General features: G+C 37.0%; 5 protein-coding genes across 7 annotated transcripts; 3 read left to right on the forward strand and 2 right to left on the reverse strand.

Annotated features, from left to right (window-relative positions):
- The first annotated feature begins 2,669 nt into the window (after positions 1-2,669).
- Positions 2,670-35,178, forward strand: LOC100888836 (transmembrane protein 26). The gene is made up of 3 exons (XM_003723856.3): positions 2,670-3,196; positions 23,753-23,945; positions 33,827-35,178. Exons 1-3 carry the CDS (start codon positions 2,997-2,999, stop codon positions 33,980-33,982), a joined length of 549 nt encoding a protein of 182 aa, XP_003723904.2. The 5' UTR covers positions 2,670-2,996; the 3' UTR covers positions 33,983-35,178.
- A 2,551-nt stretch (positions 35,179-37,729) lies between these two features.
- Positions 37,730-53,495, reverse strand: LOC762697 (exonuclease 1). Of its 3 annotated transcripts, none has more exons than XM_030998825.1 (16): positions 53,418-53,495; positions 52,610-52,799; positions 51,877-51,996; positions 51,308-51,431; positions 50,659-50,796; positions 48,533-48,745; positions 47,908-48,098; positions 47,310-47,406; positions 46,739-46,913; positions 46,114-46,345; positions 44,817-45,669; positions 43,121-43,354; positions 41,573-41,965; positions 40,777-40,840; positions 39,984-40,119; positions 37,730-39,343 (listed from the first exon to the last, which is right to left on the reverse strand). In XM_030998825.1, the coding sequence occupies exons 2-16, from the start codon at positions 52,768-52,770 to the stop codon at positions 39,199-39,201; spliced, it is 3,276 nt and encodes a 1,091-aa protein (XP_030854685.1). In that variant the 5' UTR covers positions 52,771-52,799; positions 53,418-53,495; the 3' UTR covers positions 37,730-39,198. The 3 variants fall into 3 exon arrangements, with proteins under 3 accessions (XP_030854685.1, XP_030854683.1, XP_030854684.1); XM_030998823.1 differs by having other exon boundaries at positions 46,114-46,348; XM_030998824.1 differs by lacking the exon at positions 53,418-53,495 and adding an exon at positions 52,975-53,038 and having other exon boundaries at positions 46,114-46,348.
- Positions 53,496-58,635: 5,140 nt separating this feature from the next.
- LOC105444050 lies at positions 58,636-85,772 on the reverse strand. The gene is made up of 24 exons (XM_030999161.1): positions 85,300-85,772; positions 83,867-84,030; positions 82,404-82,517; positions 81,734-81,883; positions 81,053-81,279; positions 80,406-80,432; positions 77,750-77,755; positions 77,005-77,229; positions 76,256-76,521; positions 73,967-74,208; positions 73,191-73,363; positions 70,720-70,897; positions 69,800-70,427; positions 69,202-69,273; positions 68,501-68,788; positions 67,913-67,972; positions 67,382-67,420; positions 67,147-67,218; positions 66,104-66,184; positions 64,960-65,102; positions 64,131-64,262; positions 62,494-62,651; positions 61,747-61,867; positions 58,636-60,784 (listed from the first exon to the last, which is right to left on the reverse strand). Exons 1-24 carry the CDS (start codon positions 85,589-85,591, stop codon positions 60,479-60,481), a joined length of 4,164 nt encoding a protein of 1,387 aa, XP_030855021.1. The 5' UTR covers positions 85,592-85,772; the 3' UTR covers positions 58,636-60,478.
- Positions 85,773-88,753: 2,981 nt separating this feature from the next.
- On the forward strand, positions 88,754-102,557 carry LOC583499 (serine/threonine-protein phosphatase CPPED1). Its single transcript, XM_783405.4, has 6 exons — positions 88,754-89,221; positions 92,373-92,579; positions 93,576-93,720; positions 99,197-99,333; positions 100,504-100,644; positions 101,203-102,557. The coding sequence occupies exons 1-6, from the start codon at positions 89,170-89,172 to the stop codon at positions 101,442-101,444; spliced, it is 924 nt and encodes a 307-aa protein (XP_788498.2). The 5' UTR covers positions 88,754-89,169; the 3' UTR covers positions 101,445-102,557.
- A 3,855-nt stretch (positions 102,558-106,412) lies between these two features.
- On the forward strand, positions 106,413-114,862 carry LOC583482 (serine/threonine-protein phosphatase CPPED1). Its single transcript, XM_783389.4, has 6 exons — positions 106,413-106,713; positions 107,794-108,000; positions 108,709-108,853; positions 111,982-112,118; positions 112,745-112,885; positions 114,229-114,862. The coding sequence occupies exons 1-6, from the start codon at positions 106,662-106,664 to the stop codon at positions 114,435-114,437; spliced, it is 891 nt and encodes a 296-aa protein (XP_788482.2). The 5' UTR covers positions 106,413-106,661; the 3' UTR covers positions 114,438-114,862.
- Positions 114,863-144,179: the final 29,317 nt, after the last annotated feature.

Consider the following 144,179-nt stretch of genomic DNA (forward strand, 5'->3'; position numbering starts at 1 on the left):
TGATATTTGATCTATGACTTTATAGGTGCATCCATACAATCTAGAAGAGGAAATTCACATACTCCCTTACTGTACAAAAACAGTAACTTATTTCTGTTATACTTGCTCGTTATTAACACAATACACGTATTCTGATTATCAAAAAAAACATTGACATAGTGGTAGGAGGTAAGAGACTAAAAAACCATCAAGATTCATTAACCTCTTTTAATTTAATTTGTTTATACAAATCTTAGCTTGCTTTCTAAAAATTGCCCCCCCCCCCCCTATCAAGAATATTAATGTTGACGAATCGATTATCAAGCAAACTTTGTTGGGATACTAGGCCCGCAGAATCGGGAGGCTGTTTTTAAGTTTGTTTTTATTATTTCCTAAACATTATTAGAATATGCTTTCATCATGCAAAGCATGCATGATCGCCTGGAATTCAATATCTCTTGTATCGAAAGTCTTTTTGAGATACGATAGTTTGTCTGGCGAGTATTCTGATACCTGTATTAGCCCTTCCTTACCTTTTGAGAGGGGTAACCGGAGGCCTTCTTTGCCCGAGGAAACAGCCGACCAGGTATTCTAGTATGGTCTGGACAGAGGGCTAGGGATGTTGATCGAGCTTGAATTTCATAATGGTTTTAAAGAAGATAGAGGGGAAGGAAGAAGATTGAATAACGGGCTCTCCAGACTCCATAGTTGATGGATGGGATACTTGTTAATACCGTCATTTCACTTGTTGATAGATCTTGCAATCATCTTTGTCGTTAAATCTGATCTACATTCTGCAAATTATTTGTGTGGACATCTCAGCGATCAACGCCTTTGCGATTATTGTATCCATGTCCAATAATGTTAGCTACTAAATTAAATGTATATAAATCTTGGATAAGTGGATTCTTATATAAAACCTCGGGCAAATATGGTTAAAAATGAAAAAAATCAAGCTACTGAATGTTCAAATATTTATCTACCAACCGTATAATAATCATTCTAAAAACAATAACAATATAGCGTGAACTCATATTATAGATATCAACATAAGTTGTAAGCAACAAAAATACAGAGCATATTCTACTCAACCCCAGAAGGGCGCTAATTCTATGTAAAATGGTTTGTGTGACGACATTTTGGGTTTTACCCCTAGGTCTAGAACACATAATTAATGTCAGAAGCAACTGACTTTAAATGTTACGAAACGCCACAAATCATTATTCGTCGTCCTTGTCTCGTGTCTTTACCAGGTTCTTATAATTTCCCGTCGTTTTCCCGAACCCCTTTCATTAGAAAGGTGAATGTTCCAATCCTTCTGTATTTCTTATCGAAAATGTGTTAAAACCTCTTCTAATACGGCTCATTACCAATCATGCCTTACCAAGGTTATGAGGTGCTACCCTTTCACCCGTTTTAACCCTCCCACATGAAGTTGTCTAAAGATGTCTTCCCACATGTTTATGTTCTCATTATCTCAGCGAAGAGACTTTCGGGAGCAGGTGGGTTTTGGTGAAGGTTTCACAGGTTGCGGAAAGCTCATGTTGTATAAATAGTTATGGGTTTGGATGAGGTGGTAAACATACCGCAACATTATTTGTGTGGACATCTCAGCGATCAACGCCTTTGCGATTAATGTATCTATATCCAATAATGTTAGCTACTAAATTAAATGAGGTGCTCCTCGGAATACACAGTGCCTATCTGAAAGTGATATGACGGTCAGAACTCCAACACTGCCATTTAACTTCATGATCTTAACTTTCTCTGTTACACCTACGTCTTGAAAATTTAATTTTTTTTTGTACATAATAGATATATGCAAATGCAACGGAAGGCTTCGTTTCAAAGGATATGATATACCATGTATGATATTGCATGGAAAGTCGTTCAAAATGACAAGCAATAGCCGCATTCATAATGAATATTGAAAATACAACATTTAATTTACATTGTCATGTGCATTGGCGACAGAAATCAAAGGAGCTACAAGATGCTGTTCAAATTTTCTCCCTATTAATTAATGAAGAAAAATCATAGAGTTTTAAATTTGTTTTGAAAATGTTTATGTACACTGTATTTACTTTGTTGACCCCTTTGTTCACTGCATTATAAAACCTCGAATTGCGAGACTCCGGTCGCTATATTATTGATTCGAACAAAAACAACAAAAGCAAATAGTTTATACAATTTGCTTTTAATATCATTTAGTATGAATATACCTTTAATGATTATAATAACGACGAAAATATGTACCATGACTGTGTCTGAAGTAATCATTCGAGACGAGAAAAATAAAAAGGCTACAATAATAGTCTAATCAAGTACAGCTCAGCGGTCGTCCTAATGAACTTATAAACGGTGAACCTAAAGGACGGGAAAATGAGTAACGTCAGTGTGTGCCGTGGAAAAAGAATAACCTTTTTCTTGCCTGGGTAAAGACAACTCTCTGCCAGTACAGTCAAACAGTTGTCAATTTTAACACAGCGACTCCGTACGTGACTTATTACGCGTTAATGGTCTCTCCATTGCGGCAAGGATAGAAACTTCGTGTGGGCGGAGACTTATTCCGTGAACTGAACTGCGCGCTGTGATTGGTTGACTCTTCACCGCTGTGGTGCTACTTTGGTGCAATCACACTTCCCGAGTGCCTGTAACAGCTGGAAAGTGTAGTTGAAGTATTCGGCACATTTCAAACCGAGCTTCGGTCGTCTGCTCCTGAAGAAGCACACTCGTGTTCTCCCATGCGTAGATATCTGCGTTGGATTACTTGCTATGCTGCCTTAAACTTGGATTACTACAATCGCAGAGAGGTGACGAGATAGTTCTAAGCCCTCATTATTTTGAGTCTGAATGCATTCCCAATGTACGACGCAATGGAGTAACACACGTTTGCAAATTTCAACTGCATAGCACGACAACCTACAGGGATACATTTGAAGAGTTGCCGTTGAATTCTTTAAAGTGTTGGAGATTTGTGTCTTCCATTTAAGTTATCAATCAGTGATAGATGGACAATGATGAAGATGAGACTGGGACATATTTTGAAAGGTGTGACTGTTCGCCTGCTGCTCAGCGCCCATGCGGCGTTGTGCGTGTGGCGGGTGGTTGCAGCAACAGGCGACTGGCGATATTGGGGATTGTTACTTGCTCAGTTGCTTGTGTTGCTGGAAGCTTTCATCACATTGAGTATGAAACGAGGGACAGAGTGGAAATGGTAAGTTGCATGGTTTCGTTAAATCTTTTCTTAATGGTAGATGAGATGGACTTACTTTTTTTGCTTTTATTGTGTTTGTTTTAATCTTTGTAATAAAGGTGTTCTCTTTCTCTTTCTCACTCTGCTTCTGCCCATCTCTCTCTCTTTCCAGTTGTATCTCTCTCTTTTATTTCCATTTTCCTTACCATTCTTTTCCCCTCTCACTGTCTTCTGCCAGATCAATTGCTCTGATTCTCTCATTTTCTTTGACCCAGATTGGAACCCGATTTTTAAGCACTTCTACACTTCTCTATATAAACACGCATAATATATACGAAATCTATCTAACTTTTGATCATGAAACATCTTGTCATTGTTTTTGCATCTAATACATTGAGTTTGTATGTAATTTGTGTGTTTGAAGCTGAATGAAACCGAACTATTCAGGCTAAAATGAATCTGTTGTAATCCCTTGCTACTCACTCTACAAAAAGCAATTGCTCTTTCTGTTTTATATTGATATATAGAAATTGTTTTATCATGACGTTGTTTATCTAAATGTCCAAAATGATTATGCAAGTTTATACCTTCAACAAACCGTCTGTAACACAGAATGCATCGGTTCATTATCCATTCACAGTGCTCTTCGCCTACTACTTCTAATACTTTAGTACATGTATGTTCGGTCGATTTATCAATTGCCTAATTCCGTAGTTCAACGTCTAAATGAATATGATCGTGTCTGTAATATTTTACTCCTTTGGTCAGAATTGAAACCCCAGGTCCAGGCACGACATCCTTTGGCTAGTCATTAATCTTAAATTTTGCAACTCTGTACCCAAGGGAAGAAAACAATGGAACTGGAAGTCACTATGATTTGCCACATGCCATCACGATGATCCTTCACATACAGGGGAAACGACTTACAATATTGTATAATAGCATGAATCCACTTACTGGGGGTCCTATTTTATTTAGTGAACAATAATTAATGATACAACAACAATTTGATATTGCTTATTTGCGGAAACTGCATTTGACTTCAAAACCGAGAAAGTTCATTAATGATTTTCGACAAGGAGATTCTTTGATATTGAACAAAAAAACTTATTTGTATACTGGGATCGCATTATTAACAACAAAATGTTTATTAACAGAATCACATAATCATATTGATTGAATATTCGCTTTCAAAAACTGTAAACTCGAGGAAGAGGGTTGTGACAAATCTCATCATAGATCAATATCAATAAAGTTTCATCTCAAAACTATTATCATTTGATTAGTGTTTCAGTTTCGCTCGCCTGCCGATTGATGAGGGGTGTTGTGATCGGCCTGTCAAACTTAGTGAACTTTGAGTCAAACTATCCAGGGTGGGTGCTCTGGAGGTGGATGTATGGAAGGGGACTTACATCCCTGTCACGAACCATAATGCCTCAATTTCACCAAGGCGTCCCTGGTGTATGCCATTATGACGGCTTCATAGCACTTGATGAGAGATGGGGATACACACCTCAAAATCTCGTCATTGTTCATCGACGATGACTCACATGTAAAACATAAGATTCTGATTAAAGTCTTCGAGATTAAAGAAGTAGATTTTCATGAGAGAACAGACGCAGAGGTGTCAAGTCCCCTGCAAGAAACAATGATGAATCAGGACCTCGAAGTATCGCGATGTAAAGTGTAATTGATGAGTGTATCATGTGTCTTTGAGCAGGCTATCAGAATCATGCAGAAAGTAATGTTAATATCATAGTTGCGGGTTAATTTTACCTTCAAAATTGTTTATGTTTTGTAAAAGACTTTTATGACATAAGACATAATGAGGTGCGCTCCTGCCATTTCTTCATTCTGTTTAACCACAGCAGATTTTCACAAAGTGAATTATACTTTATAAATACCAAGTAATGTCAACTTATTTTGTGGCCAGATACTGTGGTCTACTGATTGCATATAAGTATCATATATTGACCAAACATTTCTTTCACTTTGCGTTTGTTTTGTCCGGAAACAGACAGAGAGAGGGGTGTTAATTTGATGAAAGAAGGAACAGACAGAACTCCTGAACTTCGACTATTGAGATGTAGAATCACGTTACAACAGTAACACGAGGTTGTTGTTATTGGGGCCCAGACACGCCTCCCATATCGTCGTCGATCTTGGCTTTGGTCATATTAAGTATGATTCAGAAAAGTACAGGCGAATTCCATTAAATTCTTCTTCGAGTCCCACTCTGTTTGCGACCTGGGATTGGGGCACGTAGGAGAGATAGACATGGGCTGGTGATGGAAGAATTGATGTATGAAATATATGATGTTTAAAAATCATAGTGTCCTGAATATCATAGTTGTTGTTCCTGTTGATAGAGAAAAGAAAAGACACCTGGAATTTGCTAAGACGATGTAAATTAGTCATGTAGTACAGGAGTACAGTACTTTATGCTCCTGTTGGAGTTCGACCGTCATTTTGAAAATCCATACTATATCAAGTAGATAATTTACCAAACAGTAAAAGCAATGACTTAGAAGCTGATGTCTCCTTGGAAAAATATTCCCCTTGAAAATGTCTAAATGATTGTCTTGTAGCATGAAGCACCAATTGTTACTATAAATCCCCAAGTTCTGCTATAGATTTCTATATTGTCTATTATGTCTATATTTTCATGATTCGGATGATTCGTCACCAGTAGGTTAAAGAACAGGGCGGTAAAAAGAAGAAAAAAGTACAGACTTACAGCAAAAAGGGTTTATGTGGTATAGGGTAACCTGAAACTAATTTCATTCATCATCACCTATGAATCAATGAAGACAGAACGGCGGCATTCGATAGGGAGGAGTTCTCCTCGCCTGTTGTACTTTAAGGGGACTCAAGAGGTGGAAGGTGTGAAACTTCTTGGAGGCTGATAAAGATGTCATCCGATAAGAATCTAAGGGAAGAGGTGCGAAAGTGAAACTAAGAAACCTTTACTTGAGGGAAAATGTATCATCCAAGTGTCGGTGTAAAAGAGGTGTTAACAATGCTTTTAGGAGTAATAAAACTGTAGATTATGGTCATCGAAAGTAAACGCTTTTAATAACGGTACATTATTCATTACTCTTGAGGGTGATATTTGAAGTAAGTGCGTCAATTCGTTTTATTCTAATGTTTCTAATGATTTGTATAATGTGATTCATTGCGACGACATTATTTTTTATAATTTTAAGAGAAATCTAAGGATGATTCGGGAAACAATTTATAAAACACATCAACATGAATAAGTACAAGGTAAAGAGTTGGGTCAATCGGTCACAACTACATTTCTTTTTTTTAAAAGACAACTTTGATTTACTTGAATTGAAGCAGAAAAAGACCTTACAAAAAATGCAATTACTTTTACCGGTATGCATGTTAAGAAGAATACACAATAATGTCATGACGCACAACTACCATAGTTTATAATGATATTATTAATACATCATGACACGAGAAACAAACATTATTTCTAACGATTAACCACAGTTTAAGCCTCCTGTCATGCTGTATGTGTAACTAGTCACTATTAATGTGTCAGTAGACTAATCCATCGAAACTCGTCTATCATAATGTATCCGTCTGATCTAAGTGTATAGGAGCACAATGAATCACATTTTCCGTAAACAGTATAATAAACGAGTCGTAAAACCTTTTTATTTTCATCCAAGTGATTTGACACACACTGAGCTGACTGTAATTGCAACAGACCTTTTGACGCTACGAGTTTCCATCAAAATGTATTATGACAATTACAACAACAACAAATATCAAAAATTGGATGTATTTGAACATTTACAATTTCAAATGTATGTAGATTTCTTTCGTAGATTTTTTTTCTGGAACCTTTGATTAAGAAAAATTATTAAGAAAACTCATTTACACTTCAACTAAAAAGCCACGCAGGAGGCTTTTCCTTGAGCGCCATATTATAACCACAATTTTCATATACCTCAACATTGCAATCTGAACAGAATAATCATGTGTCCGATTCATGAACTGTATGAACTCCTGTTTTTAATCTTCTGATTTCAGACTACTCATAAAGCCGAAAGCTAACGGTGATAGCAAGAAGCTCCACCCTGATGCTCTTATTAAATCCCTCCGATCTATTTAAATCCATTCAATCTGTCAAAGTGACATTCAAATTAAGAAGTCGGAGAAGGGATGGGTTTCATATTCGGTACTTTTGTATTGATATGGTTAAATATTTACACAACTTAAGTTCACTATAAATATCCAAGGAATATAACTCTCATTGTACCGGGAAAATATTTTATCAAGCAATACATCTATTTTTAATTTGAGTTAGCCGAACACTTAATACATGTGATAAGAGGCAAATGTGATTTTGTTTTCTCCTCGGGGCATGAAGTTATCAAGAGACATGTAGAATACTGCTTTATTTGAATCATAGACAAGTAGGGTCCATGCTTGGATTGACAGAATATTTTGATATTTTGAAAAGCAATGTCCTGAATAATTGACAAGATAAATCAAATCGTTAATCTGAGATTTTCTAAAAATGGACTGACATTGAAATTAAATTTATAAATGACATTATAGTAATTATTATCTTAGGAAGATTTTGACCGTCGCCTAGTCTGACATTCTGAAGTAAATTTTCTTGATCATTTATTTTTGTCATCATTTTATACATGGTGGTTCTAAAGCCTCGTGTCTCGATCTTAAATCTCTCATGGCATGCTAGACTCAGATATGGTTGATGGGATTATGATGCTCTGCTCTGATCATTGCCTTAACCCCTATCGTCCCATTCAGATCTCAAATGTAGGGCATTACAAGTCGGAAGAAGTTCTTCAACTTGTTTATGGGTTAAACCCGAGAGGTACGGAATGCAATGGAGAAATCTGACGCTAATTCTTGAGTGAGGCTCTTGAAGAAAGTCCTGATTGACAATCAAGAACCAGCAGATATATCGATGTGATAGACGTACAGGAAATAAGGAAAAATAGCTGTCAGAAAATATGATTAAGATGAGTTTTCGATATGTCTTGAAGTCGCATCTTTATCAAAGCAATGATCCTGTAATTTCTGTCTAATGACATTTTTTTTAATACAATTTTTTCTCGTAAATCTACCTGAGCACGACGGTTGCTATGCTTGCCAATTTCCTCAGTCCGTCAACAGCTTTAATAATGTTGCAAAATGTTATTCTGCATTGTGCCAATCGTGTTTTCAAGCGTTATTTCTCTGTTGATTGGATTATAACAATGCATAGCGATTGCGATAAGTGGTGTTTGGGATAAAATGTCAATATTACATCTCTCGCTACAGTAATGTTATATGAGAGAGATATCTCTCATACGCAGGCGGAACTCATGAGTGGGAATTTAACGAGATTTAGGGATCAAGGTGTCGGGGAGAGTCGAATAAAAACGATAATCATCTAGGTATACCTAAGAGCTTAATGATACGGAAAATGTTACGTTTGGCGTGTAACAGGAAAACCGGTATAGGCCCACCCGTTTAGGGTTTCATAAGAGTTAAGTATGATTAGAAACATATAACTTAGGTAAAGGCTGTGTTAAAAGTAACAAAATGAAAACTGGGGAACAGAAATTGTATTGAAACAAATTTGTTGACATTGGGTCTCCTAACTGTTTATGATGTGGTACAATAATATTATGTGATACAAACTGGAAAACAAATCGTGATTTAAAGAAATTAGATGTCTGTTTGTGTAATAATAATATGCGATCATAAAAAAGTTCTCTGATTACAATTTATTACTAAGTTACAAAAAGAAAAATCATCTCCACTGTCGAGTCTGTGTACTGTTTGCAAAAATGCGATTTCGCGGTTGATCTCAGAGGTTTGAAATACAAGCGTTCACATTAAACTTATTAGTTTAATTCTTTAATCCTCCATAACAGTGATGTTGTCAAAATAGGAAGGACGTTGTTAAAAGAATTGTATACACTTCATTTATTTTTCATTGACGATAAAAAGGAAGGTACTTTTAAGTGACACATATTGGGACCAGCTGACGAACAGTTGAGTACATATACTACAGCGACAGACGTGTGGGCACTAATACTTTCATTAACACTGCTCTAAGTCCCATTCCCACTGTTACTTCTATATTTAGAGTCGATTGATTCGTTCCGCTAGTGTAAACATGTCTTTGACGATATATACTGAGTTTTGTTTGGAGGAAGCACAATATACAACTGAGAATAAAACCCTTGGTCTGATTACTCGAAAAGAATAGAAACACTGGCGATGGAACAGATGAGAAGGGTGCCACAGTGCCCACACTTTCCAATCTCCCCAAAACCTCAATTTTCACTACTTTCAAGGATTTCTACTTAAAGGCGCCATTTAGTCACTCCTAAATGTACCTTACTGATTTTCTGGGGGAAAAGCTCACGAAAACAAAGAGACAGAAATAAAGATTAACAAATCGCCTTTATTAATATCATGTAATAAAATATGCCATGTTCACACTGCTATAAGATATGTCTTTGAAATTACAAAAAATTCCCCACCCTCACTGTTTAGCTCCCAGATTGCGAGAACGAAAGTAACTGCACTTTTTTGTTAATTGACCTATTTTCTAGTGAGCCCTGAAACAGGAATAATTTAAGTGTATTTCCTTACAGGAGGTATCATAAATGCCTTCCTTTTCAAGATGATGGACAATTCAAGCTCGATTAAACTCAGAATAAACGCACTCAGAATTGTTTATAATAATTGTGCAAAACTGTTGAACATGAAAAACATATTCATCGTAAAGATCGAGTGCAAATAGTTTCATTTTAAGCATACAGTTCTTGCAATTTGTGACATTCAACCCCTTGATGTACTTATATACATGTGTGTATGCATCCGCAGTGGTCCATTCGACTGCTTTTACGTCTCTTAAAACGCAACTGTTGCAGCAGTTGTTGGTGTTCCGCCACATGTTGTCTCTAAGGAAGCCATGCCCACATTACTGCCAGTGGTAAACATGTTGCCTTCCTTAGGGGGATTCATACCCAATGTGCCTATTACTGATCATTTACCATTCATGGTCGATACCCTTCCTTCCTTGCACCCATGGGTCCCCCACTGGGCAATATGTGTTTATTGAGTAATGACTTCTTAAATAAGTTAGAGGGCTTTGCCCCCTGTTGATCTTGATCTTGTGCTATCAGGTGACAAGAGATTGGATTGTCTGGGTCATCTTCTCTGTCGGTGACGTACCTACTGGGGGCACAGGGATACGTGCCCACCCCCACCCCCACCTTCATCAAATGGTGAAAGAGAGGAGAGAAGGGAGCTAATGGGGTAGAGAGGGTGAAGAGGAACGTACAAAAATGATGATACGACCCCTCCCGCACCCTACCTCAACCAATACACTTGTTAATTCACATTTCCTCGAACTGGTAAGACCGTTGCCCCCTCCTCCTCTAATGATGGCGGTACCCCCTCAGGATGGACCCTTGCTACGCCACTGTTCCCACATTGGCTAAAGATTAGAGCTCAAGTTCAATGGCCACTTTTATTCCCGATGGGACTCCTCTGTGTTAAATAGTCGGATAAATAAAGTTTCCTTCCCACTTTTCTAGTCTATTACGAATTAACTAGTTAGTTGGGAGTCTTGAAGATACGGTAGAAGTCTAAACTCGGTGAAACACATTTGAACAAGAAGACAAACTGTTTCCTATATCTTTGGTGTTAATGATAGAATCACAGTGAAGTTGATAGTGACGTAGGTATCATGACGTAATACATGTTACATGTTACATTGTGTCCTACATTAGTAGCATTATTTTGGAAGTGATCCAAAATGGAAAGCTATGTCAAAAAGACGTCAGCTTGTATCCGAATTATGAGATGATATACCTTTCATTGTCATTATATGATTCTTTAGACCATTTCTATATTTTTTGAAATCTCGACCTGTCACATTCAACAGAGTTTTGATCGATTAATTCCAAGACTAAAAGTACTTCTGAAATGTTTTTAGAGCAGTTCTTTCAATTTTAGTCACATCAGTGTGAAAGGAGGTCATCAATGCCGTGTTTCATATATAGCGAGATTAGATTAGGTTCATCTCTTGCAAGCTTATCTTCATTTTCAAATTTGACTTGCTTCTATAAAAACTATCTGAGCGAGATCTAATAACAAAGTAATGACACTCTTTTTAGAATCCTTCAGTCTCGCTACCCACAAGTTGACTCGGTTGCCATGGTGATCGCCACAATGACACAGTAGGATGACTTCCTGCTCCTTTGTCTGTCAAACCTGTGTAAAGTTCATCCAATTCGATCGGACAAATGCTACCTGGCTGGTATATTCGATGCAATGATTTTTTTTTTCTGAGGTAATTTTGGAAATGTACTACATTATTTTAAATTATACCCTACACATGCGCACACATTAGTTTATTATATAAATAGTCATATAAATGATTATGTTGATAATCTGAAATTTATATACTGCATTTACTCCGTGAATATTCTCAACTGTTCATTGAAAGCTTTAATAATGCTCCCATGCATGCTTCAATAATTAATTTACATTACACACCATCTATTTGCGTCACCCAAGAGAAAGTGAACTTAACGAATCGAAAATTAATTTGTAGCGAAGACACTTTGCAAAATGAAGAAAAAGAAGCTGATAATATTGTAGGTTAATGGAAAGTATCGAATAAGCTGTTAATTGAGAACAGTTCCAAAGGCATATACATAGGGATATATGAAGATCTTGTTACACGTTTTACATCCCTCCCCCTTTACCCAGTATTATCAAGGGCGTTTGCAGGTTTTTGAAAATGTGATAATATATTATTAACTCCCTATATCAAAAGATTTACATTTACTGGTATCGAGTTTCTGAAAACTAGACGTACGTGATAGCAGGATCGTAAAATTAATAAAGAAAAGTCATGACACTTTTCAGTTTCTGAGTGACTTTTAGAAGTGCCTGGAATATAAGTTTATTTTCGTTCCTGTATCCCACCATGCACCGTTACTCGATTCCCGGTAGCCATTGTTTATTATTTTTACTCGTTATGTTTCATTATCTGCCTCAACACATCCTTCTCATATAAACAACGAAAAGTTGAGGGTCGAAGCAAGAGTTCCCTTGTACTTTTGGATGGTTATTACGGTACTACAATGTCATTTCTACACACATTTTCCGACTAAAGGAAATGATTACAATGAGTGCTAACAAAATAACAACGTTAAATTTAGCAAGTTTGATTGTCACTAATAAAACTGAAAGGAAAATATGGGGAAAGAGGGAGGGGGTAGAGAGAGAGAGAGAGAGAGAGAGAGAGAGTGGGAGAGATCGGGGGAGAGGGGGAGGAGAAAATGTGAAAGAAAACGTATGGGTTACGAAATGAAATAAAACTTTACATTTTTTGACGACAGTTTTTGAGGGAAAGGAAATAAAAAGGATGATCCTGCAAAGGAGACAGACAAAACGCGCGAAAAGGATAAAGATTCGTTTCTTATTTTATATACCTATTTCGTTTTCAACGGCTGTCATATTAATAATTTCAAGTATTGCAAACATGCTTGATTGATTTCTGACGCCTGATGAAATGAAATAATACTGCATGTAGAAACTGTTTTTGTTTATTTCCCTCCCTCATATTTATTTAGTATATTATTCTCACTGGACATGAACTTGATCTCGCTCATCAAGTTTCGAGGGATAAGAGACCCAGAAAAGGTTTAGTTACAACATTAATCTCATGTAATTAGTTTATTTCCGAATAATAACTAAAAAGGATTAGCAACTAGTGGCGATATGTGTTAGGCTGAGAAATGTGATTCCGCAACCGAGAGTTAGGGTGTATAATGAGGGGGAAGGGAGGGATTTAGGAAAGCAAAAGTTTGTGATGCTATCATAAATTAGGGGGATGTTGCAACAACAACAAAAAGTCTTTAAAGCATGTGACCTGAAACAGACGCTAGGGAAGGGGCGTCGATCCATCTACAGGATAGGAATGGGGGAGTAACTACATTATTTGTTATAAAAGTGATTCATGCCATATACAGATATTAAAAGTATTGGGGACGATTGCTCCCCTCCCGACGACTGCGGGCCCCCATCCCTCGATCGACGCCCCCTGCAGTTGGAAGTAGTGACATGTAGATTTATTTAGATAGGTCATTCTTTCAAAAGTCGGGAAAATGATGGATATTTTGAATCCCCGCAAGATTTAGGCCGTTTTATTTAAATATAGATAGACATTATGCGATCTTTTGCAGGGCCTGCCTCGCCGACTGAAAGTTGAGGTAAAGTGAATTCGAAAATTTAAAATAATTAAACACAGACTCTCGAAGTTGCCACTTAAATTTCTTGTACATTATATCTGTATATTTTGCTGTATTTTATACGTGCGATGTACAAGTCATGAATTAACAATATTGTTATTCTAGACGGTAAATTTAAAACACGCTACTTAGGTCGTTTGAAACGGTTCCTTCTACCAAATCTTTAGTACAGTAGCTGAAAAGGACATTATTCCTTGTTAATTAACATGAATAAAGCGGAAGTGCTGGGTACATTGGGTCCAGCATCATGATTTGAATGTGATGACGTTTCAACCAATATACTTTTATCTCTCGTACTATCACGTACTCTATCGGGTTTACATCGGGATTCCCGCGGGAATACAGTTGACTGCTGCCCCCATCCCAATCATTACCACGAAGAACACACAGAAAAAAGACGTTTAAGAGGGAGATTGGACACAGTATTCAAGTATTCACCCCATGTTGATGCTCACGTTCATTCCCGACACATTCCTATTTGGAAGCATAAATTTCTGAAGGAATTTTCCTGCTCGTAGTTGTGCCTGAACGATGATGATGTTGAAGAACGTGGGCTCCAATGACACTCTCTTGGCACGAGAAGACACGGGGCGGGAAGGGAAAGGGAGTGGGGGTTGTTTGCACTGTGATTCACCAGCTATGAGTCTGGTTGGTGACGATGCCGTCTGCTGCAATTCATTTTCTTCTCTTTCTGATGTCATGCGACGGCGGGAAAGGAAGATGCCAGGCGACGAGTGAGACCCGAACGAACAAAAAGTGCTTGATTCCGGATTTGAATTGATAAGGGGTGTGGTGAAATATGTATCAACTCAACATCATCATTTTCATACATTTAATTTTGTAGACTATCTCCATAAGGTTGTAATTGTTATATCCCCTACATAGGAATTGCTCATGGAAATATGTCGCCTGCTTTTAATTTTCCCTAAGTTCTAAATATGACGGCGGGAAGTATGTACCTACAGAGCTCTGGAAAGTCATTTTGGTAAAGTGATTCAGTGAATTTTGTTAAATATATCCCGTTTCACTTTTAATCCTAACCTTCACACACGAATTAAATTGATTCAGCTTCTCTCGATCTGACAGGGATGAAAGTTATAGAACGATTAGACATGAATTTGAGGGAACGAAAATAAGAAGGGAAACCAACACCCTCTTCAGTCTTAGCTTTGATATCTGGAGAAAAAAAAAACTACGTCTGTTTGAATAGACATCATTGAAGGAGAACAACAAATAAGATGAAAATCAGCATCTCCGTCCCTCTGACAGATCTGTCCGAAAGCAATCGATCGGAAGAAAAACGTTAAACCATCATATTGATGGGAGACATTGGAAATGGGATTCAAAACAAGTCTTAGAGGTGACTGAATCCCCTTTCGACCAGCCCACCAATGTCACTTCGATTAGGAATCTTACATCAGCTGAATTCAAGATGAGCTTGTTGTGAAGGAAACAATCGGATAAGTCACAGTTTCCTGATGAAACCTTACCCTAGCGTATTAAGCCAAGCATGACGGATGCACATGATTTCCTCTTTGTTTTAATTCAATCCCCATTTTAGATTCCCCGTAATAATGGTTAACTAAATCATCATGTGATCAAAGTATCACTTAAAACCTAATCTATTCTATACAGCATCTGCACTTTCTCTCCCCCTCAAGCCTTTGAAATTCAATGTTGTGAGATTGAAGGTGATTGAGAGAAATCCAAGTCCGAAGTACTTTTGGAGAAAGCTCAAATCACAACTATAATGAAGAGCACGTTCTCATGTAATGTATGCTCCCGACGTGTATTGTTTTGATTGGCTTGAGCATCCACGTTTGGTGGATATGCATTATAAATGTCGGCATTATCTTTCATTTTATATGTCGTGGAAAGTCTGGTTTGATTACTGTGATTAACAAAAGAAATCGATAATTACGAAATCTGGTAGATAACAAAACATCCAGAAAATTACATGTGTAAAGTATGTATAATATAAGATTGATACAACATCCAGATTTATTTAGACATTATCGACAGTTGACTGTTCTGTTGGATTCAATAAAATCTCTTTCTCCGGGATGATCTTGAAGCGAGGTCATCATCTGTTGTCATCGTCAGTTGCTGATTAGAGATGTCGTATCTCCGATCACGAGTCACGTTCGACATCAAACCACGAGAAAAACAAATGTTGATAGCAGACGAATTGCGCTTCATGCCTATATACAAATCCTATACGTTGTGCATTGCGTTAGTTTTCAAAGTATTCAAAACCACGTGATTGCATTTATACGACTCCTATTCCTAACAAATAAAGAAACGATGAAACAAAAAATGAATTTTCCAAAGCTGTTTGATATAGCTCAAGAGATAAAAATTATTTTCTCTTTTCATTTCATTTCCAAGTTCAGGTACTTTATTGCTATTCTTGATAGGCATAACAGATGTTAAATTTCAATTAGTCAAAGCATTGTCTGAAAAGTCTTGGTTTATAAATCACACAGACATTTCGGTCAAATTTAATTTGGAAGCTTTTTTTTCTCTTTAACGTTTAATAATAGGCCTTATTATTTTTCATATCCCTCATCTGATGTAGCTTGTATCATCTTTTTGTATGATTCGTGTAATTTCCTTACACGCTTAAGTGGATATCGAAATAATACATTTTTGTTAGTTTTTTTATGGTAGCAAAACGAGATATTCAAATATAGAACGGAGCTTGTGATGAAGAATGGTTAATAGATAATCTGAACACGTCGAACTGACCTCGCCTTTTGTAATCCTGTTCAATGTAACAGTTCTTAAGTGTGGAAGCTGTCTAAATCCCTCTTAATTAAAACAACAGAAGATAGATATTAACGATATACATTCATATCACACGACCGATTGTCATTTTAGGCCTACTGGATTTAAAGGACACAGATCCGAATCATGTTTCAAGACATTAAGCCTATACTGTGGAAGAAGAATTGCTGTTGACAGAACAAAAGCTTTTCTAACACGAACTTTTCTTAATCAAATCCCATTAATGATTAAAATCTCATGTAGGCCTCGACCCTTATAATTCCTGCTAAGTTCGAGTTCGGATTATATTTCTATTTGGATAAACATTACAATGCGTTTTTTGTTTCGGAAAGAACGATGGACATTGACTCAGATTACGGATATTAGAAACTTTGGGGATGGAATGAGACAGCAAATATGAGGAAATATGTAAATGTTTTCCCCTTGTCATCACTCATTACTTGTCTTCAAGGAACATCTGTGTCAAGATGTCAACATGGAACTTATGTCATAGTCAACGCCATTGACAGATATTCATTACAAAACATTATTTTTGGTATTATTTCCTCGCAACTTGTCTTAGTCAGCATGACTGAATTTTCTTAAGATCGAAAGTGACAGTATACCTATACTGGGTCACACAATGTGCAATTGGTCAACATTTCGGATTTCAAATCATGCAAAGCACAAAAAAAGCTTTCGACATTCAAACAAATTTCACTGACTATTAGCTCAAAATGTTTTGTTTGATCGTTTGTCTGTATTTTTCAGAGATAAGAAGATATTTTAGTATACATTTATACTTTTTCATACCTCATTTCAATTATTTGCGTTTACTTAATAAAGTTAATGTCGACATTTTTCAGGCAATGTCATTTCCCCTCATCATGGGATCACACTGGTTATGTATCTTAGTTTTGCGAGTTGTATTTCTCTGCAGTCAGAGACAAAAATTGGACTTCGGTCAAATATTAAAAACACGGGAATACTATCAAAAGGAGTATTTTTTGTAAATATTAATTTATTCGACCTTTCTGTCACTTTTCTAGGAACGGTTTGTGATGACAATTCCACTATAACATGTGACAAATATGGAACATGATTTATTTCAAGATTTCCTTCGTGTTTCAGACAAACATGATGCTCTCATCACAAAGAGATGTTGTATATTTCCCGTGAATGACTCTGCTGAACTTCTTTGTTTTTCTCATTCATTCACTTTCCAGGGAAGACAGATTTTGAGGCCTAGTTATCCCTATGTAGACAGTGAGGATTCGGCGCCTGTTTCAGTGTTATCAAACAATTTCCGCATATCATATTATAGTCATATCCTCACATTCTTTTAATAAAACAGGAGCGGCGCACGTGGAGTAAAAACGATCACAAATTGGATAAGAAAGCAGTGGGGCCACGTTTGGAGGAGAGGGATAAATATCAACTGACACAAAGAAACATAGGCCTTTTTTATATGGCAATATGTTTAGTCACGTTTTCTTTTCAATAGTTTTGTGGTGGCATCGCGTGTCTACATGTATAATTATTCGAGGCCACTGAAAGAAATTCTCTGAATCACCTTTTCTTAAATATTAATAAAAACAATAGACCCAACACAGATTAAGTTTACTCAAGATTTAAAGATGGAAAATGTCCAACTAGTTAAATGTTGTTGGGGGAGGCATATTCGAAGTTCACTTGCTGTATAGTGTTTCTCAATATAAAGCACGCGATTGATCAGCTGTCTTTCACGATTGAAAGATTTGGGACGAGGTCATTAATAACAAAATAATTTCTTAAAGCATTCATAGAAAGCAGAGATAGATTTGCTTATTTGAAATATGTAGTTTCCCCACTGTATTTTATTTGGGGCAGTCATGATATCGTTGACGAAAAAGGTTTGTTGATAAAAGGCCCAAGTCCAGGGTGTATTCATCCCATTTCATCAATCAAAACGACAGGTATAGAACGGTGAGGACCCCCCCTCTCTCTCTCTCTCTCTCTCTCTTTCTCTCTTTTTTTTCTCTCTCTCTCTCTCTCTCTATAAGGCTTGTATATAGCTGAACACACCCACCCAAATCCCTCAAAGGAGTAAAACAATAGATACAAAATAAGATAACGCGTGTAGAGCGGAAAGTTTGAGCTTGTGGTCAAGTATACCGGCATTAATAATTTCTCTATGTTTCTTGGTAAAATAATATTGAGTGGATTATGTAGAGCAATTACTGAGGGGAAGCCCCTTGACGGACATTATACCGCAGGTCGGGTTTCTGACGTACAGAGAAGCATCTGCGGTCAGCTCACCTGTTCTAATAATGGTCTACATGTCTGCAGTCCTTTACGATCAGGTCCTTGTAATTATATCTGACCACTGCTCATCCTTACATTGGACAAAGACCTCGAAAAAAATCAGATAATCATCCAAACTGCAAACTAGTCTCACCTCGAAATAAGAGACAAAACAAACAACCGCTGTAGGAAAACAACAACTACTCAGCTTCTTAGCATAATGCATGACTCTGCTTAATATGCATAATTCATAATGAACATAATCCCATTTAATTTCTCCAATTTCCCAAATATTGTGAAAAACTTGTTTTTGTGACGCAATTATTGACCTCACCGTACGTATCCTCTGGGGCTCTTGACCACGTAAATGTCTACTGGGAAATCACCGACTCTTTGTCTTGTCATGCAAAGTGCTTCACTCTACATCCTAGCTTATAGATCTTGCTGAGTATCGTCATAGAAGTAGAAGTGTATCATAATTTGACTGAATCCAATGACCGGGGTAATAGTATATTTGTAAAGCGCTTAGAGACATTGGTAATAAGCGCTATATAAAAATTAAATATTATTATTATTATTATTATTATTAAGAAGGTATAAAGGGTTATTCCTTCATATTTTGTGAGAGGCGATTAGGTTTCAAAGCGCTTTTCTTCCACCTATAATTTTTCCTACCCATGATCACTGCAAAATAAAACATTGTATTTTCATGAGAATGAGCATGCCTATTTGACTGCCACTTATGTAAATTCATGGTCACTGACAACTCTATACATGTATCAGTCAAGTGAATTATCACTTTAGATAAAACTTGCACCCGATCAGTATTTGAGTTTGCTAATGATCACTTTATATTTTCAACCTAGATGATCCCCTTTTCTTAAACCTAAAGTATCACTTATATATATATTACATAACAATGTGCTCATTGATAAAGAATAAAGGTCTTTTGTAATAAAGTCTGTGACAAAAAAATCATACAGTGGACGTTATCTTAGGTAGATGGTAAATTCAATCTTTACAAAATTGCCGAAATATTTTTCACAAATTTATTTTCGAACTTAATAATCTGCAATGGTACGTGTTTCAGATCAAACAGATCTGATTACTTTCTTCCCTTAAAGAGTCAAATTGTCAATCTAACAAGAAAATCCGTTAGTTATTTAGTATTTGTTGTTTTAAAACGAGGTAAAAGATATCGTTGTAATCTTGGTTAACCACCTTTGTTTATCAAGGGTATGGTTTTTATCTTAATTTGAAAATATCACTATTTTCCTATATACTATTGTTCGGAAATTAGTTACGTAAAATCCACATTTCCCTCGATAGAAATTAGGTACGAAAGGGCAATGCGTGAAACTCGTGCTAATAAAAGTGCCTCACAAAATTAACTAGATCATCCTAATCAAGTTTCCATTTAAACATTATCAAATTATACATTTCCACTTTCTTTTAGATCTAAATGCTGTGTCTAGAAACACTTTCATGGAGTCAATTAGGGGCTACAGACAACCTCTCACATTCTTGTTAGTTCTCTTGAGTGATAATTATGTCTTTCGCAGAATTACGTAACAACCAAACTTGCTACCAAACCATTGTTACATCTGTGGCTTGATATAAATCCACTGCACAGTTCTGAATGTAAAAGATTTCTTCCATCATTTAACAATGATGCAGATGTGTAATCCACTAACTGCAGTTTGATTTTGATAATTACATGCAGGGGCGTACGCAGAATGATTTCGAGGGGGGGGGGGGGGAGAGTTAAAATTAGAAAATCGCGCCGAAAATTTCTCAACGACTCAGCCAGCCGCTGAATAAGCGGTGGGGGAGGGGGGGGGGGGGGAGGGGTAAGAGCATTTTTTTGTGGTCCAGGATTTGATGAACATTTTTGCAACGACTCAGCCAGCCGGTAAATAGGTGGGGTGGGGGGGGGGGGGTCGGGGGGGGGGGGGGGGTCAGAGCACACTTTTTTTTTTGGGGGGGGGGTCCAGGATTTGATGAAAAATTTCGCAACGAATCGGCCAGCTGGTGAATAAGTGGGGAGGGGGGGGGGGTAAGAGCACTTTTTTTTTTTTTTTTTTTGAGGGTTTTTTGAGGTTTTTTTCCTCCAAAACACACACATAAAAAAAAAAATTGGGGGGGGGGGTTTCGACCCACAACCCCCCCCCCCCCCCCCCTGCGTACGCGCCTGATTACATGTACCCTTAAACCCCATTCATAGATATTTCGGGCACGGTCGTCAAAGAGTTTACAAAAACATGAAGAATGTTTTCTTCTCAATGGGCGTGTTAATTAAGGGTTAACATCTATTTCACATGGAGTTCGAACTCACATTCGATTCGATTGTTTTTTATTTAGTAAAAGCGAACAACAGAAAACTTGATGTTTTATTTTTCCAAGAACCGCGAGAAGAACTATATATTGTTTTCTTGTGAAGACCAAGGAGGGCAATGACATACACTCCAAACATCGTTCTGGGAGTAGTTTTCTGGTGATGAAATTGAAAAGACTTCCGAACGACAATATTGGTTGGGAGGTTCATCATCCATACTCGGATATAACTGTAGCGTGTGGAATAACAGCTAGAGGCTAGATGTGATGAAGAGGTCATGGAAAGTTGACAGAAAGTTGTCCTAATTTTGCACGTACTACTCATTCATTATTAGATTTTTAGCAGATAAAGAGTGCTTTTAATCCGATAACAATCTTGATTAAGGAATTCTGAAAGTTCGATTTCAAGCTCTCCTACTATTTCCGGAAAGCTAATTGGAATGATTTCTGAGATCGGAATTGTATCGCACCAACTTTGACTTGTTGATATTTTCAACATCCTTGTGGGGGCACTTTCATACAGTGGTGTAGCTACTAGACGAGAGAGAAAAAAGAAAGAGAGAGAGAGAAAAAAAAGGGTGGGGTGGGTAAGATAAATTAAAAGAAAAGGATACGACATACAACCTACGTTCTCTCGCATTTCATCCACCGCCTTACTCAAGTGCCCCCCCCCCCCATTTACACCCATGTCTGTTAGCGGCTGGACCCATGTTGCACGACAGTTTTCTATACAGTTTCCAATCTATGAAAACTTTATTCTCTTTGCAAGAACACATCAGTTTCTCTAACGTAATGCATTGTTGTGGTGTTCAGATGTGTTTTTGTCAGACTTAGTTTTAACAACTTTTTTGGCAACAAGAACGGGACCTCGTTTAGTTGGACCAGGGAGGTGTTTTAAACTGGTTGGACTACGCAGTTGTTATGTCAGAATGCAGTTTAGTTTAAAAATGGACGTTATTTACAGACGGACGGAATGAATTTACATTTCCAGATACAGGAAATTTTACACATCGCAGTGGGTGATAGAGAATCTAGAAATATCCTATCCGTGTATCATTGGTCCATATTTTTAGCTCGGTCTCATGATACCTCTGTAGTCCGGCCTAATGGTGACGGTTGTATGTTTTGGGGTCATTTTAGAATGTGATATGGGAGGGAAGTGGACACATAAATGAATATGATATACGAAACCACTCATCTTCTGAACCATTCTCTCAGAAGAATACGGTATGCGTTGGTTTAGAAATTTATGTTGACAAGGGTTGATCTGGGAATCTGTTTTAAAAAAATTGACCTGAAGGGGGCACAATCCCCACAAATCTGTTCCAAGTAACTATAGCAACACCGCCACCAAACAACAACAACAAAATATTTTGGGTCTTTAAGGAATCCCAGACTTTAAACTGACGACGGAAAAAGAGAGAAGAAAGAAGAAAAATACGTATAAAAAGAAGGAAGAAGAGTACATGAGTAAGTGAGTGAAATAGAAAAAAATGAGTGACGATAGAGAGAGAGAGGATGATAGAGAGAAGGGATGGAAAAAGGGGGGGGGAGAAAAAATTAGAAAGAGAGAAAGATAGAGAGGGGGTGGGGGTTAGGGTAGAGATCCACGGAAGGTTCAGATAATATTCCAGATCGTGAGCAAATCTCTTGACACAAAATGCAATACCAATCCATAATGCAAAACGAATTTAAACACGTTTTTTGTAATGAAACAATGTTATATGATACATTAGATTATTAAGTTGGCGTTTAATGTTCAGCTAAATTTAGACAGAATGAAAATCAATACGGTCGACCTGAAAAACTGACATGATGAAAGTATTGATATTTGATCTTCCCTGACTCTCCTGACATGGAATTACCTTAGACCACACCAAAACGAGGGTAAAATAAAGTCCAAAGTGTGATATGAGCATGCGTGATACTTGCCAGGTGGCTTTTATAAGTTTTTTGATTTACATGAATAATTTGATCAAAAAAGAACAAGAATTGAAACGATATCATTGTTGGTGATTTCTTAGTAATAATGGCTTCCAATCAGGAAATCTGTGACAATTCCTCGTGGATACTCCAGAACAAGGCTTATGGGTTGATAACCAACAGCCTTATTCGGGCATTCTGTATATATTTAAATTAAAATACTCTGAATTAAACCCTTGTCTACTCGGAATGACATTTGGAAGATAGAAACCATACAGTTCTAAAGTTGATACCTATCTGACCATGCGATGTTATCGATCTAAGAATGAACTCGATGCAGACCAGGTGATGGAGAATTGTGACTCTTGTCTAATAGAAACCAAAACTCTGACTACGTACCCCCGCTGAAGAAGAAGAATCATGATGAAACCCTAGATACTGATCGGACAGATCCAGAAGCAGGAAGGAACTCACACGGTGCATGAGGGATGTAGTTCGGGCAATGAAACATACTAGATCATGACCCAAGTCCCTAGGGATAGGCTACCTCAAAGTACACATGAATAAGAACATACCAGTATCACCACAAACCTGCATGAAATTAATAATAGAAATATGAACTGATAGATTGAGATTAAGATGGAGCACAGGAGAGAGATACTTTGGGGCGTATACATACGGGGGAGGGGGCTCGTTCACGAAAAGCATGTGAGTGAATTTTTAATAATAAGACGTGCCAATATTAGCACGAAATTGCAAAGAATTAATTAAAAAGTCTGAGTTTGCTGTCTACGATCTCCTGCTCTTAAGTCTCTGTCATGGTAACAGGTCGTCACTCGTAGCTATTGTTAAGTGAAATTTGAATACATGTATGAACTGGTTTAATGTGAACCAGATTCTCGTCGTCTTATTACTGTTTTACTGATCTATTTTCGTTTTTTCTTGGTATCTTTTTCAGGTTTTGTCCAAGTGTTCTCATCTACCTTATCTCAGTCATCCCTTGTATGTGGTTCCTGGAACTTCACCGACTAGAGATAGACTTGGACTTCTGGGCTCTTCTGGACCCATCACCACACTGTAATCTCCCAGATCTGAGCCATGGACTTCTGCGGAACGCGACGAACGAGTCTGTTACAGAAGAGGCCATGAAGGTAAGAAACAATTTCTGCCTTCTGTAGTCATTTTCTATAATGAAGATGTATCTCTTTCAAACGCGAAATAAGGATTTTGACTACCTAAATCGCATAATAAAAACGTTTGTTTTGTCAACAACATTTATACTTAAACTTGAGATATGAACACAAAAAGATTTTAGCGAGTATTATTTATGTCGATAGCGTGAAGGAAGGCCTCCATTTTTATACTTACATATATACAAGACAATTTTTTATAGATTCGAACACATTACTGAGGAACATCAAAGTGGGTTAATAGTAGATTAACATCTGGTGACAAAAATGGTTAAAAGACAATTAAAATGCCTAAATATAAAAAAGGGCGGGTATGGCAGACATAGTCATACATACGAAACTCAGACACTCATGTCCTTTGTGAAACGGGTGGAGAATTGTGGAACACTGGAGAGGATTAGTAATCTGGCTGGCTACCAGTTAACAGAACAATTATTCTTCGACTCATTTCCTCTCACCTTTCATTTGCTCCTTCGACCCAAAACCCTGATTCTTTTCTCGACATTTTTTTTACTCGATCATTTGGCAAAAACTTCTGCGTCGTAATTCAAGCATTCTCTCGGAATACACACGTTACATCGGCGCGACATTTTGGGCATCCGTTTTTTCGCCATCACTCACCATTCTCCTCAATCAACACGCACCAGGACAAGAAAGAGGAAAGTCAGGGGGCGTTAGCGAAAGTTGATCATCTCGTCTACAATATATTGCTTGTTGATGTCACGCTCTTTCCAGAAGCTTGACGCGCCATCCGATCGGAAATCTAGCATTTCCACGACCAGGCGGTCAGGCGAACTCGTTTTCATGTGTCCCGGCGACAAGTGAAACTTCGTTTTCGAGAGGCAGGTCTGATGAAAGCCTCAAGGGTTTACAGAAATTATAAAATTAATATGGGCAATAGATACGTTTACATAACTTACTCTGATTCTTGTACACGACTGTTTCTTGACGGCGTGACATAATTGGCTCTGTTTTTTAAACACTAAAATACGATTGAAATTAATACATCTATGCCTATAATTTAAACATATCCAAATCAATCCCATTTCCACCCTGACCCCGGAGTCGACGTACATTTTCTCCATGTTGTCAAGACCTCGTAATTGTCCTTCGTTGCTTTGTGCATTAGTATTTTAAAAAGTATTGAAACTCTTTAAACTTTAAAACATAGGTAACAACCTCCAACTTTCTATTCAATTATATCAAGGGTGATATAGTTATACGCTTATTGTTTCTTCTATTCGAAGCAAAGACCATGATGTAGCTTTTCTCGATTTTTATAAATCACAATGGAAAAGCAAACGGATATAATTCCTGCGAGTACCTTTTCCTTCTTGGCGCCAGTCTGGCATTCAAAACACCAAGGATGTGGGTATCCCTGCGTCTTACTTTCCATGTTTGCTTTGTTTGTTGCCATGGTGATTCACCTGTTTTCGGAATATGATCGATGTATTTGTGGTAAAAAAAAATGCCGATAATGATCTGTCATGTGTAAATTCCAGTGCTTGTTTCGAATTTTTATTCCTCAATGTCCATGAAACAGCGCTAAATCATGAATAAGAAAAAATGTAGAATTGCATTGTAATCCATCAAAATATTGAAGGTGAGACATAACTACTTCTCTCTCTCTCTCTCTCTCTCTCTCTCTCTTTATCTCTCTCTCTCTCTCTCTCTCTCTCTTGCTTGTCATGAGCATTGTGGTATATGATGAAAGCTCTTGACTCTCATAAGAATAGGTGTTCTGCCTACATTCAACTTTGTCTCGCTCGATCCAATACATAGTACCTGGCAATATTGCGTTAATAATGATTGCGGGGCCCGCAGGAAAAACAGTATTTAATACTGATGTGGCTATATACCTAGGGTAATTAAGACCAATTAACAATTTAATTAATTAATTATCGATGATTTGTATCGTCTCATACCAATTATGTCATGTATCCATATTACGTAATAAATCCACCATCATGTAAAATAAGATATCGCTTGTTTTGACAAACTATATATTAATTGGTTGTTGTCGTTGATAAGCAAAAAGTATTTATTTAGCGACGTTAAAGTCTTGTAGGATGAAGTTGTTGCGAATTGTGGGCGTGGTCGTATACCTCTCCGATATAGACTGAACAATCGGGTCGAGGGGCGTAATTCGCTTGGATTAAGAGGGGATGAAAACTATGGCCATTCAACAAAGACCTTGATATGCTTGAGGTTGATATTGTTTATAATCTACAATCTTGTAAATATGATAAATCAGTTTAGTATGGATGTAATAGGATAGGCATTGTTTTTACCCCGTACTGGATATTCATTCAGGTGGCCGGTTGTTTTTAAGTTTACATCATTCATGCCTTGTCTTAACGCTGTGATAAAACATCCATGGGGAAGAGAGGCAATGTAGACTGTGAAGGTCCATATTTTCTTTTATGAGGGTGAAATCGTTTGCATTTTGTAGGTAAAAATTATGGTACTCAGTATTTCTGCGCAATCCTGTATTTGAAAGATCACTTTAAAAGGAAAGTTACCATGAATATTTGGAGAGGCAATTATATTTCTGTTGTAAACCCATGCGACTAAAACGTGGGATGATTACGCCCCTTCCCTACTCGATTTACGCCCATAAAACCGCGCATAGTGTGCCGTTCTATATAATCTACTGAAAACACATAGTGTATCCTTTTGAACTTCATAATGTGGCTAGATGTTTTCAGTAGTGGTATTAGTGGTAATATCCACATAAGCTGTTACTCCAGGAAACATAGGGGAAGGAACTCTGATGATGGAACTATGTTCACATACTTCACATCCATCGTACTGATTCCCTTTGACCAATGCATCCGCAGCTTGATCTGGCATCCTCAAACACATCAGTCAGTATAGCTACATGTTTAAAATACATGTTTAGAACACATACAGCTCATCACACTTATAGCAAAGGTTAAAGAAGATGATAGTATAGATTGATATAAAATTGATAATCACGTCATAACTCATAACATTTATTTATAGTTTTGTTATGTCATAATTGGTATCGTTGTTATAGGAATATGGGCAATATTTTAGCGTCATTTTGATCGCCCCTTTCCAGTTTGATTATCCGTTTTCTCCTTCTTTTCGAAGGAGAGACCTTTAAACACTGAACCCTGATTCATAAGAACTCACATTAGGTCATTGCCTCTTGGCTCACGTAATAATGTAACCAATCAGACCCACAATGTACACGTACAAAATATTTATTTCAAAGTTGGATTATGAATAGTGCACAATCAGTTTGTTATGTACACGTACAAAAATATTAATTTCAAAGTTGAAAATCAGTGGATTATACAAAGTGCGCAATCAGGTTGTTATGAGAAGAAAATGTGTAGCTGTCGCTGTAGCTGTTGTTGTTGCCTTCGTTGTTGTTGTCGTTGTAATGTCGATAAAGTCGTAGGTACTCTACAGGGCTTTTGTTGATACCTCCCTCCCCTTGACCGACTGAGCATATTGATGGGTGAAGGATACAGATAGTTCAGTCTTAATTGACCGAAGAGCTTACCCGGGTGGAGGCGGCTTATAACTTGAGTGGACCTTCCCCTTTAGACGGGTCGGGTCAGGGCTACGATGGGCTCTAGAATATGGACTAAAACCAATCCTTGGGTCTGATAATGGAAATACATTTTCATAGAAACTGGCTCAAAAGCGATTCGGGATGGTATACCATGCAGTACATTGGTAGCTTGAATTAATAAAATAGTGATTAAAAAATGACGAAATTAGCCATTGCAGGAAATCACCTTGTCAAAAAACTAAGCAAAAACCACATGCAACTGTAAGGTAAGTATAGGTCTGGACAACGGTAAGACTAGCTCGCTATTCATTTTCTTAGTTATTTTTCGGCTATCAACAATTAAAAAAAAAATTATGAGACATTAATATCATATATTTGTGCTTCGTTTCTTCTTGTTCTGCGAAGATTAATTTTCTGACAGTAGAAGAAAGATGACGTTTAGAATTTACAGTCCTCATAGGTTGAGACATCAAGTGATAGAAGATTAGTATGATTCTTGAGTGCGATGCTCTGGACTGAACCTTTTTTGGACGGTTTGTATGTTTATTTTAGTTAGGAAATCATCTATCCTTCAAGACTCGGGAAATGGTGCATTTCCAAACTACTGTGTAGCTGTCGTATAAACAAAGCTATTACGCGGGTCTTGACCTAGCAGTCGCAATGACTGACCAAAAAGTTCAAGACCAATTCGTGCTTTTGATTCGTATCACAAGTCTAGACCTCATTGGTTTTGAAAATCAACCATATGACGTCATTATCTGGTTAGTATAGGTTAAAAAGGGTTTTGAATTTGAATAATAATGTGCAGTTTCTGCATGTTAGGAATATACACTTTCTCTAAATATATATATATATATATATATATGTAGACGGTGGAACAGTCGTGTTAAGCATTTTCCTCCTCCATAACAATCAAAGCATAATCTCGTCGGAATATCAAACGGACCGAATGCACAAAATTAGCAAAAGTCTAGCGATTGCACTTCCTGTTTTGTAAACATTTATTAAGTTAGTGAGTGAAGATACAGGGCGTGGTATATTATATAAACTACGTTCATTCAACCCACCACATTATTTTATAAAGAATGACTTGGATTACAAACTAACAGGGTCGCAAATCTTTAGAGTTTGGTGATGCCTTGAAGTTTGCTTCATGTGTCAAGAGTGGCTTTGCAAACTCACAGGATGACAATTTTTGTTTGGAGTTTCTTGCTCCCTGCTGAAGTAAGAAGTGTCCTTTCGACGCCAACTCCCGGGCATCACTGCGCTGCATATTGAACTCGTAACGGGCGCGAAATGTCTCCTCTAGATCACTTCCGATCGAATTCGAAAGCCTGGAAATTAAATTCCCTCCTTAAAAATAAGAAAAGAGAAACATTTCTATAGATTATATGACGTACAGAATCGCATGCTCAAAATTAGGACGACAACTTCGAGTGTAGACAGACAAACAGTTGCGGAGATATATTATCAGATACTCTTTGATTTCTCCAGTTTCGAGTATAAGGATTTGTCTTGCTTTCGCGTCGATGTGAGGGAATTCATTATCGAGTGATTTTTGGTTCCAGAATTGTTGCTTAAAAGGAAGCGCAAACCGAATAAAGTTCGACTATAGTTTTTAAGACACAGATATAGATCGCGCTACTACAAGTTTCCAGCCAGAAACCCATGCCTTCGGCATCAGGGCGTCAATTTTTTTCAGGATGCCGGGCGGGGGGCGAACACATTAATCGCAGGCATGTGACGAACAGCTGTTACCGTATTACCGGGGAAGCGGGCACAATATAGGAGCGACGCCCCTGCTAACAGTTAACCAACCACTGTAGAAGAAAAATCAAAAAACAAATCTTAGTGCTTTAAATAGAACATTCAGCCCTCGTCTGTCAAGCCCCATTTTAATACCGGTACAAATCAAAATTTGCAAAGTTGTTTTTCCTTATCACATGTAAAATCGTGATTCTAGAATAAGTTGTTCACATCTATAATTTATAACGCACTGTTTGGCCAGTGACGCCGCGGAAACCACAACGTTTAATGTGTGTTTTGCTCGACGGTCTCGGTCTGACCAATATCCGACAAGCCTCTTCGTATCCAGGGACCATTCTCTCACTCCCTCACAAGTCCAACCAACGAAACTATACAGACCCTTTCCGTTTCTATGTTGCTGAAAATAGTGAGTGAGAGAAAGAAAGAGAGAGAGAGAGAGAAAGAGAGAGAGAGAGAGAGAGAGAGAGAGCGCGAAAGAGAAAGGGGTGGGGTGGGTAATTAAATGGATGAATAGAGAGATAACATCAATCTTAAATTAGTTTTAATATTTGAAGTAATCACCATGGGGATTAATTTCGAATACACGGAGGGCGATCAATTACAAAATTATCTTTCATCTTGTCCATTGTTCTTGGAAAACATATCGTATTATTACCACTCTTTAAAATACAAGTTTAAAGTTGGAAGCTACTGTTTAACGAGTTCTGTGTCGAAAGTGCTCCCTTTCTGGCTATCTTTGTGATCAGAGAGCTTCTTGTTTACAACGAAGAGTCTCAAATATCCATATTCATACAAATTATTGTCATGAAATAACTAAGAAATTCGTTGACCGCTTAATTACAAAATGTCGCCAAATGTCGCCAGCCGAATATACTTTTAAACAAAGCATATCACCCAGGAATTGATCTCTAAAGCCAAGTTCTTTAGCATTTAACGGTCAATTAATTTTGTCGTGCTAGTTCCATCTGTATGATCGACAGCTGCTAACTAACAGCGGTCATGGTGTAAGTGATACAACAGGAATATAAGAAGGATGTAATTATCTGTTAAGTACTCGTATTTCATTGCGTCTGCTGCAGTTAACATCTTGAATGCAATGGACAGAAGTTACGTCGGGGTACCTAGTACATCCGACTGACCAATATAAATAAACAACATCATTACCAGGATACACGTACGACTGTCATATTCAAAGAAAAACATGCATAACTAAACGATGCATAGGTCAGACTGTTGTAAGACGTAATGACTGAAATATTGGCAATATTGTATGAAATACCTTGTCCATTTTTTTTTTACAAGTTTAAAGAATTTACTAAAATATAATTTCCAACAAAGTAATGAGATCATGGAAAATGATGATAATAAGCAACCCGGGTTACTAGGTTCATTAGTTAGGCCTACTTCTAACGTAAAATAAAATGTCGGGACAGAATGTTTATCAGGAAAGTGGATTTCAAACAGTAATATGACCAAATTCATATAGATGTTTATTCTACTAAGAAGACAGAATCAATAGGATGGTCAGATTTCCAGGGAATTTGTCATTTTGAGTCTCATTTCCTTCTTCGGACCTTCAGGAAAGATTCTCTAATTCAATTTTCATTCTGAAAATCGTTCAATCCACAACGTCTCACTACGGGAACTGACTAATCTTGAAAGAGGATGTGAAACGGCTCCAAACAGAGGGGGGAAGAAGTAAGACAAAAAATATCTTGAAGTTTACGACGACACCTCATAATGTTGTCTGTCTGGTCTGTGGTATAGGTTTGTCTTTGGCGTTGGTCTCTGTAGGACCATGATGTCTCAATCGGTGATGAGTGGTTTACAGTCGCCGACTTTTGTGCCTGTGTTTTCTATTTAATTGAATTGTCATCTGAATCATGGGTTTGTCAGTGTGAATTAGACAAGATCCCGAGAGAGAGGTAATGGAAAGTTTGCCTTCTGTTCGTCTGCACGATATTAGAAAAGTATGGTCGCTCGTTCTGTCAAAATTTAATCTCTCTCTTTATGTCTCTCTCTCTTTCTCTCTATTTCTCCCTCTTTCTTCTATTTCTCTATCTTTTTTTCTCTCTCTCTCTCTCTCACTAATCTCTAAAACTCCATTCTCTCCATCAGACTCCCATATCGCGCTCTCTCTTTCTCTATTCCTCTCCCCTCTATTAATCTAACTCTCTCTTTCCTTCTCCCCTCGATCTCTTCCTCTAACTCTCTCCCCTTATCCCCCTCTCCCTACCCCTCCTCTCTCTCTTACCCTATACACTCTATATATCTACCACGCTCCTTCATTCTTCTCCCCCCTCTCATGCTGACCTTCTATTTCTCTAATACTTCCTCTCCCACCCGCTCTATTTCTGACATAGTTATCAAAGCATAATTTAGTCCAAATACGAGTAGTCAGGAAACAGGGGATTGATTTGATTCAAGAGAATTATGCCTACTATATCTGGAAAACTCGTAATGCTGACATTACGAGTACAACACTTATTCATGCTTCTCCAATGAAATGAAAAGACTCGTGGAAAAATTATTTGATGGCCCTAATGATTTTTAAAAAAATAATATAATTTAATAATAATAATCTTGATTTATAAAGCGCCTAATACGAAATACCGTCTCTAAGCGCTTTACAGATATTGATTATAACCCCTGCAATCGGATTCGTTCACACACAATGTGCACAATATCACTCCCTGGGGGAGTATTCCTGCCATAATGGTCACCGTGAGGACATATAGAATAAATAACACAAAGGCTTTGTTCATCCTTCCAAGGTCCAAATTCTCTCCTTGGTATTGAGCGGCAAATGTAGATTGATGCCTTGCCACAGGACATAAGTGCCATGTCCGGGGTCGAACCCACTGCCTTTGAAATCAGGTCAAGTGCTTAAACCACTCGACTAAGATACCTCTACCATTGATTTATAATTAATGTAAATTAGCACTGCATAGCAGTGGCGGATCCAGCCGGCGGGAAGAGGGGGGGGGGGCCAATCCGTGAGAAAATATTAGTTGCGACTCAGCCACCGGTGAATAAGCGGGGGGGGGGGGGGGGGTAGGAGGCACTTTTTTTTTTGGTCCAATTTTTCAGGAAATTTATGCGCCGACTCAGTCAGCCGGTGAATAAGCGGGGGGGGGGGGGTGAGACCACTATTTTTGATTTTTTTTTTTTTTTTTTTTTTCTTCACCTAATTCGTGAGAATTTTTTTAAAAAATTCTTTGTTGTTGTTGACCCGTCAGCCCCCCCCCCGTGGATCCGAGCCTGCAGAGGATCCAGACGGCGTCAAGGGGGGGGGGGGGGGTGGGTAGCTAAATCTTAATACAAAATTTATTGCCGACTCAGCCGGCCGGCGAATAAGCGGGGGGGGGGGCGCTTTGTTTTTTGTTTTATAAAGGTTAACTTTACGTTATTATCCTATTTTTTTTATCGTTTTGGGGTGCTAGGGGGGGGGGGGCCGGGCCGGAATAATCGCTACGTGGATCGGCCCCTGCTGCACAGACAGAGTCATGACTTGTGATGTCTTCCAGAGTACAAGATATATATGATATTCAAAATCAAAGCAGACTTTATAAAAAGAAAACGGAATAAGAATTAAAAATACAAACTCAGAACGTACATAATATGAATATGGGATCTCTTTCTCAAAAGATATAATGCTGAAAATGGTTACATCAAATACAATGAAACGTATTTTTTCAATGTCAAGACCGAATGGTCTAAGTTGATGGCCAAGATAAATGTGTATCCCAGTTGGATCTTGATAAAGACTAACTGCCAATTGATTAACGCTCTTGACTACGTTTAAATATAAACACGCAACCTTTTTTCTTTTCTCAAGGGTCAGTTCAATTGTCCTTGTAAATAGATACAAGATCGCGTGTAGGAATATTCCCACAATTAAATGCGAGATATTCACAAGGCTATTTTGGTTCAGAAGAAATTGACCGAGAAATGGCAGTCACGAGAGCTAAGGATTTTTTGTTACTATTCAAGGATGTTTTTAATCTATTGAATGGGATGTTAACCACTTTACCGAGTCATTGTTGGCTCCTTCCCAGATTAATGGCTAGGGGGGAAAGGAGACATCTTGAAGAAAACCTTGTACTCATCCTTCAAGATTTATTTGAATTGAAACTTGACAAGATATTATTCATTAGAATACAGGAGCTGCGCTGTTCTTGAATTTATTGTTCATTAATTCACTTGATAAATTTATTCAGTTTGTGTAGTTTTGATTATAGCATGTTGGTAAACGCAAACGTTATGTCAACCAAAAGTGGGGGGGGGGGGGGGTATACAATAAAGGAACATGTAGAATCGACAAACTGCTCCTGGCATCTAGGTTTAATGTTCTTATTATTTTCATGTTCATTCTTTTGTATGAGAAAATATTAGGGTTATTTAATGCAGTTGTTATAGCCTCATTATCGTCTGCAATTCAATCTACATTTTGCAAGAAATATGATTGATATCAAATTAGTCAATGTGAATTAAATCAAATGCTTTCTTTGTTTTCTATTTTACTCAGGTGATTGACATTGATCGACCAGCATCGCTCCTCTCCATGACGACTTCATCATGGCTTCTGATCATCCACCAGTCCCTCTTGCTTCTGCTCGTCCTGGAGCGGTTCCTCTACCTAAGATCGGTTCCTCCGAGGTTTCCAGAGAGCACCTTACCTTGACGATGCTGGTTTATGTCGCTTCAGCTGCTGATATCCTAGAGTTCATCTCAGAGGGTATGCGTGTTGAGGTCCTGACCTGCGACAGGGTCCTGCTTCTGGCAGTCATGGTCATCTGGTCCTGGAGTCTACTGCAGTACACCCTAGGACCATGCAGTACAACTATCTGGGGTTCATCTGAAGACCTCAGCTGGGACGGCACCACCAGCTCTAGTCTCCGGTCGGTCTGTCCTTGGGAGATCAAAGACATCGTCGTGGCCATCTTCATGCAGGATGGACCATTTCTTATTATGCGGATCTACTTCTTAATCAGGTTCAATGAATTTGATGAAACCACTTTCTTCTTCGCTGGCAAAAACGTCTTCATTCTTGTCCTGCAGATCTATCATCTATGTGCTATCTTTTCAGAACGTCGAAGACAAAATTCGCCCAGCACGCGGCGCGTTGTATGTACATGGCCGAAGAGTGCTAGTGGATATTTTGGCGGGAAAACGCAGGACTTAGCTCTATCGCGTGCCTCGCTCACCTGGTGGCCACAAAACTCACTTCCTTCACCATCTCGACTAAGTGCATACCACAGAAACGAGGGCTTCCCTGATGTCGAGCGAGTCTTAGGTACCGGAACCCTCGACAGACAGACAAGGGAAACAAGTACTGCTGAAAGGCGACAGCGGTCACCAGCAACAATTGACCGCTGCTCAACCGCGCCACTACCGCGAAGCCCTCGACGTAAAGGACAATTAACCGCTTCGACATCATTGAACACCACCACAAAGAACACATCAGCAGAGCAGCACATGTTGCCGTTGAATAGCGGTGCTGTGTCAAGACCACACAGTAATGTGTTTCGGTACAGTTTTAACGGTGGACATAGTAGAGCTAACTCCTCCTCAGGAGCTTCACTTCCAAGATTCCAGTATGACAATGGTGCATTCCTCTTTTGAAACGATTCTTTGAACGGAGAGAAGAATTCACTTGTCCAGGAAAACCCGCAAAGAGAACTATATAATGCTGGTCAGTGCTGGAGTGAATTTAGGCTTTGGACCAAGTGAACAAGACTCATCTTTAAACAAAAAGATCTATCAATGGAATAAAATGAAGTAAAGAGGCCTTAGAAGGAATTTTGAAATTATGAAAACGTTGGAAAGTAATTATAGAACAGAGGAAACATAAAATTGTGTTTGAAAAAACAGAACACACAAAAAAAAAAACATGCAAAGACAAGGAGCAAAGAATGGAAGAAAGTATTCATAATAGAAAAGACAGGTATCCTGTGGTTTGATGGAAATGCATTGCTCTATTTGAGATTCAATCATTATTCTATGAGTATGAACACATTTATATGGAGTTGTATTGCAGTGATCATCCAAACAAATTGCGATTTGTTTGTCTACAAACCAATAAATCACTCGATTTGAATTATGACTAATGTAGACGATTTTAAGAGAATGTTCTACAATATATTTAAGGAGTCATCAACTCTTGGTACGTGTATTAAAATAAACTCCCATGGTGTACATAAAATGTACGACGTCTCGATGTTTATTATATTATGGTGGATAGCTATACCAAGAAGTTACTAGGCTATTAACTTCTTGGCTATACACACTGCATGGATTTCTGCATGGACTTCTATAGCATGCATCGAGTGCAGGATCACTCTAAACAATACTTCATTCGTTCATTCATTCATTCATTTCTCTACTCATTAGATGTAACTCTAAAAAAAAACTATTTTCATAGGAGTCTTTTAAAATCTCCGATTTCAATGAAATGTTGTATCACTAATCATCCAAGCATTATTTGTACCCTAATATAATACTCGATAGTATGATAAATGTAGACATTATTATTCTACTCATGAAAACATGTTGATGCCATGAATTTGTATATCATTTTAGACGTTGTGAGTTTATAATATTGGATACAAGTTACTTTGTGGGATGGAAGGGGATGTAACTGTAAGGTTGATGTAAACAATATTCAAGATATGCATAGTATATAGTATGATTTTTGTTTCATTGAATGCTATTCTTATGCTTTAGATTATTTTGGAAATAAAGAAACATTTATAAAGAGAGTATTGGAAGGGTGAGAGAGGCGATTTAAATACAAAGAGAGAGAGAGAGAGAGAGAGAGAGAGACGGAGAGGGGGAGGAGAGAGAGAGAGGGACACACACACACACACACAAAGGGAGAATGGTAGGTAATTGAATTGAAGAGATTAAAATGTAATACTTAAATATAAACATTTGTGCAATAAACTATATTTCTGTTTACAATCACATTTTTCATTGAATTTCATGATATTAATTGTACTTTATGAACATTGTTAATTGCAGGTTTGTGTGTTTAGATTTGTTTTGTACAGGATGCCAAAAAATTGATTATATGTATCACACATTACTATGTAAATTGTAAGATTTTGTACAAGTTTGTAAATAAAATCACTATTGTATTTGACAAAATACACAGAGATTGTGTTAATTCTTATAATTAATTTGCAATATTGTTTGAGATGTTGCGTTGTGAAACTGAAAATGTTGCTCCTAAATTCAATACATATATTGTTTTGCAAATGTTCTTAACAATATTAGTGATAATACTGTCATCTATTCATTCATGTGACGATGTATGAAGTTATGATTCTAAATCAGTAGCGCATCAAACCACTCCCTAAAAATTGACAAAGGACACAAAAGATTTTTATGAAACCATTTATTTCTGGTAAAAATGTTGGCACAAATAATGTTGGCAGCAGATAGTCTAACAATCATGATTAGTATTACCAGCACCAAAGAAAGAAGAAAATTAATGCCAATAAGTTGTTATTTTATTTACAAGGTATTCATAAGCAATACACATTATGACATAAAGGAATACTCAGTGAAGACAAATTTGTCTTTATTTACATAGCCACTACATACCAAATGATATCTATTCTCATCCAAATACAATTAATTTTGGAGTTCAATTGTATAATCAAATCATAGGACTCTTCTGGATTTCCTTTAAAAAAAAGAATGTTTGTTTAGACTGAAAGTTGATTTTACTTGGCTAGCTAGGTAATTCAGCTGACATAAACAATGAAATTTAATATTACTGCAATTCCCATTTATTTATGAAACACACAACATAATAACATTTCATAAAAAAAAACAAAGGAGTACCTTTGAAAGGGAATAAACCTGTTTTTTGTTCTTCTGCTGAACAAAACAAAGAAATTTAGCTGTATAGATCAAACAATAGAACATTCATGTGAAACAAATTGTCTCTGATTACCAACAATTGAGATATAATCCATCTGTGATCAGCTCCACCACATTTAAAGCGTTGCATACATTCATTAACAGCCAGTAAGTATTTTATGTTGAAGGATATCGTTCTGACTCTACAAACAAACTTTTTTCTTCACAATAGACACTGATGCTGATAAAACCTTTCCTTAAACAAACAAGCAGTATAAGTATCTAGGAAAGGCAGGACAGAACAGGATGATTATGTAATCAGATTATGTAATCATTTCAGAACACATAACGGCCCTACATAGTCAATTGAATACAGCGCTAATTTACTTCACTTGACTAGATGACTGAAAAATATTACTTATATCTAAACCTGTATATAAGAAATTCACTAATGCCTACACTGAAATTTCAAAAACACTGTATCCTGATCAAATGTTTTCAGAACCTGTTGTGACAATCTAAGGTGTATTTTCACAGACTGTGATTATTTTTACAAAGATAGCCTTTACAAAACCTTGGTAAGGTGACTAATATTGATTACATTAACAATGGAGTAATAATAGTTTGGGTAGGACTTTTGATTGTATTGGCACATGTTATGATAGATAATTGATTTACCTTGCTGAGATTACACAAAAAACCTTCACTACTCGGCATCTACAACTACAACCATGACATTAAAATTTAAAAATGTAAGATGTAAAAATAGTGATTTTAGCCTTAAACTTAAACAAGATTGCATTCCAAAGCAAGATATAGCCCAAACTAGACTGCAAGTTTACAGGGAAAGCTCCAGAAAAATCAGAAACCAGGCATGTGTAAAAAACGTAAATGAGTGGCCAAAATTTGTAAAAGTTTCAGGTCTTAAAGGACAGACGTTGGAATATTGAAGAGAATTTTCTCAATGAGGTGAATACTTCCAGTATAATATCACATTCATAGTTGAATGCATATTTCACAAATAACTTGTGATTTCTTAAAGGAAATATAAATAGTATACATGAAGATGTAATGGAAAATTACACTTTATTGAATACTAATGAATATAACCTTATGTAAAACAGGTAGCATTCAATGATATGACTTGGATTCTTCTCCACAATGAAAGAATACAAGGAGGAATCCTGATGTGACATTGTGACATTGCAGACTATTTGACTTTACATATTTGAAGTCTTCCCTCTGTGATATCAAATCAAAATCAAAAGGACAAAATAAATGTAAAGTGAGGTATAGACAAATCTATGAAAATATTACACCTGAAATTGTCACAATATGCTAGTCACAATTACGTGACAAGCTAAATTCATTGCAATCAGTCTATGTTTCACATACCGGTATTTGTGCGCCATAGAGGTGTTGGGGTCGAGTGGATACGTCACCCGACTGTCGATCACAAGGTCCGCGGTTCGAGTCCCGCCGCCACACTAATGTCCTTTGGCAAGACATTGATCTACATTTGCCACACTCCACCCAGGTGAAGTAAATGGGTACCTGGTAGGATTGTATTCCTTGAAACGCAGCGCGCGTAACAGCTGCACTGCTAAAGTCAGGGTAATTATGCTGCATTATTGTAGAGCGCTTAGAGACTTCTGATAAAGTAAGTGTTAGGCACTATATAAGCAAGGATAATTATTATTTACCTCAATGTCCATTGAAATCAAAGGGCTATTTTATACAGTAAAACAATGGCACGTTTGAATTTCAACAGGTTATATATGTATAATTTACACTGGAATGTGTCTTCTATCCATCTAGATATGTTGAATTTCCGGTAGCAATAGCACATTATTGAATCTAAAGTATAAATGATGATAAAAGCTTGCATAACAAATTTAAGGTTGGTAGAAGCTTTAAAAAAACACTACATGTTATAATGATTAATTTGGAGTACTGGACTTTAATAACAATACTAACTGAACAATAAGAGATGCAACAAGATCAATCATTTGCAGTGATGGAGGGCAGTATTTACTCAAATATATGCCTCTTGGTGGTGAATCCACGCCCCTGTCTGGAGAGTAGACTACCTTCTGTTTCTGGAGTGAGGTCTGTGCAAAGGTTGGCTCTGTTTGGTGAGAGTGGGGAAACCCCTTTCTGACTGATCAGTGGGTCCCTGAGGGTAATAAACAATGAGTAATGGTTATGTTACCACGGGCATTGGAAACATGATGCAAAGTATATCTTGGCGTGTCTTGTGAGGAAACGAGAAGATAGGGAGAAAGAGAAAGAAGGAACTTACCTTGACGATGAAAGGCAAAAGATGCAGAGACAGAGAGGAAGGGAATAAGAAAATGCCAAGTAAAAAAGAGAGAAAGAGAAATAGAAAATAATAGAGATGAAGGGAGAGAAAAGGGAAGTAAACGAAACAAAAAGACTGAACATTTTCATGCAGATTAAAATGACAAGAAAAAAACATACTTGTAAATAAAATGTAAACAGACACATTATAATACTTAATTTACATGAAATAAGTAAATAAATAATTTAATATAATGATATAATGTAATGCTTTAAATGACCAAAATAGAAAAAAAATAGTTTGGAGAAAATTAAGGCATGAATTGAAAGATATTGAGTTATAGAATTTTCCAAGTTTAAACTGTCAAGACAATAAGACAAATAGAAAGGAAAAAAAAAAGCCAAACAAAGCTCTGGCTTTCTTAATACTATGAAAAATCATTTTGATCTAAATTCTTGATGATAATCATTAACTATAAGACTAGAAAGTCTCTGATTCAATGGCAGTTTCTTACTTGGTCTTTGGTTTGGCCATGAAAGCAAGAAGAGAGGTTTGACCCTTGGGAGTAGCGTCTGGTTTGGCTTTACCACTGGAACGTCGCTTCTTGGACAGACCAGATGCTTTACACTGCCCAAGGAAGGCTGATTGTTCTGTGTAGCCACAAAGGATGAAAGGTATACAAATGATTTACAGTGAATGTAAAGGAAATATCACTTGTTGCTAACAGTCTTAATAAGATAAGAAATACAAATAAACTACATGAAATCCAGATTAAAACGTTATCAATCATTTAAAAGGGGAAAATACTATAAACACTGTGGAGGGTGCAATGCATATATTCAAAATAGCAAATGTGGTGAGCCTATCTTAAAGGAAGTCTCACAAACTATCTAAAAAATATGAGATGTATCAAATAAAATGAACTCAATTTTGTGTGACAATGGCTAGAAATCAGATATACATGTAACTACCATAGATCATACACCTAACAAAAATGATCGGGATGGCTAAGAAATGAGTCCTAGGTGTGCCATGTTGTACTATACTTTCATTTACGATGGATCTGCTATAATCAACAGGTATAATAATGACATAATTGATTGATAGCTACATTGGTTTTGCCAAATAAATGTCAGAATCCAATCCATTTGAAAGAATCTACAGATTGATCTAAATATAGCAATTCCTTTTCTAGCCTAGTGAGGAAATGTTGGAATGTTTTCAACTCATGAAAAGCTATTTCCTGAATAAATGCACATTAAAAGAAAATCCATTTCATCACTTGTCATTTCTTAGCGAGGACTTACTCTTTGGCTCAGAGTTGGAGGAGTTCTGTTGATTTTCATCATTCATGAAGGCAGCTTTGGGTCCCTGTGACAAACAATGACAACAACCAAATTATGGCATAAATTTGAGAGAGAGGGGTCTGTCTCATTATGGAAAAGTATAACATGAATGATTCGCTTCCAGTATCATAATTTTACTGTAAGATCCAATTTCCTGAATGATGATGAGAGAACTATATCAGCGCTGATTCACATATCACAAATTTCAATGTAGTTGTGACTCAATAACACATTGTATGTGACATAGTGCGAATACGAAACGTTAGCACAATCTGCTGTTCTTCTCATCTTACTGGTTTATATTGTCTGCTAATGAGAACCAGAAGGGCATTATCTTTATGCTAAGGTATATGAGAAAGCATTCTTCTGTAACATTCAGGTGGATGTACAGTAGTCATGTCTCAAATGGTATACATCGTTTGGTGAGAGTTTGATGGGCATTGCCTCTGTCATAAAGTATATCATCTGCTGAGAGCCAGAAGGTGCTAACTCAGTGCAAGTTTGGGATCTAAAAGCCTTCTGCCTCTCAATGGAGGATGTATCATTCATTTTTATGAAGTCATGATTCATGGCTATACATTGCGTGTCATATGATGTACATACAGAAAACATGCTGCTCCGCCAGTCATCTACTTGTGACTCATTAGCATACTGTGTGTGACATGGTGTTAATAAAGACAATAGCCACCTTTATATAGGGGACATGCACAAAGGCACAAAGAGAACATAATGGTGCAGTGCATGCATGACTTCATACCTGATTGTGTCTTTTGCCAGACAGATTTCTATTCCTGCGTCCCTTGTAGGGGGAAACCCCTCCTCTGCCCGGTGGGGTGTTCTCCCACTCCTCTTCTTCTTGCATCATCCCCTTCTTCCTGACCACGCCCTGTGACATCTCCCTCTCTCCTCCACCAAAGTAGCAAGATGTAGCTCCTCTGCCTCCTACCCGAAGACTGTCTGCATCCTTGTTGGATTGTGATGCAGTTGCCATGCCAAAATGTTTGGTGGTTTGCAACGATGAAGAAGATAAAGCTGGTGCAGGGGATGGTGATGATGCGGTGGAACTGTTGAGGGATACATCATCCGTGTCAGGGCTGGAAACATCACTTGGGATTTTACCTGGAGATTGCTCCTCAGAGGAGAATGTCTTCTGTAAATTAATGACAAAGCAAAAGAAAAGACTTCATTAAATCATGCAAAAATGCAGCTACACACAAAGAAAATAAAAGTCATCAAGAGACAAACTTATATATGTTCTTCAGTTAATCGTCCAACCCCAATGTTCACATATAACATTCACTATCACCAACATGAAAATATGACACATCAAACAACAGACTACATGGATGCCTAAATTTCATCTACAATACTTCAAACATATATGAATACTGTTTTGTTGCTCATGTTTTAAAACTAATGAGCTCTTAGTCCCCTTAAAAATCATGTGATACTTCTTTTATCTGGCGATGCTGATATTGAGCAGAGTTCAACAACATGAGGTGAAGACAGGATATTGTAACCATAAAAATAAATTAATGATCCGATACTCTGAGTACAAAAAAGCTATTCTCTTGAGTTCAAATTGAGTTTATTAACCCAAATAACTAACGTTTCATGTCCTAAGCCCACCCTGCTGCCAACAATATAAGAGAGTCAATATTGTAATGTTTCATGTTGCTGTATTCCAATCATGAATACCACATGACCACATGTAAAATGGAGGTGACCACATCCTTAAAGGAAAATGAAATTTTTCCAATTGAGAAAGAAATCCATCTTCCATTGTGTATCTGTCATGTTCCTTTCATTTCCTTTCAATTAAGGGCATTTCTCACGACAGGACATTGCTCATGAATTATCATGAGAGTTGTGATGCCAGCACGATATGTAAAGCGGAAGAGAATCGATAGCGATTTGCAGAGGAGACCACAAAGAGAAACAACATACTGGATGTGACGTCCTCCGGGAACCATTTTGCTCAGAAACTAGGTCAATTGTGTATTTACTTATTCATCAACATTATTTCTCGGTCATGGCAGACTTGGGATGTTAAGAAGTCAAAATGTATGTCATCATGTCCACCTTTGAGGGGAAAAAAAAAAATATATAAATAAATAAAATAAGAGGTTCTTTATAATCTCTTCCACAAGTACGTCTTTTTCAAGATATTCTTACTAAGAGTCTTAAAGTTTTGCAGGATATGATAACAGATCGACTCAATATTCGGGTTCGGGGGGGGGGGGGGAACGGGGTGACGATCTAGGGATAGAAAGGGTAACGTATCAAGCAACTTGTTAGATCTTACCTTTCTCTTCCTAGACAACCCAGTTCTTCTAATTCCTTCCATCATCTCTCCCTTCTCCTCCTCCTCCTCCTCACCATTGGATAGGTGTATCTGGAGTGGTAGCTGTGGTAGTGGTGGTATTGGTGGTGATACATCTTCTAAGTCTGTGTTGTCTATGAGCTGAGAGGTTTGATCTGAGGTGAGGGTGATGGAGCTGGTATTCTGGCTCTCGGTTAAGTTGCTGCTCTGTGAATCCTGTAAGATAGATAGAAAGATAGGAATAGAACATGAATGACTATTCTACCTCTTTAGTGCTCGGGAAAGCAATTAGATAAAAGAGAATGAATGCCTCATTAGGTTACCCCATTTCCAAGGTCTATCGATCTTAAAAAGGAAGCACCAGAATACATCTGTGGCAAGTGATGAATTGCACAATAAGTATCTTCCCACTAAAGATCATCAAGAGCAACATCACAACAAACACAAACAATAAACAAAATCAACAACAGCATCATCAGATCTTGAGGATGGTCAGTATCATTTGTGTTCTGTATTAGAATTAGAATTGCTTGATGGAGAAACCTGCAAGCTATTTTTAACATCATTTGAACAAGTCTGGGACTATAAATCTTCCTGTCATTACAGGAACAATACAACATCAATTTCACGAGTTCCATTGTTGAAATCATGCACAGCTTCGAAGTAGATGCAGATGAAATGCTGGGAACATTGGAAATATCAGTCATTCCTAACAGATGTAGCTCAAATCTGGGTTACATTTCCAAATGATTCAGTTTGAAAAGTCAAGCCAGTACAATGACACATTTCTCTAAATTTCTAAGCATTATCTTGTCTGTAAATTATTTTAATTTCTAAAAGAAGCCAATGACCCATAGGTATCATGATTGTAAAAGAAAATGTAATCATAGAGAAGCTCCATGATCCACATTCATCTGTAATATACATCTAGAGGTCAATATCCTAGAATTACTTCTATCGTCTTGAAACTGTGTCTGTGCTGTACACATGAAGTTGAGAACATCAACCCAACAGTAGATGGCAGTCTTGTTACTTGCTGTATGGTTCAGTTTTGATTTCTACATCTTTTCCCTTTGCTGATGTACTTGAATAACAGAGACACCAACATTTAAAGTGCATCTCGACTATCTCTTCTCATACATTTACCAGCACGTACTGAAAATGTAAAAAGGATGTAGCTTATGTGCTTTTGGCATTATCATTTGAGCATTTAAAAATGCAGTAAAGATTACAAGAATATCAATGTTGCAGGATTGTGAGCCAAGCGATCAATAGCTTTTGAAAAGTAATTATACTTTTACTTGAAATCACAAACAATGTGCAAATCTTGATCATTACTTGCATGTATATTTTGAACATGTGGTTACATAAAGAAATTTGCAATGATAAACAAAAATACGACTTGATCATTCACATGTCCTCTCTTTCGGGACAACTAGAGCGTTAACGCCCTTCTGGCTCCGGGCAGAGCTGAGGATTGAAATGGGTGATACAAATGTTGCAAAATTGTTTTTGAGTTTCTGATTTTGCAACTCTATTATTAAATAAACATTTACTTTACTTCTACATGTATTAAAGAGAACTGTTGCTGAGCTAGTGCCATAAGCGTCCTTTGACGGTGTAAGCACTCTATAAGTTTACACTATTATTATTATTATTATTATTATATCATACTTACCATGAACGTGACATCTTCACCCAGTCTTAGCATGTCCATGCTGCCTGGAATGGACGAGGTCAGAGACAACCTCAAGAGCTGCGATGAGGAATTCTGTGATACAGGAGAACATGGCATCTCATATGAATCTCTCCTGCTCAGACTGTTGCCCTGTAAACTGCCATCTTGGACACCTACTGCAGTCTGCCTCGGCATAGGTTTACTCTGATGTGTGGGTTTGAATACAAAGCCACTGAGGGTTCCCTGTGTGGGCTGTTTGCTGTCCTTGTCCTTGCCTTGTAGCTCTTTCTTTCGGCTCCAAGAGAAGGCACTGCGAGGACGGGGTGTACCTTGTCTCTGGCTTGAGGACAGTGACGATGACTGACTGCAGGTATCAACACTCCTGGTTGAGCATACAGAATCCTGAGACGATTCAATCTCTATCACACTCTTCTGTGAGTCAGGAATGTCTTCTGACTGATGAGTTGATGACAAGGCTGTTCTAGGTTTGACAGAGTTGGAGAGTGAGCTAGATGAAAGATTCCTTTCAGTTTTCACAAGCACAGAGGCAGAGGATGACCTCTGAAACCTTTGTAATGCGTCTATACTCTTTGTGACATGTGTCTGCCGGGACTGACTACCACTAACAGTTTCCTTCAACTTTATCTCAATCACATCCTCTATATCATCATCATCATCCTCCATTTTGAATTGTTTCTCTTGTTCCATCTCTATGTCTACAATTCCTTCTAGGAGTCCTGAAGTGTTCATACTGACTCTTTGGTTTTCTTTCTCCTCTATCTTGAGCTTTTTATCGTTGGGTATCTGCTGCTGCTTCTCTGATGAGACGTCCAGCTTCTTGGGCTGGAAAAACCTGGTAGAAGATCATAGAAATTTCAGTTTTAAAATCTGATACATGATATAAAGCTAAGGAAAGGAAGAAATAAGATCTTTGATTAGAATTCACTCAGATGCTTAATTAAATTCAAAATAAAATATGAATAGATGCATAGATATAATATAAAACTACTTGACAGGAAAATGTACTTGCTTGCATCAGTAAGAAAATATTTGGTTATATTGCACATTTTTTCATAAAACAGGAGTCCAGTTAAGGGAATGCTTAATCTGTTGCACAATTTCAAATTATTTCACAAACACATATCATCAAATCTCTTGATTGTAATATCCAAACTATTGTCTTTCCTGAAAGGAACATCAAACTACATAAATCAAGGGCCACTTAAAAATGGGGGGGGGGGGGGGGGAGTGAGGCTTAGGGATCTAGTTAGGAATATTTTTAGACCATGTGACTGACCTGCTTGTAACCACCTCTCCACTATTGACTATATTAGCTCTGTTCCTGGACGTGAGCTTGGTAGCAAAGCGATTCCTCTTGGACGGTTTCATCTCCTCCTCTACCACATCTTTGTCTGGAGTCTCAGGGATGACCCTTTGTGATTCCATCCATTGGTTCCCATCAAGTTGTCCCTTGGTGGTGGTATACATGGAGGAGAGCTGGACATCTGATGGAGCTCCTACCTCCTCTTCTTCTACATAAAACATTCATAGAACGGTACATAAGATACATTAACACATACATTAACAATCACCAACTGCAAACAATTCATCATACTTTGAATGCCCTGATTATCTATGCTCTATGTTGTAACACAAACTCTGATATCATTATCCACTAATGTTTTGTAATCAAAGACTGGCAATAAAACTACTGTTAGCATTGGCTGTCACTTAATAAAAACTATTGTCCAATTTTACCCAATTAAAATACAACCAATCTGCTTGTTGGGTCTTCTTAAAACTCATCAGAACAAATTTTCAATAACGCAATCAAAGGAATTTTCCTTGATCGCTTTTGAAAATACTTTGGCTACATACTTCATCCTTACCTCAATAATATTGATATTCTTGGTTTCACTTACCATCTCTCTGTCTCTTTTTCTGGATCAATCTCTGCTTCACTTCAACAGTTATTTCTTTTCCCTTCGTCACTTCTCGTTCTATATGGTCCTGGTTCAAGCATCCTAGTCCAGGACCTGGTTGGAAGTCCTTATGCCAGATACTCAATAAGTGCCTTGGTGTCTTCTTGTCATAGGGCTGAAAGAGAAGATCAGTACGACATGTTTCCCAATTATTCATCACTAACATCAACATCTTTAATTTCCATTGCTCTGGCTCATGCCTACAAAATAGCCATTATTATTCTCCTACTACTTACATGTATGGTGTCTAAGATTTCTACAAAGCTGCAAACGATAAAACAAATGATTAATTGTTTATTTTCTTTATTATTTAGGACAGGTATCCTAAAAAATGTAAATATGCAGTTCACACAACACATACACTGTACCAAAATCTTGGTTTGATGTTGTTTGTTTCAAACAATTTGGGGGATGCACTGGACTATGCATCTATTTCAGTAATGATAAAGACACAATATGTTTCAGGCCTCCACCAAAAGCATCTCTTATGATTTCATCACTGTCTCCCTACCTTGTTAACCATGGGATTAAAGTCTGCTATCCTTTCCATGGTGTCAAAGTTGATGTTACCCAATGCCATTTGGTAGGCCTTTACCTCATCAACATATCTGCAAAGAGAAAATATTTTCACAATGTTAGAATGAATTATAGATTCATCACTACAACCACTTCCAAAATCACAATGCCATTTGCTTTATAAAAAAGCCACTGATTTTTTGGAGTCTTCTCACTTTTCTCTTTCCTTATTTTCCCTATGTTTACGTTGTTATTACTGAGTTTTGCCTATAAAGCCATGCACTGGATGCTGACAGAGGAACAGCTAGAATAATGAATATGAACGGTATGGCTACTTGGTATTAAAGGTATTCTTCTGTTATTGTGCAGGTTGTTTTTACAGACACAAGTTTCTTATTTATCTCTAACAATTAATACTTCAGATCTAGATTCTAATTAAAACAAACTGTGATAGTGTAAACAGAAATAACAAATAATGCAATTCTGGGAGAAAAAAAAAGGAAGTTTTGATTAGCAGTATCAGATGCTGTCAACTAAAATACATGTACTTTACATCTAATGGTAACAGACCCTTACAGGAACTTGTTACTCACTTTCCAGCATAGGTCAGTGTTGCTGGTGTGACCTCAGGGGAATATGGGGTCAAAGGTTGAAGCTTCTTCTTCTGGGGGTCAAAAGCTAGCTGATAGAGGAATGTGTTGTTAGCCTGCACGAATCCCTCCTGGTATTCAGGGGTCACTGTTGTTGATTTCATCTTCAGGGTTGTTGCCATTCTCTTGATCACCTACATTTAATAACATTTCAGAGAGAGGCACTGAATTAGTTTAGTTTAGTTATGTGATGTCAACATTGAACATCCAGTTGTTATATATCATATTTTCATTCAAGAATTCTATGTAATTGTGGTGCTTATAAATAAAACAGAGATTTTCCATAGTAGTACAAATCGATGGCAATTTATTGCTGTTCTTTGTACAGGCAATAATATAATGGATACAAATCATTCCTCCATTAAATACATTTATTTGAATATAGAGTGAGCTTGCTAAAAAGAAAAAAAAATCAAACCTGCCTTACTGAGACTGTATAGAGAGATGATTTGTTCATAAAGTTAATTTAGTATTTCTTGTTTGTGGTTTTGTACATACAAGCTTGAATACATTTTTTTTTTAAGGTGACCAAATTTCCATTGTCATGGTGTCGAGGTATATTCTTCACCTGGGTGATATCAGGGTTGGCTGTGAGTTGAAAGAGTTTCCGAGCCTTGCCGATACCAATCCCTGGTAGCGATGCCAGGTAGTCACAGCCGGCAACAATGCACATGTAGCGGAACTTCTCTGGTGTGAACTTCTCCCCAATCTTCATGGCTACGTTGAGGCGTGAGGAGTCCACATCCATGCAGTTACCAGCCAAGTCTAGTTTGACTATCACCTGAGGATTTAGGGATGGAATTTGATATGGTGATTTTTACAAGAAAACAAGAGAAGAAAATAGAGTTAAACCTGCTTTAGTATCAATGTTTATAGAAAACCACCCGTCTATTTCCACCTAAACAACATTTCTTATTGAAATGATCATTGCATTAACCTACCACTAAAGACCACTTTTCTTGTCTTCCTTTAGCAGTCCTTAAATATACAGGTTTTTACTATAAATTACATGCCTACACTGGTTTTGTAAGGATTTTAAAATTTATTGTATAAAGTACATTTCTCAAGCTACAACTAAACTAGATGGAATTCGACTGCGCGCAGTCGAAAATGATGCCTCCGTCATAGAGCAATTTTACAAACCGAAACGGAAGAAATTTGTCAAATTCAAGTTCAATTGTAATCCATTAACATGTTCTCAGAATATCGTGATTACAAGCAATTTCTCATATACATATATGACCCTTTGATCTTTGACCTCATGACCCTAAAATCTACTCAGTTCATTGGCTCTGCAAGATTTCCTGAGTTAAATAGTAATCCATCTGTCAGTTCTAATGAGAATGCGTCCACAAGCTATTTTTGCATACATAATGAGCCCATGACCTTTGATCTTATGAACCATTCATTGGCTCTGCAAGATACATAAATGATCTAAGTTTGGCAGGAATCCATCAATCTGTTCTAATGATAATACGATCACAAGCTATTTTTGCATACATAATGAGCCGCATGACCTTGACCTTTACCTCATGACCCCAAAATCTAATCAGTTCATCAGCTCTGCAAGTAACATACATGACCTAAGTTTGGCAGGAATCTATCAATCGGTTCTTGAGATAAGGCGATCACGAGCTGTTTTTGCATACACAATGTGCGCTGTGACCTTTGACCTTGTGACCCCAAAATCTAATCAGTTCATTGGCTTTGCAAGATACATACATGACCAAAGTTTGGCAGGAATCCATCAATCGGTTCTTCAGATAACGCGATCACAAGCTGTTTTTGCATACATAATGAGCCCTGTGACCTTTGACCTTTGACCTCGTGACCCCAAAATCTAATCAGTTCATCAGCTCTGCAAGATACTTACATGACCAAAGTTTGGCAGGAATCCATCAATCGGTTGTTCAGATAACGCGATCACAAGCTGTTTTTGCATACATAATGAGCCCTGTGACCTTTGACCTTTGACCTCGTGACCCAAAATGTAATCAGATTGTTTTCCTATAGTGATACACACTATCACTAAGTTTGAAGTTTAAATCTCCAGTGGTTCTTGAGATATCATGATAACAATCTCAATGTATGGAATTTCATAAGTTGACCTCTGTGACCCTTGACCTTTGACATACGTGCTCCAAAATCTAATCAGATCGTCTTCCTATGGTGATACATACTATCCTTAAGTTTGAAGTTTAAATCTCAAATGGTTCTTGAGATATCGCGCTAACAAACTCAATACAAGGAATTTCATAAGTTGACCTCTGTGACCTGTGACCTTTGACCTACGTACTCCAAAATCTAATCAGATCGTCTTCCTATGGTGATAAATACTATTCCCGAGTCTTAAGTTTAAATCTTAAATGGTTCTTGAGATATTGTGATAACGGTCAAACGGGACGGACGGACGGACGTACGGACGGACGTACGGACGGACGGACAACCCGAAAACATGATGCCTCCGGCACCACCTTCGGTGGCGGAGGCATAAAAATAAAGAAAAGGTGATGATCTCCTCACTGAGGTATAAAAAAATCCTGTCAAGCACAGGACTAAAATTAACGATGCTTAAACACTTATTTACTGGAAGTTTATAAGGTCGCACAATGTATAGCAGGTCTCAATCCCTAGTTTAAATCACATGGCTCTGTAAGTAGGCAGTTTTCCTGTTTATGAACAGAACTCCCTTACCTTCTTGCAGCCAAATGCAATGAGATCGGAGTCTTCTGTGATGACAGCCTGGACGAAGCCATTTTTCTCTAGATAGGCCAGCTGTGCATCAGCTTCATAGGGTGCTACAATGCAGTCTACACCAAGACTCCTCACAGCCTGTTTCATGTGAACAAATTACAACAGTTGACATGTATATTAAAAGCAAAACAGTCAGTTAAATTCTAGGAGCCGTATTGAATACTGAAATATCTAATAAAATCAGTCTGAAATACGTTTATCAATGTATTTCTTCAAAATATTTTGATGACTCCAAATCCAGAGAAAAAATAAAAGCTTTATTTCCACCCCCCCCCCCTTCCAATTTGAAAACCTTTTGCCACACTGCAATCCATCTTGGCAACAACTTCAATTGTTTTCTTTTCAAGTCTTTCTAGGTCCATTTGCAAATGTGTGGTATCATTGCATATAATTATAAAGAAACATTACATGTATATAGTGAATCTATGGTCCATCAGGATAAACAAATTGGGCGAGGACCATGAATGAAACTATTACGAACAACAAAAGTCCAGAAAAAGGGTAGGTTTTTTCAAAACAGGCATCATAAAACATATATGGGGATACCACTATAGTATGATAAATGAAGGCAAAGGTAAGTGTGATATACCTTCATGACATTCAAGGCCATCTCTGGTGTGACATTGATGCATTTGACAAAACAATCCCTGGCTTCACTAGCCTTGCCCTCTCTCAGGAACTGACGTCCCTTTTTACTATAGGTCTCCCGCCGTCTGTGGGAAGAAAGATATTATGTTGTCATTTCAAAACCAATGAAGTGGACTTTGTTCTCATCTTCCTGAAATTGTGAAATATATGCATGGTGCTAGCTTTGACTTAAGTGGAATACCAATGACAAATATATCAGTTACGTCCAAAACATCATTAGCTTGTTATATTTATTGGTACTCACGTAAACCTATTGCAAAAGCTGAATGACATATAAATTGTAATGGTAAATAACAGTAAAAATATAAGTACAACAAAACACTTGTTGGCATCCTAGAGAGAGGTGAAGGATTGAATATTGTCTTTCATTGAGTAATATGTCTTTTCTGTGAAGACATGTCCTGAGTATTAAAAAAAAAAAATGGAAAAAAAAATGTCAGTACCATACATAAAATCATACATGAAATGGCTAACATATACCAAGAATGTGACTCTATGATATTGACTTACTCTCTCCTGCTGTCCTCTACTCCAGCTTTAGCCGGTAGATTCCTTCCGTCAAACACCATGACTGGCTTGATGTCTAACGCCCTCAACATGTTCACATACTTCAAGCAGTATCTCACATAACTACAAAGTAGGAAAAAAAAAGCACAATTAAAAGCTTGAAAGATGTATACTCCTGAAATATTAGAATTGTATGTAAATAAGCTGTTTAAATTTTAAAATACATTAATAATAATAATAAAAACGGTGCTTATAGAGCCCTTTCCACTGAAGTCTCCAAGTGCTATATACAATGACAAACAATTACATATAAAAAAATCAAAAAAAGAATATACATCAATGTGAACATAGTAAGTTAATCATCAAAAGCAATTATGAATAAATGTGTCATAAGACAAGTTTTGAATCATTTGAAAGTCTGACAGTTTTTGACATGTAAAAGTAGTTTGTCCCAATTAAAGTTCAGCAGAAGCTGAAGCTGTATTCTGTTTGACATTTACCTTTTTTAACATGCATCTCATAATCTACTACGGTATTCAATTTTCATGTACACATCATTGTTCAAAGCTGTTCAGCTGGCTCAAACGAGGAAATAATTACCAAAGCAAACTTATATTGTATCACAGAAATTTCAGGCAATAACTCTTGCAACAACAAAACAAGAAAAAAACATTGAATCTTCATCTTATGGGACTCATCGTCATTCCATAACTTTAAAGAATAAAATACTACTTACTGATCAGCTGGTTCTCCTTTTGCCAACTGAGTGGCACAAGCAACCGCTCCTCGATGTATCCAGCAGTAGCTATCTATGCCCACGGTATAGCCTTTGTACTTCCTGATGTGAATGGGCTCAGATGCTTCCTTTAGGAAGGGGAGAAGTCCCTGAATTCCCATCCTTAATTTCTTGTAAGCAAGATAGAGAGCTGTGGGCAAAATAAAAGATAGATTAGGATTAGATGTTCAAGTACAGTGTGTATATTATCACTTTGTAAATTTTGTATTTCATTTATGATCAATGTATGCAGATCTAAATATAATGTTGTATAGATCTAGGGTCTATTTATTAAATGCTTTGATGAGTGTGGGACAAGGACTTACACTTTTTACAGTAATCATGCAGCACTGGCACACATGCTCACAGCACCGCACACTTGACTCTATGCAGATGCTTTGAAGAAGATCTGTGGAATTAGGGATCATTTATGATTTACTGATTTAGGTTAAATTAGGACATTTGCTAACTGAGTAACTCCAAACTACCGGTATAGTAGCATATACACATCACCTATGCAGTATGCTTCAGCTAGCGAATCTGGCCAGGCCAGGCCAGGTTTACTTCCATTCCCGGTCTCAGTCTTAATAAAATGATTATGAATATGATTTAGGCCTAGATCTATACAATATTATTATTAGCAAGTTAGAGATCTACAACATTGTGGACAAAAACAAATATTTGTAATTGTAGACCTATCTTCATAATATCATCAACATCATTCTTGATTTTGCAAGCCATGAAGCCAAGGCTGCATTCACTCACTCACCTGAAAACTAACGTTAGGCCCTATCTTGAATTCTGAATCATTCGTCTGTTCGTTCTCGTAATTCGTATGATGGGTAGAGTCTAGAACTTGAGTCCAACTCCTAGACAGTAGATCTAGATCTACTGCACACTTTTCTCCCAACTAGATCGGCACATGTCATACAGGACACAACTGCTGATCTCCAAAAAGAGCGGAGAAAGAAGATACAGAATAGAACTGCCAGGCGCTCTCAGCTCAGCAACTTCGAAAAGTTCGAACTGCGAGTGACTAGTGATAGCTAGCTAGCTAGGCGCCACGTCTGCCCCGGTGGATGGCGGTGCTATCGGCCATGCAGGATCACGAGCTTGACGTAGACGGATAGCATACGAAGAGCGGCACTAGAGGTCGGGGGCGTGGCCGAGTCAAAGGATACGTCGATCACACTTCATGCATATTCATTATACAGCGCGCGCGTAATACAAACGCGACATAATGCTAGTCATAATGCCAACAGTGCGGCATGCATATGTACTGTACTATACTACGCGTGCTTCCCAAATCCTCATTCGACCAAATACAATGCAACCGATTACCGGTGCTCACAAATTTAGTCATATTTTGTCGTTCATTCATTCATTCATTCATTTCGGTTTATTGTGTCAAAATTCAATGTTAAAACAGTCGGGAGACTGATACAAACAAAGATTACAAAGTTCAAAGAAATAAAGAGAAATTACAAATAGTCATGTAGACTAGACCTACATCAATATGGAAACGATCACATATTAGTTTAAGGAATAAATTAACAATGATGATAATGGTAACTTCAATATATTGCAAAGATTACAAAGTTCAAATGGAGAAATTACAAATACATGTACATTAATATGGAAACGATCACATATTAGTTAAAGGAATAAATTAACAACAATGATATAATGGAAACTTCAATATATTGTACATCATACATTAAAAAAAAATCGAACTTATACATGGATGAGTGGGTAAAAAGAAGATAAAAAAGAGAGAATGGACAAAGCATTTCATTTCCTTTTCTCGTAACATTTAGATTTTGAGCCTTTACATTTTTTTTTTATACAAAATTAACATAAATTGATAGGTAAAAATGTGATGGTGATATTATAATAGCCTATCGGATTTACATGTTTTAAAAATAAACAACTCTACTAGCAAATATGAAAAAAGTTGGAAATTAAGAAAAGGGCACCTGCAGAAGATCTAAAGAAACGCCTTTGGTTTCGCTCCTTTATTAATGTGTTATTTATATCACAATCGGACCTGACCGTTAGTGCCGCTCATACGACCTCTAGTTCTGCTCCTTTATTAATGTGTTCTTTATATCACACTGACCCGACGGCTAGTGTCGCTCATACGACCTCTAGTTCTGCTCCTTTATTAATGTGTTCTTTATATCACAGACCCGACCACCAGTGCCTCTCATACGACCACTAGTTCTGCTCCTTTATTAATGTGTTCTTTATATCACAGACCCGACCTCTCATTCCGCTCATACGACCTCTAGTTCTGCTCCTTTATTAATGTGTTCTTTATATCACAGACCCGACCGCTAGTGTCGCTCATACGACCTCTAGTTCTGCTCCTTTATTAATGTGTTCTTTATATCACAGACCCGACCGCTAGTGCCGCTCATACGACCTCTAGTTCTGCTCCTTTTTATTAATGTGTTCTTTATATCACAGACCCGACCGCTAGTGCCGCTCATACGACCTCTAGTTCTGCTCCTTTATTAATGTACGTGTTCTTTATATCACAGACCCGACCACCAGTGCCTCTCATACGACCACTAGTTCTGCTCTTTTATTAATGCGTTCTTTATATCACAGACCCGACCGCTAGTGCCGCTCATACGACCTCTAGTTCTGCTCCTTTATTAATGTGTTCTTTATATCACAGACCCGACCGCTAGTGCCGCTCATACGGCCTCTAGTTCTGCTCGCTCCTTTATTAATGTGTTCTTTATATCACAGACCCGACCGCTAGTGCTAGTGCCGCTCATACGGCCTCTAGTTCTGCTCGCTCCTTTATTAATGTGTTCTTTATATCACAGACCCGACCGCTAGTACCGCTCATACGACCTCTAGTTCTGCTCCCTTATTAATGTGTACTTTATATCACAGACCCGACCGCTAGTGCCGCTCATACGACCTCTAGTGCTGCTCCTTTATTAATGTGTTCTTTATATCACAGACCCGACCGCTAGTGCCGCTCATACGACCTCTAGTTCTGCTCCTTTAATAATGTGTTCTTTATATCACAGACCCGACCGCTAGTGCCGCTCATACGGCCTCTAGTTCTGCTCGCTCCTTTATTAATGTGTTCTTTATATCACAGACCCGACCGCTAGTGCCGCTCATACGACCTCTAGTTCTGCTCCTTTATTAATGTGTTCTTTATATCACAGACCCGACCGCTAGTGCCGCTCATACGGCCTCTAGTTCTGCTCGCTCCTTTATTAATGTGTTCTTTATATCACAGACCCGACCGCTAGTGCCGCTCATACGGCCTCTAGTTCTGCTCGCTCCTTTATTAATGTGTTCTTTATATCACAGACCCGACCGCTAGTACCGCTCATACGACCTCTAGTTCTGCTCCCTTATTAATGTGTACTTTATATCACAGACCCGACCGCTAGTGCCGCTCATACGACCTCTAGTGCTGCTCCTTTATTAATGTGTTCTTTATATCACAGACCCGACCGCTAGTGCCGCTCATACGACCTCTAGTTCTGCTCCTTTAATAATGTGTTCTTTATATCACAGACCCGACCGCTAGTGCCGCTCATACGACCTCTAGTTCTGCTCCTTTAATAATGTGTTCTTTATATCACAGACCCGACCGCTAGTGCCGCTCATACGACCTCTAGTTCTGCTCCTTTATTAATGTGTTCTTTATATCACAGACCCGACCGCTAGTGCCGCTCATACGACCTCTAGTTCTGCTCGCTCCTTTATTAATGTGTTCTTTATATCACAGACCCGACCTCTCATTCCGCTCATACGACCTCTAGTTCTGCTCCTTTATTGATGTGTTTTTTATATCACAGACCCGACCACTAGTCCCGCTCATACGACCTCTAGTTCTGCTCCTTTATTAATGTGTTCTTTATATCACAGACCCGACCTCTCATTCCGCTCATACGACCTCTAGTTTTGCTCCTTTATTGATGTGTTTTTTATATCACAGACCCGACCACTAGTCCCGCTCATACGACCTCTAGTTCTGCTCCTTTATTAATGTGTTCTTTATATCACAGACCCGACCGCTAGTGCCGCTCATACGACCTCTAGTTCTGCTCCTTTATTGATGTGTTCTTTATATCACAGACCCGACCATTAGTCCCGCTCACACGACCTGTTGTGTATGGTCATAATTTACCGTAGTATCTTCTAAAAAAACTGCGTTCTAACCATTCATTCCATAAAACTTGATAAGATCATGTTTTAAAGTTTTGTTCCCACTTAATTTTTGCTCATTTTAAACATTCAACTACATAAATATTGAAATGTAAATCAATTTCAACAACCTAAAAAATAAAGATCACAAACAAATATTCTGCTTGGTTGAGTAATATTATATTGCCATTAAGTTACACATTATAAAATGGTAATGTATCAGAAAGATTGTGTGTGGATTTTCTAGACTGAACCGATGAACGTTATTTTTATGTACTTAACAAAGATTATGTTAACAAACTTCTCCATCAACTCAAATTTACACTGGAAGAAAAAAATCGTGACGCATGTGACCTGATAAAAAGTAGAATGTGCTTTACCACAGAACTAGTTTCGAATCAAAAATCAATTTAGAAAATAAAAAAAAAATCATATTTATTTGCTCTTACATATTTCCCTTTGCTTTTTCACAACTTCATAGTCAGGCCCTAGTAACTGATTATTTTCACTATGACATGAATTGTTGAAATGAACAGATAACCAATACTATAACTTGTTCATGGATTTGAATATTATATGTTATTCGATGGAAACTTGAATTCATACAAACTCATTTTTTTGTTTTGGCTGTGGTTGACTATGCCTTCCAAGTGCTACAGCATCAAAAGGAATTCAGGTCGCTGAAGCTCATAGATTTATATCCTGAACATGTCAAATGTACCACTTAAACATATTTTCATAGATGTTATAAAAATGTCCCCACATCACTTAATCACATAATACTGCATGGACACTACTAGTTGCAGGACATATTTGTGTCCAGCTATTGTTATGCATGCTGAGTAATAAAGGAGCAAACGTAAATATACTGGACCTCAGTAGGGACATCAAAGGCTACATCACCATCTGTTTTATTAAAATTTGTATTTTTTCTTTAATTCTAAAAAGAAAAGAAGAAAAAATGATTCTTGTTGTTGTTAAAACCTGCATTGTAAGTAATGGTCACTGAACCGATTGATCAATGGCTGCACTAAAATTCATATTAATATTTCTCTTTTATGATTAAACAAAGTATTTTGGACATCTATCCTCAACATCAAGCTAGGGATGAGCAAAACATAAATCCAAATTTTAACTTAAGGGTCCTGCTTCTGCACCCTGTTTCTGTATGTCCAGCTAATGTCCCAAGTAGAGTTTAATATAATATGGAGAAATATAACTCTATAATGCTGTCTATTAATTATCACATTTCTCAAGAAGAAACATTTCTCTGTAGTATTGTTTTATTTATTAAAGGTAATACAACGTGGGGTCATGAATTTGGTTCAAATGAACATAATGGAAGATTATGGGATCCTACAATATTCAGTGATCGTTGTCGTGGTTGAAATCGAGTCCAAATTATGAAATTGTAAATAATAAACTCTTTATGTTGTATAGCTCCCTCTCAAGGTCAATATAGCAATTAAGCTATAAAACAATGTTTCTTGACTGAAATCGACCGATTAGCTATTTCCGTTTGGAAATTATATATCACAACTGCATGTTCTGAGATGTTCATGGTCGCAGCTACCATTGTACAGGGCTATTTGAAATTCATCAAAACTTACCGGGAGCACCGGTAAATTTTTATATTCAATTGTTCTCGAAAGCAGAAGTGTTTCAGGAGCTAAATTTTCTAGTGCATATGAAACATCCACAGGGGCATCCAAATATATCAAAATTGTAAAGAATCACTTTCCACCCAATTTTCAAAATTTCCCAAAACTTTGTATTACCTTTAAAGGGATCGTTTAACAATGTTACCAGTGTCTGTGATATGGTGTAATATTGAAGCCCTAACTGCATGCACAACTACATATACCGTAACATTTTCTTTGGAAAGACCCATTAATTGAAAAAAATTGTTCATAATTACAGACGTCCATAATTCTGAGTAACATTTAGTATTGTGGGTAGTGTAAGTTGTCAAAGCTCAGTATGGCAGATTCAAAACCCTTAGCAACATTAGGTAAGCTAAGAAAAGCCACTTTTCACACTTTTGGATGGCATAGCTCAACACCCCCGTGCCATTTATCAGCGTACCACCCAAACTTGAGGTTGTCAGGATCAGACTACAGCCACACTGATTACCCCGCACTGTATCATCTATCTTTGTGGCGTTGGTGTATATTACCCCCCGAATCATCCAAATAGTGACATTATGCATTCAAACTTGATTAACTCTACGAATGAGAATTTTGCGAGATATCAATTAAGACACAGGAATAATCATACTTGAGATGTTAACCGATTAGATTTGACGCAACTTATCAATAGTCATAGACTGAAACAAGTTGTTAACAAGGCAACACTAAAAGATGCCATTTTGGATAAGATCACCAACTTACACCTGCACTACTCCCCTGTTCAACTAATACTGCCTTTAGGACGTAGTGACCACAATAGAGTAATATGGCATCCAAAAGCCAACCAAGTAAGACACAGATATCAAACTTGTCGCAAAACCATCCAACTAATGCGAGATTCGGACGTAAGATGCTTTGGTGACTGGATCGTCCATCATGACTGGTCTTCAGTATATAATGCGAATGGAGCAAACGCAAAGTGTGAAGCTTTCTACAGTGATCTCAACTCAGCGAACAACCTTTATTTCCCTTCCAAGTGAATTAAGGAACATCATAAAGATAAGCCATGGGTCACATTAAAAGTCAAAGAGTTGATCCATGAAAGGAGCTCCCCACTTTGTGATGTCATCAATGAATCGTTGCTCGAAGGAGTAGTCCCTATGCAGTGGAAGAAGTCAACTGTCTGTCCAGTCCCCAAGGAATCTCCACTAGCTATTGACAAGCTTCGAACAATTGTTGGGTGTTGGGTGACATTGTCAAGGAATCGACAAGCAGCAGTTTGGCAACCGACAAGGTGTCTCCACTACCCACTACCTTGTTAACCTTGCACAGTAATGCAGACAAGCCACAGACTGTGTCAACTATGGTGAAAACTGACTTCACCAAGGCATTTGATTTAGTGAACCACAACATTGCTGTTAGCAAGCTTCACCTAATGGGTGCCTGTCCAGCACTCCTCCCATGGATTTGCAGCTTTTCACACCAAAGGGTACAGGTGACGAGATACCACGGTGTTCTGTCAACATCCTTGATGCCTACTGGAGGTATGCCACAGGGTAAATCCAGCAAAGTGCAAAGTGATGCAAGTATCGTTTTCATGAGCGGCCATCCCCTTTCCACGCATTGAGCTGTGTAACAATGTTCTTGAAGAAGTCAAGGAGTTGAAATTGCTTGGGGTTATTATCCAGGCTAACCTCTGGTGGAATAGTCATGTGAATGAAATCATCAAGAAAGCGTTGAGGAAATTCTATTTGATTAGTAGAATCTCAAGATCAAGCTCATCAAGCAGGGGCTTTGGCTGTAACTGCTTCACAGGATCTAGCTCGAGCTGGCAGTGTAGCTGTCTGATACAACATAACACACAAGGTGCGGTAGGAGATAAGGAGAAAAATGGATGCTGCCTATAAGTGCAGACAAGGTTACGATGGAACATAAAATTCTGATGTTAATTCTCCTTTAAGTGAAGTTGTGCAGTCAATGAAATCTACTATCACCATACCCTTTCCATCACTCACAATGACTATGCATATTGAGCGCAACAAACCGGGCATACATAATCAATACCTTCCCCTGGTGCCTCACTGATTGAGACACAGTACAGATGCAGCCAGCGACCACAAACATCGCACTGCACCCATTTAGGTCGGGTGCTGGTAGGTGGTTTCTTTGAAAGGGCCATCAGACACTCAACCATGTCACAGGTTTTCCGCTGGTCAGGTGGGGGCACAGCGTTGGTGGTCAGTTTATTCTGGACATAAACCCTCATGTCTTTGGCATATTTCCCAACGCTTCGAGGATCAATCCCTCTTGTAATGGCAAGAGCATTCTGCAGCAAAATAAATTAAAAAAAAGAATAAGAAAAAAATACCGGTAGGTGAAATTTAAAAAGAAAAGAATATTTCAAACATCAAGAACATGGGAACTTTGGGATGATTGAAATTACCATATTATATTCGTCATCTCAGAATACAACTACCGGTAGATGGATGTTCGACTACACACAGTCAAAAATGACGCCTACGCCATAGAGTGATTTTACAAACCAAAGCAGAAGCTTATTTTAAAAATTCAAATTTGATTTTAATCCATTAACAGGTTCTCAGAATATTGTGATAAAAAGCTGTTTTCTATATACCCCGGTACATGTGTTACCATTTGAACTTTGACCTGATGACCCTAAAATCTAATCAGTTCATTGGCTCTGCAAGATACATACACTGTACATGTCCCAAGTTTGATAGTAATCCATCCGTCAGTATTGACAATTAATGCGTTCACAAGCTATTTTTGCATACATAATGAGCCCATGACCTTTGACCTTGTGACTCCAACATCTAATCAGTTCAAGATACATACATGACTTAAGTTTGGCAGTAATCCATCAATCTTTTCTTGAGATAACGCGATCACGAGAACGGGACGTAGGCCTACAGACGGACAACCAGAAAACATAATGCCTCCGGCTACTAATGACATAATCAATAAGAGTTTGGGCCAGCAAAAGAATGCTCTTATATTGGGTACCTTGGTTTATCAGAACTCTTTATAACAAGGTTCCACTGTACTAAACTGCAAAATAGAGACCTAGCAGTGCCCATTTGGCAACTAGAAAGTGGATCTTGGCCTTTATACATTTTCTCATTTTAACCAATGGGAACACTGTCACTAAGCCCCTGTGGGGGTGAGGGGAATGATGTCCTCCATCAAACACCTTAAGACCACATCTCCTAATTATTATGTAAACAGCATGAAACAATCCATAGAATCAAACTGATGGGTTAATCTTACCAACATGACAAATGCCCCACAGGAATGTCCATCTTCTTGCCTGGCAGACTGGAGCTTGCCAACCTTCCATGACGTTCCAGCTAGGTCTTCAATTTTCTCTGATCTGCATGCCATGTAGGCTCTTGAATAAAATTTGAAATCACAAAACATCATAATATTTCATAGCATACTCCTTGATTTAAAATTTACAATATGTGCATTCAATAAACATAAAATTAAATTGTCATGAAGGGCAGACAAAAATTATTGCCCAGGTAACAAGTACCATTTCAAGTGCCACTTGATTTCAATTAACATGTTTGCTGTTAGTAGTAGTATTAATTAATGATCAATGGAAGCTTGAGGTTGATCTAGTTTCTTATAAAAGCTCATTGCAACATATATGGCAGCTCATAGAGCGCAATCATTCATAATACAGAGTGAAATAAAACAATTGATTTTGTCCCAATAAAATGTTGGCATGACTTGTTGCATTAATACAAATTTAAAAAAAACATCAAGCAGTTATAGCCCAATTCTAGCGCCATGGTATAGTAACAAAAAATGAAGGGGGATGCAAATGAGAGCTAGTCTGAGCTACTCCTTCAACTATTCTTAATTCAATTCAACTTGGTGAAAAAGGTATGTTTATGAAATATGCTCAACTCAATGTGACACTATCATACATCAATATTGGTCTAGGAGTCCTTGCCTGAAGAGAAAACATTATTGTATATACTGCATTTATTCTAATAAAAGATTCCTCACTTGAACTTCTTTATGCAGTTGATGGATGTGTTGGGATTGGTTGGTAGGGAGTCCAGAACCGAAACTTCTCCTCTCTGCACATCAGCTGCCAAGAGTACCCAGTGACTCTTATTAACGTTGAATGGCAGAAAGATCCATTTGTACTTTTGCATGTTCACCTATAGATGACAGTATACAGATGTGTGAGCTAGCAACACTACCCATTGGGAACTCCATTAGACCCCCTTCTCTTAAGGACAATTTCTACAAATTTTGGTGAATATATTTAAGTGTTTAAAGTGGGATTGCACTACGGTACTTGTAGCTAGTACTAATGCCTTCTATAGCTCACAATTTCTAAAAGGTCCAGTTGTTCCCCTTTGTGCCCCCCCCCCCCTGCCACATGTTGATAAGATACAAAATTGGGAAGACATTTCCTCAAATATTGTCTGAACATTTGATGTAAACTTTGGACACATACCTGCATACATTCCTGTAGCCATGACAACCATGAAATAAAATGCATGTTTTTCATACTTTTTTCCTTGATTTTAACTAACCTGTCAATATTACATTGAATGAAGCTGCACCTTGGTGTTTTATTTTTAGGAATTACTAGTTTATTATGTTTCATTCAAAATGTTTCATTCTTCTTTTTTTCTTTTCTTTAAATAGCTGCGACGAAGCCATAAAATACAATAAAACTTTATTATATTGAAGAAAAAAGAAAAAAAACCTTTGAGGTCCAACTTTTTTTCTAGATTGATGTAATTTTTATATCTTGCATCAAAGTTCAAACATTGACAATTTGTATTCATACTCACAACAGAACAATATACATATTTCTGTATTGATAAATATCATAAATATAATTTTATTACATATTGATAAGTCAATGATATAGGGTATCTCTGATAGGATTTTGAACCTAAAATGACAAGATAGGACCATTAAAGAGTAGTCCTCATCTGCACACCCTCTCCAATTTCAAGAAAATCCATGGGTAGAAGCTCTTTGGCATAATAAAAAACCTCTTCAAATTTTTTGAGCGAGTGGATGCTTAGCTTTGGAATGAGCAGTGAATATACATTAAACAATTGAGAGAACCTCGCTACTAATCAAGCTTCAAATAAAATAAAAGAAATTTATTAACTTCTCATTTCAAAACTATTGGTCCCTTTGTTCTATAATTTAAAGAGGGTTATTATTATCATGCCTAAGAGATTCTACCCATGGAATTTCATCGATATTTGGGAGGTATGCAAATGACGGCTAGTACCTTTAAAAGTCATCAAAAATGTGAATGTTTGCGGCGTGTACATGCAGCTACAGTTTGTGTACCAATTCTTGATGATTGGCTCAATGCTATAGAAATGTCATTGACCCCCTGGGCCTGGGAAAGCTATAATAGCGACCTTTGAAACTTAAATTCAGAATCATTTGTCAGGCTGATGTACGTAGCTCATATCAACTTTTCAATGATGGGATCATATTTTTATTGTTTTGTTTATTTTTTAAATATTTTGTTTGCAAACTGATGTCTGGATTTGGCCTACTCCTAACTTCTAGTTAGTAGGTACTGATAATTAAAATAATATTGATAACCACATCATTTTACAGTTTTAAGCAAGTTAATCTAGACAACAATGAAACGTTACCTTCTTGAAGAGCCATGTCTGATACATAGCTCTCTGCCAGTGTACTGCAGCATACGAAGGGATTGGGAAGATGTGGCCACTCCTGTTGACATTAATTTCCTTCGACAGCAGTGCCATAAAGGAATTGAGAATCTGAAAATGGCATAAGGTAAAGTGGTTATTACAACAAATAAGAAAAGCATGTTCCTGATATTAATGAAAATTTCCATAAATTAGATTTTTTTCTTTTTCGGAGGGGGGCTATTTAGGTGTCTCACTAAGTTCTGTTGAATATTAACAAAATTGAGAACCATCAAGGAGCAAAGAAGACAGCATTAAATCTTTATATTTAGAATAAAAGGACATAAATTTGCTAATTAAAGAATTACCAAAAAAGAGAGAAATCTGTAACAACCATTTTCAAAGTTACTGAAAGAATGATATCTCTGTCTTGTCATGGTACAATTGCAATATGATTATCATTTATATAATTGCAAAACAGTCAGAGAAATACCCTCTGACTTCTAACTATAATATGGCCAACCAATATGTCATATCATCTTTGATGTAAGATCAATAAATTGAGAAGTGGCATGTATCTCACTCCTGCTACACAGATGAGACAATACATATGATTTCCACCTTCCCCAAGAAATGTGATTGACAAAACTATACAGAAATCTAAAATATATGAAAATGTTACAATAAACCATTTATACTCGTGGAAATGCAAATCATGCTCAACATTTCTTTCTTCATTGAGCCTTCAGCATTATATTGATTACAAATGATACAAATGCATATTTGGTTATAGTAAGATAAGAATAACATCTTTTGATAGACAAATTACCTTGTCATTTATCCAATTAGGGAACTGCAAGGACTTGAAATCTCTAATCTCAAGGGTCTCCCCGCATACTGAATAACGATTGTCGTCATTTAGTGAAGGAAGCGGTTGAATCTTGAGCCCCTCCAATTCAGGAATTATGATGCCTGCAACATAAACATGGTTGATGTCATAATTTCTATACAGTACTTTGAAAAGTGAAACAATAAATATATATTTATAGAACAGATTCTAGCAAGAGGTTGTCAATAACATTATAATATAATGTCATAATACGACTTTCTTTAGCTAGTTACACTATTGACCTTCTCCAGTATGCATCATCTGCATACTGGTATACTTTTCGTAAAGAAAAGGGGATACAGAATGTGTATTTACAAGAAGGAAAGCAACTTCAGGCAGGGCTTGTAAATATAGCCCATAGTACTGTTTCGTGTCACCATTTAAGCCTTATGTGTTTTACCTCATGACCCTAAAATCTACTCAGTTCATTGGCTCTGCAAGATGTCCTGAGTTAAATATGTCAGTTCTAATGAGAATGCGTTCACAAGCTGTTTTTGCATACATAATGAGCCCATGGCCTTTGACCTTTGACCTCATGACCCAAGAATCTACTCAGTTCATTGGCTCTGCAAGATACATACATGATCTAAGTTTGGCAGGAATCCATCAATCTGTTCTAATAATATGCGATCACAAGCTATTTTTGCCTATATAACGAGCCACATGACCTTTGACCTTGACCTCATGACCCCAAGAATCTACTCAGTTCATTGGCTCTGCAAGATACATACATGATCTAAGTTTGGCAGGAATCCATCAATCTGTTCTAATGATATGCGATCACAAGCTATTTTTGCCTATATAACAAGCCCTGTGACCTTTGACCTTTGACCTCGTGACCCCAAAATCTAATCAGTTTATCGGCTCTGCAAGATACATACATGACCAAAGTTTGGCAGGAATCCATCTATCGGTTCTTCAGATAACGCGATCACGAGAACGGGACGTACCGACGGACGGACAACCTGAAAGCATGAGAAAGCCAATTCAATTAACTGTAGCTCTTCCCCAAATTTGCTGCTGTTTACATACCGGTACCCTCTTTGCAGATATGATTAGCAATTTTAAAATACAAATAATTTACTTGTTGTGTGCTTTCTGCCACCTGCAAACTTCTTTCTGCTGCACTCTTTCAATGTGGCTTGTCGGAGCCTCCCTTTGTTGCCTTTGGGTAAAGTAAAAGTTATACAAGGGGAAAGAATTGCATGTTAAACTACATAGTCACTTTTGTAAAACCAAGAACTGTATAATATAACCTAAAGTAAAATCATTCCTGATAGGTTTATAAGTTTTACTTCAATGCTGAAGTCAACGTTTATGATATGAAGCATATGCTAAGTGATACAAATCTCCTGACTAATATAGAAAGAAAATAATTGTATTTTTAAAGTCAATTAAAGTCTGTCGGGACCGCACGTTTGATCACTCATCCTTTGAAACCACTGCCTAAAACCCTTGCTATAGTGTGTGTCAAATGATATCCCCATTCACATCATTATACAGTGTAGGTGAAATAGTGCCATCAAAGTTTTGGTGATCCCAACACTTTATTTATTTATTTATTTATTTCTGATATTTAGACAGGGTGACTTGTTATCACCAATAATGGTGGTCTTCCACGAGGCCCTGTTAAACATAATGAGGTATATTATAGTTTAACAAATATATATATGATAACAATATTAATAACAAATCTTGAACATAAAATTCATAACAGCAATAAACAATAAGTAAGAACATTTTTAAACATATATACAAAGTATTTGGTATCCTCAGAATAAAAGAATGGTTTGTTTGTTTTGTTTTGCTTTGCCTTTCGTTCAAGAAAACATTGTTGCATAATTATAATATTTTAATTTAACATTACAGCATAGACAGTAATTAGTTTTTTAATCCTATGAAAAGTAACTATTAGCAAGGCAAGTAAGAGAGTTCAATTGTTATATACATATTTACAACAACAAAATATATTACAGGATAGTAAATTACTGGATAATATGAAAAATGAATGCGTGTAATCTAGTATAGCAATTGAATGTACACTCCTAAATAACATTAAAAATACAAATATATTTATAGCTGATAACGCATTATATGAAATCCTTCTTTAGAGAGGCTATCTCTTACGTGTTTGTATCGACTCTGGTGCATTGCAAGTGCCACCGCTGTCTTTGGCTGCAGTCTGTTTTGAAGAAGCTGCTGTAAGGACAGACAGAGAGAGGAAAACTATGAACAAAGAGATCTTAGACAAATTAGGTAATTTCAAAAACAAACCTTGACACAGTTTAAACTTCAATGGTTTTCACTGCAATGTAGAGATGAAAAGAAAATATAAGTATAAAATCTCTTGACCTTTTCTCACCTGGCTTTGGCTTGTGTGCATCATGGCTGGAGTTGGCTCCTTATAAAAAATAAGATGAATCACATACAAGAGAAATGTTTAGTAAACAAATGTTATTCTTTAATTTCAAAACTTACAAAACCACATTCATGATATAGTGGAATTGAAAGCAATTTTTCTTTATTGGTGTCAAAGGGTAATAGCAACAAACTATTCTGTCCTGTAATTATACGTAAATGACATTTAGTAGAACATTTATGAAGGTTGATATTTGATACAATTAATATGGAGAATCCATAGATTTTTATTTTCATTTTATGTCACTATGCTCTACACCACTTTCTAATAGTAACGGTGACAAAATGTTTTTGTTTCTATTTTGTTTTATTTAGCTGGGGGTTGGGCAATACCAATGGGAAGAGTGTAGACTGGGGTTGGTTTGATGGCTGGGAATGAAAGGCTTAACCCTTTCTGCATCATTGTGTAAATATTAATAATTACTGCATGACTTCAACAAAATAGGAAGCTTAACATTGAATGGCCTTTTCTTACCACATAGGGGTTCATCTGATGCTTTGATTGGAGGTTCTTGTCCCGTCGGATCAGCAGCATCTGGCAAAGAAACATAAGTGCACATATCACTATTTCATTTCATTTCATTTATTTTATTTTCATTCACCATAAAAACATTAAAACATACAAACATGATATAAAGATAAAGATCAATAACAAGAAAAATACAAAAGGAAGGAGCAAAAAAAAAAAATTATTGGAATGTGGGGTTAACAAAAAGGGCAATTAGCCTTATGAACGTCAACCCCTTAAAAAATATACACTGTATTGTTGAAAAAAGAAAAGCAGAGAAAACCGGCTATTAAACACCAATAGAAAAGAGGAAAAAAAAAAAAAAAGGAGAAGGGAAGGGGATGGGGAATACATTACAAAGTGCATTAACTGATACGTGACATCATGTGAGGACACTATGGAGGTACCATGTTATTTTTAATAAAATTCTGCACTGTAACGTTTGTAAGTTTTTGCTCATTAACGATGATAGCGTAAATGTAAATGCTTAATTATGAGTGTTTCAAGAAGACAAAAAAAGCTGCAGGATCACAACATTGATCGACTCTTTCTTACCACATAGGGGTTCATCTGATGCTTTGGCTTTGATTGGAGGTTCATCTGATGCTTTGATTGGAGGTTCATCTGATGCTTTGATTGGAGGTTCATCTGATGCTTTGGCTTTGATTGGAGGTTCATCTGATGCTTTGATTGGAGTTTCATCTGATGCTTTGATTGGAGGTTCATCTGATGCTTTGATTGGAGGTTCATCTGATGCTTTGATTGGAGTTTCATCTGATGCTTTGATTGGAGGTTCATCTGATGCTTTGATTGGAGGTTCTTGTCCGGTCGGATCAGCAGCATCTGGTAAAGAAACATAAGTGCACATATCACTATGGAGGTACCATGTCGTGCATACACTGTTGGCATCCAGCACATGTCAGCAACTTTTTGTTGTTGTTAATACTGCAATGAAATCCATGTCTCTGAATATAAATGAGTGAGAAAACACATTAATTCTGAAAAGACTGGTAGTTGAAAGGTTTCTCTAAAGTAAAATATTTGTAAAAAGGTAGTATATTCCTTTTCGAGCAAAATCAAATTCTATTGAACTTTGTAGGAAAATCGCGAGTTAGTAGTGACCTAGTATACAAATGATACAAGGAAAACATTGCAAATTTCAGCCATCATTTTGTCTATATGTTTTCATGAATCCTAAATGTCTCATTTTCAAGGATTATCCTGTAAAAAAATTAATATAGCATTACGAAACTTACGTGTTTGTATCGACTCTGGTGCATTGCAAGTGCCACCGCTGTCTTTGGCTGCAGTCTGTTTTGAAGAAGCTGCTGTAAGGACAGACAGAGAGAGGAAAACTATGAACAAAGAGATCTTAGACAAATTTAAATTTTCTTAGGATATTTCAAAAACCAACATTGACGTGGTATATAAAGCTAAAATGGATTTGACTGTATGTCAGAGATCAAAAGTTATAATAGCTATTTAATTAATATGAAAAAACAGAAAAAGCAAACTACAAAACAAATGAAAAGCTTACTGAAACAAGATTCTACGTAACATGATCGTTCATTCGTTCATGTCTCCTTAGATCAAGATTAAATCTTGATCTTCGGAGTAGTTGCTACAGTAGTTGCCGGGGTGCGAGATAGGACTCTTGTAGCGTGCCCCCATTTAAAACAATTATACAATCATACCTGTCATAACATGATGACCTACATGTATGCAAGAGACAAGAGAATAAAGGTACATGTACAAGGTGATTGCAAAAGACATGGAAAGACAGGGTTGGCATATTTCTCATTAAGAATCGTATTTCCCACTCAATAAGAGAATCCCTTTAAAGAGTTTCCAAACCTTTGCGTGTTTTTTTCCGTTTGACCCTGGATCTCCTGATGCCAGATTTGCTAAGAGGTGCATCGACTTTCTTTTTCCTTTTGCGGATGGGCAGCTGCATTGAAACCGTAGAGACGGATCTGTGCCGTTTTTTTGTCTGGCAGCGCCTTTCATCCACAATAAGGCCTCCTTCAGAGAACAGATTCTCCCTGATATAGTGGATGGTGGCATCAAGCTGTTGCTCCATAGCCAGCAGGAGTGGCTCACTGGTGCAGAGGTAGCTCATGTCTCTAAGCAGCATCAGCTTCTCTCTGCAAGAGACCGCTGTCCTTTTAAGAATGCTGCCCTTCTGGATATTGATGGCACATTCCTCAAGGCCATCTTCTAGGTCAGCGATCTCTTCCTGCTCTGCTTCCACCGACACGTCCTGGGTCGACTCCAGAAAGGACTCAACTTCGCTGTCCAGCGTATTAAATGGCAGACCAAGGTAGTTGGATGGGAGAGACATCCCCTCTACATGGAGCATGATGGCAAACATGTGTTTGCAGGGTCTTCTCGATCTCAGCCAATCCATACACTGACAGCAAAGCGAGTTATCCGTCAGAGTGACGGCATATCTCCGACGGCCCATCATTGTTTCACTTTTGACCTGCATTATAGAAGAACAAAGAATTGTATAAATGGATAGAAACATATATACATTTATATAAAGCTATGGTTAGTATTTGTTTAATATCTGATATCTAAAAGATTTTAAAAATAAACATGCAATAACTGGTATGTATTTGCATGAGTATAGCATTTAGCAATGTGCAGCAAACCAAGGGACACTTACACAATGAAGTTGTGCATTAAAGACAGAGGTTATTTTCTGGACAGTTGACATTACATCCCCCTGCTAAGTTTTTTTTCATTTAAATATAATAAAAGGTAGCATTTACCACAAAACTTTGTTCTGCAGTTCTTTCAATGTCCCTCTTTCTCAGACCATGTGCCGATTCTAGTCGCTTCAAACAGTGCATCACAAATCCTGGAGGCCTGTCATGTAGGTACTCTGGGACTTCCCTGCTGTAGGATCTGCCACATGCAGAATTTGCCTTGCTGTTCGCAATGATGTATCTGTCATAATTACAATATGAAGCAATTAAATGTATTGGGATATTTGCAATAATTAACCATAACAGCCAAACAGGATTACCCGGAATAGCTTGAGGTCTTTTGCTTTTCCGGGTATTTATTCACATGCTTGATGTGTTATAAAAATCAGAACAAGTGTAGATTACGTATTTAAAAAAATAAATTGGTGTTTTTATTCCTGCATGCCTCATTATATTTATGATGGATTGCAAAAAACTAAGTTGTTGAAGTACTATCAATTAGAAAGGAATTGAATAGTGTTGGTCTTTTATAAGCTAATTAATTGACCTTCAATGAAAGTCTTACAGATATCATTTAGGGTCAATTGTAATGAAAATATTATATTAAAATATTAATAAATTCATCCTTAAACTATGATTAGGGAAACGATGGATGTCTACAATATAAATCTGCCAAGTCCAAAAGGCATAACTGCATTTTCAATACTGCATCATGAGACATTGCAGCGATAACAAAAACAAAACACAAGAAAGATTACCGAGTCAGAGTCCTTTTCAGGGCTCCTCAACCCTCTCTCTCTCTCTCTCTCTCTCACATGGTGCACCCGCAAACCTACTATATAAAACGCAGGAAGTTGCCCAAGTTATAGTTTGGATAAAAATAAAATGCATGTGAAGACCATTCTTATATGTTATTTCATCTGAACCCCCCCCCCCCCCCAGTTGTTATTTTGCTAATTACTTTAACCCGGCTTGAGTTTAAGTTTAGTCTAAATTTGGTTTGAAGTTATAGCGTGCCAATAGTTATCTGAAAATATAAATTGAAATGCCTGGTTTTCCTCCAAAAATCTATTTCCAGATTGTCAGAATTAATATTTTCAGACATGTAAAACTGATTTGGAATTAATTCCAACAAATAATGTTTTCAATTGATTTGTGTACCAACTGGCTTCCCATAACTTTAATCCAAACTCAGACCCAAGCTGGGTTTAGAGCAACGAAGTATACTATTAACTAGAAGAATTCTAGCGGCTATAATTTCTCGCGAGCATCCGCCATTTTGCTTAGTCCTCAACAATAGAAATGTCGCTTTGTATGCGTCAGTGATTTGATCCGATCATGGAGCTGTCCTTATATGTGAATAACCAAAAAACGACCTAAAAACCCTCCATCCGGCAGGCGGGGGGGGGGGGGGGGGGGGGGGGGGGGGGGGGGGGGGGGGGGGGGGGGGGGGGGGGGGGGGGGGGGGGGCGCTGACTTATCCAAATAAAGAAAAAAAGAAGAACAGGTTAGTGTCACACTCTTCTTCAGTGGCCAATTGTGACAGATGTTTAAAAATTAAATCCGTTTCTGATGCAGACACACATAAGGTGGTCTGCATCTGGCCAGACGGATTTCAAACTAACCCGTTTCTTGAATAATGCCTCTATGTTGTTGCTTCAAAAGTGCGCAGCTATAGCGATGCTGTGCGTATGTAGCATGCAACAATGCGATGTCATATCTGATTAAGTAGATATGGGACGTGCACTCTCGCTTATCCTTCCTGAGCCATAGATGAAATGACGCCTTTACTGCGCATGAGCAAGAAAGTGACACTATCTCGTTTCTCAGCCTTGCGCCCACTCCAATTTGACTGAGAGCACGGAGGAGTGTGTTGTTGGAGAAACCACGACAACCTATTTCTATGGGCCAAAGTTCAATTCTCCAACCATTCTGCTCAGCCTCTAGGAGCAGCTATTTGTATATCCTGCTTTTCTTCTCGTGAGCTCGCTGCATATTTGCCTCATGAGGTACCGTCAGCTCCAGAAGAATTGCCCTCTTTGAAGTGGGGGACCAAATTACGACATCAGGTCACAGGTTTGTCACAACAATGGCTGGAGGAAAAATCAACTTCTCCCCCAAGTTGATTCAAATGTTCCAATTGCTAGCTCCATCAAGGCAATTTAAGTCCTCTGCCTTCTGCCTAGTATAGCTCCATGCGCACATACAAGTATACACACAAACACACACACAGATGAATATCCACATCTATATTTTCTAAAAACAATTATTTAGGATGTATGAAGTATCTTTGGTAATTTCTGAAAGTAAGTTGAAATTTTGACAAGAATGTGATTTGGGGGCATTTTTTGTTGTTGTGTGGTTTCAACCCATGCGGCAATGCCACTTACAATGATCGCACAATCGAGAGGACTATAAACATGATGGCGGATTGCCTAGAGCGGCGGGAACACGTCGCGCTGTGTTGAGTGATCAGCTGTAATCCTCCTAGTTAATAGTATATTTCGTTGGTTTAGAGCCCTTCACATACTCACTTTCTTCTTCTGTCTGGCAGATACTCAGTGAGAAGAGCAGATATCATACCAGAAAGAGGGAGGGATGTTCTGTCTGCCAGGAACTTGTACTTGAACACCCTGTTCTGGCACTCTACCCCATTGTTGGTGTGAGCTGTCAAGCCTTCTTCTACACGAAATGCCCAGGCCCAGCGCTAATAATGATAAAAACATAAAGAGGGTTGACATGTATTATGCCAAAAGAACAACTGTATTATATTATCATATTACATATGATTACATCGATATCAGAAAATTGTGTTTTCTTATCTTTCCTTTACTTTCAATGCTGATTACTAAAAATAAGCATGTTATTGCATATTTATGGGTTATCCAATTTTTAGTTGAGTTGTATTATTTGCTTCCTGGAGTATGTATCAGTGCAATTAAGGCTTTGTGTCCCAAACATTACTTCTAAAAATATGTATATCAGTCGCACACATTACAAAAATCTGATTGTTTTTTAAAGATTTAATCTAGAATATATATTTGTTTGCACTGTATCATTTTAGAAAGTAACACAACAATCAAATTGTTCTCCTATAACCCTCACCTCCTGCTGACCAATGTACATGGGTGAAGCCTCCAAAAGCACCTTGGTACAAAGCTGCAATGTCAGACATTATTGATTTATTCTACATGCGATCATTATATCATAATTAACCTAACAGCATAAACTTCCTCAAATCACAAGAACAATATTCTGTAGCACAATCCATACTTGACCTGTATACTGTGATTTGATAGAATTTACATACCTTACAATGAGGGAGCCATGTGCGTGTTATCCATCTCTGAAGACGTTCATTGTTCCTCCATACTGTCGAATGCTGAAGCTGATTCACAGCTAGTTCAAACTCATGCGGGGAATTTGTTTGCGCACAATGGCGAAGAAGTGCTAGCACAGTGTCTTTCGATGACAGAACTCCATTATCAGCCTTGCTAACCCACCTTAGCCAAGCCTGCTCTCTGTGGAAGTCGCAGATGTATGATCTACATTCTACATGTATTAAACAAAGAAAAATATGATGAAAGAATTAACAAGTGCCTTATTTGCGTACAATCACCTGAGCAAGGTCACTTGCCAAACTACTAGGCAGTACAAGCCGCAGGGTCTGTGAACTGAAAAATAATTTGTATGCAAAGGTTGACCCTTAACCCTATCTAGGGGGAGGGGGGGGGGGATGCAGTTTCAAAATAGCACGGGCTAGATAGGGTTAACTCTGTCAGGTGGTCAAATTCCATACTTGAACCAGTTCTCCTAAGTATGGCGACACCCCAGTTACAATTAGATAAATTTTGGCATCATAAAACTTTTTGGCAAAGGTGTATACCATTTGAACAACTGAGGATCCCTTCTCCTACAGAAGATTCCTGCTAAGTTTAAAGGTAAAGACCAGTAATGGAAACGCCCCAATTTCAAAAAATGAAATGGAAGCTCTTATTACCAATCATGTGAAAGAATATGTTTTGAATAATACACGATGATACAAATGTTGCCGGGAAACCGCCTACTAATTGATATATTTGGTAAATTAGTTTATCTATTGGTATGTGAGAGATAAAAACGCATGTGTCGTACATGTGTACACGTAGTCCCATATACATCTTTCTGTGTACAGTGCTTGTAACTTTAAGAAGACTGGGCCAAATTTCTTATCATTTTGATGATTCCAGAACCATGCAGTACATGCATCTATGCTAGATGGTCAACCTTTTCTGATTGATTTCACAACGTTTCTTTCACAATGCAATCGCATGACCATAGCTGGTCTTTATCTTTAATCAAACTTCATTTGTTAATTTAAATGAAGAATTAATTCTCCCTTCCTTAAATGGAAAATCGATTTTAACGGTTAACCCACAATAAACTTCCATGACCACATTTTTTTGCATAAGTTATCCACAAAGGTATCCAAAACAGTATACAAACCAACTGGGTTCTGGTTCTCCTGGACTTGCGGAAAGATATTTGAGAAATAAATTACCAGGCATTGTAAATTGTCAACCTGGGGGGTCTTCCATACAATTTGGGATTAAACACAACTCAAGAAAAGCAAACATATCTTGATTTTCAGCCAATCAGAATCGAGAATTAAACTAGATGCAATTGATTTTTAAAAGTTGCGTTTAATCACATCTTTTATGCAAGATTCCCCGGGAAAACGATACTCGGTCTTCACAGTTTTCTACTACTTCCTACTGCAAGGAGAATACTACCCCAAGGCCCCAATCGAGGCAAGTTTCCCTGAGTTGAACATGCTTGTTCCCTATTGGAAAAAGAGCCCCTTCCCCTCAGCATGAGGTCTGCCAGAAAAATTTCAAAAAGGTACAGATTTTCCCAGTTAACATACTTAACTGGTACACCCCTTCAATAAATATCCGTAACTGAACAGAATAAACCTTTGGAAATATGATACCTTGTATATTTTGTCCACAAATTATTCTCACATTATTCACATCCTATCACATACATAGCAATTATTGATATTCTCCTCCTGATAAATAAGCTAAATTTTGTCACTGTGGCACTATGCAGGTAAACCGCGTAAAAAATTAACAAAATTGCTCACTTAGAATTGATTCATAATTTTCAGATGAGCGGTTGAAATCCTTTGTTTTAAGCTAGAAGTCAACCAGGTAATTGTCATACTTTTTACAGGGCTAAGGGAGCTCTCTGAGAAGTTGTGGGAGTTTAAGGCAAACAGATTAACAACTAAAGAGGATAAATGGTGTTAGAAAACTAATCCCATGAGCTTGCTGTTTCTTAAAAAAAAAAAAAAAAACCAAAATCTTAAATGGGGCAACTGGGCTTTTTGTCATGAATGTATAGATCCTCTACCCCCCCCCCCCCTCCAATCCTGGACATTCCCTGCCAAGTTTAGTGACAACCCATCCAAGGTTTTTAAGAAGTAGTTAGATTATAAATACTTTCTAGACAATGCGCTACACACACAAAATGGAAGAAATAAATCCCAACAGCTCATGTGAGCATAAAAACGTGAATCATTACTATATTTCTTTTTCGAAATTGTAAATAAGCAAACCTGGGAAAACTTCCTCAATTGCCGAGATCTCCCTTTCGCAGAAGTCAGTCATAAAACATGCTGGCTCCCATGGAAGGTGTTCCTCCTCCATCCACTGCTTGATGGTCTGGAGGCCTCTGGTGATGGCAGCTCTTGTTTCCGCCTCCACTATGAATTCAGCTACAACACTGTAGCCAACATTCGTACGGACAGCAAGGAAGAATAGGGGAAGTGCATACTTGGTTGTCCGATATGTGGCATCCAGAAATGTCATATCATTTCCATACCTATATGATTTCAACGATACAAATAAATGCAAACCTTATCAACGGTTTGGAAGGTGAGAGGGATGACTAAACAAGATATTACAGATTGGCATTCCTGAAACAAAATTTAATGTTCTGTTTGTACTTTTAGTTACGATAACGGGATATAATTTTCCTACATGGATAAAAAGAATTCTTAACTTCAACTTTACCACCCAATACACAAATATATTTTCCTTATCAAGTCATGAAATCAGCATAAAACAAAGAAACCATTATTCAATAAATAACTATAAAACAATCATATATCATAAACACAATCATGTACTTTTGTAAAACAGGTTGATTCCAGAGTAAACTGAAGCTATACACTTATTTGCCAGAAAACTGAGTACCTGTATGTGTGGAAGCATGCATCCATAAATCATAACACTTTACCATTATACAATCTAAAAAACGAATCCCAGCATCGGTTTGTTTTTAAAATATAATGAAACCTGTCACCTGTGCAACAAGTGCCTCTGAAATGCAGTCTGGTGGCAAAAGAAGAATTCCCTTGTCCCTGACGATGATGGGATGACCTCTTCTTCCACACCCGAGATGACATACGTATCTCCAGTGGAATCTACATTGCCTGAGCCTAAACTCAGGCAAAACTTGTCATTGGGAGACTGCTTCTTCCACTTTTCAACTTCCTCCTTCAAGTTAGGGACATCCATTTTACAGAATCTGGCAATAAAAGAAAAAATGTATTTGTTAGAATACAGTAACATTTTAAAAATAATACACTTCATCATTTTTCTCTTGCCATGTCAAAGCACAACAAGAATGTCAAGTTGTTTAGAACATGGGGATGTCACCAACAGAACAATAATAGTGTTGAATATTGCAATTTTAATTGCACAAAATATAATTAATAATTTGGTGAATAAAAAAGTTGTGCACCAAATGACCTAGATGGGTTTAATTCTTGATACATTAGATCTTAGCAAAATGAAATTAACAGAATAAAATGTGAAAAGTACTAGGAATTTGTAATCAATTTCTTTGTTTTAAGGTTTGTGATCACTACAGATTTTTTTCTGCTAAAGCCCTTCTTAAGTTTTTGTGTGGATTCTATTTCTTTTTACATAATTTTAACCGACAGACATTTCAAACAGTGATGTACACACATTGTTATTACACAAGTGTGAGGCGTTAGTTTACGATTAAATTCAGAATGCTCTCAATACTTTGTTGTGATCTTTACATTCCACTACTTGCAAAATAGATAGACTTTAATTTCCAATACAAAGTCATTAAAAAAAGTAATCTGCTAAATAAATTGCTTTTAGGCTAGTGATCTTTGAGAAACCTACTATAAAAATAACCAATATACAAATCACAAAATCTTCAATATATCTGTGTAATAATATAGAGATATCGACTGCTCTCAGGAACTTGCACATGGCACGCCTCTGGGTCATGGCAAGATATGCCCTCCCTTGAGCCGATAAAACAGCCAGACCTCAAATATTAAAGCAGTCGATATGTCTTTTATATGCCAAATTGAAACGAAAATCTACCAAGAATCCTTTCATTGAGTAAATATTAGTTAAAACGTACAGAAAATCTGAGAAACTGTCTATTTATCTTAGCTGGAAAGAGGACTGAAAGTTTCAATCATTTGGGAATAGCAGACAAAAAGCACTGTATGGTACGTGTCTGCGCTTGCACAAAGAAAATTTTAACACGTAAACCAATGGGGATCTGCATAAGCCCAATTGATTTAAGCGGCGTCTTATACCCGGGGCAATATGGCATATCACTCATGAACTATTGACCATTTGTTCGTCAATTTCAGGGAATATCCAAAATCGCTACTGCAATTTCGACCAATCAGATGGCTAAATTTCTATAGAGAGGTTTATAATATCAAGCATTAAAACATCATTGGGTAGAAATTACAACTAACATTTATTTTTATAATACTCACCAGAATCTGTTTCAGTATAAATCCCATTTAACCAGCAAGCAAACCATTAACAATAGTTGATTTCATTAACACCAAAGAAAAGAGTAACAACACTACTTGCCATAAATGTTACATTATGCAAATTACCTTTTCTTTTATCATTCATTTTTTAAGCAACTATGGAGCATGGAACTCATGCAGTTAATTCATATCTATTAATGAGAAGCAAAGAAACAATCAGAAAAAATAGCATTTTGTCTGTTACCTTTGGTTTTAAACTCTGCTATCCATATTACTCTGATCATTGTTCTTGTTTACTTACAACATCAATATTCAGCCATTGTTGGTGACAACTTTTTCGCATGGGATGAAAACAATATTACATTTAACATGGCATGTGTCTGATATCAGTTCACCTCCACCAGAGAACTATTGAATGGTACAATGTCATGACACATAATCAACGGTATAAAGTGAGGAAAGGGCATAGATAATGAAGCAGAGTTTGAAGCACACTGGTATCTAACTAAAGGCATAAGCAGCTTTTTCTTTACAAAGATGCAATATACAATATCCCACACTTAATTAGAATGGAAAGAAAAGATATGTAACTATTCAATACAAATTTCTGTAGTTTGAATGTGTACAGAAAGTAGTGAAATGTGTCTGTCCTTTCATTTCTACATTTTGTGCTAACTTGGCACTTCTTTCACTTGAAATATTTCAGATACACTTTAAATTGGTAGATGCTGGTATGGAAGACTAAAAATGAATATATAAAAGAAAAATAAATAAACCAATAAACCACACATGAAATATACAAATTGTTAGTATATCCATCTATCCATCACACCCTCTAGTATTATGATGCTAGAGAGCTTCTACAGGTAATATTTTAACCAAACTTAGGTGGGGCTGAAAATCAGAGCTACTCCATTTAACAAATCCAATATAGATGGGAATGAATGAAAGAGTTGATGTGAATAAGAAATGTGTAACAGAAATGTGTAAAAAATAAATGAATAAACAGCATCTGCTCATGTTACTGGCAATATGTGACAGTCATTGTGAATATTGTTGGCTGTATTTGTTTAAAAAATAGATTCAAATATACTAATAAATATATTTTCCTTTTTAGACCATGGACCAATCATGGGGTGGGGATGTTGGAATTGGGATGGCATCCCACTAGAAGTAGAATTAGGTCATCTATACACCCACCCCCCCCCCAAAAAAAAAAAGTTTTATTCAGCCACAAGAGGATGGATCTTGACTCATGCTTACGTGAGTTAATACTAAATAATAATGTGCAATTTGCAAGCAATAATTAATACACAGCATCAAGATACATACTTGTAGCAATTATGCTATTCTTATTCATACGCATCAAAGCAAGCATTTGGTAATTCTAAAAAGGTACTGTACTACACACTCTCTCTCTCTCTCTCTTTTCTCATTCAGTGAACAAAGGTAGGACAAACTATTAAATGGTAGAATGTCATGACACATAATCAACTGTATAAAGTGAGGAAAGGGCATAGATAATGAAGCAGAGTTTGAAGCACACTGGTATCTAACTAAAGGCATAAGCAGCTTTTTCTTTATGAAGATGCAATTTGCAACTTTCCAAACTTACTTAAAATGTAACTATTCAATCAAATTTTGGTAGTTTGAATGTGTACAGAATATAGTGAAATGTGTCTGTCCTTTCACTTCTACATTTTGTGCTAACTTGGCACTTCTTTCACTTGAAATATTTCAGATACACTTTAAATTGGTAGATGCTGGTATGGAAGACTAAAAATGAATATATAAAAGAAAATAAATAAACCAATAAACCACACATGAAATATAAAAATTGTTAGTATATCCATCTATCCATCACACCCTCTAGTAAGGTCACAGCAAAGGTTTGCACAAAGGACGCAAAGCAATACGTCGTACAACTTACTATTGAGACGTTCGTTTCCTAGGAATCCTGTTCAAGTCACAAGAGAATTCAAATATACTCTGGGATTTATAATTAGTACCAATATAAAAGTTGTTATTTACATATACATGATTAAAAATATTGACTGAAATTTAATATTTGTAAAAATCCGCCTAAGAGTTGGTAAAGCAATGATTACTTATTAAATTGTGTGGGTTTGATTTGGTGATTCTGACAGAACTGAAGATGCTACCCTGTATCAGTGTAGCTTTGTATTTTCTAAATCAAATAATCAAGTAGTTTGGTAGTTAATGTGAAGTGAAGACTATCATAATGACTATGTACATGTACCTTCATTATTTTTTTAATTTCATACTCTTGACTTTAAAAATATGGTGATAATTTTTTCTCCTTATATCATAGTTGGTTTTTCTTCCATGATTGAAAGTATAATATCGTAGGGACAGTTGCTACTTTTATTTTGACCTTTTTTGTGTCAATTGTTTAGCATGTATAAGCCGGTTTCATTCCGTTCTTGTTTTCTTTTACTTAATTATTTGTTTTCTTTTTAGTTCCTGTAATTATTCTAATAGTGTATGTATTTCAGAACAAATTACCCAAAATTAATAAAGAACGATAAAGTTAAGATATGAATGTTGAGCCATTACCGAAGGTGCATTTTAGCGGCATATATGCGACTAGCAAGGACTTCATCTGTTGGGTAGAAGGCTGTGTCTGTCCCTTGTGGCCTAATTTCCAGATCCGGATACAGAACAGTCTCTACATGGATTCGAAGGTGGCGCTTCATCTCCTGGACACTTGAAACGCCATGCCCAACCAACTCAGTCAGCCTTTGTGACAATCTCTTATCGATAGGCTTGAGAAACCCTGTCATCTGTGGATTATAAAAGTTAAAGAAAACAAACACATGTCACTTTGCTTGTCACTTTGCTCGTCTTCAACATGCCACTGACTTTTCTTTTATTGCCGAAAACATGGCTCTTTTGACTCCAATTATGCCCCTAGATGACCAAAAAATCTCAAAATAAAAGGCATAGGTATAACAAACAAATTATATCAAGGTAAGCATAACGACATTTGGTCCCTGGAAGAGGAAATGTATAAAGATGTATTTAAGTATGAAAGATGCTTACTTTTTGTACATGTTTAATGTACAGTAAATCAATGTCTCTTTTTGCTAGATGTGATCTCTTAACAGGATAATAGAATATCTTGCCCTGAGAAAATTCCCGTACCCCAAAAGGAAATAAAATTAGGCAAAATAATTTCAAATTTAATAACATATACAGATACAATGTACCCGCAGGTCAAAGAGATTCTTAAATTACCTTTCCTACATCATGGCATTGATGGTCTTCACTGGAGGGGAGCTTTATATAGATGCGCTTTTCTGTCTGCAGCTCTTCTCCTTTTGACAGTGCATCTCTGATTTTTGCACTCACAGACTTTCTTTTCCATGTTGTGGCATCTGGAGCAATCTGTATTGAAGAAATAAGAAAAATGTACCGGTAGTCACAATGACCAAAGCCAGATATTAGTGATACATTTATTAAAGTTTTTTAACAATTGATTTTGAAACCGGTTTAATCATATTCAGGCCAAAAGGGGTTAAATTTACAACCCTCATTCCACAAAACATTCCACTGTGCCATGGCTGCCGTTGACCATGTATTATGCTTATGTACAAAATACTGACTTTTCTCACAGGCTGCAAGAAAAAAAATTTGTTCTTTAAATGTTCGCTGTGCACTGAACTATCCAACGCCAGACTATTTGTATTGAATGCATATTGCATCTTGTGCCAAAACGCGAATTTGGCGATCGACCGAACGTGCCAATCGGCGCAGGAGGAGAACAAAGGGTTAAGTATACTCTTCTATACTTTCAAGGTGGAGTGTCCCTTTTGCAGACTGAAATTATTAACCTGTGTAAATCCTATGCCTGAAAGTAAAATCAGGATTACAATCAACATAAATCTTCAGATACAATAAAAATTACCTTGAAGTCAGGAAATCTTATAACTTCCTTCATCTCAATTGCAGCTGGACAGCCTTTTTTGCGAGACGGTTGGAGCATCCTGTACCTTCTCTTCAGAGGCAACGGATGATCTTTCTGCAAGCATCAAATTAACATTTTTATTCAGACAATGGAAAGAGAACTTGAAGAAAACCAAAACCCAGCTGTCAATTTGCAATCAATCAGTATTAAAAATTATCAGTGAAAGTTTGAAGAATAAAAAATAGGAAGAACTATTCAAGACCTCTTAAGTTTTTAATCACCATCTCTATGTGGACCCATAATTGGCAACTCCACATTAATAATTAAGTTGGATTTCTTGTGGTAATTTTTGGTCAGCTCTCACAAAGACTTACATATTTATGTTTTTTGTAAGATTGATTAATCATGTGAGCTTGACTTTTCAGGTAGACATGCAGAGTTATTGGGACCCTAAAATGATCTTGGAGATGGACTGACAGCTCCACTTTTGAAGAAAAATGAAAATTTGAAAACCAATTGAGAGTAGTCCCATATGTGATGCCACATATCCTGGCCATTTTTTTTTTCTCCATAGAGTCTGTAATTATTAAGCTGTTTGTTAATGCACAAATATGTTTGAGTTAGGATCCTTTAAAATCACATGCAGAGCTATAATATCAATCTTGAATAAATGTTGAAAATAAACTTGTTAATTTCCTTGACTGTGCTCTTCCAGCAAATCATGTTAATTCTTTCCCTCAAAACAACCATTTTTAAAATGTATCATTACTCCCACTATATTTTAAAAAGCGCCTACAGCCATAAAATGGCAGCTGCGACCAAGAAAATATCAGAATATCCAGTTCTGATATATATGCTTGCTCAATACGAAAAGAGAAATTGGTTGGTTTTAATAAAGAAGTATTTTTTTAAAGTCAAAGTAATATCAATCTTGAGAGAGCATACACAACACAATATAAAGTCTATCATCATTTAGATTTTCAACAAACTAGCCTCGATTTCAACCGCGATACAGTCATTGGTTTATTGTTGGATCACAAATGCTTCAAATATATAAGCATTTAAAGTCTCTCTTAAGTGTTGGGAGCCTCGAAATTTGATGGCAAAATTTCACTTCAATTCTGTTAAGACATGAAAGAGGATGTCATATACATTCACCTCTGCAAAGATTTGAAAAACAAATGTGTTTGTAGACAATATTTTGATGAAATCATACATACAATACGTTTGTTTTGAAAATCCTGCCAGAAGTGTGTAATAAATGACATCCTCTTTCACATCATGATACAAATTAGGTTGAATTTTGCCAACAAATTGTTGGTACTCCCAACACTTTAGAGGCTTTAAACAAAATCCATAACCCCATTCCAAAACTTTGTAACTTTGTATGACCTTAATATACTTAGTATGCATGTACGAATACACAGAGTGTACATGTAAATATACATGTATATCCCACAAACCTTGAGCTCATTCTCCTTTTCTCTTTCAGTTCGCCTCTTTTGTGTCGCATGTTTATTCCTGCCAAACATGCAGGAATTTGTCCTCTTGTATGAGGACACAAATGGCACGCCATCTGATGGCACTAGATCCCCAATGTCTTCAAATCGTATTCTCTGCGGCAATCCTAGAGTGGAAACAATTTTAAACATATATTTAAATTCCTTTAAATCTAATATGCGAAATATGACATTAAATTAACAATACAAATTCCACTAATAGTTGCATCACTATACAAATTGTCAATACATAGGTAGTTGACATAGGGTGAATTATAACCGCCAAGTTGATCTACATAAAAACATTATAACAAGTTAGAGATAATTTTGGAGCACAATGATCTTTTGTCAAGTTTTTTGTGATGTCATAGAATTGTGTAATTAATTATTATAACAAAATGATACCTTCCATCGCACCTCCCATTGGCAGTGGCTAATTATTTAATTCAATTCAATTCATTTATTTTTCCTCTTTCAATCGTTCATATTTACAATGATCATGGTACATCTTAACATTTATTTATATACATCTAGATCAATTTGCACAATACAATACATTAAAAAAATAGAAAATAAATTGAAAGGGAAGAAGGGCCGACTAAAAAGCAGAGCTTGTACGGTGTAAGCCCCCTGCAAAAGTAATTATTATGAATTATTAATTTATGAGAAAAAAACAACAACAATAACAATAACTGATTCAGTAAAAATACAAAAAAATACTTTAAAACGCAATACATTGATAAATACATACATGTTTATAAAAAGAAACAATCAAAGTTGCATAAAGTCACACTAAAAATTATGGTATATTTGATTGGGGAATACAATGCTTTCAAATCTCCTTTTGAAAATTTGTATCGAATTACACTGAATAATATCATTTGAAAGAGAATTCCACAGTTTTGGACCTGTAAAAACAAATGTGTTTTGTGCAAAAGATGTTCTATTTAATGGTAGATGAAAAGAGCTCGCCTGGCGAGTGAGGTACATGAATCGAATCATTTCTTACGAACATATCATTAAAAGGCAAAGGTAATTGTTTAGTGTTGATCGAGCTTGTAGTTGTACATTAACTGTCCAAGCTGAAAAATATACAAGTCTTTAATTTTCAAAATGTTATTATTTAGAAAAAGATGATTTGTGTGTGCCCGGAAATCTGCATTATTAATAATACGAATTGCTCTTTTTTGTAATATAAAGAGTCTATTAATTATAGCATTTATTATTGGATACTGATCTGAATTATGACAAATTAAAGTTGTATTAGAATCTACTATTAATTCTTCTTAGCTCTAGATCTAGATCATAGAATTTATGCCCTTTGTTGAAAAGTCAAGCCAAGGTATACATAGACCTCTAGATCTACAGAACTTCTATAAATACCGGCATGAACATACCACTCGAGGAAGAGAGCTCTGGAGCTTGCTGACGCTCCTCGGCCTCGGATCCACCTTGTACTGGAGGCTCGAGCTCGATGTCGTTGGGCTTGAGTCTGTTGAGAGAGCTGTTGGGTAGAGTCAGATCAAAAGAAGCCTTTTTCTTGGATTCGATGTTGTATTTGATGGCAGTCTCGATCTCAAACAAGTCTTGGACTCTGTTGGCCTCTTCCACTGACGTGACATATCCTCTATGGCCATCTTGAGAACTGGAAACTGCAGTCCAAACAGACTCCCATGGCTTAGGCTCCATTTTGGCAAGTTGGACTGCTATAGCTAGTGATCGAGCGCGTAAGCATGCAAGAGGCTAGGCGCGGCGATGCATGGCCGGCGGGCCCGGCCCGCTGGACCACCCGCCAGCCGATCGATGGAAGTACTCTGACAGCTGACATACTGTACGTGTGTTATGATAGAGTTTGTATCGCGCGCGCTGTATAATGAATATGCATGAGTGTGACGTATTTTTGACTTGACCACGCCCCCGACCTCTAGTGCCGCTCTTCGTATGCTATCCGACGTAGACGTATCGGAAAGCTCAACATTTCAATCTCGCGCGTTTGGAACCGTTCCAAGCAGCATTTTTTTAATTGCAAAAATGAATAAGTTAAAAATATTTTGTTTGATATATTGTGCTTTTAATTAATTATCAAATAAGTAAAATTAATATTTAATACAATTTAAATTTTCATATATTGTATATGAAATTAATTTAAAAACTTATGTTGATGAATATACTGATTGGCAACCAAGGAATTACGTCTGCTAATACAGTACACGTAACCAAATAAATAATTTTACATAATATCATTTGGCAACAGTAAAAATGTACCGATTGCCAATTTCAAAAACACACAACTAGTCAACAACAACAACAACATCATCATCATCGTTGTCATGAATCTATGTCTATGAAAAAGGGCATCACCATCGTATGAAATGAGGATTCCAAGCTGCTTTATGCCCTTGCTACCTTTCTCTAGGGCAAACGTATTTAGACTTATCATATTCCATCTAGATCTATATCTCTCTCTGTAGCCCAGATTAATTTAACAGTGAACTTCTTTGGGAGAGATAGGGTCTTAACAATATGAAGTAGTTAAGGAAAGTGTAAGTACAGAACAAAGCATAAATTTGGGATGGGATCAGTCACACTGCATTTAATATAACAGACTATGTATTTGGTGATAACACTAACTATACTAGGTTCATGCCTCATTATTTAGTACCAGTTGTATGACACTCTCCACCCTTGAAAAGTGCTTATTAAGCCACTGCTACAATTATAAGCTATACATCATGAGCGCCAGAATCAATGAGTAATCGAAGAGGTATCGCACAGGAAAGATATCTGGAACCTCTTATTGAAATTATATATATTTTTTTAAATATCATGTCATATTAAAGTAAAGTTGATCAATATTAACGCAGTGGAATCACTAAATATATAATTAACGGATGGAAGGACTCGGGTACGGAGGAGCGAAATAAGGGCACCTAAAAAGAGAAATTTCAAAGTAAAAATACTATTTTAAGACATCGGTATAAAATTATACCCCTGCATTGTGATTACATATTCAGGGATAATTCTTTACGGTTCAAGATACTGCTTCAGCATTTTATTTTGCAGTCGGGTGAATTTTCTGAGATTTGAGCGAGCAAATGTTTTGCATCTTATAAAGAGGAAAATAACAATCCTAATGGGATTTTAAACACAATCTAATCATGAAATAATAAAAAGACCTTATATTATATTCATTTTAAAAGCGAGCGATTTTGGGGTGAAATTAAAGAAAAAGTAGCTCTTATCGTTTTAAATTAGGAGTACATTTTATGGTGAAAGGAAAAAGGGGCATTTATCCAAAGCAAAAAGAAAACTTATGAGAAAGGAAAAGGGGCACTTATTATAAAGGAAAAGGGCAATTATCAGAAGGAAAGTAACACTCACTGGAAATGAAAAGGGACACGTATAAGGATGAAAAGTGGCATACAAAGGAAAAGAGGCACTTGTCAAATTATAAGGGGCACCTCTTGAAAAGAGCCTATATTATGAGAGGTGAAGGGGTACTTATCAGTGGTAAAGGCACTTCTTGTACCTGAAAGGAGGCACTCAAAATAGGCCTAGGGGCACTTGTGAGAATGAAAAGGGGCACATATTACAAATGAAAGTGGGCCCGTGTTCATATAAGAAGGGCACCTATCAGATTTTAATAGTGGCATTTATCAGAAATGTGATAAGGGGCATTTTCGAGAAGGGGAAGGGGCTCTTATTAAACAAGACAAGGGCTTTTATCAACAGGGGAAAATGCACTTATTAGAAGGAAAAATGAGGCATGTGACAAAATAAAAGGGGGCAATTATCAGAGGTGAAAAGGGACACTCATCAGATAAGAATAGAGGCGCTTATTACAAAGAAAAAGGACACTTTTTAAAGTGAAAGGCCAACTCTCACATTTGAATATGGGCAATCGTCATTGATGGAGGGGACATTTAGTGGTAAGGGGCACTTATAACTGGCACCTATTAAAAATAAAAAGGGCCACTTATCTGAAGTAAAAGGAGCGCTTTAGGGGTACTTTAAAAAGTAGGAGGGGGGCACTGTGCCCCCTGCCACCTGGATCCGCCGCCTCTGTAGGATTTAATTTAGCTTTGTTATTTTGTACAACTTGCCACTGCATTAAGTTTCGTGAAATTAACGATGGTGTTTGTTAATATTACCCTATCCTTAAATATTAAAAGTGATTTAACATTCTTTTTTGGTCTATGAAGAAGAATTATTCTTCATTATGAAAGAAAGTCATTAAATTTTAGGGCTAGGACACTCAATCTGTGTAGCTTTGGGAAAGGGGCGTCAATATAATTCCCGGCCAGCCGCGTGTTATCACGAATAAAAGTGTTTAAACTATACACACCAAATTAGGTTGAGGATTTGTGGGGTTTCCCCTCCGATAACCGGAGGAGGAAGGGGGGGGGGGGGGAGTTTAAAGTGCCAAATACTCCCCCGTTAATTATTTACAAGTCAGACTCAAGTCAGACCCATTGTTTTGGCACCATGACGGTGTGAAAAAGAAAATGTGCCCCTTATCAATGCCCCATCGGCTCTGCCCCTTGCTAGATAATCTTGAATCCGCCACTGCTACATTTATCAAGAGTTTATAACAAGATATATTATAAGATTATTGTATTCTACATCTTTCGTACACTAATGTCTCAAAAATGATTAATATATAAATAAATCTTATGTTTTCCACCTTTTCAAAAATTTATGATTTCAATAAACTTACAGATTTATCTCAAAAAGACCTCTAACTTCTAACCGGACAGTCCCCCCCCCCCCCTTTTTTTTAAATTTTATTCGATTTTGTATTGTTGGATAAAATTAATTCAAATACCTTGTATTATTTTGGCAAAATTCTACACGCGGCTTTCCATAATCAGAATTATGTAGCTGTTGTGATTGAGATTTTTGCACTGAATTCATTTTCCGTATTTTCTATTTTGGTAAAGTAGACAACACATTCTGCACGTGCTGGAAGATAAAAACAACGATCGAAAATAACAAGAACAGATGAGGATAAAATTAATGGTAGTATGTGAATGCAGATGGTCGATTTTTCTTTGACGAAGACTGGCCTGCCAAGAGTACGGTACCGGTAGTCCAACTCCAAGTTGAGCTGTGCAGCGAGTGGCGCCTATGCTACGGACCACAAACCCTTCTAATCGCATCGGAGTCGGTTCGGCGCAACAGCGTAGGCGTGGGCCGTAGCAAGTGCATGGTGGACGTGGCCGTGGACCGTAATTACTTACTTCAGAAGTTTAACCAGTTCTTGATCAATGGCAGAATTCAGGATCAAAACAAATGATCGAAAATATGAGGGATTAGGAGGTAAAGACATTTTTATTGTTGTTTTTGTTTTTGTGTTTTGTTGTTGTCTGTGTTTATACTTAGTCTATATAGGGGGCAGGGTGTTTTTATTTGTTTATTTAGTGTTTTAATTTGTTTTATAAATAATTAGAGGGTTAAAACAAAGTGGGGGAGCGAACCTTCGCTCATGCTGGACCTTCATTATGGAATACTCTCCCTCAATGGATTAAGAATAGCAGTTCTGCTGAACTGCTGAAGTGTTAAAAAACTATCGTAAGAAATATCTGTTTAATTTTTTAAATATTTTATAATTGATTACCATTACCTTTTATGTTTGTACCTTTCCTATTGCACTTTTGTAATTGTATAATATATGTATCATGTATTTCATCTTTTGTACAAGCTGCGCCTTGAGCATTTGACTGTCAAGTGGATTTGGCGCCTTATGAATCTTATGACTAGACTATGTATTATTATTATTATTATTATTATTATTATTATTATTATTATTATTATTATTATTATTATTATTATTATTATTATTATTATTATTATTATTATTATTATTATTATTATTATTATTATTATTATTATTATTATTATTATTATTATTATTATTATTATTATTATTATTATTATTATTATTATTATTATTATTATTATTATTATTATTATTATTATTATTATTATTATTATTATTATTATTATTATTATTATTATTATTATTATTATTATTATTATTATTATTATTATTATTATTATTATTATTATTATTATTATTATTATTATTATTATTATTATTATTATTATTATTATTATTATTATTATTATTATTATTATTATTATTATTATTATTATTATTATTATTATTATTATTATTATTATTATTATTATTATTATTATTATTATTATTATTATTATTATTATTATTATTATTATTATTATTATTATTACTTGTTTTGTTTTTTGTTTTGTTTTCTCTCTGACATTTATCAAAATGACAGTGGTGGGTGATTAAACTGCAATTTTTTACTTTAAAGTTGACTTCTCTCAATCTCTGGCAATGCATGAGAAATGAGGAACAGGTAAAAGTTGGAATGAACTTGGATAAGTGATGTACATGTATGTAACACTATGAACATGACGGACAAAGAAAGCGGACAAAATATACAGTTCCTCATTCTACCCTCAACAATTGCTATGGTAGACAAAGGAACATTCCTTCACTGCTATTATGTACAAATGTGTAGAACAGGTGTCACATGCATACAGTATTCACCTGTTCTACACATTTTTACATAATACTTTACTTTACTTTACTTTAATACACGATGTAGTAGGTCTACGCCTGTTCATCGATGCAGGATTCTTCCATGATTACTGCTACTTGCGGAGGGAGGAAGTTGTGTAATAACATGATGCAATAGGCAACACCTGGACCGGCTCATACAAAAGGCTTGCATTCTTTGACCAGTGACTACCAAGTCTATTCTTAAATGAGTTTACTGACCCAGCTGCCACAACGTTTTCTGGGAGACCGTTCCACAGTTCCACGACTCTATTGCTAAAAAAGTATTTTCTTATATCTAGCCTAAAAATATTTCTTTTCAAGTTTTCTAGAGTGACCTCGAGTTCTATCTTCTGTACTCATCTTAAAGGGAATCTCTTGCACAGTGTACAAGCCATTCACGTACTTATACACATCGATCATGTCCCCCTCTTCTATGCCTGTGAACAAGATTTGGTAGTTTGAGTTCAATAATAGCAGTGAAGGGATGTTCCTTTGTCTACCATAGCAATTGTTGAGGGTAGAATGAGGAACTGTATATTTTGTGCGCTGTCTTTGTCCATCATGTTCATAGTGTTAGTGATAAGAAAGTTAAATAATATTAGAAAGATGAGATAAAGTGTATCAATGTACGTACATGTAAGTGTACATGTAGGTAGTGAGTGAGTGATGTGAATCTAAAATTTAAAATTGGAAATTTGGTCAGTCAAATGTTGCAAAGATGTATCCCACTTTTCTTTAGGATCTAAGGTGGTTGAGGGACAACTCTCCCATTTGTTGCAAACATGTTTTAAATTTGCTCACAAATACAATGTACTCTATTGCAATTTCAGCTACAATAATTAAAGATAAACTTTAGTACTGGTAATGCGATTGCATTGTGAAAGAAAAGGTGTGGAAAGGATCAGATCATCAGAAACAGTTGATCATGTAGCATGTAAGTATTGGTGTGCACTGCAAGGTTCTGGAGTCATCAAAATCATAATAAATTTGACCGAGTCTTGGTAAAGTAACAAGCACTGTACACAGAAAGCTATATATGGGACAACACACATGGTGTCGGGGCTAGTACTACTTTGATTTCCTTGTCTTTCTATGCTCATTACTCAGCCAGTATACATTTTCTTCCAAAATTGTTTGGCACATGTCATTTATTTGTCATCTTGAACATTCAGTGTAAGTTTCTTTTGATTCTGTGAGAATTAATTTTCTTTTTTTTACCAGAACTAGAGTTTATTTTTAAATTATGTCCTTTAGTTGTTGAAAGACTTTTTCCCAAGGGGCTGTAAATAGTACATTGTAGTATGCACATGATATACTCATTTGGAGGATATGTTTCTGTTTTTTAAAATAACTTTTCTGTCCTGCTGATGCCCACAATGAAATACATGTAAGTTGATAATAGTGTCTCAACACCAAACTTGTCCCTTCCTCATACGTATTAGGTCTACCGTCTACATAAAATTCCTTTATCCTTAAATTAAAAATTTGGGCATGCAAAAAACATATTACTCATCATCAATATGTGTCACTAAGATTCATAGCAGACAGGTCTAGTACATGTAGATGCCTTTTGTATTCTCTCCTACTTGGTTCTGGAAGCTTTCTGCAAATAAATTGTAATACTTTGCTGGCTTTGCTGTAGATTGTATTGATATGGCTGTCATAAGACAACATTTGGCAACAGTAGAGTGTGTGGTCATGCAGTTGGTATGGTAGTTGTTGCTGGTGATCTTGATGTACACTTAGCAGCACTTAGAGCTACATCCTCATTTATGGACCATTGTGGATCCAAATTGATTGCATGGTTATTTAATCATGAATTTAAAAAAAAACTAGTAGTAAAAGAAAATATTCTTCACTTTGTTTTATCCCTTGATGCAGACAATGAGAAGGAGTGGAAGGGTCCATTTTGTTTCATCCAGGGAGCAGATCCCCAGTATGGTATGATGGATGATATGGCTAATAAGACACCCATCACCTGGAAGGCTGAGATTGAACTTACAAGGAAAGCTGTTGCAGCCATCAATAAGATGAAACCTAAACCAAAGTTCTTTGTGGTGTGTGGGGATCTAGTTCATGCTTTTCCTGGTAAGTGACCACACAATTGTGTTTAGTTTATTTTTTTTTGTTTCATCATTTTATTGCTTCCCCCTATATTAAAGTATTTGCTTCTTCATTGAATCTAAATGACTTACATGTATATGTGTTTGTGTTCTTAGAATGATTAGGTAATCACGTATTGCAAGGTTATCAAAAGTACAAGTAGATGCAGTGAAAAAAACACATGGGGGCCCCCGAAATGCCTAAAAGAGCCCCCTTAAATTTAAATAGAGTTCAATGCAAAACAAATTTTAGAATGTTATTTTCATGCAGGCAAGGTTGAAAAGTAGCCCCCAAAAAATAAATATTAATTTTTTCCCTGAGTAGATGATAGGGTTTTGATTTTTAAAAACATCCCCCCCCCCCCCAATTAAGTGGGGATATTCAGATCCATTGACACTTACGTTCACTGCCTTATCCCTTATATCCAAACCAATGTTGGTTCTCTTTAATATACATGGCATCGTACATATAATTTTAATCAATTTATCATAATTTGAATGATCAAAAGGACCAAATAAAATGAAAATGTGTATTCAAACTAAGTAAAGTAAATAAATGTCAGTGAATGAAACTGAATACAAATTCAAATGTGATGATGATTATGTACATGTAAGACATATAATTTACGCAGAGATGATAAACCTTCAAACATTGCAGGACAAAATAATGCAAATATATGTTATAACACTCATGTACACATCATCGTTCATGTACAGCAATCTTGGCTAACACATAGTAAATCTCAGATATACTGATTTTATGTAGCTTGATGTACATTGTTCATTTTTTCTAGGTCTTATAGTCATATGTAATTTTACAACATTAAATGAACATGTACTTTGATCATGCATGATCACATTTTTATGACTTTAAATTTAGTATTATAAAGAATCTGTTCTGTAATTTGTTTTTATGTAGCATGTAAACGTACAGGTAGATATGATTTGATAAATGTATTTTTTATTGTGTTTATTTAATCAGGGGATGCTCAGAAAGAAGAACAAGAAGCTGATTTCTTGAGAGAGTTTGCCAAGGTGGATCCCAGTATACCCTTAGTCTGTGTCTGTGGCAATCATGATGTAGGAAATACTCCAACTAGAAAATCTATACAACACTTCAGGAACAAGTATGTCTAAAGCAAAATACATAGTGTCTTTTTGTAAAACCTATCAGAAATCATTCATCTACTCAATGACTCTAATCCCTCCAAAAACTTTATTATTTTTACAGCTTTATTTATTTTTTTGTACTATCTTAGAAAGTAATTTAACTTGTAATTTTCTTGATGAATAGTTTTTTTAAGAGATGAATTGTCTATTCCAGAAACCTATTACTTCCTGTGGTATGATCCTGAACTTTTTATCTTGATTGTACTGCTGAAGAGGAGTATTTAATGAAAATACACTTTTAGTCTTCACTTTGATATTAAAGTGTACCAATGGCCTGTAAAAAATATTTATGAATATCTAGAATGTATAAAACCAACCCCCAAAAACTTTTGCCTGGCATTTTATAGGTAAACGGATAAGGAGTATACAAAATAAAGGATAACATAAAACCCAGTGTATAGTGCTCTGGCTTGGGTTCTGTGCGTGCCCTATTCTATGTGAGTGCACATGTACATGTATGTGCATTAACTAGTCTACTCCAGATGTTTTATTATTCACTGAGGGTGTACTTAAACTAAAATATCTCTTCGTAAAAATACTTTTTTTTTTCTCGTACCTATTTATGTTGCAAAACCTTTTCGTTTTTTAATTGTTTACTTTTTCTCTTTCTCATTCTTACAATAATTTGTTGTTTAAAGATGAAGGTGAGTTCTGGTAATGCGATGGCATTGTGAAAGAAACGGTGTGGAATCGACCAGAAAAGGTTGATCATCTAGCGTATAAGAATTTGTGTGTATTGCAAGGTTCTGGAATCATCAAAATGATAAGAAATTTGGCCAAGTCTTGGTAAAGTTACAAACACTGTACACACAAAGATGTATATGGGACTACACGAACACGTGACGTAAAAATCCTACCCTGGAGTTTTATGATGTTACATGACATATTTAGAATATGAAGGCATTTGAAGAGCCATGCTTTTCAGGGAACATGTCTTATCTGATGTTCTTCCACACTTGCATAATATATGATAATGCTCACAAATTATTAGGTGGTCTGTTATCAACAGACCACCTATTGATTTCGTCAGAATTTTCTTTCTTTATTTATTATTTATTTGTTTTTATTTATTTCTCCACTTTTTTGTGTATTCGATTTCTCAATATCCATCCACCCAATTTCTCTCAATTTTGACACAGTCATAGGTCATCATTATGAGACGTGACAGGAACATTTTCAAAGTCATCAAATTATCGTGACGTCATCCAGGCGCCATTTTGTGAAATCACATTATCCTTCATATCTTCATGACGCGTCATCAAAGGTCATTCATATTAATATAACATATACTTCAGGTCAAGGGTCAACAGGTCATGTCATCAAAGGTCACATAAAGGTCATGACGCGCGCGTATGTGCGCGTCAAAATTTAAAATTGCTCAAAATCACTTAACTATTAAACGAGAGTACGAATCAGGTCATTTTAAGCATTTCAACATTTTCCGTCCGTTCGTGTCCCCGCGCGCGGTGTGCGCGCTCACAGCGCGCGGAAAAGGTTAAATTCAAAATGTTTACATGATTTGGATTCCTCTTAACGTAATTGACAATTTACATTGATTTCAGTCACTCTTGACCTCTCATAAGGCCGTAAGCGCGCGTCAAAGTTCAAAATCCGCGCGTGCTGCTATGGGCAATATAATGCAAATTTAATCAAAAACATGCCATTTTAAAAATCGAAATAGCTCTTCAGATAGTCCATCGACCCCCAATTTTTATATCATGGTTGGAGAAAGCATGAATTGGAGATATGATTTCATACCACCCTGACTCGTACAAAGTGTAACAAAGTCATTATATTGACATCTAAACTCAAACAAATGTATTTTGTTGATGACGTCATTTTTGTCTTTTTGTTTTTAAGATTATCTCACTTATCGGTGATCGATTTTCTCCCAGATTTTGATATGTTGTAGCTAAGATAATTCTCTATCACAAATATGTCATTTATTTTTCATTTAGATGACATCATCATAGTAAAATATTCGATTAAAGGCGATAATGCATAATTTGTCATATTTGCGTGTTATGTCAACGGGAGGTCACCTTTTTCAAAACATGAATCTGCATGACAATGTGTTTTGACCAGTATCTCGGTTGTTATTCAAAAGTTTTCTCCCAAATTTTAGTATGTTGTAGCTGAGACTCTGGGCTATCGGTATTTTTGTCTTTATTTTTTTATCACTAGTCGGGAACATGGTCCAATTTTCAATTCAAAATGTCGTTTGAAAGTACTCAGAGACTAATTTTCTGCAACTATGCAAAAGCCGTTTGTCAGCTTTGCATGTATTGTTTACAGGACATATTTTGGTATATTGGTTAAAGCACTCGACTTCCATTCCGGTGACCCAGGTTCGATTCCTGGTGGGTCAATTTTTGTTTGTTTTTTGCTTTGCTTTCGTTTATTATTTGATTTTATCATCTTCTTCGACCACTATCTCTCTCTCTCTCTCTCTACTCTTTCACCCTCTGTGCTTCCCTCTCCCTCTCTTGCTCTGCCTCCCTCTTCTTCTCTTGCTCTGTCTCCCTCTCTCTCGGCTTCTCTCTTTCTCTACTCGCTAATCCCTCTCGCCCTCTCCCTTTTCCGCCTCTGGCTCCTGTTTTCCTTCTCTTATGTCTTAGGATGTTCCTTAATTTTCTCTAGCTCTTTCCTTTACCTTAGTAATCTTATTTCACCCTACCATGTTTCCTTCTTCTGTCCTCTCTCCTTCCAAGTGCATTCGGATTCCTCTTTCATCCCTCTGTCCAGCTCATGTATTGATCAATTTACTTCCATATTTTCAAAATATGGTAGCTAACACATTTTTGTACAAGATCAGTATTCATTATTTTTCAATTTGGTGACGTCATCGTAGTGAAAATTTCAATTAAAGGCGACATGTCAGAATTGTCTTAATTTGCGTGTTATGCCTATAAAAGGTGAATATCGTTCACATCATGAATCGACATCTTTGAGCAGTATCTCGCTTATTGTTGCTGTTTTTATCCCCAATTTTAGTTTGTCATAGCTGAGACTATGGGCCATAGGAGACGTTTCGTTTTTTATCAGAGGTTGGGATCATGTCGAAATTTGGGCATGTTTAGCAAGTTTACCGTATAACAATCCTCTATCGAATACCTGAAGGGGGCGCTATACCACTTTTAATCATGGCCCTTAATATCGTCATTATCGTGTACATTATCATTTCATTATCATCGGCACACTTTCATGATCGTAATTCAAGAGCCTATTTATGCTAGAAATATTGAAGGCATCGTTCTCAATTTCATCTATCCTCCCTCTCTCTCTCACACTTTTCTCTTGTTCTGTTTCCCTTTTCCTCTCTTGTTCTGCCCCTCTCTTTATTTTGGTCTGTCTCTGCATCTCACTTTCTCTTTCTACACGTTTACGCTCTCCCTCTCTCCGTTACCCTCTCCCTCTCTTGCCTTGCCTCCCTCCTATTCTCTTACTCTGTATCCCTCAGCATCTGCCCTCCCTTTTTTTTTTTTTTTTTTTTTTTTTTTACTTCTCTCTTATCCTCTCCCTTTCTCTCCTCTGGTTCTAGTTCTCTCTCTATTATGTGTTGTAATGTTCCTCAATAATTAAAGGCGACATGTCAGAATTTTCTTAATTTGCATGATTTGTCTATATAAGGAACGTGTCTTTTGTTTTTTGATCAGATATTGGTATCATCTCGAAATTTTAAATCGGTGGGTAATCTTTTTGTTTGTTTTGTGACTATCGTCTTATATTTGATTTTATCACCTTCTTCGACAATTATAACATATTATCATATAAAATCACAAAGTAATAACATGGCTTATTTTGCGTGGTATATATCTTATTAGGTGGTCTGTTGTCAACAGACCACCTATTGATTTCGTCAGAATTTTCTTTATTATTTATTTATTTTTATTTATTTCTCCACTTTTTTGTGTACAAGATTTCTCAATATCCATCCACCCAATTTCATTAAATTTTGACACAGTCATAGGTCATCATCATAAGACGTGACAGGAAACTTTTCAAGTTCATCAGATTATCGTGACGTCATACAGGCGCCATTTTGTGAAATCACATTATCCATCATATCTTCATGATGCGTACTCAAAGTACATTCATATTCATATAACACATACTTAAGGTCAAGGGTCAACAGGTCATGTCATCAAAGGTCAAACAAAGGTCATGACGCGCGCGTACGTGCGCGTCAAAATTTAAAATTGCTCAAAATCACTTAACTATTAAACGAGAGTACGAATCAGGTCATTTTAAGCATTTCAAAAATTTCCGTCCGTACGTGTCAAAAAAAAAGGTCAAATTCAAAATGTTTACATGATTTGGATTCCTCTTAACGTAATCGACAATTTACATCAATTTCAGTCACTCTTCATATTTCATAAGGCCGTGAGCGTGCGTCAAAGTTCAAAATCCGCGCGTACTGCTATGGGCAATATAATGCAAATTTGATCAAAAACATGCCATTTTAAAAATCGAAATAGCTCTTCAGATAGTCCATTGACCCCCAATTTTTATATAATGGTTGGAGAAAGTAAGTGTTGGAGATATGATTTCATACCACCCTGACTCGTACAAAGTGAAATAAAGTCATCATATTGGCATCTAAACTCAAACAAATGTATTTTGTTGATGACGTCATTTTTGTCTTTGTGTATTTGAGATTATCTCACTTATCGGTGATCGATTTTCTCCCAGATTTTGATATGTTGTAGCTAAGATAATTCTCTACTAGAAATATGTCATTTATTTTTTATTTAGATGACGTCATCATTGTGAAATATTCGATTAAAGGCGACTATGCATAATTTGTCATATTTGCGTGTTATGTCTATGGGAGGTCACTTTTTCAAAACTTGAATCTGCATGACAATGTGTTTTGACCAGTATCTCGGTTGTTATTCAACAGTTTTTCTCCCAAATCTTAGAATGCTGTAGCTGAGACTATATGCTATCTAAATATTTCCTCATTTTTTTTCAATCAGTATCAGGATCATGCTCATGCTCATCATCATCATCAATATCATCATCATCATCATCATCATCAATGTCACCATCATCATCATCATGGTCTGAAGATGATCATCATCAACATCATCATGATCATGATCATTATCATCATCATTAACATTATCGTTTTTATCATCATATAACATTATAATTATCATTATCATCACCTTTACTATCATGATCATCACCATGTTCATCATGATCATCATTGTTTACATGTCTATATACATGTAACTTCTCCCATTCTCAAATCTATCATAAGACTTAGACAGACCACCTTATTCGTCCTCGTGACGAATTAAATTCTAGTTTTTGTGATTGTCTTCTGTGAAATGAATGATATCAGATTTAAGTTTCAAATGTTATGATTGAAAAAGAGAGTCTCATTTACATGTTAATGACAGTTTCCATGAATGGTTCAATTTCCAGATTTGGTGATGACTATTTTGGATTTTGGGCTGGAGGTGTGCGATGCTTGGTGTTAAATTCTCAACTCTACGAAGATGCTAGCATGGTAGAAGAACTAAAGAAAGAGCAAGATGTATGGCTGGATGCAGAATTAGATGGTATGATATGATGCTCTCTCTCCCTCTCTCTCTCTCTCTATCTCAATTTTTTTTTTTTTTTTCTTCAAAAAAATAATTATTGTAGCAGTCAACTCATGATAGCTACATGATATAAATGATAAACCTGATGCTGCCTACTTATTTAATAACTCGGACATGGCAAATAGAATTCAAAACTAAATTAGAAAATGAGAAAAGATGGTAGCTGTCAAATAAAACTAGGTTTACAGGGTCTCATGAAAGCATTTTCATGTATTAAGCTAAATCATTTGTAGCCCTGTGTATACAACCCTCAAGAGTGCACTTGAATGTGTGACAAAAAATGGCATAAGAATGTGCAAGAACAATTAATTAAAAAGAAGAACAAAACTTCCATGTCAGTTTTACATTACAGAGACAAAAATACCCTGTGTCCTGCCTGATGGCATTTGATTTAAACTATAGTATTGGGGGTTTGATATTTAATAAGCTTAAATTAGACTCTCTTTTTTTCCTCTAAATTTCAAGTTCGTTTTTACATCAGTAAGTTATACTTAAATCAGACCTGCCGACCAGTCCGATTTAGTCGTATTTCGTACGATTTTTAAAAGCAAATACGACCGTACGATTTTCGAACAATTTGTTAAAAATTTTTGTTTAATTTTTTTATTTTGTGTGTGTGTGTGCCATTTTCAATGGCAAAATGCCCATTCTGTCCTGTAAAGTATCCTACAAGCATCTCACATCGGCAATTTGGGGATGTTCATTGGTTCATCGACACACCAGTCGTGACGAAATCTTGCAGTGCATATTCAACCAATGATCCATTAAAAAAAAAATGCTTCCTGTATGTAGGAACTGTAATAGGCATTGATCCGTGTTACAATCCGTGTTTATTTTTAAGAATACAACTTTTGTCAGTAAAATACAACTTTTGGGATTAAAGAATACAATTTTTGAACTCCAGAGGTTGGCACGTCTGTTAAATAATTGAAAATACCGTTTGTTAAAATGTTGTTCTATCTGAATGGGGCAGTTACTCAATGTAGTGTACATGTATGCGATTACTGGCACTTAGCTGACATAGTGAATCAAAACATAAATGTACATTCAACCATATGGTAATGAATATCAAGTTGGACCTCAATACCAGGCTTCCATTGTAAACTCTTCATCTTGTTTTAATTGCAGCTGCCAAGTCATCAGGATGCAAACATCTTGTGCTGTTCCAGCATATACCATGGTTTCTAAATACTCCAGATGAAGAGAATGAGTACTTCAATATTGATCAAGATATCAGAATGCCAATGTTGGACAAGTTTCTTGCAGCAGGTAAGTGTGGTGCACGACTCCATCTGTTCAATACTCAATGAGAAATACAAATTATAATAAAATAAACATAAAGTTAATCATGCGTTCTAATAGTTCTGGTTTGTGGTAGAGAAAGTATGGTAATCTTGTGTTTTTACAATTAAATTGTATGTTGCAAAAATTGGCTGATGACTTTCTAAAAAGTAAGTTATTTGAGCTTTTTTAGCCTATTAAAATGTTAATTAGATTATTAAAAAAACAATCAGATTACTACATTCTCTCTACATTCTGTGTCTATAAGAAAAGGTATTTTTTGGTGTTTATATTGGTCTCTATGTCTGTATTAGCTACATAATATTTCAAATTCATTTGGTAGGTTTTTGTGTGGGTATTCAAAAAATGTCTTGGGATGAATATTGTTATTATTGATTCAATTGATGTTTGTGCAATGCGCAATCTACTTTAAATGACGACCTAATTAAAAGTAGTTTCAGCAACTAAAATAATTAAGTTTCCTAGGTTGCTGGGCTGAATAGAAGATGATACTTTTACTTTGAAAATGTCTCCTCCATTTCTCAGGTGTGAGTACTATATTTTGCGGCCACTACCACCGTAACGCAGGAGGTTCTTATAAAGGGATGGAGGAGGTTGTTACCTCGGCGATGGGCTGCACTCTTTCAGAGAATACCTCCGTCCTAGAAATAGGAGATACACCCTCAGGTCTTCGGGTGGTCAAAGTTCATGAGAAGAGCATATCTCATCAGTACTACGGCATGGATGATATTCCAGCTACAATTGATCTAGGGCAGGATATTTTATGAGAAGTTAGTCTGTAAAATATTGTCTGTCTGGTTCTAGGAGGGCTCCAATCAGGTAATATGTCAAATGTTATTAACCCTTTTAGTGCCATTGGCTGTTTTAAGCGCACAAATTTTGAAATTGAATGTCATACTTTTGGAGAAAAGTTGTCTGTTTTCTTCAAATTTTAATCAGGCTCATTAAGTGTGGAATCTTGAAACACTTTTTTATAATCAAGATGGACGGTGAAAAAGTAATTATCCCATGTAATCCTGCTTATTGAACATTGTATATGTGTGTTTATAAACTTGGTGGCACTCTCAGGTTGAATGGGGTTTACTAGATAGCTTGTTTGTGAAGACATGCTGGATAACCAATATATCTGTATATTGTAGTAGAGTATAAGAAAAGAAAACTATAAAATGCATATTAATTGTTGATAGAGTGGTTTATACTCAATGTCATTGTCTTCCAGGTTTGTAAGACCACATAATTGTTGTCGCAATCTTACACAACATTGGAAATACATTTATGTCTTCCAAATTTCCTACTTTTTAATATAAAAATTTGTGAAATATTTGAAAAACATTAAAACAATATTCAGATTTTTTAAGTGTGCACATTACATTTATAAAGTTATAATACGTTCCAATGCAATGATTGCTTCTTTATGTTGTTCACCCCGTGGTCACAATGGATTGTCAGTGTTTGCTATTTAGATAATGTAAACATAGACCTTTAATGAAATATATTTTTCTCTGCAAGTCACACCTTGTATGCTGCTTCAGTGAAGTTGTTTTTCTCGGCCCTTGACCACATTGTCATGTCAAGGTTACAAAATATCCCCATTTTCACTGGGCATTCCATTGAATTCTCAAGATTTGGGGGAAAAGTACGTCATATTGCTCTTGCTTTGTTTGGAGAGAGGAATACAAGTAAGTAGACAGTTGTGGAATAAAGGAGAAGCTTTGTCTGGTTGTGTTTGAATTATACGTTGCAGCTGCTACATGTTTGATCTTCAGTACAAATATTTGAATAGTGCTTTTATATTTATTCTATATAATACCTCAAGACGTGTACTATCATTTCATTTTATGCAAAGAAAATATGGGGGTAATAAATCACATTGAAAAAAACAGGTTACACGTACATACCCAGGATTTTGTGTGGAGGGGGGGGGGGGGGGGGGAGGCACAATTCTAGGGTATGTGGCCTATAGATATGTCAGGGAGGGGTTATATCCCCCTAAATTTGCTATTGTTTTATGGCACATGCTGAAATGCAATGGGAGCTGTTAAGACCACATTAGGAACCATATCCAAAGTTTGAATTGCCATAAAATGAACCTTGTAAATATATTTTGTTTGATTTAAAGGACGATCCAACCTTTGTGAGAAGAGAGTCATGAATGTTTGAATATGAACATGACTGACAAAGAAAGCGAAAAAAATATACAGTTCCTCAGGTAGACAAAGGAACATCCCTTCAATGCTATTATGTAAAAAGTGAATATGCATGTGACACCTGTTCTACACATTTTTACATAATAGCAGTGAAGATATGTTCCTTTGTCTACCTGAGGAACTGTATATTTTGTCCACTTTCTTTGTCAGTCATGTTCATAGTAATTGAATATGTGATCACTAAACCTATACGAATATTAAATGGGCAGTTTGGTTAATGGATTGCAACAAAGTTGTGAATAACTGTCCCATTTGTAGTGTACAAAATTGTCATTAATTTATATTTATCCCTTAAGCGCCCTCTCCCTTGAGACACTAGTACTAATATATCATAGATAGCATACTATTATAGATCCTCTAAAAGGAAAAGACCTTCTGAGTCATATATTTAAAATAAAAAAGACATTCGAGTCATTTTTTATTGTTGATGAAATAGGAAAATTACCGGTACTGATATAGTGATTAGACCTTTCAAACATTCATAACTTTTTTATTTTTTAGTTGATTTCATTAAATTTTTCATCAGTCTGCTTTATTGTTGCTTTCTTTTGCTTTCTTTTAGAATATTAGGGTATTATGAACAATCTACATGTACAAGGTACATAATAGATGAGTTATGAATATAGATACATTTAATTAGGTTGTGGATTGCATTAGGTGATGGTTGAATTTTTTAATAATTTTAGATAAAATAAACACATAGGAAACGTGTGTTAAATGTTAATTGAGTTATCGTAGGCATTTTGATAGCTTTCAATAGGTTCATGTCAATGTCAGTTTTATGTCTGATACAAATGAAATCATAAGTCTCATCTCATTTTTGTTTTGTGTGTTTTTTTTTCTTTCTGTTTGCATTCAATTTTAAATATGGTTGTAGAACAAAGGTGTGATAATAGAATGAGGTTTGATTTGTTTTTTGATTTGGGATAAATGGAATAGCTTAATAAGACTGCACGAACTTAATTTTGTTTACAAACTTTTTTTTTTTTTCTTCTTCATGTAATAACTGTCGCCTAATTGATATCAAATTTTGATGCCATCTCTTCTGAGAGTGCATGTCATGATATACATGTATGTTTTGATCAATAGTAAGATGTACTGTTGATCTACAGAATACTTTGAAGTTTGCTATGCTTTTGTTTGTAAATTATTAAATTTACATTACCGGTAGCTTGTGTGGCATGTGTTGTATAAATACACATTCTGATTAATGCAAGTGTGACAAGTCTGTATTAAAAGAAGAATTGTGACATTTATTACACTTTAAGTGTAAAGATATTAAAAAATCCAAAAGTTTATCAAAAGATGCAGTTGACCTTCACATTTGTCAGAAATAAGTGCCTTTATATCTACTCTTCTTAAGTTCATAGCATTTCTGTAATCCCTATTCCCAATTTTGATACATGGAATGTCTTTCAAACCATCATTTGAAAGGAAAACACCACAGTTATATAAAGTAGTTAAAGAAACATTATTATACATATATTTTGTACATTTCTTTAGGATATGTAGTAAATATTTACCTGTATTAATCATACCGGTTATGTATAATAGGTGTATGTATGTATACATTCAATGAAATATGATGTAATATTTTGCAGTCAAATATTTTTGGTAAAAGAATTATATCTTTGTAACTGTACTTTTTTAATGTGTTTGACTTTTAGCTCTTCCATGCCATAATATTCTTATGAAAGAAAAATACTACCGTTTTCTGACTCAAAGCAGTTTCTTTGTCATGCTGTGATTAATTTGTTAGAAGTCAATTTAGGTTCTGTCGTAAGCAACTTTTTTTCATCACCATAGTGTAATGAGAAAATGTAAGCAAAACGGCGCGTGGGCCGAGGCTGTATCTTATCTTATTTTTAAATGCTGTTGGTACATACTACACCTTTCTCATTTGGCAAGGACTCGACCTCCATGCTATTGAGTTTCTGGATACGCCACATGCACACTACCTGCATTTTGTATATACCTCATTTTATGGTTGTGCTATAAATGTGGAAATATAAAATTAGATGTTTACTTACATAAAAATAGTAACCAATAGTGACTTTGCCTTTTGTAAGATAGTAATCATAGGGTTTACCTCATGTTGCTGGTTCTCAAAACACATGTGGCACAAACAAAACTTGGCTACTGCCGCAAGCAAAAAACATGATTAATCAATGAGATGAATAGAATATTAAATGTTGACAGTTTTGTATTGAATATTGTATAAAATATTATGCTAGAAGCACAAATTACTACACAGATTTATTATTCCTATCTAGACTTGAATACCACATGTATTTTTTCTTTTTACTCATGTGGATTATCGCTTTGCTCACTATATGTGAATCTTGTTGAAATGTCATACTAGTATAATCAAGAAAAAAGATAGAGAATAGATTCTTGCACTGTTAAACTGTGCTGTTGAATATAGCTAGAACAAGAGGTCATGCAGAAAGGTAACGATTTAAACTGATACTCCCTTGTCATGTCAGTTTGGTTCATGAATGTTCATATAAGATACATTTAAATGTATTTCCCAGACAAATTTTACAAACTGTAAAAAAGAAGCATTGACAACGGGTGAAGAAACAAAGTGCAAATCCTTTGGTCCATCTAAATTTGTAGTATTGATGTTCAGTTTCATCACTGCAAGAATTGTTATTAAGCGTTTACCTCTTTAGTCTTTACTTGGCTACATAAATGTCTTCCACAGGGAGAAATATATGTTATTCGTAGCAATAAAATTTTATCAAATTGTAAGCAAGTCTGACAGTTTTTATTGTGAGGAAAAATGAGGAGAGTAAGGGGACAAGCAGGTACAATGAGAGAGAAAGAGAGAGATAAAGAGGAAGAAAGAGCGAGGGAGAAAGAGAGGGAGGGAGAGAGAGAGAGAGAGAGAGAGAGAGAGAACTGTGTCAACAATTTTGATGTGCTTTTTATTTCAAGTAGTACTCAAAACTTTATTCAAAAAGAACAAAAAAAAACAAAGAAACCTGTGAAAATTAAATTTCTCAGGTTATTCTGTTTTTAAGATGGCACAGGTATATTATGATCAACATTTTTACCCTCCCTAAACCCTAAAAAGAAATGATTATGAGAACATTTTGAGTAATTTAATATACAAAAACATGAGTGTAATAGATGGTACTCCAAACAGGAGATATTCTTGATTAAGTAGCTTTATAAATTTTTTCTTACTCTTTGTCATAATTTTTTCTCAAGATTTCAAACTCCACCCTTTTTGAAGGGTGAATTCCCCTGAAGGAAATTTATATTATCAAATATTAAATTAACATGCTATATCATTTATCAAGTAAAAAGTTTTTCAATCTGAGTCCTGCATGATCACAGATCTGCCATCAGACCAGAATTTGATTGAGATTCATGTGCATGTGCTTGTACATCTGTGATAAAGTAATGATCCTGCTCAAAATATGTATGTATTCAGACATTTGCATAAAAGAATTCACAGTCTGAATTCACGACTAATTTTCAATTCCGGGGGAAATCCCCTTTCCGAGGCCTAAGCCGCATTTCGCCATTGCTTGCAAGAGGGAAAAGATGTGGATTTGTTCTCGTGTTCATCGGGGAAGGCCAGGCGGTGTCGAAATTCTGTGAATTACGTGCTAGAAAACTTGCAAGAAATGATGAGAGCACAAAGTATTTAGTCTGTCGGCAAACAACTTTACGAATGACTACATTTTTCATCACAGTCTCCAGATCTGCTTATTTATTGTATTTTACCATTTCACCGGACGTTTTGGTTTTGTGCTCAGCTCAGAAATGTCCGATTTCAAGATTGAAGCAAGGAATCGCCAATACCATGGATTCTCTGGTAAAGATATGATTGTAAAGTGTTCTTTTCATATGATTGTTTTAACAAATGTAGCATTTCATTTTTACATTATTTCGTCTTTCCAACAATGACGGAGAAAGGAAAGGAATTGTGGCCCTTGGTTGAGCTTGTACCAACAAATAGAAGCTCATCAGAGATAACATGTGTTCACTATTTGTGATTGGTAACTGCATGAATTGTTGAAAATCAATCTCAAATACACTCTGAAGGCTTTGTTCTAAATACTTTGTTAAGTTGTGATGTTCAGTTGTCATTTATTTTATTCAAATATTAATAATGATTATGCTTTTAAAACAATGTACAGTATAACTTTTTAACCTTCACTATTCTAAACATAACTGTTTACATATGTATACACATATACATTAATAAACAAAGCTTAAATGTATTTGGGCAATTACATGCACATCTAATATTTTAGTGTCAACCCATTGCCTATGTGGACTGGGTGATCCATGTGATAAGTGTATGGAAATGAGACAAATTCAGTCGTCAATGGGTTAAAATTCATACCCCTACTAGTACTAGAGCTTGGCTTCATGCAGACCTGATTATAAGTATGGAACATTTGCTGTCTGTTTATGTTGAGAACTCCAATAGACCATTTCGTAGATACAAATCTGCGCATGAGGGGATAAAGGTCTGTTGTGATAAAATTGTAAACCCCACCGAAATGAATACTGTACATGTTCATGTTATGTAATCTTTATTCATATGTGCACCTATGGTACATTCTTTGATACAAGAGGGTAAACAAAAGCTATTCATGAAGCACATACATGACTTTGGCATTGATTATTCTAAAATAAATGGGACTTCTCCATGAGTAAAAGATCTGTGCCATATTTGAGGTCATTTGAGGTCATTTGACCCATGTGCTAACTACGAAATGGTCTATTGAATAACATATTGGACACCAAGCAACCAATATCTTGGACTTGCCCACGTAATGACAATTATAGCGGTGGCTTCTTTTATAGCGCACATGTCCGTCATGTTGTGACGTACCTAGCTCTCTTCTCCAACATAATATCACTATCATATTCATTTTGACTGCAGGTAATGAAGAGTCCTGGGAAGGTCCGTACATGTTTGTGGTAGGAACGGACCCACAGTATGGCATGATTGACACCATGGCTGGCAAGAAAGACATTGGGTGGGACCAGGAGGTGGAGCTAACCAGGAAGGCCATCGAAGCGGTCAATGCCATGACACCAAGACCAAAGTTCTTTGTAGTGTGTGGAGATCTAGTACAATGCACTCCAGGTAGGTAATAGAGGAATAAGCTAGTAATAGGTAGGGCCTTGAGGGTTTATTTTATTGTAATGATTATCTGAAGACCAAGCAACTGTAACAGTCTGTGTCAAAATTAGATTCTAAAGTAATAAAATAAACAACAAAAATTGGTAATATCTGGGCCCCTCTTGCAAAGAGTTGATATCAATTGCAACTAAAGAGATAGGAGACTGCAAACATGCGATTGATTAAAGGACTTACGATTGATTAAGATCAATCATAACTCTTTGTAAGACGGGGCCCAGTCTATACGAGGCATTTGTTGGAGCATTGGTATAAAGAAAATCATGTCCATTGCCAAAAGCTTCACTAAAATAAGGAATATTGATGGAGGTCCTGTTAATGTTAAATGTAGAGTCAGGAAGTTGGGATAGATGGAAAAAAAGGTGCATACTTTGTACAAGTAGAGAATCAAATTCTCATCGGACTAAAACCTGTAATATGATGTATTCAAGAGATGATAGTGGTGGTATCTTAACTCATATTATATGTTACAAAACTATGAACTGAAGAAATAGAGCTATGTGCATTACCCCTTGGAGTAACTGAATTACTCCATTACATAAGGAAGCTCTTACTACAGTACAATATCTGTTTTTCAAACGTTCTTTCCTCATCGGAATCATAAAAGAAGAATTTCTCTCATATCTTGCCCAACTCTTTGCTATCTTTTTTTAGGAGAATACCTTAGAGATGAGCAAGAAGCAGACTTCATCACAGAGTTCTCCAAGCTGAACTCTGAGATTCCTCTTGTGCTCGTCAGTGGTAACCATGACGTTGGTAGAATACCAGATGCAGCATCCATTGCATGCTACACAGAAAGGTAAGTTAGACAACTACATGTATGACACACAGGCATTACTATTTTTTTTTGGGGGGGGGGGAGGGAGAGGGAGGATAATGACTCCATTAGCATTTTCTTTGGGTGTGTCTATAATTGTTAAACAATATAATTGTTTTACAATTTAATTTTTTTTAAAGATTTTTCTACACATTGCTTTCGGTTTGCTTTTTAATGTTTATCATAAGCCTTACAAGCAAATTTACTACCCTGAACTTATTTCCCCTTAAGATTTATTCAGGAATGTACCCTTAAAATCATCAAAATAAAATGAAATAAGCATAGCACACATTCTTGAATTATGTTTCTTTTGACGTACAGATTTTTACCCGCAGCATTGCCTCTTTCCATTAATCTAAACATTGGCCTGGTGGGTTTGAGGCAGTTACCACATCAATTGGCTTTATAAGCATATTTTATAATCAGTTTTGGGTACTGTTTTGAGGCAAAATTTCAATTTCCTGTTAGAAAATCTAATCAAATTTGGTCTGAAACCATTTCATACATTCTCATGATCACCATGATTAAAATGTATGTCTTGTATGTCAGATATCTTCTTGAAAATCTAGGTAGGCCCCTAGTCACTTGAATTCTTACAAGTATGATGTGCAATATGTATCAAGAAATAGTTTGCTTTTTAGTGGAGGGAACATTCAAACAAGCTTTAGAAAAAAAATCATCCTGTATGACCTGGTTGTGTATTGATAAAAGTCAGACGAGTGTCACATTTAGACTACGCATGACATCCTGTTACACTGCCCTGATCCAGCTTTATGAGGGTCATATTGTGTGAGTCATCCTAACTTCAGTAGCGTTATCAACACACATAGTTTTAAATCTCTATATATTTATAGTAGTCTGTTTTCCACCCTCCATTTCTAGTGGGTTGAAAGGCTTGAAATATGCAGTCATATCTTTTTTTAATAGTTGAGCTCAAACTTTTCAATTAGGATTCTTCAATTCCATCATCAATTGAGTTTTATTCACTTCATTGTTCAGAGGACCATCCATCTTGTGTATATTACTTTTCTTTTCAAACTAATGTCAAGAGAATCATTAGCAGGGGGAGGGGGGGGCCTGTCAGAGACTTTCAGTGGTTATTTTTCTGACTTGTGTCTCCCCCTACCTCGTTCCCCCGCAATGAAAATGACATGACTTTGTATCCTTTTCAGTTCTTCTTTCCTTCCTTCTTTCTGTCTTTCTTCTTCCTTTTTTTGTATGCCTGGTTGTGCGGAAAATTGTGGGTCTGCCAGTGTGAATCATGATATTTTACATTAATATTTCTCTCGACGTGAAATCATGATGATTCTGTTCTTGTATAACACATAATATTGCAATGTGCCTCTATGCGCTTCCACAGTGGAGATTAGTAATACACGCCAGGAAAAAGGAAGTCAATTTATTTACAGTCAGTACTACTGCCCCTACATTTGTCTACTGGTAATCATTACACATCAGCTTAAAAACCTGGTTTCTGTGTTATGTCAAGAACATGATTACATTCATGTACATGTATATGTAACTACGGTAATGGAATTGTTACCTATAAAGAATACGTTTTATTACCGTGCTAATTGTGTATTATAACATGATCTCTAATATCATTGAATTTAGAGTTCATATACTACAGGTATCATAAACTACGATTGATTAATAGGTCTGACCTCTCTGCTCCTATTGACAATCCCACTTCTTATCCTGTTTGTCATAATGAAAATGAATACTATTTGATATACTGGTAGCAATAATAAACCCATATCAAACTGTGCCAAAGTGCATGCATGTACAGGAGTTAACCCATTGTGTACTAGGACCGGGTAGTTTCTACAGGTATTAAACCTAATATGAAAATTTGGTAGTCATGGGGTCAATTATTATATACAGTAAGTGAGCCTTTTGTTTAAAAACCTGCCCATTTCTTTCCAACTAAAAAAATAACCAAATTACAATCAAGAACAAGCAATGTCCAGAAGAATGTCTGTATTCATCTTTAGGTCTAGCAATTGTCAATTAAACTGATATTAGAGTCAAGTAGAGTCTCTGTCTAAGCTTGCTTGCTTGAAACAACACTCTTTAATCTGTTTTGCATTGAACTCTATGCAAATTTTTGGGGGCTCTTTTGGGCATTTCAGGGTCTAATTCGCCCCGAGCCCCCATGTATTTTTTCACTGCTGTTTCTAGATGCATGTTTATTTATATTCCTGTATGTATCTTGTTGACCGTTGACTATTTGACTATTTGACTATGTGACTATGTGTAGAGGTGTCGTGGATGAGTGGATACGTCACCGGACTGTCGATCACAAGGTCCGAGGTTCGAGTCCCGCTGTGGCACTAATGTCCTTTGGCAAGACATTGATCTACATTTGCCACTCTCCACCCAGGTGTTAAATGGGTACCGGTAGGAAGGAATTCCTTAAAATGCTGTGAGTGTCGAAATCGGCAGCCTAGCATAGCCGGGTGATGTTGGAGCGCCTTGAGGACCTTGCAAGGTCGATACGTGCGCTACAGTATATAAGAATCCAATATTATTATTATTATTATTATTTATTTTTACTGTCCCATAGACTTAATCCAGGATCATCCTGTTCCTGTAGACAATAGCTTAGTCTTGAGAGGTGCGGGAGGCCAAGTGGTTGATTTGTGCATAATATCCTTTGTACTTGTGAAATTTCCAAATAAATAAAGCTAATGACAACAATATTATATGTAAGACTGCCTCCTTTGCAATTCACAAAATCAGTTCTTTACGAAATTGAATCAGATTATTATTTTTCAATTGCATTGATGCTAAAAAAATATCACAACTACTTCAAGTTCTCAATTTTTTGCCCTAGATCTGGACCCTGTTGCATAAAACTTACCATTGAACCATCTTTATTAACTACCATAGCAACATCACTAACTAGCCAATCAAATCAAGGTTTCCATGAAATTTACCATTAATGACAAAGTTACCATCAATAGTAAGTTTTATGCAATAGGGCCAATGGGCTGGTAGGGTAGAATTCTTTGTTCCCGATGACAACTAATTGGCTTGCATGCACATCTATATCAATGCTACCAAATGATCACAACTTCATCAAGTTATCCATTGTTTTCTTCTGCTAGGTTTGGAGATGATTACTACAGCTTCTGGGCTGGTGGAGTACGCTTCTTAGTTCTCAACACTCAGCTCTATGACAATGACAGCAAAGCCAAGGAGATAAGAGCACAACACGACGAGTGGCTGCTGAAAGAACTTGAAAGTGAGCCACATTTTTTATTTGCTATATCTCGTTTGAGAAATTATTAGATATCCAGATTTTCAGGGAGTTGAGATTTAACAATCATCTGACATGGTAAATGTAATTGTTTTGGATTTCTGATTATTCATGATAGTCCACAATACAAGAAATACCATTTCCTTATCAGTCATCCTAGGGTCCATGGTTTGACTGAACATTTTCAGTGAATTAGATATCAATTAGCTGTTGTAATCATCCATGATCTATGTCCATTTTCTTCAACCTTAACTTGTTGCCTACTGAATTCTCTCTTTCCCATAGGCTTATAGGGAGCACCCAGTTCCCGTAGGCAAAGGGTTAAGGAGCGAATATGGCTCAGTCACTTCAGTGGATAGGGTAAAATCTTTGAACTACAATGACCTAGGTTGGAGTCCAAACCAGTGCACCAGTTCACTCATATAAGACAGTCTGATCATCCATTACCTAACCCCACGTATAGAACTTGAAATCGTGGGTCTCCTGTAGAATACTGAGATGCATATATCTGTTTTCTTTAATATTCAGATAAACTATGTAATCAGTTAAACCCGTATGATACCAATCATTCAGAGGTAAAAATATTTATCTTTTGTTCTTATTTTAAATAGCAATGAAAACATCAGGATGCAAGCATGCAGTGGTATTCCAGCATATTCCATGGTTCCTTCAGAAGCCAGATGAAGAGAAGGTCTATTTCAATATCGAGAAGGAATTCCGTCTACAGATGCTGGAGAAATTCAATGATGCTGGTAGGTGTTTAAATGATGGATACATTTCATGTAAATCTGACACAGGATACAAGCCAGAATCACTTAGAACAGAGAAGAACATAATTATTTAAAATATCATTCTGTAACACCATTATTTTGATTAATCATTTAGTTTATGATGTTTGTATGTAGGGCCCATTATGTGTCACAGTAGATTTTATTAGTTGTAGAAATCTAAGGAATCAGGATACATAAAAATGTTTCTCAGGTTATATCTTTTCAATTAAGTTTTTTCTGTGTCAAGAAATTTCAGAATGTATATAAAACTTTGTGGCCAGCCTTGTCTCGTATAACTATTCCTGTCTCAAACTGAGGTGAAAGTTGATTTCTTTTTCTTCTTCCCCATTACAATAACATTTAACAAAGTAAATGTTCTCATCAGTCTTATTATAAACCTGGTAACGTAAAGCAATTTAAATAGCCTTGTTGCGTCACCTATTGATCAAGCGAACACGACATGACTGACATGTAATCCAAACATGATTTCTATGGGACATACAATAGGTTATTGAAATTGCCCTTGTGTTAGTTGCGATCATGTTTATATAACTGATATATACAGTATGGAAATTGCTTAGGAGATATTAGATTCCTTAAAGGTGAAATTCAAAGAAAATCACAAATATGTCAACTAATGTATCACTAGAAACTGGTAAGCTAACAGATGGCCAAGTGCAAGTTTTAGGTCAACTACATATCGGGTGATTTATAAAAATACAAATACAACCATCTCCACAGCAGCTGGGATATACAAGAGATTCGCCAGAAAAATAACGATGTTTTAATGACGTCACAATATGGACCAATACTGCCCAAGCAGACGACATCCCATAAAGAATGAACATAATTGCAAAGCTATTATTTGTCAAATTATAATGGGTTTAGTGTATATAAATGTAATGGCATGTTAAACCATTCATAAGGGGATATGACCCGATTCTGATAACTAAAATCTTTTGCTTGTAAATACACAGGATAGGGGTTAATTAACAATCAAAGAAACCAGACTTTCAAATTGAAAAACCCCCGGAATAATATTAAGGACGGCATTTGCTCCCTCTTGAAACGCCGAATATACCGCAGTGTGTGCAGCTGAATATATAATGGCGTCTTATTTTGTTTACAAGCGACAGATTCCTTTATGTTTGTATCGCTGCATTTGTCATCAAAATAAAACTATGCGCGGGTCTAGAGTGAGGCAATAGATTATACATTTAGCCTGACGGTAGTGAAGTAAGAGAAGATGAAAACACAGATCGAACATTGTTAGATGCTTATTTACTATTTTCACTAATTTTTTTCTTTTTCTGTTTGAATGCTAGGAGTAAAAGTGGTCTTCTCGGGTCACCAGCACCAGAATGATGGTGGATTCTACAAGGGATTGGAGCAGGTTGTGACCTCTGCGATGGGCTGGCAACAGAGGGCAACAGACACACCAGGCATCAGGATTGTAAAGGTCAAAGAAGAGGGTATCACACACCAGTATTATGAGATGGATGATATTCCAACTACAATAGACTTGAAAGAATAGATTGAAGGAAAACAGGGTAAAAGGGAGTTAGATGAAGAAAAATGAGGAGAGGAAGGGGACAGAGAAGGTAAAGTGAGATATATATATAGAGAGAGAGAGAGAAAAAAAGAGAAGGAGAGAGAAAAAGACAGAAAGACAGATAGACAGCTAGATAAATATTATCAATCTCTTGTGTCAGAATTCCCTTTCTCTTTAAATTGTGAACAGTGTGGCCAGATAGTTTGTTTTGCCAACTCCACATGAACAAGACTTTATTTTATTATTTTTCAACATGTTCATATCCCTTCATGTGATGATGCATTAATTAGTATGTCACTAGTAGGAGTACCTGGGGAGAACCAAACGAATGTATTATGTTAGATGATCTTCATAATCATGTTTATATCACCATTTGAATATTCAGTGAACTGTGAATAATAATATGTTTTACACCAATTAGTAAACTGTTCCCATTTATTTGGAAAAAGTGAAATTTCTCTCTCTTTTCTTTAACAGCAAAGACACAACAAAGATACAAGACCAGCCAAAACACTTAATTCTAAATTATTTTAAATGATGAAATAATACAGGATAGGACTGATGAAAAGCGTTGCTATGTAAAATGTGTAGTTCAGGCTTGAATGTGATTTGGTTGTATTGAGGATCGTCTGTATGGGTTTTTTTTACCTCCAAGATTTGTACATTTCTCATCAGATACTATATAATGTATTGTGTGTTTTTACTTATTATTTATCATCCTTACCATGGGTCTTTCATATATCTTGTCTTGCATTGTTCTCCAATTCATTTCAGGTATTTTATTGTATAGTGCATATTTGATTTTATAGAAGTTATATATATATAGAGGTGTCGTGGTCGAGTGGATAAGTCACCGGACTGTGGATCACAAGGTCCGCGGTTCAAGTCCCGCCGCGGCACTAATGTCCTTTGGCAAGACATTGATCTACATTTGCCACTCTCCACCCAGGTGTTAAAATGGGTACCCGGTAGGATGCGAAAGCTAATGTGGTTTGATTAGCAAGTGGCGCTTGTAAAATGGCGACTGGCTGGAATGCTCCCCAGGGAGTGGAGAATGTGCATACCTTGTGTGCGGGTAAGCCTGAATCCGATGACCGGGGTAATAATATGTTCCGCGCCTAGAAACGTAGTATTAGGCGCATTATAAATGTGAGCTATTATTATTATTATTATGTGTATACGCTCATTAATCAGACTTAGACAGTATGTTAGGCCTAAAAAAAAAGATGTTGTATTGCCCTTTAGATGCCAAAACATAGGTCGGTCGGTCAGAAACTTTTTTTTTTTTTTAAACTTTGTTTTTCTCCCTCTTTGGGCTGATATTTCTCAGCTTGAATGCTTTGATATTTTTTTTTCTCTAAAAAACGGTAACAAAAAAAACTTTTTTAAAAAGCCGACCATAGATTTCAAGATTTAGGTAGTTCTTTGTTTAGAAAAAAATGTAGATACCGGTAGAAAGAAAGATTTTTTGCTCACGTATAAAAGGAATGATGTACCGGTAAGCAATACTGACTTATCTCATAAAGAATAATATGACACTAAAAATGCATCAGTGTATATTTTGTGATTACATAACATATGAAACCCAGTACACATTTTTGCCTATTTTCTAAAATCGTTACAACTGATCCGGTGCAATAAATGACTTTTGATCAATATTTCATTTAAATATAATTTGTGAATTTTACCTTATTTCAGTCTTGTCTCATGTCAGTTTGATTTGTATGTATTGTGGATTTGCAGAGGTACTGCACAATTTTTATGATGGTGTTTCAACGAATGATCGATGAATATAAGTCTATGCACATTATTTTTTTAGACCTAAACGTTTGATTTATTTGTAAATGGATTGCTTTGTTTATATTGATTGATTGATTGATTGATTTTTATTCGACAAGCTTCCAATATACAACAATATACAATAATAACAGATCAAAAATAAGTCAGCTTGAACAGGATAACCCACGAAAGCTCGAGAGCTTATTTCCAGTGGGGTCCCTTACAGACATGTATACAATTAATAAATTAAAATAGTAATATTTACAGACAGATAAGAAAATTAAAAGAACTACTTATTAAAGATAATAATAACAACATTAAACTGATGATAGAAATGATATTAAGTACAAGAAGAAAAAGAAGAAGGAGAAGAAGAAAAAGAGGAGAAGGAAGAAGAGGAAAATAATGATGAATTTGTAGAATTTCTATAACGTACGAAAACATAAGTATATACAACATGAAAAAGTATGAACCGACAGAAGAATAACAATTTCAATCATATAACATGTCATTCACTTCTCTTCTCTGACTGTCAAGTATTAGGTATTCCTTTAATTTCCTCTTAAAATGATCATAGTTTCCTATTTCTTTTACACCATTGGGAAGGGAATTCCAATGTTTTATGGCATTGTAATAAAACGAATTTCCAATACTACCTACTCTTTCTGGTAAGTTAAAGTTGAATCGTCTATTTCTTGTATTATAATCATGTACGTCAGTAACAAGATCGAAGTTGGATCGAATATAATGATTCGCCCTAGTATGATATATTTTATGCACGTGATGATGAATTTTATGGTTTTAAGAGAGTATTTATGAAGTATCCCAATAATTTTTATTTTGCGAATATATTGTTACTTTTTAAAAATCTGACAAAAAGAAATTTGTTTTGGTGTAAAAAAAAAAAATTAATTACACTAACGAGTTGTGAATTTTTTAAATAATAAATTCAGAACTTTTTGATACAATAATCGTGCAAAATTTGTAAACGTAAGGATAAAGGATAAATAAATAGAAATTCATCATACAAATGGCATTGTTTACATTTTACAATGCATGTTTTTTTGATAGATGGCCATGTTAATTATCATTTTACATGGTTGATCTTGCGGGGTCAATGCATTTTTTAAAAATTTTTAATAACTGTACTGGAGTTTTAGCATTATGGTAAGCTTTTGTTAGTTTACCGTGGGTGGGGGGGGGGGGGTACAGCATGTAATCCCTATGATTCACAGTGATCATGTCATAAACATTCATTAGCCTAATACCGAGGGTTTGCTGGAGCCTGAGGAAAATCATGTTATACAGCAACCACTCTCCGTATTTGATATTATAATTATGATGATGTAATGTACATGCATCGAAGCATATAAAGCGTGGCAGCATGAAAGATGTAGTTCATAATAAATTGCAATGCATTCTCATCAATCAAAATGTATTCAAGCAAGTGAAGAATTCTAATTAAATTCTAGGAAAGTGGTTGGACTGATTACGATGCCATTATCGAAATGATTATGACGCCTACGATAGAGAGCCCACTTAAAGAAACACCATATATCATAGAGTGAACCAGTAAAGTGATATACTGACAGTGGCGGATCCAAGGGGGACGTGCCCCCCCCCCCCCCGCTTCCCCCCCCCAAAAAAAAAATCACCTATATCACCTTATCAATCAATCATGATACCCCCTTCTATCTTTCACTCTCTGTCACCGATTTCAATCTTATTCCCTCTTTCTAACTTTCCTCTCTTCCTTCCTTCCTTCCTTTCCTTTTCTTTTTCAGTTATCCTTTATATTGTCCTATTGTCTTTTGTTGTCTTCTACTATATCCCCTGTCTCTATCTCTGTTTCTCTATCTCTCTCCAGTCATTTTGGATCTCTTATGTGGAGAGGGTGGATGGGCTGTCTAGGCCTCCTGAATTCCTTTTACGTTTCGTTTGTTGTTTACATGCAGGTATCTTTTTCCATTTTCGGATTTACGAACCCTATTTCATGTTCGGAATTATGAACCCCTATAGGTATGGGAAATTTGTGTTTCGGAATTATGAACCTTCGGGAAAACGAGTGCCCCCTCCCCCCCAGTTCATTCCCCCTCGCTGCATACCTTTTAAACCATTCCTCCTCCTCCGATCCTTTTCTCTGTTCCTTTTATCTCACTCTTCATTTTCTCTCCCATTTCAGTCCTTTAAATCAGCATTTCAACTTATTTCCATTTCTCGCTTTTACTCAGGGACGTCGCTAAAGGGGGGGGGGGGGGGGGGTTGGATGTGGAGTGCGACATCCCGCAACTGTCAGGATATTGTCAATAAAATTGCGCTGCCCTCGGGAAAAATGAAAAAAAAGGGGAGGGAAATTTTGTAAGGCCTAAATCACCCTCCTTTTCACCGGAGAGGCTCCTGCAGTGACGTCATGTGCTATTGCGCGATACAGCTCCGAAACTGGGCTTTTCCCCAAGCGTTCTGAGTCGGTCATTTTTAAAGCTAGATTCCAGAATTATTGATGATTTCTAAATTGTTCTACATGTTTTTTTTTTGTTTTTTTTTTTGGTTAGAATGGCCCTTTAAGTGATTCGCACGCTAAGCCCCCCCCCCCCCCCAAAAAAAAAAAAAAAAAAAAAAATTGATTCACCTCGATTGCTTTTCTGGAGTAGGGGAAGGCGGGCGGATTTTTAAAAAATTTATTTTAATTTTTGTCTTAAATTATTTTCACCCCAATTTTTTGTTAATTAATTATTTTTTTCATTAAAAAATAAAAGAATCATTAAGATGTCACTTTTTTTGGGGGGGGGGGCGGAAATTAGACAATTACGTCGTCAGATATTTCGTTCAGTGGCTTGGGGGAAGGGGGGGGGGAGGAGGAACACTTTTTTTTTTTGCCTCCTTCAGCACAAATATAAATATATATAGTTTTTTAAATATTGAAAAAATTGAGGGGGGGGGGTATACGTGCCTGGCTAATATACTAAGTTGACGAAATAAATAGTATATGTCGTCGAGGAAAATGACAATGTGCGCATACGCACGTATTGCAAATAGTGCATAGGAAAAATTATTTACTGAGCTTTCGGCCCCGGGTTTATAGGGTTAAATTTGTAGACCGTATTTGTCGGTGATTGGTGGCTAGTTTTGTCGGTAATTGGTGGCCTCTACACCCCCCCCCCCCCACACACACACACTGAAAAAAAGGTCTAGCGACGCCCCTGCTTTCACTCCCATTGTTTTACATCGGAATCGGTATCACCCTCTCTCAATCTCTCATTCGTTCTCGACACCAGCACGTGAACATCAACATGGCAAATAAAGACTCAAGACACGGTTTATTTGTTGTTCAGCTACTGTTTGCTTCTCGTGGTTTTTTCTTTTTTTTCGTTACATGAACAACAATAACAAAAAAACATATTTACAATAATATAACATCATATAGTACCCATGTGAGCAATTGTTTTGTTGATAAAGGGTAAAGGATGAGTTTTGTCACATTGTTACCATTCCCATCTAATTGCATGTGTATAGACAAGCCATGGTGTGATTGTATCCCCAAACAAAAGATGACGCAGGAACGCCCGATCCGAGTCACGATCAGCCTCTACCATCCGTCGGTTAAAATGCACAAATTCGGCTAGTTGAGGAGAAAGAGGAGTGCGTGTGGGTGTGTGGCGGTGTTATGTCAGACATAGCACCACCACACACTCACTCGCACTGCTATCTCTCTCCAACAAACCGAACAAGCGCAAGATAACTGACGAATGAAAGAAGCTGAAAGTTTCCCAAACCGAGCGCCTCCCATGTATCCTACGTCACCAATTGCTAGGAGATAAATCACTCCATGACTGCTCTACACACACGCAATCAGACGGGAGTGGTAACAATGTCACGAAATAATCCTTTACTCATTATAAATAATAATACAAATAACAATAATGAAACTAATAATAATAACGATAATTAAATTAAATTAAGTATGTGGGATAAACTAAATTATACTATCATATAAATTATACTAACATATAAATTAATCAAAAAAGAATAATGATAATACTATAGTACTATAATACTAAGCAATAATAGGTAGATACATATGATTTATTGTGGTAAATAAAATAAAGCTATGAGAGACAATAGACACTATCATGACAAGGGCTTAATACCCTATAGATGTTAGAGTTCTTCTCATCTCAACCTAACAGACCCCTCTTACCAAATCATGGAGTTCGATGTCACTAGCACAGGCATCTTCAGGAAAGAGGAAGTAAACAGCTCTGCGTTTGGTCACAACCAGACGCATCAACAAAGATTTATCTAGTTGTGATCAAATGCAGAGTTTGTTCTTCAGCCATTCTGAAGGAGAAGACTGTCCCAGAGATATCGGAGAACATGATTTGATCTTAAAGCTGTTTGGTTCAAATGAGAATGCAACCCAACGTAGTTAATATCAATAATAATATCAATGTTTATGACGATGATGATGATGATAATAATACTACTACTAATAATAACTAACATTAATTATAATAATCTTAATAATAATTATTTAAAGGATAATGGAATAATTATATTAAAATATTAATTATAATACTCTTAACAATAATAATAATTATTTAAAGGATAATGGAATAATTATATTAAAATATTAATTAAAATAATCTTAACAATAATAATAATTATATTAAAATATTAATTATGGTCTTAACAATGATAATAATTATTTAAAGGATAATGGAAAATAATAATAATAAAAGCAACAACAATAATAATGTAAATACTAATGATAACTAATAGTAATTATAATAATCTTAATAAAAATATAACCATCATCATCATCGTCATAAAACACTATTAATGATAAAAGTTTCATCCCACTCAGCTAAAGGTAATGCACAGTGTCAGTATCAGCCACCAATTTGACGGGCAAATACAATTACACCCCTCCCTCCCTCCGCTCCTGGCTGGGGCCGAGGAGTAAGCTAAGTGAGGGACTATCATCGAGGCTTGTTGAATACCTCACCACCTATACTAGCTCAATCTTAAGGAAGATGTGGTGGATCCGCACTCGATCTACATGACATGACTACCTACAATGTCTAGAAATGAAAATGCAGCTTCCCGGCTTTGAGTAGCACAGACCATACTTTCAATGAGACATCAATTAACTATTGAATGAGATGGTCGTATTTGCCTAGCCTTTGATCTCAAGCTGCTCACTTCAGATAAGAGAATAAGGAGATCACTTGAGAGTTCACTACTTGACCCTAAGTTTAAAACCAATGACACTGTGCATTACCTTGAATCTCTATTAAAGTACGGTCAAACAGAAAATCTCCGGAAGGAGGGTTGCCCCTTGTTTAATCCTGTTGCTGCCAAGAGGAAAACACAATTTTAAAAAATACATATTTGAGACTTTGCAAGGATTATTGGGTATCCTCCCCCGATGACTCTCCCTCATCCTGTGTACCTCCAGCCTTCCATTCACACTACCCCAGCCCACAATACATGATCCAACAACGGCCTGATTTTAGAAGAATACGCAAAGGGTCCCGGTGTGCAATATCTAACAATGTCAAATCTTCCTCATCAAGGTTCCAATTGCTCTTGAAAAGTGAAGAACCTTGATGAGGAAGATTAGCATGAACAAGAATTAAGACCAAACCCTTTGCCTTTTCTCCCGAGACCAGGTCGTGGTGAGATCATGTAGTATGCGCTGGGCCTCAACACTCACACATCTGTCAGGTTAACAGTGCGCCACATCTTCCTCTCCTTCTGCTCTGCTCCTCTAGGGTTGCCTCAATACCATTCATGAGCCGATGATGCAGAAGGTAATCTGCATTTGAAGCCACCAACAGCTCTCCTGTATCATGCTTGTCACCTAAAACTGATCAGACTCAAACAAAAGGTTAGGCACTGCATGGATGATGCAGATTTCAAGGAACCAACACAGTAAAAGAGTCATGTAAAAACGCATTTGCCCCCTTTTTGCCCAATATTTGGTTCCCTAAAGTGTGTGGCTCTAAACTAAACTATATTAAAAAAAACTACACAGTACCCACCCCCACCCAAAAATGAAGAGAGAAAAAAAACTCCCATCTTCCTCTCTGTCCCCACCCCGACCCCCTCCCTTTCCTCTTCTCTCCGTCTAAGTCCCTCATCCCCACCCCTCTCCTCTCCCTCTCCGTACCCAATCCCTCGATCCCCTCCCTCCCCTCTTCTCTCCGTCTCAGTCGCCCACCCGATCCCCCTCTCCCCTCCCTCTCTGTCCCCCAGATCCCCTCCCTCCCCGATCTACTCTCCCTTTCTTTCACCTTTCCCCTCCCACTTCCCTCTCAACCCCTTTCCTCTCTCTCACCCTCTCCCTCCACCTGAAAATTTCGCGATCTTTTCCACAACCACAAGGCAGAAATAATTTTCCGCGCGTTCTTTGCAGTCTTTTTGAAACAAAGTTAGCGAAAATCGGGCATTAGTTGTAATGTGACTCATTTGGCCAATCAGATTGGTTTGGGCGACATTGATACGCGACCCAAGAGCTTAGCTTTCTCTGTTTACTGTTTCCAACAGTTCTTCAACTTTTTCCATGCGTGTGGCATAAAGGGTGCTGTTATCTGCATATCTCAGGTTGTTCAGACTCCAGCTAGGACTTCCGTTAACAAACCATCAGTTGCTCTTCTCAATTGATGCAGAATAGAGAGAGGGTGAAATGAGATGGAGATGGTATACACCATTGCCTCCCTCGTCAGGGTCCTAGGCATTGTCCTAACCAGTAACCGTCTCCTCTATAATTTAAGTGTGCTTCAATCATAAAGATCTTCATGAGCTGAATCAAATGGCATGGGATTCCCCATCGTCTATGTAGTCATGTCTCATCAAGTCTGCATAGGGATAAGATGAGATGGGGGCAGTGCACAGTATCACTTGAATCACTTCACTCCCAGGTAAAATCAGCCACTGACTCCTCTGCCAATGCAAAGATATGCTTGCTTCCATCATTTATGAGCTGGATAAAAATGACATGGATCAAATTGACATTGTCTCACTAATCTCATCGTTTAGTGTGCCGGATGCTTGCAAAATCATCACAGGCTCCACAGCCATTCCAAATAAAGCTTATCTTTGTAGGAAGCTCAGGTTCAAGTAAAAAGCCTACCCCTCCCCCCATTGATGATTATGTAGCAAATACTTCCTTGTATGGGGAATAAAGACAATAGTCTGGTAGTTCATGCATTCAACCACATTACACTATCTTTGACAGAGTGCTGAAGTTTTTCAATCTCTCCGGCCAGGATGTATTCCGTATTAAGCAGTCTTTCTTGGAACTCATTCCGGTAGGGCGTCAATACCAGGGTCTCCTGCCTGCATGTACTATCAACTTGAGATGTATGCTCTAGGTGCCATCTATAGGGCTATGGCGGTCATACTGTTTCTCATCCCTCAGACTCTAGCATTCTCTGTCGGCAGTACTTCCAGGCTTCAAGCACTGTCGTATTTTCAGAGATGTGACTCTACTGAACTTTACAACGGTCCATTTACATTCATTATGAACAATTCAGTGAGGCTGCTTAAAAGAGTGTCAACACATTTCATATGCCAGTTCTGACTGTTTTCCATGAGGATTTGTCCCACCATCGGCTCTCATATATCATCACAAAGAAAGGGTCTAAACTGGTTTGATTGTCTGTCCCTATAGTCCCTCACTCAGTCTGCTCTATGTGGCGTGTCATCACAAAGAGAGAGTCTAAACTGGTTTGGTTGTTGGTCCGTATTTCCTCACTCAGTCGGCTCTATTGGCGTGTCATCAAAAGGAAAAGGTCTAAACGGGTTGGTTGTCCTTTCCTAGTTCTTCACTCGGCCGGCTCTATGTAGGATATCATCACAAGGAAAGAGGTCAAATTGGTTTGGTTGTCTGTCCCTATGGTCCCTCACTCAGTCGGCTCTATGTGGCGTGTCATAACGAGGAAAGAGGCCAAATTGATTAGGTAAACTTGTCCCTCACTCAGTCGGCTCTATGTAGAATGTCATCAAAAGGAAAGAGGTGAAGTCGGTTTGGTTGTCTGCCCCTATAGTCCCTCACTCAGTCGGCTCTTTGTGGCGTGTCATCAAAAGGAAAAGGTCTAAACGGGTTGGTTGTCCTTTCCTAGTTCTTCACTCGGCCGGCTCTATGTAGGATGTCATCACAAGGAAAGAGTCTAAACTGGTTTGGTTGTCTGTCCCTAGTCCCTCACTCAGTCGGCTCTTTGTGGCGTGTCATCAAAAGGAAAAGGTCTACACGGGTTTGCTTGTCCGTTCCTAGTTCTTCACTCGGTCGGTTCTATGTTGGATGTCATCACAAGGAAAGAGGCCAAATTGATTCGATTGTTGTGGGGATTTCAATCAGGTATCCAATCTAATCCCTTCCAAACCAGGTATTCGATAAAGCGCCTTTTTTGCTGTTACACAGTTACCCACATTACTCCACAAAGTTATTTGGGTCACTTAAACAATAGCGTATCGCTTTAAAAAAAGACCAGGAGAGTCAACACAATCCATTGTCCTCTAACAATAAATAGGACTTCATACGTTTCTTGAAATAGTCAAAAGATGAAACTGTCTTCACAATTATTATAGTAGGTATCTTGTTCCATCAGTGGGTAAGACGTTCTCCCACACTTTTCTTAGAGAGACGATTAGTAAGCATGTAAATGATGGACATGAGGACAACGAACCAGGCAATCATTTACGCACTCTGGAAATTAATAGACTTGTTGACTAGCCGTAGGATTTTGAAAGTAATTCTATGTCGCACAGGCAACCAATGCATATCGAGTCCAAGACGTTGTGTGTGAGTCCGAAGTGAAGCGGAAAACACAAGCCTTGCGGCACTGCTAGTAGTGCTAGTCAAAGTCTTCCAGCTCGAAGACATGCCGCTGACACTATTATGATCTTAAGTCATAATTGCCTCAATGACCATTTATAATCAACTCTGTTTATTGAGCACGTCGCTGGCTGTACTGTTTACGGTATTGCAGTAGCAATTATGAGACAAGGTGTGCTCAAAATTGGCCAGACATATACAACAACGAAAAATTAACAGGCGTGGCCCATCAATGCGTTTCATCCAGAATACAACAACAACTAAAAGGGGAGAAAACAAATCTAGACCATATCCCCAAAGAAGCCAGCAAACAGAAAGGATATTACATTAATAAGACTCGCGAAGTTAAAGGACACAGCAGGCCCGCCCCCTCTCCTTAAAAAAAAAAAAAAAAACAACGGGCATACCCTAAATATATACACACCACAAATGGAAAGAATCTAGGACATGCTCTCAAAGCATACAAATAGAAATATCTAATCATTAAAACCACTAGGATATTAAAGAGTCAGACCGACCCGTGCCCCCCTCCTCCATGAAGAATCTAACTGACATACTGTAAGTAACTTACGCAAACAAGCCATCCCTTTAAAGTATGAATACCTCCCCTCTCACCTTACATCAGTCCACTAAGCCCCGAAATCCTAACTAATGTATGTAGAATACCATTTGGGAAATTTGACAATGTACAGCCATGCCGAAAATTGTCATGTTAAACCAATCATGACAGAAAGGATGTATTCTACATATTTTGGACCAACCCTTTAAAATACCTTAAAATTAATGGCAAATGCTTTTAAACGTGACTTTCTTACTACCTTGATTCCATGAAATCTGCTTCTCATCCATCCAGTGTCGAAACCTGATGTTTGGGTCATCACAGTTCAGGTGACAAGCATGATCAAGGAGAACAGTTGATGGCTCCAAACACAGATTCCCTTCTACACCATCTTCACATGAAATGGCAGGAGACGCCCCTGGAGGTTGGGAACAAGAAGAGAAAAATGTTTAGCCTGCTAACCTATGGATGTATGAGAGCGATATGCAGTGCGAATAAGGGGATGACCAGAGGTCAACATCCAAGAGGGTTGAGCCGGGGGAAAAAGAACCAGCGAAGCTCCGATTAAGAAAGTGAGGGGGAGGGGTAGAGAAATCTCATGTTAAAATATCGTCATCGTGTTGCCTACTTCAGTCACTGGTGCACAATAATATTGCATCCCAAAGAAAGCCTAAATCACAGGAATAGATTAATCGAGAAGCCATGTACATGATATATCCCATCTTAAAACAAAAGATTAGTGCTATTTTAGCCATGGCATTTCTCGTCACATAAGGTGTGTTGTGCAAACTTGAAAATTAATGGCTAAAGTGGCCAGCCCAAAAAACCCACTATATTTAAGGCATAATCAAAGATGTATAAATAAATTCTGTTACTTGAGCCAGGAAATAACATATGTTTGATGTTTTAATGTTTTTTAAAAATTAAATTGCAACAGTAGTTACCTATAATAAAGTGCAAAACTCTCCTTTCGAGACTCTTTTTAGGGCAAAAATACACTTTTATCAAAGGTTGCAGAAAAAAAAAGTATTTAGAATAAAAATATATGTATTGCTCATTTTTTTACCATTACGAGTACATCCACTTGTATCATTCCAATGATAATGTATACTATGAAAAAGTTTCTATCGTTTGGATGTCTTTTTTTTGGGGGGGGGGGGGGTGGCAGTTTAACATTTACAAATGGGAAACTGAAAACTAGATATATGACCAAAGACATATAATAACATTTTGGCTAGAAAGCTAACTTCCTGAAATGAATTTTTTGCCTTAATTGCAACAAGCACGTATCACCATTTGTATTTGAAGTAAGCAACCATATGACTTGATATGAAACAAACATGAAAGAAAATGCCTTTCAGAAAGACCTGCAAAGAAAACAAGCTTCCATTATCATTACGTTTTCCAGTGCAAAGTCCCAAATGTATTATATATCTGACTTATCAACCATGTACAGAGATGTTTGACCTTTAAAGATAAACTTGAGTTCTGGTAAAAAAAGAAAAATGAATTCTCACAGAATCTAACGAAACTTACACTGAATGTTCAAGATTACAATAAATGTCATGTGCCAAAAATTGTTGGAAGAAAATGTATACTGGCTGAGTAATGAGCATAGAAAGATAAGGAAATCAGGGTAGTACCAGCCCCGACACCATGTGTGTTGTCCTATATACATCTATCTGTGTAAGTGATTGTTACTTTACCAAGAGTCTGCCAAATTTTGATGACTCCAGAACCTTGCATTACACACCATTACTTACATGCTATATGATCAACTTTTCTGATCCATTCCACACCTTTTCTTTCACAATGCAACCGCATTCCCAGAACTCAAGTTTATCTTTAATCTTTAGTAGAGATTTGAGGAGGAGGGGTAACTACTGGAGACCAAAGTGTGAAAACAAGACAATATATGTCATTTCATTCCCAGGCCTGTAAACTGCCCCTAGATTGGGAATCAGGAGTTTCAGGAGTATTCTATCAAGAACTCTTCCCGCTCTCTCTAGCCAGATGGAGCACATTTAACGCCATGCACTAAAGCCTCGTTCAGATACCCGCGGAGGTTCGTTTATGACGCCGTAAAGTGCAATACGCTTCAGTTCTGTATCTTATTAGACAGAGCTAAGTGAATTCGTGAATCTGCGGAAATTTTGATATTGCGTCCATTATTAATCGATGAAGAATTCTAGCATCTTGTATAAAAAATCAAAGGTTTTATAAGAGATACAAAATGTTCAAAAAATAATTCTTGGTCCTATCAATGTACTTTTTTGTTTTTGAAAACAAATAAAAGTGTTAAAAGGGGGTATGTAACGCACGTAAAGCGTATAAGTCAAAATGATTTAGTTTTTCTTGTCTATAACGGAATGTTGATAATTTATCAAAGATTCTTTTCTTTACGATTCTGAAATGAATTTATATACAATTTGACTTGTTCAACATATATATAAATAATGAAAATGTATACCTTATAAAATGACTGATTGGAAACAAATAGTCTATAATTATATTCTCATTTTCACAAAATTAAAAAAAAAAATCGAAATCTACTGAAATTAATTCCAAGGTTGAATCTTTGTCTGAATGCTAAATGAAATGCCACAGCCTGCCCTAACGTGTGAAGGATTTATTCAGATGTAGGGGGGGGGGGGGTATCCATTTTTTTCTCAATTAAACCAAAAACCCTAATCATTCCCCTATGATCGGACCAGGATATTAGATCTAAGACCATCACAGTGACTAAATTGACTACGACTGAAACAAGGACCTGTGAAGCTATGCCTGTCGAATATCAGCACTGTAACCAGTGCACATACTAAGCAAGCACTTGCCTCACAAATCTTTATTTCAATAGATCATACGCTCACAAACATGACCATCAGCAGCGGGATTTGACATCGTTCTCTGCTTGTTCTCCGGCTCTAGGGTTGTCTCTGCCATTCCATGATCCAGTGGTAGAGAGGGAAACCTGCTTTTGAAGTCACCAGCGGCACTCCAGAATCATGCTTGTCACCATAACTGATCAGACTCAAACAAAAGGTTAGGCACGGAATGGATGGTGCAAATTTCAATGAACCAACGAGATAAGAAAGTCATGTGTAAAAACATTTGCAACCCTTTCCCGTTTTAGTCCCGAATTTACTGCTGTAAAAATTCTACCCTATAACCTAAAAATAAAGCGGGCTCACCTTTCTGACAATAGCCCCCCCCCCCCCCCACCCTGGAAAATACCCCCGTCACTCTCTCTCCCTTCCTCCCCCTTCCCCTATTCCCATCTCTCGCCCCTTCCCCTCTCCCCTGCCCCTCACCGCCACTCTACCGCCCCTCCCTCCGCCACCACTCTCTCGCCTCCCTCTTCCCGCCCCCAATAGAAAGAATTACATTACTTCAAAACGTTTGGAAACCTATAGTACCAAGCCATCGTAAGGTATGGAACTTGAGTAATACTGAAGGGGACAAAGAAAAATGGAACACAGGCATTGTGAAATGCATGCCTCTACAAACAGGATGGAAGGGGCCAATAATATCTGAGGTGTATACGCAATCCATGGAGCACTATGACTATTTCCAGAGATAAAGTGAATCATTCAAAAGGCTTACATCCCAAAATATGAATGATAATAGGTAAACTATGTTCACACAAAAAAAATAAAAACGTAAAGACATAGCAGTGTCATTGATCTACATTTGCCACTCTCCACCCAGGTGTTAAATGGGTACCGATAGGAAGGAATTCCTTAAAATGCTGTGAGCGTCGAAATCGGCAGCCTAGCATAGCCGGGTAATGTTGGAGCGCCTTGAGGACCTTGCAAGGTCGATACGTGCGCTATATAAGAATCCAATATTATTATTATTATTATTGAATATACGGAAAACTATGCAAAGGTCTACAGAATGAAAACGAAAATAAAAACAAAAAAACAAACCAGTGTATATAATTGAGCGTGCTGTTTTTTCACCTATAGTTTAAGGGGAGAGCTAACGAACCTCCTGACCGATTGCAGAATATAAAATTCGGAAATCATGCAAAAGACGAACATGGCATACAATATGGATACTCATTGAATAGATGCACTATCAAACAATACAGACATGGTATTTCTGGTGTCTGTTTGTAGGAAAACCTGTGTTTGGGACTTGGTCCCCCTTAATTTAGTGGGGCCAAATTCAAACCCCCCTCCCCCCTCTTTAAAAAAATCGACCATCTGCAGACTAAAAACTAACAAACTAAATTCTGGTGAGCCTTTCGATTATTTTGTGAACAATCAGTACCTGATGAAACTAACATCTTCACCAAAATAGCAAGTGACTGGGTACGCTGTTCACCTAGAGTTTAGGGGGCGGGGCCAGGTAGGCTCATTCTTGACAGGACACCGCCTCCCATCAAATGATTAACTACCCTATATTCTAGTTAGCCTTACAGCAATAAAAACAAAATTAAGTTTCTGACAGAAAAAAACTCTTACAGCAATACAAACATAATTAAGTTTCTGACAGAAAAAACCTCTACATAAATAAAATTAAAAAAGCAACTACAGTTTAAGGGGCGGGGCTCGGTAGGCTTATTGTTCACAGGTCACCGTCTCCCAACTAAGAGTTAGCTACTCTAACATTTATTAGACCTACAGAAAAAGAAGACAAATTAAGTTTCTTACAGAACAAGGCTCTGCATACATGAGAGATGAAAATAAATAAAGCTACTGCCTGGACGTGCTATTCACCTACAGTTTAAGGGGCATTGCCCGGTAGGCTTATTGTTCACAGGTCACCGTCTCCCAACTTAGAGTTAGCTACTCTAACATTTAATTAGACCAACAGAAAAAGAAGACAAATTAAGTTTCTTACAGAACAAGGCTCTGCATACATGAGAGAGGAAAATAGATAAAGCTACTGCCTGGACGTGCTATTCACCTACAGTTTAAGGGGCGGGGCCCGTTAGGCTCATTCTTCACAGGTCACCGTCTCTCAGCCAGTAATTAACTAACCTATATTCTAGTTAGCCTTACAAGAACAAAAAATAATTAAGTTTCCGTTGAGCTGTCACGAGCATGAAGAGAATGGCATGATGACACATAGCAAGCACCTTAAACTACGAACAAGCCCTACCGAGAGAAAAAAGAAGGAAAACAATGAAGGAAAAGAAAGAAGGAACAAAATGCCTGATCTTGCTGCACCGTTCTCCAGCAATTTAAGGTACAAGACCGGCTAGAACATCATTCACAGGTGCTCTAGTAAGACAGGTTATACCCTACTTACTACTACAGCTAGCCCATGAATCATCTAACCTGATCTCCCATAACTCTCAAGGCATCTACAACTGTTCATCACCCTGCACGTCGCTGGCTGTACTGTCTACGACATTACAGTAACAATTGTGAGACAAGAAGTACTCAAAATTGGCTAGACTAAAAAATAACTAAAGTAAATTTTGGAGAGCCTTTCGATTATTTTGTGAACAATCAGTACCTGATGAAACTAACCTCTTCACCAAAATAGCAAGTGACTGGGTACGCTGTTCGCCTATAGTTTAGGGGGCGGGGCCCGGTAGGCTCATTCTTCATAGGACACCGCCTCCCATCAAATGATTAACTACCCTATATTCTAGTTAGCCTTACAGCAATAGAAACATAATTAAGTTTCTGACAGAAAATAACTCTACATAAATAAAATTTAAAAAAGCAACTACAGTTTAAGTGACGGGGCCCGGTAGGCTCATCGTTCACAGGTCACCGTCTCCCAACTAAGAGTTAACTACTCTAATATTTAATTAGCCCTACAGAAAAAGAAGACAAATTAATTTTCTTACAGAACAAGGCTCTGCATACATGAGAGAGGAAAATAAATGAAACTACTGCCTGGACGTGCTATTCACCTACAGTTTAAGGGGCATTGCCCGGTAGGCTCATTACTCACAGGTCATCGTCTCTCAGCCAGTAATTAACTACCCTATATTCTAGTTAGCCTTACAAGAACAAAAAATAATTAAGTTTCTGATAGAACAAAACTACACATGAATAAATAAAACAAAGCATCTGATTGGGCGAGCCGTTGATCTGTCACGAGTATGAAGAGAATGGCATGATGACACATAGCAAGCACCTTAAACTACGAACAAGCCCTACCGAGAGAAAAAAAAAGGAAAACAATGAAGGAAAAGAAAGAAGGAACAAAATGCCTGATCTTGCTGCACCGTTCTCCAGCAATTTAAGGTACAATACCAGCTAGAACATCATTCACAGGTGCTCTAGTAAGACAGGTTATACCCTACTTACTACTACAGCTAGCCCATGTATCATCCAACCTGATCTCCCATAACTCTCAAGGCATATACAACTGTTCATCACCCTGCACGTCGCTGGCTGTACTGTCTACGGCATTACAGTAACAATTGTGAGACAAGAAGTACTCAAAATTGGCCAGACTAAAAAATAACTAAAGTAAATTCTGGAGAGCCTTTCGATTATTTTGTGAACAATCAGTACCTGACGAAACTAACCTCTTCACCAAAATAGCAAGCGACTGGATACGCTGTTCGCCTATAGTTTAGGGGGCGGGGCCCGGTAGGCTGATTCTTCACAGGACACCGCCTCCCATCAAATGATTAACTACCCTATATTCTAGTTAGCCTTACAGCAATAGAAACATAATTAAGTTTCTGACAGAAAAAAACTCCACATAAATAAAATTAAAAAAGCAACTACAGTTTAAGGGGCGGGGCTCGGTAGGCTTATTGTTCACAGGTCACCGTCTCCCAACTAAGAGTTAGCTACTCTAACATTTATTAGACCTACAGAAAAAGAAGACAAATTAAGTTTCTTACAGAACAAGGCTCTGCATACATGAGATAGGAAAATAAATAAAGCTACTGCCTGGGCGTGCTATTCACCTACAGTTTAAGGGGCGGGGACCGGTAGGATCATTATTCACAGGTCACCGTCTCTCAGCCAGTAATCAACTACCCTATATTCTAGTTAGCCTTACAAGAACAAAACATAATTAAGTTTCTGATAGAACAAAACTACACATGAATAAATAAAACAAAGCATCTGATTGGGCGAGCCGTTGATCTGTCACGAGTATGAAGAGAATGGCATGATGACACATTGCAAGCACCTTAAACTACGAACAAGCACTACCGAGAGAAAAAAGAAGGAAAACAATGAAGGAAAGGAAAGAAGGAACAAAATGCCTGATCTTGCTGCACCGTTCTCCAGCAATTTAAGGTACAATACCAGCTAGAACATCGTTCACAGGTGCTCTAGTAAGACAGGTTATACCCTACTCACTACTACAGCTAGCCCATGTATCATCTAACCTGATCTCCCATAACTCTCAAGGCATATACAACTGTTCATCACCCTGCACGTCGCTGGCTGTACTGTCTACGACATTACAGTAACAATTGTGAGACAAGAAGTACTCAAAATTGGCCAGACTAAAAAATAACTAAAGTAAATTCTGGTGAACCTTTCGATTATTTTGTGAACAATCAGTACCTGATGATACTAACCTCATCACCAAAATAGCATGTGACTGGGTGCGCTGTTCACCTATAGTTTAAGGGGCGGGGCCCGGTAGGCTCATTCTTGACAGGACAGCGCCTCCCACCAAAATAATGATTAACTACCCTATATTCTAGTTAGCCTTACAGCAATAAAAACATAATTAAGTTTCTGACAGAAAAAAACTCTTACAGCAATACAAACATAATTAAGTTTCTGACAGAAAAAAACTCTACATAAATAAAATTAAAAAAGCAACTACAGTTTAAGGGGCGGGGCTCGGTAGGCTTATTGTTCACAGGTCACCGTCTCCCAACTAAGAGTTAGCTACTCTAACATTTATTAGACCTACAGAAAAAGAAGACAAATTAAGTTTCTTACAGAACAAGGCTCTGCATACATGAGAGAGGAAAATAGATAAAGCTACTGCCTGGACGTGCTATTCACCTACAGTTTAAGGGGCGGGGCCCGTTAGGCTCATTCTTCACAGGTCACCGTCTCTCAGCCAGTAATTAACTAACCTATATTCTAGTTAGCCTTACAAGAACAAAAAATAATTAAGTTTCCGTTGAGCTGTCCCGAGCATGAAGAGAATGGCATGATGACACATAGCAAGCACCTTAAACTACGAACAAGCCCTACCGAGAGAAAAAAGAAGGAAAACAATGAAGGAAAAGAAAGAAGGAACAAAATGCCTGATCTTGCTGCACCGTTCTCCAGCAATTTAAGGTACAAGACCAGCTAGAACGTCATTCACAGGTGCTCTAGTAAGACAGGTTATACCCTACTTACTACTACAGCTAGCCCATGTATCATCTAACCTGATCTCCCATAACTCTCAAGACATCTACAACTGTTCATCACCCTGCACGTCGCTGGCTGTACTGTCTACGGCACTAGAGTAACCATTGTGAGACAAGAAGTACTCATAATTGGCCAGACTAAAAAATAACTAAAGTAAATTCTGGTGAGCCTTTCGATTATTTTGTGAACAATCAGTACCTGATGAAACTAACCTCTTCACCAAAATAGCAAGTGACTGGGTGCGCTGTTCATATATAGTTTAGGGGGCGGGGCCCGGTAGGCTCATTCTTCACAGGACACCGCCTCCCATCAAATGATTAACTACCCTATATTCTAGTTAGCCTTACAGCAATAGAAACATAATTAAGTTTCTGACAGAAAAAAACTCTACATAAATAAAATTTAAAAAAGCAACTACAGTTTAAGTGACGGGGCCCGGTAGGCTCATCGTTCACAGGTCACCGTCTCCCAACTAAGAGTTAACTACTCTAATATTTAATTAGCCCTACAGAAAAAAAAAGACAAATTAATTTTCTTACAGAACAAGGCTCTGCATACATGAGAGAGGAAAATAAATAAAAATACTGCCTGGACGTGCTATTCACCTACAGTTTAAGGGGCATTGCCCGGTAGGCTCATTACTCACAGGTCATCGTCTCTCAGCCAGTAATTAACTACCCTATATTCTAGTTAGCCTTACAAGAACAAAAAATAATTAAGTTTCTGATAGAACAAAACTCCACATGAATAAATGAAACAAAGCATCTGATTGGGCGAGCCGTTGATCTGTCACGAGCATGAAGAGAATGGCATGATGACACATAGCAAGCACCTTAAACTACGAACAAGCCCTACCGAGAGAAAAAAGAAGGAAAACAATGAAGGAAAAGAAAGAAGGAACAAAATGCCTGATCTTGCTGCACCGTTCTCCAGCAATTTAAGGTACAATACCAGCTAGAACATCATTCACAGGTGCTCTAGTAAGACAGGTTATACCCTACTTACTACTACAGCTAGCCCATGTATCATCCAACCTGATCTCCCATAACTCTCAAGGCATATACAACTGTTCATCACCCTGCACGTCGCTGGCTGTACTGTCTACGGCATTACAGTAACAATTGTGAGACAAGAAGTACTCAAAATTGGCCAGACTAAAAAATAACTAAAGTAAATTCTGGAGAGCCTTTCGATTATTTTGTGAACAATCAGTACCTGACGAAACTAACCTCTTCACCAAAATAGCAAGTGACTGTGTACGCTGTTCGCCTATAGTTTAGGGGGCGGGGCCCGGTAGGCTGATTCTTCACAGGACACCGCCTCCCATCAAATGATTAACTACCCTATATTCTAGTTAGCCTTACAGCAATAGAAACATAATTAAGTTTCTGACAGAAAAAAAACTCCACATAAATAAAATTAAAAAAGCAACTACAGTTTAAAGGGCGGGGCTCGGTAGGCTTATTGTTCACAGGTCACCGTCTCCCAACTAAGAGTTAGCTACTCTAACATTTATTAGACCTACAGAAAAAGAAGACAAATTAAGTTTCTTACAGAACAAGGCTCTGCATACATGAGAGAGGAAAATAAATAAAGCTACTGCCTGGGCGTGCTATTCACCTACAGTTTAAGGGGCGGGGACCGGTAGGATCATTTTTCACAGGTCACCGTCTCTCAGCCAGTAATTAACTACCCTATATTCTAGGTAGCCTTACAAGAACAAAACATAATTAAGTTTCTGATAGAACAAAACTACACATGAATAAATAAAACAAAGCATCTGATTGGGCGAGCCGTTGATCTGTCACGAGTATGAAGAGAATGGCATGATGACACATAGCAAGCACCTTAAACTATGAACAAGCCCTACCGAGAGAAAAAAGAAGGAAAACAATGAAGGAAAGGAAAGAAGGAACAAAATGCCTGATCTTGCTGCACCGTTCTCCAGCAATTTAAGGTACAATACCAGCTAGAACATCATTCACAGGTGCTCTAGTAAGACAGGTTATACCCTACTTACTACTACAGCTAGCCCATGTATCATCTAACCTGATCTCCCATAACTCTCAAGGCATCTACAACTGTTCATCACCCTGCATGTCGCTGGCTGTACTGTCTACGGCATTACAGTAACAATTGTGAGACAAGAAGTACTCAAAATTGGCCAGACTAAAAAATAACTAAAGTAAATTCTGGTGAGCCTTTCGATTATTTTGTGAACAATCAGTACCTGATGATACTAACCTCATCACCAAAATAGCATGTGACTGGGTGCGCTGTTCACCTATAGTTTAAGGGGCGGGGCCCGGTAGGCTCATTCTTGACAGGACACCGCCTCCCACCAAATGATTAACTACCCTATATTCTAGTTAGCCTTACAGCAATAAAAATATAATTAAGTTTCTGACAGAAAAAAACTCTTACAGCAATACAAACATAATTAAGTTTCTGACAGAAAACAACTCTACATAAATAAAATTACAAAAGCAACTACAGTTTAAGGGGCGGGGCCCGGTAGGCTCATCGTTCACAGGTCACCGTCTCCCAACTAAGAGTTAACTACTCGAACATTTAATTAGCCCTACAGAAAAAGAAAACAAATTAAGTTTCTTACAGAACAAGGCTCTGCATACATGAGAGAGGAAAATAAATAAAGCTACTGCCTGGACGTGCTATTCACCTACAGTTTAAGGGGCGGGGACCGGTAGGCTCATTATTCACAGGTCATCGTCTCTCAGCCAGTAATTAACTACCCTATATTCTAGTTAGCCTTACAAAAACAAAAATAATTAAGTTTCTGATAGAAAAAAACTACACATGAATAAATAAAACAAAGCATCTGATTGGGACGAGCCGTTGATCTGTCACGAGCATGAAGAGAATGGCATGATGACACATAGCAAGCACCTTAAACTACGAACAAGCCCTACCGAGAGAAAAAAGAAGGAAAACAATGAAGGAAAGGAAAGAAGGAACAAAATGCCTGATCTTGCTGCACCGTTCTCCAGCAATTTAAGGTACAATACCAGCTAGAACATCATTCACAGGTGCTCTAGTAAGACAGGTTATACCCTACTTACTACTACAGCTAGCCCATGAATCATCTAACCTGATCTCCCATAACTCTCAAGGCATCTACAACTGTTCATCACCCTGCACGTCGCTGGCTGTACTGTCTACGACATTACAGTAACAATTGTGAGACAAGAAGTACTCAAAATTGGCCAGACTAAAAAATAACTAAAGTAAATTCTGGTGAGCCTTTCGATTATTTTGTGAACAATCAGTACCTGACGAAACTAACCTCTTCACCAAAATAGCAAGTGATTGGGTGCGCTGTTCACCTAGAGTTTAGGGGGCGGAGCCCAGAAGGCTCATTCTTTACAGGACATCGCTGACTCTCATCAAATGATTAACTACCCGATATTCTAGTTAGCCTTAACCCCCAAAAATAATTGAGTTCCCGACAGAACGAAACTCTACATAAATAAATGTAAAAAAAGCAACTACAGTTTAAAGGGCGGGGCCTGGTAGTCTTATTGTTCACAGGTCACCGTCTCCCAACTAAGAGTTAACTACACTAAACTTTAAATAGCCCTACAGAAAAAGAAGAAAAATTAAGTTTCTTACAGAACAAGGCTCTGCATATAAGAGAGACGAAAAGAAAAAAAAGCTACTGCCTGGGCGTGCTGTTCACCTTCAGTTTAAGGGGCGGGCCCGGTAGAATTATTATTCACAGGTCACCGTCTGCCAGCCAGTAATAAAACTACACTCCATTCTAGTTAGCTTAACAAGAACAAAAATAATTAAGTTTCTGACAGAACAAAGCTCTACATGTATATATATATATATATTAAAGCAACTGTCTGGGCGTGCCGTTCAGGCTACAGTTGAAGGGGCGGCCGGGACCCGATAGGCTTATTATTCACAGGTTACCGTCTCCCAGCTAAGAGTTATCTACACTAACTTCTAATTCGCCTCACAGAAAAAGAAGAAAAAATTAGTTTCTTACAGAGCAAAGCTCTAAATAAATAAGAGTAGAAAAGAAAAAAGCTACTGACTTGGCGTGCCGTTCGCATACAGTTAATGGGGCGGGGCCCGGTAGGCTCATTAAGCACATGATACCGTATCCCAGCCAGTAATACTATCCTATATTTCAGTTAGCCTTACAACATCTAAAAATAATTAAGTTTCTGACAGAACAAAGGTCTACATAAATAAAAGTATAAACAAAGCAACTGACTGGGTCTGCCTTTCACCTAAAGTTAATGGGACGGGGCCCGGTAGGCTCGTTATTCACTAAATAACGTCTCCCAGCCAGTAATTAACTACCCTAATTAGCCTTACAGAAAAAGAAGGGTCAAAAGGGAAGCTTCTTACAGAACTAAGCTCTGTATACATAAGAGAAGAAATAGAGAGATACTGACTGGGCGTGCTGTTCACCTACAGTCTAAAGGGCGTGGCCCGGTAGGCTCAGTTTTCATAGGACACCGTCTCCCAGTCCCCAGCTAGTATCTAACTACATTAAGTTCTAATGAGCCTTACAGAAAAAAGGAATAAAAGGGAATCGAGTACATGACTGAAACACGCTCAACGTATAAAAACAAAAATGGCAAATGATAGGGCGTACCGTTAAGAGTAGGCTAATTATTATTCACATCACACCAGATCCTTACCATTATTATAAACAAAGGAAGGTACAAGCTTCAACTATGTATTACAAACAAAATGTAGTTACCACGCGTTAGTGTCAGGGAAACCATAGAAAATATTTTAAAAATAGCAACTGGCTAGGCTTGCTGATCACCTACAATTTATTTAAGGGGTATGGCCCGGTAGGTTCGTCATTTACAGCCCACCATCTCACAGACAAGCATTGCCTACCTTAAATTCTTTTGCAAAGCCTTACATATTGTAAAAAATACAAAAATGCAAAAGTCAATAAAAGAGTCCCTGATCGGGCGTGCCATAGACCTACAGTTCAAGACCCAATAACAAACACCTGAGAAAAAGGACATCTAAACATCATGCGAAATACTAAATTATCTATCATTATAACAATATAAACTGTGTCCACAAATATTCAATAATTATATGAAATTTTCGGGGTTATGTATTCCAGGGAAACCTATAATGGTAGCCCTAATAATAATGGATGACAGACCACTTGATTGGGCCGGGGTGCCGGTAGGCGAACATCTCCCAGACAGAAATTAACTACATAAACGATCGAGCACCTTGACTACTTACAGAAAAAACAGAAAACCTGAAATTACGAAGAATATCAATATGTCAAAGATCATGGATCTTAAAATCAAAAGTAAATATACGAAAGACAATTCCTATATAATAACAGAAGCCTGATTATTCGTAAGTCACTATCTCCAGCAAGGCATATACCAATAGGCCTCTGAAAGGGATAGTCTACTCTTGATACAAAGCTAAACTCAGTCAGCCGGTCAGGCGTTACTCATGTACCTTTTCCTCGAAGAAATATCTTTACATTAACTTGTATATGTGTCAAACGTGCAATGCAGTTGGACAAGAGGCATATAAAGCTAGTAACCTAATAAACCCCTAATATCGCTTCATGACTGGAATCCTAAAATCCCAAAGGAATGGAATATATACGGAAAAGGACAGTAACAGGAATTTAAAAAATTAAGGAGAGTACTTATTCAAAATTCTTATCTACCTACATATAGAATACCCCCTTCCTCTCATTTTTTCCTTCGTTTTTATCTTGTTTATTTTGAACAGCCAACGAAGGTTTGCATGACGCAAACACTGCCAAAGAAATGCAAATCGGTTCGAAATATCCCCCCTAAAATGGGGTATTCTGTATTTGGCCCATCCCTAAAACACCCTTAAAATGAGAAGCAAATGCTACACATGACTTTCTTACCACCATGATCCAATGAAATCTGCTTCTCATCCATCCAGTGTCGAAACCTGATGTTTGGGTCATCACAGTTCAGGTGACAAGCATGATCCAGGAGAACAGTTGATGGCTCCAAACACAGATTCCCTTCTGCACCATCTTCACATGATATGGCTGGAGACTCCCCTTGGAGGTTGGGAACAAGAAAAGAAAGAAGTTAAACCCGCTGACCAATGGATGAAGGTGAGTGGATAAGGTGAAGTCAGTGTGAGATTACGTGATCTTAACACCCAGGTCGAGACGCCTGGTGTCCCGTTATCACAGGGGAACCTCCACGATGGGAGGCCATTAGGAGGCGGAAGAGGAGTGTTGCATTATTTCGCACAATTCGCACAAAGTTTTGGGAAATTTTGAAAATTTGCTGGATAGTGATTCTTTACAATTTTGATATATTTGGATGCTCTTGTGGATGTATTATAAGCACTAAAAAATTAGCCTCAAGAAAACTTCTGCATTCGAGAAAAATTGAATATCAAAACTTACCGGTGCTCCCGGAAAATTCTGATAAATTTTAAATTTTGAAGAAAAAAAAAATAGCGCTTACGGCCATACAATGGTAGCTGCGACCATGAAAATGTGATTTTTATTATGGTCTTGAAGGATTTGTGGGAAGGGGCAAGGCAAAACTATTTTTGCTGATTAAAAACTGACGTACATTTTGCACTGGGGGCAGGCTGTAGATTCCCTATGTCAAATGAACTGCCCGAAAGGGCCAATGCTATCTGTAATTTCTGTTCTTATGTTTTTTTTTCTTTCTTTTTCTATTTAGAATATTCTGTCATAAGATGTCTTCTCCTCGAGTCCTCGAAAACTACATTATTTTGCTAATTTCTAAATAATAAAAAGGTTAGGTCTTTCAGGTTATTCTGTTAAAATACGTTTCAGCATTTTGTGGATAAGTTTGTTTGAGGGTTTGGGAGAGCATCTGATGGAGAAAATTTCCTCCATGTTGGAGGAAAATGAAAGTATAATAGATTTTCTTTTTAAAATTTTAAAATCGTTTAATGCTTTTGGGTATCTGGATGTCCCAATTCCTTTCATAGATATTTTGCTAAAATACCAACACAAAAAGAGCTAGATATACTTCAGGCGCTGCCACGGTATATTATTTTTTAAGCCATAAATCTCGTAATACAACTGGAGAGAGAGCGACTTGTAGTATTTTAGGGGAAGATCTGTAAACATCGGGTTTTCACACTTTGTGCTCCTGAATATCTAGATATAGTAGTTACCCCCATTTTAAAAGTAAACCACAGTGTTCTAAATTAGTTGGACGTAGAAACAATATTATGCCTGAGCATGTGTTCTATTTAGTTCAATCGAGTTTATGCTTTTAAGATCTCACTATATTATAACAATCGAGTCCGTTAAGTTGAGTAAGCCATAATTATTTAGCACTCTAGCAGAACAAGACAATAATATGCAGATTAAATAATTTGCCAAACGGTATTCATGCCAGACTGGGTAATTCATTGATTGAACCACTACACCATGACTTGAACATCTTGCCAAAGGACTGTAGGGCCAGGCTAGTATTCAAATTTCTCAACCTCTCCATTGAAGTTGAGCGACTGAACCACTACACCACGGCGTCGAGATCAGTCAAACACTGTGGTTTACCTTTAAAGCTCAACTGAGTGGGATAAAACTTTGTCATTATTGTGTCTATTGTCTCTCATGAATAAATCATAGGAACAAAAGTAATAATAGTAATAATGAAGCATGATTGCAATGACAGCAATAATACTGTGGATAACATGAATACAAAATAACAAAAGTAAAGAAAAAATAAAACAAAACATATTGCTCACATGGGTAAAATAAATGTATAACTACCCCTGTTCCCCCACCGCCACCCCTCCCTCTACCCCATACTCTACACCTGTTGCCCCACCGGCACCCCTCCCTCTACCCCATACTCTACCCCTGTTCCCCCACCGCCACCCCTCCCTCTACCCCATACTCTACCCCTGTTCCCCCACCGCCACCCTTCCCTCTACCCCATACTCTACCCCTGTTCCCCCACCGCCACTCCTCCCTCTACCCTTACTCTACCTCTGTTCCCCCACCCCCACCCCTCCCTCTACCCTATACTCTACCCCTGTTCCCCCACCGCCACCCCTCCCTCTACCCTTACTCTACCCTCTCCTCCTCCTCCTCCTCCTCCTCCTCCTCCGTCTCCTCGTCAGCTGTCCAGTGCAGTCTCCAGTCATCGTCTTGCTGTCCCCATTCTCCTTCCTCATCCCTCTGCATAACCTCGATCATCTCAAACTCGTCCACATTCACCTCCTCCTCCTCCTCATCCTCAGTCGCATCGCTAGCCGTCCAATGAAGTCTCCAGTCATCGTTGGGCTGCCCCCACTCTCCTTCTTCTTCTCCATCCATCCGCTGAACCTCGATCTCCTCGAACTCGATCTCCTCGAACTCCTCAGCCCCCAGCACCTCTATGGCCTCAACCTCCAGCACCTCTATGGCCTCAGCCTCAAGCACCTCTTCTACGGCCTCATCATCCAGCGCCGCCAGCGCCTCAAGCGCCTCCAATTCTGCTTCCTCTTGTTCTAAGTAAAGTGTCATGTTATCTGGAAAAAAAGTCCAGTCCGAATAAATGAAAGCACAGGATTTATGTGAATTCAGTCAAACAAGGCCCGGATCCCTTACAACTTTTTAGATATATTTTCCCGCATACGTAATCTAAAAACGATCCGGACATTGAAGACCGCGATGGAAAAGAGTGCGAAGAAACGAAATGAATTGGGATTATTAATCATTATCAGTTATTTTTTGTTCAATATTAAATCACGCGGGGCGTCGAAATTTCGTTTAAGGAATTAAATATGGTAGTTGAATTCATGTTAATGATATGCCTTACCAATAGCAACTTGTTCTGCAAAGTCATGCGTTATGGTGTCATCATTATGAAAGCCAAGAATGAACTTTTATTTGATGTATTCTTTTAATCATTAATGATCCTAACTCATTCCCTGTCTTTTCAAAATCATTATGAACCAAATGTAGCAGCTCTCGACTTGTTTTTGATAATTAATATTTTTTCTGCCTGAGCTCCTACTGTCTTAATACAGCCATGCATGATTTATTAATCATTATTTTGATGCCGTACGCTAGAAGAGAAAAATTATCTTTTCAATAATGTATGCATTAAATGAAAACATTATTTGCGTTTATTTTTTGATAAAATTGGGTTACCCCTTTTAACCCTTACTGCACTAGGCTTTTTTAAACATCTGACTGGGGAGGGGGGGGGGGGAGTGGGGCTCCCTCCCTTTCTATGATCTCGGCCGTCGAATGTCCGATGAACACGAAAATTTGCATGTTTGAAGATATTCACGTAAGAAACAAGATGGTATAATTCGTTTTTCCTAATATGCAAGTTGTTGTCACTAAACCCTAATTGATTATGCAAATGCTAATTTCATACATTTTACAGAAAAAAATGTAAATATTTGTCTCAAGACTTTCGAAGAATCTTGAAAATGCATTGAATAAACGTTTCCTTCATTTCAAATTCATGACATTTCATCATTTTTATATTTGGAAATGCAAAGGTTAATTTGCATAAATTATGAATACGCATATTTCATCATTTTATTTTCTTATGTATTTTAATGTTTTATATTTCTTATTATATCTATTGTTTTATTTCTAATGTATTTGCTCGGGAAAATATCAAAGCAAGTTGATATCAATTTATATCTCACACTTGTTTTAAGAAATCTAAACCTGTGTTCACATTTTTGCTTGTACATGAATATGCAATTATAGCACTCTTTGATGACATGCGCATACTAATAATGTGACACCTTACAAGTATATCTGATTTCGACGAAAATGGTATCAACATAACGAGTAGGACCTAGGTGCGTAGTTGCGTAGAAACGACAATTTAAAATTCCAGGGGGGGGGGGGGGCTCCTAGGCCCCAGTACAGTAAGGGTTAATACAGGGACAGCATAGATGTACACTTATGATACGCCCATAAACAGAACCCTGTTCCTTATATTTTGACGTTGACAAAACATGGAATGAAATTTTCTCCCGCTATCTCATGTAAAAGATACATGGAGATATTTCCCATAATATTGAATTTAATGTCGCCAATAGCCTAACACTAATTTCATCTAAATTTTGATAAAAAATGAACATGGTATGGAGTAAGCAGCAGGCCAAGATGGATCAAACACTATATTTCAGCGGCTTTCAAGGTGTGTTAACTTTGCACAATAGACCATGCGAAGCCGTAATGAAAAATGGCTCCAAATTGTTATATTTTTTATTTTGAA

The sequence above is a fragment of the Strongylocentrotus purpuratus genome, unplaced genomic scaffold (assembly GCF_000002235.5).
Source record: "Strongylocentrotus purpuratus isolate Spur 01 unplaced genomic scaffold, Spur_5.0 spur5_scaffold_5, whole genome shotgun sequence".
Classification (NCBI taxonomy): Eukaryota; Metazoa; Echinodermata; class Echinoidea; order Camarodonta; family Strongylocentrotidae; genus Strongylocentrotus; species Strongylocentrotus purpuratus.

Excerpts from the sequence above, each read along its gene's own strand:
- LOC105444050 (XM_030999161.1), bottom strand. The coding sequence starts at position 85,591 with ATGGAGCCTAAGCCATGGGAGTCTGTTTGGACTGCAGTTTCCAGTTCT. Across the intron at positions 76,522-77,004 it reads CAGAGGCACTTGTTGCACAG|GTATGGAAATGATATGACAT; the intron begins GTGACAGGTTTC and ends GAAATCATATAG. Across the intron at positions 66,185-67,146 it reads ACCAGAGTCGATACAAACAC|GCAACAAAGGGAGGCTCCGA; the intron begins GTAAGAGATAGC and ends CTTTACCCAAAG.
- LOC583499 (XM_783405.4), top strand. The coding sequence starts at position 89,170 with ATGGCAGAATTCAGGATCAAAACAAATGATCGAAAATATGAGGGATTA. Across the intron at positions 92,580-93,575 it reads TCTAGTTCATGCTTTTCCTG|GGGATGCTCAGAAAGAAGAA; the intron begins GTAAGTGACCAC and ends TTATTTAATCAG. Across the intron at positions 93,721-99,196 it reads ATACAACACTTCAGGAACAA|ATTTGGTGATGACTATTTTG; the intron begins GTATGTCTAAAG and ends TTCAATTTCCAG.
- LOC762697 (XM_030998823.1), bottom strand. The coding sequence starts at position 52,770 with ATGGGAATTCAGGGACTTCTCCCCTTCCTAAAGGAAGCATCTGAGCCC. Across the intron at positions 46,914-47,309 it reads TTAATCCCATGGTTAACAAG|CCCTATGACAAGAAGACACC; the intron begins GTAGGGAGACAG and ends CTTCTCTTTCAG. Across the intron at positions 41,966-43,120 it reads GGTTGTCTAGGAAGAGAAAG|AAGACATTCTCCTCTGAGGA; the intron begins GTAAGATCTAAC and ends ATTAATTTACAG.
- LOC583482 (XM_783389.4), top strand. The coding sequence starts at position 106,662 with ATGTCCGATTTCAAGATTGAAGCAAGGAATCGCCAATACCATGGATTC. Across the intron at positions 108,854-111,981 it reads ATTGCATGCTACACAGAAAG|GTTTGGAGATGATTACTACA; the intron begins GTAAGTTAGACA and ends TTCTTCTGCTAG. Across the intron at positions 112,119-112,744 it reads GCTGCTGAAAGAACTTGAAA|CAATGAAAACATCAGGATGC; the intron begins GTGAGCCACATT and ends TATTTTAAATAG.
- LOC100888836 (XM_003723856.3), top strand. The coding sequence starts at position 2,997 with ATGATGAAGATGAGACTGGGACATATTTTGAAAGGTGTGACTGTTCGC. Across the intron at positions 3,197-23,752 it reads CGAGGGACAGAGTGGAAATG|GTTTTGTCCAAGTGTTCTCA; the intron begins GTAAGTTGCATG and ends TATCTTTTTCAG. Across the intron at positions 23,946-33,826 it reads TTACAGAAGAGGCCATGAAG|GTGATTGACATTGATCGACC; the intron begins GTAAGAAACAAT and ends TATTTTACTCAG.